We start from the raw sequence: 121,226 nt of genomic DNA, 5'->3' as shown, positions 1-121,226 counted from the left end.
TATCTATAAATGTTGCTTTCGCCAATCTGTGAAGATTTACGACATTAATACAATTGATAACTGATAAATTAAGTATACAAATAAAAGTACAGCTCAAGCACATGCACTTCTTACTCTCCTAGCCTATTTTAACTTAGTCAAAGATATTACACACAATTTCTAATGAAATAAAACCTTAACAGACATTAACTGAGTTGTTATTAAATTATCATTAAGTTAATGATATACAAATGTAAACGTTAACTAGATATAGGTTTACAAAATGTAAGGCTTTTTAAAATGTAAGGCGTTAACTTGTAGGTTTACAAGATATTGCCTAACTATTGTTAAGATACGTATGAAGTATGAAAAGATTCAGGCAAGATCTGTATATAAGTAAGAATCTTAAGTAATATGACAATCTAAGTATATTAGTAAAGATACTATTGGGCTCAATGGTCCGTGGTATAACGAGTATGTCTAGAAAAATGGGTGAGTGCTTCCGTATCATGCTCGGACCCGTCACATAACCAACAAGCCACCAACCACACCCATACATTTTATTTATTTATATATATACAAGAGTTCTTACATTCTTGTAAAGCCACTAGCACGCACAGCGTTTCGGGCAAGTCCTTAATCCTAATTTTTCCCCGGAATGCTTCCCCCCAAATCGTTTAACAACCAGATTATAAACCCTTCACTGATGAGTGGACAGAGGCTACAGTTCAGGATAGGCGCCCAGTTCATCCTCCCCGCGCGTTTTGGCCTGAGTTCATTCCCAATGAATGGGAATGGGAATACCTTAATGGGAATGGGTCCATTCCTATTAAGGAAGACATTCCTTAATTTATAGAAGATACCCATGGCGCAGGAGTCTCATGGATATATCTCGGGACATCCTTTCATCCTCTAGACGGATTAAGCACCAGATGTTGTATAATAACAATTATGATGGAATGACGAGTAGTTGTTTACTAGTGGTGGAGTCTGGTCTGGCCTCCCCGTTGGTTACACCACTTCACTTCTCGTTTGTTTGATGTGCTTTAGTTTCTTGCACCTTAATAATGTCTTACTATCAAACCAGGTACAATTCTCTATTTACTTATATTGTCTGTGCTGGTTATGTCTCAGTGTACAGTTCACACAACACAAGTTGACAGGAGACGAGAGTGTGTCCGCCGGCGGCCTGCTGGCTAGACACCACCCACCTTCTGCCCGAGGGGGCGCGGGCTGCTTCTTTTCAGTTCCAGTATTTTCCTACTCGTAATTACTTCATTTATGTTAAGGAACGTCTAAAAGATTAAACTAATAGTAATTTTAGGTTAATCTATTGCTGTTAAATTAATGTTGTACACTTCTGTCTGAACGTTTGTGACGTCACATGACGATATAAAATGCAGACTTTTCATTTCGCGTCTTCAGTCAGCACAGAGATAATATACAACTCCTCACAGAAATCCAACATATAGAAAAAGAAGCCCATAATCTAGGGGTGTCAATCACCCTAAATTGGATACCAAGTCAGATGGGCATAGATGGTAATGAAAAGGCAGACTCATTAGCAAAAACTGCCACTGCTCTACCTGTTGTACAGGTTCAAATACCTCTAAGTTTTTCACAGATTAAGGAGCAAATCAAAAAGAAAATACACCCATCAAAAGTCGCCACAGAGTCAAAACAGCGGAAGAAAGATCCACTGCGATATGGTACGAACAAGTCACTGGGTACTCCTCTTTCAAGCCTGACAGAAATATATCCAGAGACATTACAGTAGCCATACACAGACTCAGACTTGGTTACAAGTGCTGCTGGGAGGTAATAAACCCATCATATCTTGAGCCACGCCATATACACCAATATGAAGTGATCAACACTCTCTCTCTCCCTCCCCAAAGAACGCGGAAATCGTTCATCACACGGGAGAGCGAGGTGGGATGAACACGCTAGGCATCATGACCTTCCGTGTTGTTGACGAGGAACCCGGCTCAGTCTCACTTCCCTCACCTCAATGTGCACGTTAACAATACCCGCGTCTCAGTTAATGTTGATCTAAACATAGCAATTTGAAAGCTTCATTGGAGAAATCTAATCTTGATCTTTCCTTTTGATAGATGTAGCAAGTTGTGAGCGTGTTTTTTTTTCAGGGATATTCCTGCGCGGGCCCTAAGCCTCTGGCTGGCCCACTAAGTGTTGCTTGTTTCTGTTTTACTTGGGCGGAGTATGAGTATTTATGACTCGTATGGTCGCTTCAGTAAGATTCTGCCATATGTGTTTAACTTCTGCTCTGTTGAAACTAAGTTGAAATGTTACTGGGTTTGTAACTGTGCACTTGTGTTAGATAATGTTGTGAGCGTGGTGACTCGGTATTTAATGATCCTTGGTTTGATTACCGCGGAGACGAGAGGTTTGAACACGTTTCCTCTCACTTAATAGCTCTGTTCACCTAACAGTAAACAAGTTACCTGGAGTTGGAAACTGTTGTGAGTTGCATGCCGGAGAATGTTAGTCACTGTCTTGATGAAATTTTGATTCGCATAACAGTTTTCCTGTTTCCGAAAATGGGAAACTGTAGGAGTGTATTGATTTAGGCTTATTTGTAGGCCTCCCTTATGGTTTGGCATAAGTACTTCCATTTAAGACGCTTAACAAATTGTGAGAGTAGACTCACTCAACGCCCTCGCTGTAAACAAGCCACAAAAACACAACTAATGATATGCAGCCTAAGTTTAATATTATTGTTAATATTAATATAATATTATAGTAATATTATAATTAGTAAGAGGATATGGCACAACGCTGAGACTCTGGAAATCAACCCACGTCACATGACGCATCAACCACAAGCGTATAACACACAAGGGTGCACGATTACCTAGACAAACTGAAGGAATGTTCCAACAAATGACTACTAAAGTTCAACCCAAGTAAATGTAAGGTGATGAAACTAGGCGAAGGAAATAGAAGGTCAGACACTGGATTCCGAATGAGAGAGGAAGTCCTTCACGAAACGAACAGAATGATCTAGGAGAAATCGCCCAACCTGTCTCCTGAAGCTCACGTCAAAAGAATAACATCGGCGGCGTATGCGAGGCTGGTTAACATCAGAACTACCTTCAGAAACTTGTGTAAGGAATCCTTTAGAACCTTATATGCCGCATATGTAAGACCAATCCTGGAGTATGCGGCCCCAGCATTGAGTCCATATCTTGTCAAGCACAAGAGAAATCTGGAAAAAGTTCAGAGGTATGCCACTAGGCTAGTCCCAGAACTAAGAGGCATGAGCTATGAGGAAAAGCTGCGTGACCTGCACCTCACGTCCCTAGAAGATAGAAGTTCGGGGAGACATGATCACCACATACAAAATTTTTAGGGGAATTGACAGGGTAGAAAAGGATGGATTATTTAACACGGGTGGTACACGCACAAGAGGGCACAGATGGAAACTGAGTAAACAAAAGAGCCGCAGAGACATTAGAAATAAGTTTTTCAGTGTCAGACTTGTTAGTAAATGGAATGCACTAGGAATTGATGCGGTGGAGGAAATCTGGAAAAAGTTCAGAGGTATGCCACTAGGCTAGTCCCAGAACTAAGAGGCATGAGCTATGAGGAAAAGCTGCGTGACCTGCACCTCACGTCCCTAGAAGATAGAAGTTCGGGGAGACATGATCACCACATACAAAATTTTTAGGGGAATTGACAGGGTAGAAAAGGATGGATTATTTAACACGGGTGGTACACGCACAAGAGGGCACAGATGGAAACTGAGTAAACAAAAGAGCCGCAGAGACATTAGAAATAAGTTTTTCAGTGTCAGACTTGTTAGTAAATGGAATGCACTAGGAATTGATGCGGTGGAGGAAATCTGGAAAAAGTTCAGAGGTATGCCACTAGGCTAGTCCCAGAACTAAGAGGCATGAGCTATGAGGAAAAGCTGTGTGACCTGGACCTCACGTCCCTAGAAGATAGAAGTTCGGGGAGACATGATCACCACATACAAAATTTTTAGGGGAATTGACAGGGTAGAAAAGGATGGATTATTTAACACGGGTGGTACACGCACAAGAGGGCACAGATGGAAACTGAGTAAACAAAAGAGCCGCAGAAACATTAGAAATAAGTTTTTCAGTGTCAGACTTGTTAGTAAATGGAATGCACTAGGAATTGATGCGGTGGAGGCTGACTTCATACACAGTTTCAAGTGTAGATATGATAGAGCCCAGTAGGCTCAGGAATCTGTACACCATTAGATTGACGGTTGAGAGGCGGGACCAAAGAGCCAAAGCTCAACCCCTGAAAGCACAAGTAGGTGAGTACACAGGACCACGTCACATGGACACATCAACCATAAATGTTAACATAACATATGATGCCGCGTCTGGAAACACAAGAAGGAAATAAAAACAAGTAAAAACACGGAAGCAAAAGGTAAACTCAGAAAAAGCTTACAAACATGAGCCAAAAAAAAAAGAGAAGCACACATATCCATCATAGACAATGGACAATACAGACAAGAGGAAACAACGAAGATGTAAACGAAAACAAGGCCAAAAATAAGCCCTTAATAAATTATAAACCACAATATAAGACAAAAAACAAGAACACAAAGTATTGATGAGAGTCGGTGTGTGTGTGTGTGTGTGTGTGTGTGTGTGTGTGTGTGTGTGTGTGTGTGTGTGTGTGTGTGTGTGTGTGTGTGTGTGTGTGTGTGTGTGTGTGTGTGTTGGTGGAGGCTGAGGGCTGTTGTTGGGGGGAGTTAAGGGGTGGGGGGGGTGTTCTGGAGGGGTTGTTGGAAAGGGGGTTTGCTGTGTGTGTGTGGGGGGGGGGGGGCGGGGAGGGATCGTTGAAGGGGGTGTTACTGGTGGGGGGGGGAGGGGTGTCTAGGAAAGGGGGGAAGGGGGTAGCAGGATAAAACCAGTTAAGCCAACTTCCACAACCCAGAAGTATTTAGCCTAACTACGCGTGTGTGGTGTGTGGCATTGCGAGAGCGTAAGCGTGCGCGCACACTGGCCTCGGGAATGAGGGATGAGACCGATAAGAACTATCCAAGTAACTACCGTTACAATAATCAGCTGACTATCAGATGGTTACCATTGTTGAGGGCGAATAGAGTCTATCTTCTTCTTGAGCTTTTATTTATTTTATTATCACTGGTAATATTTTGTTTATTATTTACTAAATCACGATTTCTTGGAATTTACATCGCCATAATATTTTGCTAGGCTATTTGTACGATTTATTTATTATTGATATATTTTCTGATTTTACTATTTTATCTTTGTATTAGGCTTTGTTGGGATCGAACTGTCGACAACCCAACACAGGGACTCGCTGCCGGCGCCATTGCTAGCTGGCCGCACACGGATTTGTTCCCGGAAAAACTCACGATTCTGAGCACCCATCAGCTCCATTCGTCGCGGTTTTGTGCGGAAGAATACATCAGTACTCCAAGAGGCTTGGTCGAGGACCGGGCCGCGGAGTCGCTAAGCCCCGGAAATCATCTCTAGGTAACCTGGAGGTAACGCCCTCATAGATGCAGCGAACGCTGAGATGGGGGGCCCTAAAATTTGAAAGAGTAATAGGTGATTTTGGACCAGGTTACTTCTATGGTAATGTGAAGATGCATAAGCCTGGCTTATGCATCTTCCTAATGCATTTTCCTTATGCATCTATAGGCCTGAGTGCATATGATGCACTTAGGCCTATAATTTCGCAGATTCCCACGCCTACTTATTAACTTACAAAAAGACTGAACGCAACACTATTGCCGTACATCCCGGCCATATTCTCCCTGAAATCTAGCGACGAATGTATTGACGTTCTGAAAATGAGAGAACCCCGTGAGATTATGGCTTCCCTTGATGTTAAAAGTCTTGTAGCGAGTAAGCCTTATACTCGCTCCATTATCTCATCATCTTAATGGCATAACTAATTAGCACTAACTACACAAGCTATAATCCTATCCCTATTTACGGTAACGGTTTTTCCACCCTCCTATCTTATTGTGAGGTGTAGTCACCGTATATAAGCAAGCGATTTGAAAATAGCAAACAGTACAATTTCCAGTCAAGAATGTAGCACTCGGCGTAGACAGTTCTAATCATCTCCAAGACGCTACAGCTTCGACACAGAGCAGACAGCGGACTAGGACCGCATCGAGCTACAACGCTCTCCCAAAATAGAGCTCCGCGACTCCGGCCTCACTCAGCTCTCTGCTCTGTTCCAAGCTCAGTCTCAACGTCTACGACATTGTTGTATCCAGGATTACTAAATAAATATGAAACTCACTAAACACTGTGTATTTAATCTACCCAGCAAAGTAACATAATCGTACGTTACAGTCTATTTACTAACGTTCTAGTGGAAAGGACCATTTGTACACATAATATTGGACTATGTGTACCAACAAGAGCACCTCCCTCCACTCAAAGTACCTCGTACTATCTTACGGGATATGTTGAAGGCCTGCACTACTGAAGCTCCTTTACTGTGCCCAGAGGGTAAACTTTACCTGCAGGTTGATGGTGTGGCGATGGGGTCCCCATTTGGAGTCTTGTTCGCCCAGGCGATAATTCAGTCTCATGTTGAGTCATCCATCGTGCAGAGGGAAGGGCTCAACCCTAGTATCTACTGCAGATATGTTGACGACATTTTCGTCTGTGTTGACAATGATAACACGTTGGAGAGGCTTCATGGCAAGCTACAGGAATTCTCAGGCTAAAGGTTCACTGTTGAGAAAAGTGAAGGAGGCAGGATTCCATTCCTCGATGTTCTTGTTGACGGTAATTCGTGTAGATTTATCACAGATGGGTACCGTAAACCATTTGATGCAGGAAAATGTATGAAAGGTAAGAGTGAATGGACTGACAGGTATAAGAGAAGCATCATCACTGCATATGTTGGTCGTGCAATACGTACATGCTCTTCTTGGCAGCTCTTGCACCACCAATTTGAACGAATCCGCCAAATTGTTGTAAACAACGATTACAGCAATACAGAATTCCATGAAATCGTAAGTAAGAAGCTAGGCCGCCATCTGACTGAGGATAATCAGACCCCAGGGGTGGAAAATCGTCCCCCAAGAGAAAACATTGTAGTGTATTATAAAAATACATTTGCTCAGGCATATGAGAAGGTGATACGAGACATAATTGACAGGAATTGTAAACCTTGCAGTGAAAACGCAAGGATTCGTCCTATCATTTATTATAACAACTCTCATACATCTTCACTCATTATGAGAAAAAAAATCTCAGCCTCCTCTGACAAACTGACGTGTACCAATATAGTGTATCATTACAAATGCAACTCTGGAGACTGTGCACTCCGAAACCTATGCTACATTGGACACACGACGAATACATTGAGTAGACGTCTTACACTTCATTTGCAAGATGGAGGTATTAAGCTACACTTAATACCTCCGTGTACTAAGGAAACTACCATAGGAATGTGCCTTAATGCTAATAGTGACGGGTCCGGACAGGTACAAGCAGAGTGTTGTCAACGCCTACGTCGACCGATCTCTCACTCACAATTCTGGTTCAAGGCAGGTCGACGAGGAACTCTGTGGAGTAAGGTAAATCCTAATCAATAATGGCTTCTCTAATGGTTATGTTGAAGACGTTATTAAAAGAAAGGTGACACACCATGCAACCTCTGGAGAGTCAACTAACACAACACCTGTACCTCCTATTAGATTGTTTTACATGAACTTCTTTTCCACAGCTGTTAAAACGGAGGAAAGGGTCCTGAAAGATATTGTTGACAGGAACGTTATCCCCACAGACATAAATCAGAAGATACAATTAACAATTTACTACAAAAACAAGAAGACCACCAACTTGCTTCTGAAGATTCTCTCCAGACACCAAGCAGAACGTCATAAGAGAGACCAACATCTTTTTATGCCTTCACATGCCCACTTGGGGATTGTCAGCCTCAAAGATCTCAGAATATAGGCAAGACCACTACATCTCTCTCTCTCTCTCTCTCTCTCTCTCTCTCTCTCTCTCTTCTCTCTCTCTCTCTCTCTCTCTCTCTCTCTCTCTCTCTCTCTAGGCGATTAACAATGCACAAGCAACAGGGCTCCATCAAGGAGCATATAATCTCCTCACACAACCAGACCATCACCACAGACATCTTAATAAACAATCGAGCAGGTATAACGACAGCAGGACACTGGACACCAGCAAGGCGCTACACATTAAAAATTCAAGGCCAGCAATCAACAACCAGTTAACAATAATTACATTCTACCCACTTCAAGACCCCGAGCCAACGCAGAGGCAGGATTCAATGACCAGTTTTATCATCTGCTGTGTGTACTCACCTCACCAAGTTGTGATTTATGCTTCGGCTCCTTGGATCCGCCTCTGAACTGTCTATCAACTGGGGTACTGGTACCTGGGCTCTATCTAAAGAAAAACTTGAAATGTTAAGCCTCTCAGAACAACTAAAATTACAAAAACAATTGTAAACTCAGTAAACAAGAAAATAAAAAGAAAATCTGTAAATAAAAAACTTGATTTATAACTATTGTGGAAATATAATAATTTACATAAAATTACAGTATAATATTTACAGAGTAGTAGAGCCTGTAATCATTGTTTTGTATAATTTGGAATTAGATCTCCAAGTTTTATTTGTCAGTGATTTATAAAAGGTAATTCAAAGCCTCCTTACAATTGTTGCTGGAGAGAATATATAGTATAACCACTAAATGAAAACTAAAAAACCTATAATTTGGGTGACGAGACATACTAAGAAAATGAATTATTGAACTGAAACACGAAGCATTAAATTTATAGGATATATAGAAAATTTAATGGGTAACTAATATAAATAAATTGCATCGTGATAGATATGGAAATGTTCACATCCTGAGCATATTACATCAAGAGTGTTTAGGAAGTTAGCTTAGATGACAGTCACTCAGGACACAATGTTCGGGGATAGGAAATGTAGATGTTTATCTCTGTAAATGTTTGGTAATATGTTTATTGTTTGTGATGTGTGTCTATGTATGTATTAACACGATGTACTGAACGGGGTGAGAATAGCTTGAGCTACCTCATCCCTTTGTGTGTATTTTACCTCAATAAACTTATTTCAATTTCAATTTCAATGTTCGGGGGAGACTGTTGAGCCGCCTCGCAGCCGTTGTTGTCTATACACATCCCAAGTAGAACGAACAAATTGCCTTTAAAAATTTATTCGAAATACTTGAGAGACTGTGAGACAATATTCACTCCTGCTGACTATCTCTGTATTCTTAGTTTTTCTTATCATTTTGATGTTTTCCAAGAGCCAGGATTTATGCAAGTGTTAACTATTCAACATATGCAACCTAAGTGTTCACATACGAAGCCAGTACATCTTTCCTCAATCATGGTGGGTTAGTTTATATTGATTAAACTGTTTACGAGGTTCAGAAAGTTGCGAGGACGCTCTCGACCCAAGTTTATTAGTGCTGCGGACCGCCTCGTAACTCTTCGGAGCTCATAAACTCTTTAATAAATGCAAATGAAGCCGCCATGATTAAAGAAAGATGTAAAGGTTCCGTCATTGGATACTTAAGCACTTCATGAATCTCAGCCGTAAGTAAAGTGTATATTATGAAGCACCTGACGGAGCGTGTAGCAGCAGCCATCCTTCTCTTTCTTCGACTAATTCTTTATCTCGTATCTTGATTTATTTTATTCTCTATAACGAAATGCGACTAATACTTGCACGGCGCATTGTGAAGGACTCGAGACCCGGAATATTTTAAGGAAGGCTGGTCGACACGCAGAATGGGTTTCTGGAGGCTGGTCGACACGCAGAATGGGTTTCTGGAGGCTGGTCGACACGCAGAATGGGTTTCTGGAGGCTGGTCGACACGCAGAAAGGGTTTCTGGAGGCTGGTCGACACGCAGAAAGGGTTACTGGAGGCTGGTCGACACGCAGAAAGGGTTTCTGGAGGCTGGTCGACACGCAGAAAGGGTTTCTGGAGGCTGGTCGACACGCAGAAAGGGTTTCTGGAGGCTGGTCGACACGCAGAATGGGTTTCTGGAGGCTGGTCGACACGCAGAATGGGTTTCTGGAGGCTGGTCGACACGCAGAAAGGGTTTCTGGAGGCTGGTCGACACGCAGAATGGGTTTCTGGAGGCTGGTCGACACGCAGAAAGGGTTTCTGGAGGCTGGTCGACACGCAGAAAGGGTTTCTGGAGGCTGGTCGACACGCAGAATGGGTTTCTGGAGGCTGGTCGACACGCAGAATGGGTTTCTGGAGGCTGGTCGACACGCAGAAAGGGTTTCTGGAGGCTGGTCGACACGCAGAAAGGGTTTCTGGAGGCTGGTCGACACGCAGAATGGGTTTCTGGAGGCTGGTCGACACGCAGAAAGGGTTTCTGGAGGCTGGTCGACACGCAGAAAGGGTTTCTGGAGGCTGGTCGACACGCAGAATGGGTTTCTGGAGGCTGGCCGACACGCAGAAAGGGTTTCTGGAGGCTGGCCGACACGCAGAATGGGTTTCTGGAGGCTGGTCGACACGCAGAATGGGTTTCTGGAAGCTGGTCGACACTCAGAATGGGTTTCTGGAGGCTGGTCGACACTCAGAATGGGTTTCTGGAGGCTGGTCGACACGCAGAAAGGGTTTCTGGATGCTGGTCGACACGCAGAAAGGGTTTCTGGAGGCTGGTCGACACGCAGAAAGGGTTTCTGGAGGCTGGTCGACACGCAGAATGGGTTTCTGGAGGCTGGTCGACACGCAGAATGGGTTTCTGGAGGCTGGTCGACTCGCAGAAAGGGTTTCTGGAGGCTGGTCGACACGCAGAATGGGTTTCTGGAGGCTGGTCGACACGCAGAATGGGTTTCTGGAGGACTGGTCGACACGCAGAATGGGTTTCTGGAGGCTGGTCGACACGCAGAATGGGTTTCTGGAGGCTGGTCGACACGCAGAAAGGGTTTCTGGAGGCTGGTCGACACGCAGAATGGGTTTCTGGAGGCTGGTCGACACGCAGAATGGGTTTCTGGAGGCTGGTCGACACGCAGAAAGGGTTTCTGGAGGCTGGTCGACACGCAGAAAGGGTTTCTGGAGGCTGGTCGACACGCAGAAAGGGTTTCTGGAGGCTGGTCGACACGCAGAATGGGTTTCTGGAGGCTGGTCGACACGCAGAATGGGTTTCTGGAGGCTGGCCGACACGCAGAAAGGGTTTCTGGAGGCTGGTCGACACGCAGAATGGGTTTCTGGAGGCTGGTCGACACGCAGAAAGGGTTTCTGGAGGCTGGTCGACACTCAGAATGGGTTTCTGGAGGCTGGTCGACACTCAGAATGGGTTTCTGGAGGCTGGTCGACACTCAGAATGGGTTTCTGGAGGCTGGTCGACACGCAGAATGGGTTTCTGGAGGCTGGTCGACACGCAGAATGGGTTTCTGGAGGCTGGTCGACACGCAGAATGGGTTTCTGGAGGCTGGTCGACACTCAGAATGGGTTTCTGGAGGCTGGTCGACACGCAGAATGGGTTTCTGGAGGCTGGTCGACACGCAGAATGGGTTTCTGGAGGCTGGTCGACACTCAGAATGGGTTTCTGGAGGCTGGTCGACACGCAGAATGGGTTTCTGGAGGCTGGTCGACACGCAGAATGGGTTTCTGGAGGCTGGTCGACACTCAGAAAGGGTTTCTGGAAGCTGGTCGACACTCAGAATGGGTTTCTGGAAGCTGGTCGACACTCAGAAAGGGTTTCTGGAAGCTGGTCGACACTCAGAATGGGTTTCTGGAAGCTGGTCGACACTCAGAATGGGTTTCTGGAGGCTGGTCGACACTCAGAATGGGTTTCTGGAGGCTGGTCGACACTCAGAATGGGTTTCTGGAAGCTGGTCGACACTCAGAATGGGTTTCTTGAGGCTGGTCGACACTCAGAATGGGTTTCTTGAGGCTGGTCGACACTCAGAATGGGTTTCTTGAGGTTGGTCGACACGCAGAATGGGTTTCTGGAGGCTGGTCGACACGCAGAGCAAGTAAAACGTCTCCGCACAGTCGACTGTGCCAGGCGTCCCACAGTCGACTGAGCCAGGCGTCCCACAGTCGACTGAGCCAGGCGTCCCACAGTCGACTGAGCCAGGCGTCCCACAGTCGACTGAGCCAGGCGTCCCACAGTCGACTGAGCCAGGCGTCCCACAGTCGACTGAGCCAGGCGTCCCACAGTCGCCTGAGCGAGGCGTCCCACAGTCGACTGAGCCAGGCATCCCACAGTCGACTGAGCCAGGCGTCCCACAGTCGACTGAGCCAGGCGTCCCACAGTCGACTGAGCCAGGCGTCCCACAGTCGACTGAGCCAGGCGTCCCACAGTCGACTGAGCCAGGCGTCCCACAGTCGACTGAGCCAGGCGTCCCACAGTCGACTGAGCCAGGCGTCCCACAGTCGACTGAGCCAGGCGAACAAATCAATCGAGAATATAATTTGACCGGATGGTTCAGGCGACTGAGAGAACACGTCGTCCGCCAGCAGTAGAGTTCCCAGAGTTATCGAGTCTTATCTCGGCGTACACGTCCAGGCCAACCATACGTAAATGTGTATGGAATCTGGCCTGTTTTGGCCCATCTAATGCTTACCTAACCAAATTTTACCAAAACACACACAAACACACACACACACACACACACACACACACACACACACACACACACACACACACACACACACACACACACACACACACACACACACACACACACATGAAACTAGGCAGTGGAAACAGGAGGCCAGACACAGGATACAGAATAGGAGATGAAGTACTTAATGAAACGGACAGAGAGAAGGATCTAGGAGTTGATATCAAACCAAACCTGAGTGTTAGAAGCACTCATCTTAGAAGCACTGGTGTTAGAAGCACTGTTGTCAGAAGCACTGGTGTTAGACCAACTGGTGTTAGAAGCACTGTTGTTAGAAGCATTGGTGCTAGAAGCACTGGTGTTAGAAGCACTGGTGTTAGAAGCACTGGTGTTAGAAGCACTGGTGTTAGAAGCACTGGTGTTAGAAGTACTGTTGTTAGAAGCATTGGTGCTAGAAGCACTGGTGTTAGAAGCACTGGTGTTAGAAGCACTGGTGTTAGAAGCACTGGTGTTAGAAGTACTGTTGTTAGAAGCATTGGTGCTAGAAGCACTGGTGTTAGAAGCACTGGTGTTAGAAGCACTGGTGTTAGAAGCACTGGTGTTAGAAGCACTGGAAAATTGGTCAACAGAAAATCTCGACTTCAAGAGAGGATGCCATGAGAGTCTACGAGAGCTCTTTCATGGATTTAACTGGCAAGTTTTTTGTTAGCAAGGAACTATAGGAGCAGAATGCCAGACTTGGCGAGATCTGTGACGAAGGCATATAAGCAGAAATTGCCAGAGGAACAGACAAAAAATACAAAAATGATTCAGTATAGGAAGAGGCCAAACCCACAAACATGTCGGGACTACAAATAAGCAAGGAACAACTGCACAACATTAAATGAAACAGAACATCACTTTGAAAAAAATGGAGAGCAGACAAATGTAAAATTGGAACCCGGCCTATTCTATACACTTATGAAAAGCACATTGCGTGGGAAAGGTCAAGTCTAAAGACTTGTTTGGCAGAAGGTGCATCACCTGTAATAAGTACACACATTATTACAAGTTCCAATAGGCTCCTGGAATCTGAACACCAATTGATTGACAGTTGAGAGGCGGGACCAAAGAGCCGTAGTTCAACCCCCGCAAGCACAACTAGGTGAGTACACACACACACACTCAGGGGAATTGACAGGGTAGACAAGGATGGATTATTTAACACGGGTGGTACACGCACAAGGGAACACAGGTGGAGGCTGAGTACCCAAATGAGCCACAGAGACATTAGAAAGAACTTTTTCAGTGTCAGAGTAGTTAGTAAATGGAATGCATTAGGCAGTAATGTGGTGGAGGCTGACTCCATACACAGTTTCAAATGTAAATACAATAGAGCCCAGTAGGCTCAGGAACCTGTACACCAGTTGATTGACGGTTGAGAGGCGGGACCAAAGAGCCAGAGCTCAACCCCCGCAAGCACAACTAGGTGAGTGCCCACATTACTAATAAGGAGTGACACAAACTACCACCATTAATTATCTCAGCACGTCAAACATAAAGAAAATAATGTGCAATATTTCCCAAAATCTCCAGATTAACAAACATTGAAATATAATGTTAATTTTTATCATGTACATAAAACATTGATAAAAGAACAATATTAATCCGAATATATTTAAAGTCAATACGTTTTGTATTTATTAGCTAATGCTATGAGCCGAAACGAAGCTGGGGATTGTGCTAAAATAATGTCTGTCGGAAAATCCGACACCATTTAATAATCATACAGATAATAGCTGTATTACCAACAAGTTACCCATAGAAAACGTAACTTGTAGTGGAATTACCATCTAAAGAAAACGGGATATCACCACCACATACTATTATAATTCACCAGCTATTCTGCTGGGAATTATTCTTAAATACATTAGTCTTTGGACTTTACCATCATAAAAACATCTTATATAAATTAACTTAATTATCAATATTAAAGTAGAGTAAATGTGACCCTTCTATCACTTTCTGAAATCTGGACAAAGTAGGCCAGGCGTCAGGGAGGAAGGGGGCAGCCATTGTTGTGTCACCTCCGAGACGTGTGGAGCAAATTCGGCTCCTATCATTCTGGACAATGTCGGCCAGTAACGTCAATAGTATGGAGTGTTAAACAGCATTGTTTATATTGAGACCAGAGGCTCACACGGGAGCAAATTCGGCTCCTGTTAAATTTACTTGGACGTAGTGTTATGGAAACCAAAGGTGTACCATTTTTCAACACGCTGTCTACATATCAAGTTAAGTGGTCTATCCGAAACCCGTTTATCATTCATTTATGGCCATTAATGTCAGGATATAGGGTGACCCGGTTAGATCGCGAAATCGCCTCATACTAAAGGCCAAGACGAGGATGCAAGATTTGTGCACCAGTTACTGGGTGATATGGAAGCTACCTCAAAGAGGATAATTTGGTGTCTACACCCTAGTTATACCTGGTGGACTAGCCTGCTGTACTATAAGATAAGGAACCTCTTCAATGTTTAATAATGTGTAGTTAATACTGTAGTTTGATTGGCTGCATATATATAAATATAAACCCCCCCTAATGTGTAGAGGATCGATTTGTGAGATTAAGAGATTATTGCAGAAATACAGTCCACTTATCATTATACAAATTGCTATCGAAGTATACAAATTAACGTAAATATAAATTCATATAAATTAAATAAATATAAATCTCACAGGTCGGTTCCCACAATGTCAGGATACTCTTAATATAAGCTGGAGATTATTCTGTAATTGTAATTTACAATACTCCTCAGCTTAGTTTCGGCGGCTTTTAGCATTATGCATCAAATTCCGATTAGAACACGAGGTTGATTAATAGCGCTAATTTGTGCTACACAGGTACTGAAGATACCTGTGCCAGCTGAGAGGATTATGTAGGGAGGGAACAGGTACCTCCGTTGGGTACTTTACCTGCAGTACCTGGTGGGGCAATGAACCTCTCCTGGAGTGGACCTTCTTTGACTTACCGTATTACCCTGAGGACCGCTGCTGAAGGCTCTACCTTCCTGAGGACTACTCCCTCTTTGGGCTCGAACCTACCTGGGCACCGTATCGTCCTGGCGACCACACCCTCCTGGGAAACCCGTTTGCGAGCTGTACCTCATTAAGGACCGTGTCTTCCAAGGGACTGTACCCTCCTCATGACCTTCTTGTGAGCGGCCTTCCCTGTGACCCGCACCTTCAGAGAGATGTAGCTGCTCTGAATAGATACCATCGTCCGGGGCGTTACTGGACGCTGTGACAGATAAGCGCTCTTATATAGAGGCGTAACCCGATACGAGACAATGTAGCAGCATGAGATTGCGCCACCTGCGACCCACCTGCTCGTCCGCCTCAGTACCAGCGGTCTTATCAGCACAAAGAGTCGCCTCCCCCCCCCCCCTCCTCCCAAGTGCTGTGCGTTAATTGCCAGACGAAGGTAAGGCATGGGGATGAGCGACGGGCCGGCCCTTCTTCATAAACAAAGGCCAAAGTCCATTCCATGCACCTGCCAAACCCCCCCGTTTATATATGGAAAACGGTTTATACACGACTCACACACCCCGTGCTTACACTAGGCTGGTTAAAGCAGCGGCCGTCCTCCCCAGACGCATTCATCAATTTGAGCATACTATGTATTAAAACTTGGTTTGTTCTCAAATATAAATTAATATTATTATACATAAAAATTCAGTGTATAGTTAGGCGTAGGTTAAGTAAGGTGTTTAGGTTCTGTTGGCGATTATTTGTATTTGAAGGACGTGGGTGAAGCATTTATACAACCCGTCCTCGACTCAAGTCCATTACATCCAGCGGTCGACCCCACAGACGCATTCATAAATTTTAACATGCTGTTCATTCAAAACGGGAATTTTCTCAAGTATAAATTAATATTATAATATATTAGCATATTGTGCATATATAGGCATAGGTTAGGTTAGGTGTTTAGGTTCGGTTGGCGATTATTTGTATTTGTAGTACGTGGGTGAAGCATTTATAGCGATGTGGTTCGAACAAAACTCGCCAGTGAAGCACTTGTTCCGGATATGTTCGAACGTCATCAGTTGTGAGTCAGCCTGTCCTCCAAACAAAGATCCAAAAGTGATTCCATGCACCCGCCAAACCCCTTGTTTATGAATGAAAAGCGGTTTACACACGACTCACAACTGATGACGTTCGAACATATCCGGAACAAGTGTTTCACTGACGAATTTTGTTCGAATCACATCGCTATAAATGCTTCACCCACGTACTACAAATACAAATAATCGCCAACAGAACCTAAATAGCTAACCTAATATAACCAATGCCTATATATGCACAATATGCTAATATATTATAATATTAATTTATACTTGAGAAAATTCCCGTTTTGAATGAACAGCATATTAAAATTTATGAATGCGTCTGTGGGGGTCGACCGCTGGATGTAATGGACTTGAGTCGAGGACGGGTTGCGTGTGTAAACCGTTTTTCATTCATAAACAGCGGGTTTGGCAGGTGGATGGAATCACTTTTGGATCTTTGTTTGGAGGACGGGCTGATTTATAGAATAGCGGTTCGAACAGAGGACGTGAGCGAAGCACTTGTTCCGGAAGTGTTCGGACGTCATCAGTTGTGAGTCGTTTGTAATCCGTTTTCATTCATAAACAAGGGGTTTCGTGGGTGCATAGAATGTACTTTGGTCTTTGATAATGAGGACGGGCTGGAAATGTGTGTGGCTCGCTAGGGTACGCAACCCGTTCTCGAACCAAGTCCATTCCATCCAGCAGTCGACCCCAAAGACGCTTTCATAAATTTTAACATGCTGCTCATTCAAAACAGGAATTTTCTTAAATATAAATTAATATTATTTTATATTACTATATTGTGCATATATAGGCATTGGTTATATTAGGTTAGCTATTTAGGTTCTGTTGGCGATTATTTGTATTTGTAGTACGTTGGTGAAGCATTTACAGCGTTGTAGTTAGAACAAAATTCGTCAGTGAATCACTTGTTCCGGACGTGTTCGGACGTCATCAGTTGTGAGTCGTGTGTAAACCGTTTTTCATTCATAAACAGGGGGTTTGGCGGGTGCATGGAATGGACTTTGGGTCAGTTTGGAGGACGGGCTGCTTGAGGACGGGCTGGGGGTACGACCGCTGCGGCAGCTGCTGGTATTGAGAGGATTCGACTCTTGGGTCTGAGGATGGGTTGAGCGATGGTCAATGACGTGTCATGTGGGTTGGTTTAATCTTATCAAACAAGGGAACACCTGTTTTGTTTACCTCAGTACAAATGTTCTGCCCATTTATTTCAGCTTCTCAGATTTTAATGATATACTTTCCTTCAGTATGCGTTCCATTTGTTCCATTTCCGCTGGTTTTCTCACTGTCAGTACAATAAAATCAAATCAAAATCTTTAGTAATAAGTGTATCTTCATTATTGAGTTTACACAAAAATGCCAATATATGATTTACATATGAGAAAGTCATAATAATAATTTATTATCTATACTAGCCTCTTCCCGGCCTGGTGCATTTTTGGGGTAATGACTTACCAGTCACTGTGATTATATACTGCACTAGACGCCAGGAGCGGCGGGGGTGATACACATCTACACTACACACACCACCTTCATCACTGTAGCCATCTACACTACACACACCACCTTCATCACTGTAGCCATCTACACTACACACACCACCTCCATCACTGTAGCCATCTACACTACACACACCACCTCCATCACTGTAGCCATCTACACTACACACACCACCTCCATCACTGTAGCCATCTACACTACACACACCACCTTCATCACTGTAGCCATCTACACTACACACACCACCTCCATCTACACTACACACACCACCTCCATCACTGCAGCTATCTACACTACACACACCACCTTCATCACTGTAGCCATCTACACTACACACACCACCTTCATCACTGTAGCCATCTACACTACACACACCACCTCCATCACTGCAGCTATCTACAGTGCACATCGCCATTATCACTGTAATCACATTTTATTACACACTAACTTCATCACTTTGATCATCTTCACTCTCCGGACACTGTAGGCTCCCCCCATCTCTGCAGTGTATAGGTTCAGGGGCGCTACTAACACATAATCATCTTGGAGAAAATTAATCTAATCGAGGTTGCAATCTAGAATCAAATGAGGCGGGAGGGGGGGGAGTACATGACCCCTGACCCCTTCTCCCATGACCTTCCCCAACATTCACCAAGTCACCGTGCAAAGTTCGGTAAAATTAGCCCCCACTATCCTGAGCCCCCTAAGCGTCTGCAACCACCATCCTTTGATAAGCAAAAAGCAGACTTCTATAAATATATTGATCATTCTAAAATATATAGATACTCCATGTTCATATTTAGATCTACAAGCTTTAGTGGTCAGTAATACACAAAGGTCACTAGAGATGATGATCGGTAGTGCCCGGATTAACCCGATAAATCTGTCTTTATATGTCTGTATCCTGCCTGGGCCATTTTTGATTTGGGAAGATGAATGAGAAGGGGCAGCGCCTCCTGGAGTTCTGCTGTCGTCATGATCTCTGCATCACCAATCTCTTCTTCGACACCAAGCCCCAGCATAAGGTTTCCTGGAAACACCCCAGATCTAAGCATTGGCACCAACTCGACCTGGTGCTTACGGGCCGTAGCAATCTGAGAAGCGTCAAACTGACCCGCAGCTTCCCAGAGCGCAGATTGTGACACCGACCACTCTCTCGTCCTTTGCAGAGTAAAGTTCCAACCCCGGAAAATCCACAGAGCAAAGAAGGAGGGAAAACCACGCATTAATGTAAACAACACCTGTGACCTTCACAAGGTGAAGGAATTCACTGCTGCGCTGGTAAAGCTCCTTCCTGTACCACCCTGCGATAGCGCAAGTGAGAGGTGGTCACATCTCAGGGGCACTATTTTCAACACTGCCATGTCCACCTTCGGTAAGAGGCAGAACAAGTCAGCAGATTGGTTCGAGGCCAGTGCAGAGGAATAGTTACCCCTTGTAGAAGAAAAGAGACGAGCTCTCTCCTCCTACAAGAACCTGTCCTCAGAAAGAACCAACAGGCCCTCCGTACTGCCCGCAGTAGAGTTCAACAAACTGCGAGGCGCTGTGCTAAAGATTACTGGCTCTGACTCTGTTCCAGCATCCAGACTGCGGCCACTGACGGCAACATAAGAGGCATGTACGAAGGGATCAAACAGGTAACAGGCACTACACAAAACAAGACAGCTCCTCTGAAGTCAGCCTTGCCCAGCCACTTGGGCTGGACGGAAGAGCGACGGTCTCGCTTCATGCAGGTCGGCGTTCAATCCCCGACGGCCAAGTGGTTGGGCACCATTCCTTCCATACAATTCCATACAGATCCGTGCAGGTCCATACAGATCCGTGCAGGTCCATACAGATCCGTACAGGTCCATACAGATCCGTGCAGGTCTATACAGGTCCGTGCAAGTCCGTGCAGGTCCGTGCAGGTTCATACAGGTCCATGCAGGTCCATACAGGTCCGTGCAGGTCCATACAGGTCCGTGCAGATCCATGCAGGTCCATACAGGTCCGTGCAGGTCCATACAGGTCCATGCAGGTCCATACAGGTCCGTGCAAGTCCATTCAGTTCCGTGCAGGTCCGTGCAGGTCCGTGCAGGTCCATGCAGTTCCATGCAGGTCCATACAGATCCGTGCAGGTCCGTGCAGGTCCATACAGGTTCGTGCAGTTCCGTGCAGGTCCATACAGGTTCGTGCAGGTCCGTGCAGTTCCGTTCAGGTCCATACAGATCCGTGCAGGTCCATACAGGTCCGTGCAGGTCCATACAGATCCGTGCAGGTCTGTGTAGATCCGTACAGGTCCGTGCAGGTCCGTGCAGGTCCATACAGATCCGTGTAGATCCGTACAGGTCCGTGTAGGTCCATACAGATCCGTGCAGGTCCATACAGATCCGTACAGGTCCGTGCAGGTCCATACAGATCCGTGCAGGTCCGTGTAGATCCATACAGGTCCGTGCAGGTCCATACAGATCCGTGCAGGTCTGTGTAGATCCGTACAGGTCCGTGTAGGTCCATACAGATCCGTGCAGGTCCATACAGATCCGTACAGGTCCGTGCAGGTCCATACAGATCCGTGCAGGTCCGTGTAGATCCATACAGGTCCGTGCAGGTCCATACATATCCGTGCAGGTCCATACATATCCGTGCAGGTCCATACATATCCGTGCAGGCCCATAGAGGGCCTAAAAGCATGCATCACTTACCTTTTTTTTTAGGAATACTCCTGCGTGGGCCCTAAGCCTTTGGCTGGCCCACTAAAAATGCAATCCAAGCCGGGAATCGCACTCGGCTGAAAGCCAGGTATCCTAGCGAATAGACCACATGGGAAGGGAAATTATCAGGGGGAAAGCTCCAAGCCATTATAACTATATATACCACAGGAAAGGGATCAGGATAAGGATTTGGGATGGGACGGGGGGAAGGAAAACAAAACATGAATGCAACGTTTCCATTTACCTGATGATTCCGCTCACCTAAAAGTAAATAGGTAGTTGGGTATAAGGCAAGTGTTGTGAGTGGCAACCTGAGGAAGGGCAGGTGTTAATTAAAACAGCCCTCGCTCATTACAAAGGTTAAGTTAGCTATCACTAATTATAGCTGCTAGTACAGTTATAAAATTATCACCGTCTCCCCTCCACTTCCCACTCTCAATTCTGGCCCATGTTGGTGAGCGTCAGGTGGCAGGCGGGACGGAGGGGTCGCAGCGCCTCGGAGGCCCTCTGATAACGAGGCGCTGGGACACCCTCCCTTGCCCACCACCTGTTTCTCCCTCCACCTGTCCTCCTCCTGCAGGGCCCGTGTTCTTCACCAACCCTCCTGAAGGGCCCGTACGTGTTCTTCACCAACCCTCCTGCTGAAGGGCCCGTGTTCTTCACCTACCCTCCTCCTGAAGGGCCCGTGTTCTTCACCTACCCTCCTCCTGAAGGGCCCGTGTTCTTCACCTACCCTCCTCCTGAAGGGCCCGTGTTCTTCACCTACCCTCCTCCTGCAGGGCCCGTGTTCTTCACCTACCCTCCTCCTGAAGGGCCCGTGTTCTTCACCTACCCTCCTCCTGAAGGGCCCGTGTTCTTCACCTACCCTCCTCCTGCAGGGCCCGTGTTCTTCACCTACCGACCTCCTGCAGGCCCCGTGTAAGGCATGTGAGGGAGTGGAGTGAAGTAAGAGTTATCCCACTGTTCCGTACCACTGAGATATCTTAGTAGTTAACTACTCCTACAAGACCGACGAGGCGCTGGTTAATTTCACCAAACAAAATAAACAACTGAGAGTTTATTTATTTATTTACTTATTTATTTATATATATTCAAGAAGGTACATTGGGATTGTGAGGATACATAACATAGTACAGTAATTACATTGTTGTAAAGCCACTAGTACGCGCAGCGTTTCGGGCAGAAACATAGTGGTTTATAACTCCCCTTGTAAGGACACTGGCATTGTTTACGTTGGGCAGGCAAGTAGGGAGCTCTAAACTAGGAAAAACAGAACATAAATATTACTTTTTGCTTCAGTATCTGTTGCTAGTCTCAAGACGCTGACCTGACCAAGAGTGGGAGACTGTCCTCCACCATCCCTCATATAAGCTGTCTCTCTGTCTACTTGTCCGAGGTTGGAGGCCAGATTCTTGAAGCTAGCCTCACTCAGTTTGTCGCAGTAATTGCTGCCGGGTACGTAGCCAACATGGGTGCGTCAGGCTTGCCATAATAGAAAAAGAGTTCCACGTTATACTGTGCCAAAGTGATCCCTCACGATGAATCTTACTATATGCCATTATGAATTGATTCTGAATATTACACCTCGTCCCTAGATACCCGGGAGTTATTAGCTTGTTGTGGGGCTGCATCCTGGGAGGGGGGGGGGGGGGTTGAGTTCAATATTTCATCCTTGGTGGAGGGGGGGGGGGGTGAGTTCAGTAGTTCAACCTTTTGGGGGCAGGTTGAGGTCAGGATATTTCGATCTTGGAGGGGGGGGGGGGGGGCTGATTTCACTAGTTAGACCTTGGGGGGGGGGGTGAGTTCAGTGGTTCGTCCTTGGAGGGGGGTTGAGTTTACTAGTTCGATCTTCGGGTGGGAGCGGGGGGGGGAGGGTGGCACAATAAAAGCCTAACATATATATGTACACTGGCTGTCTGTCCCCCGACACGATTATTATTATTAAAAAGTATATTATAATGAGCTTCAACTTAGAGCACTATTAAACATTAACTTAAACTTGAAATATAATTTATTTTGTCGAGACAGGCAGCCAGTGTTTATATATATATAACTTAGGCTTATATATGGAAGCCACCCTTCCCCCCCCCCCTTCAAGGTGGAACTACTGACGGCCCCCAGGAGGCAACCCCACAACAAACACACTACCTCCTGGGTACCTATACCTACTGCTAGGTGAACAGGACCATTGTGAACAGGACCTGCAGATCTTTAGCCCCTGCTATTGCATTGCTCTTCAACAAGTCACTTGAACTCCAAACCTTTCCAGATATTCTAAAAAAAAGCGAGAGTAACCTCTGTCCACAAATGTGGTGATCTCAGCGATGTTAACAACTACAGACCTATATCAATCCTGCCAAACTTGTCAAAAATTTTTGAAAAACTAATCTATAAGCAGCTTTACTCTTATCTAGCTAAACACAATATACTTAGCCCTTGCCAATATGGCTTCAGACCCCAAAAAAGCACTAACGATGCACTTATTAGTATGCTTAACTCGATTCATACAGCTCTTGATAAAAATGAGTTCCCTGTTGGGTTATTTGTGGACCTGCGTAAGGCTTTTGACACTGTCAACCACCAAAACCTTCTTCTTAAATTACATCATTATGGAGTCAGAGGACACTCCCTACAATACCTCAAATCTTACCTTACTGACAGGCTCCAGTATGTTTCTGTGAATAATTCAATTTCTCCCACCCTACCCATCAACATTGGTGTTCCTCAGGGCAGCATACTTGGCCCTCTCCTCTTTCTCATCTACATTAATGACCTTCCAAATGCCTCCCAACACTTCAAACCAATTCTATTTGCTGACGACACAACCTTCATTTACTCCAGTCCTGACCCCCCTTGCTCTAAATGCCACAGTAAATACTGAGCTAGAGAAAGTCCATCTTTGGCTAACTGCCAACAAACTCACCCTTAACATTGACAAAACTTTCTATATTCTGTTTGGCAATAAATCCTCTAATCAAATAAATCTCAAAATAAACAATACCCAAATTTGTAACAAATTAGATGGCAAATTCCTTGGCATTCTCATTGACCACAAGCTGAATTTCCAGGGACACATTCTAAATATATCAAAAAAAGTTTCAAAAACTGTGGGCATTCTTTCTAAGATCAGATATTATGTACCGCGCCCTGCCCTGGTGACTCTCTATTACTCCCTCATCTATCCATATCTCAACTATGGTATTTGTGCTTGGGGTTCTACTACCCAAAATCATTTACGTCCTCTAATTACTCAACACAAAGCTGCTATTAGGACAATATCCAACTCTGGCCCCAGACATCACTCGGTACCCCTACTCAAATCTCTGAATATGTTAGATATTAAGTCACTGCACATTTCTCTCATGTGTATTATACATATATAAAACGCTGAACTGCAATACCAATCCTGACCTCAAAAGCTTCATTGAAGGTTGTAACAGAACCCATGAGCACCACACCAGAAACAAATACCTTTTTGATATTCCAAGAGTACGACTTAATCAAACTAGAAATGCTCTACAAATCAAGGGACCCAGAATGTGGAATGACCTTCCCAACCATGTTGAAGACTGTACCTCTCTCAACCAGTTTAAGATAAAAACTAAGCACTACCTAATCAATTCCCTGTAACCTACCTTACCCCTCAATTGTCAACCCATGTCTGTAATTTTTTTAAACAACGCTGTTTGTCGACCTAATTGTATTTGTGCTGCGTTTTCAGCCATGTTCCCCCCCCCCCTTTTTATTTTTATGTGTTCTCAAAACATTTTATACTTTAATCTCAGTTAGTATTAAGTTTTAGTCTTTAATGTTTTTCCTACCCGAAACGCTTTGCGTAATAGTGGCATTAGGCATTGTATGTACTAGCTCTATCTATAAATCTATCATTTTTTGTATAAACTCTTGTATGTATGTACTTTACCTGAATAAACATTTGAATTTTTGAATTTGAATACTACTAAGTTTTTGTCTAAGTGTTTTTTCCCCCCTCACCTTGCCCGAAACGCTATGCGTACTAATGGCTTTAGGTATTGTATGTACTTGCTCTATCTATAAATCCAACATTATGTAACTAATCCTCTATGTATGTATTTCTACCTGAATACACATTTGATTTGATTTGATTTTATAATATCGCCAATTCCAGCTCCCGGATAGCAAACCCTTAACCTGTTTTCCCTATCTCTGGCACCAAAAAGTTCTATCTAAATATCTCACCTGGGAATCTCCCACACTCAAAATTCACTTAGGTACTTCCTTTAGTTTCTGAGTACTCTGAGGGACCTGCGCTTCGTTGATTTCCCTTTCGAACGAACTGCAGGCTCACCACAGCACTCGTCCTCCAACACGGCAAAGGAGTTAGACGTCCTTAGGATATCTGTAGGCGGCTTTATCAAAGTCTTCTTAAGACCCCTGTCCTTTACGACTTTCCATGTGGAGGTCTTTTTAATACTGGTCTCCTCCTTCGTTTCTTCCTGATGTTGTTTCAGGTGTCGTACCTCCTCCCGTAGGGAATCCTATACTCTGTCCTCAGAGTTGAGGACAGACAGGGCGGATCCAATTGAGACTTTTAAAATACTGAATAATTTGGAAGATGCTAATCCGGACAATTTCTTCATAAGGTCAGATGTAACACAAACAAGGAGCAACGGTCTCAAGCTCAACAATTAAGCCACAATGAAGGACTAACAACAGGGCGTGGTTTTTCAACCTCAGGGTTATAAACCCATGGAACCGCTTACCCGCCGAAGCCGTAAACTCTGTTAATTTTAAAGTCAAACTGGAAAAGATAATCAAGGCAAATTAGGGAACCTTCCGTGGGGGAAAGGAGGAATTGTATATGTTTATCTCTCAGAATGTTCGGCATTATGTTTATTGTTTGTGATGTGTGTCTATATATGTATGAACACGTTGTACTGAACGGGGTGAGAATAGCTTGAGCTACCTCATCCCTTTGTGTGTATTTTACCTCAATAAACTTATTTCAATTTCAATTTCAATTTCCGAGTGGGAGACATCTCCCGTCACGCAGGGTGCAGTCGCACCTCCACAGATCTCCAGTATCAGCTAATGATACTGGTAATGGCTCAAAAGGGCCACCACTTACGGGCTATTCATGCCCGTGCCACCTTTTGGGTGGCTTAAACTTCAACAATCATCAATCGGGAACCTTCGACAAGCCTCCGGCTATCTGTTCTCGTCGAGCCATTAGTGTTAGTGGCCCCTCAGGTAAATCATGTAAATCAGGAATAAAATATATTCCTGATTATATTCCTAAAATATATTCAAGAATAAAATAAAGAAATAAAATATAAATTATATGCTGAATATTGTTATTATAAGTCCCAAGATTGGGACATCGTTCGCCTAGGACGCTGCATCACCAAGGAATCCGGATGGAGTCGCATACTGCGATAATCCGAATGTGAGAAACCAAACACATACACACACACTAGACCTAGGGTGGTGTGTGTGTGTGTGCAGTCATCAGGAGGAAAACCTTCGTGCAAACTGAATATATCGCGAAAAAGAAGAAGTGTGTGTGTGTGTGTGTGGTGCTGAGTTGAGGTGTGGGTGTGCCTACGGCTGTCCCAACCGGACGTGAGGGAAGATGATGGCCTTCGGCACACAGACATTGACTTGTAAAAACCTGCAGGAGTACCTGAGGTCCCTGGCGAAGGACACACTAGACAGACTGTACCGACACCCTGCCACTTGCCTGGCCGTCTACAGGTGAGCGTGGGGGTGTGATGGAGGTTCAGGTTGTGCCGTACAGTATTCTCAGGGCCTTCAGGGCTCTATATACTGTAAGTATATTTACTCTATAAAGCTTGCTTTTCCCTGAGACTGCAGTATTTGATGCAGTGTCCAAACAAATTGCCTAAAGCTTCTCATATTCAGTTATATAATTAATGTTTGGTGTATATAATGTTTTAATGTTTATATAATTAATGACTATAGGTCTGATATTAATGGTCGAACCCCTGTTAGAATCTAAGCAGATTGCTAATTGGGTCAACCCATGTGTTGACCAGACCACACACTAGAAGGTGAAAGGACGACGATGTTTTGGTCCGTCCTGGACCATTCTCAAGTCGATTGTCATCGCCTGCAACCCATGTGTTGTGTTTCCACAATGGTTGTCCATGATGGAATCGGCGAACACTTTAAGAATACTGTTGAAAACATCTTGATAACTTGTTAAACCAAAAATCTTTATACTGTACTGTATATCAGAAGAATGACAAAAACAGAATCTATATGTGAAATCTTTACCAGTACTTGCTGATATATTGTATAATTAACAAAGATACCCTAATACAGCCTAAAATATTATATGCCTTCCGAAAGACCGAGATATAATTGTTATTGTGAGTGCCCCAAAGGAAATATATCTTGTTGGAGGACAAAGAATATATCATGTTGAAAGACAAAGATGTATCAATTTTAAATTGTTTCCATAGCGACTCGCTCCATCTATTGGAGATGCTGTCCACCTAATGACCCCTAAGCTACCCAAAGCCATATAGCTTTATGTAAGTAATGAAGAAATACGGTATTTTTACTCACTATAATGTTATTGCTTAATGTATAACATGAAAAACATATTTTTACTCTGAAATAATATAATTTTATAACAAAATTAGGGGAAACGCAGTGACAGGTGACACTATATGAAATCGACGATCTCAGCGACAATGTTGTGGATTGACTGATCCAAGAAATATTGTTACCTGGAGAGTGTTTGCTGGCATATCAGCATCCTGTTAAGAGCTGTACTTGTGGATAACATTCCCTGGCTTGGCACCTTCTTTTGATAATTACCTGCTTGTTGCTGACATGTATAATCTGACTGTTTTAGTCATAATTCACCTAGATATTGATCCTGCATCATAATTAACATACATGTTTACTTCTGTTTTGTGTATTAAAGTGACTTAAAAAAAAGTGAATTTCTTTCTGCATTTGATAGTGATAGAGTGCAATTATAGTATCATTGCAACTTTATAGGAAATCCTTAAATCCTTAATATATCTTGGTTCATATACTTGAAATATTGTTACATTCAATGTTTGAAAACAAAGTTTATATCTGTATTTTTAATCAAATATAAAACATTAATGTTTATCATTGCATCTCTGTGAATCAAATAATTTATCAGTATTGTGCAGCATGTGATCCCCACCTGGCTGGACACTGATGCCTAAAGGTAGTTTTCATATGTTCGGACACCGGCAATGGGGGTGGTATTATTTATTTAACTTAAGATATATATTCCTTGAAATGTTGGCACATTAATGTCTACATCTGTCTTTCTTCTGAAATACAGTATAGATTTTTAAGGTTAATTTGCATATATGCAAATTAATTTGCAAATTAATTTGCATATATGCAAATTAATTACACAATTTGTAATTTTAATAACACAATACACAATTTATTGGCTGGTGTGCAGGACTTTGCACACTCAGAGCTAGCTGTCAAGTAACTATCAACATGCATATGTCTTCATTTTCACTTCTTGGTTATCTTGAGTCCATCTTCAGTTATATTTATGACAAAGGATTTAAAATGTAGCCTATATATATCTGCCTTTCTTATGACATAAAAAAAACTTCATTTATTACAGTATCTAGATAAAATTAACATTGATCTTCAAAAGGTTGTAGTTTCCATCGATAGGGAGAGTGTCAGCCAAGAAACCTTTTTTAAAATATGAATATCTTTCCTCTCTCAATAATATCTAATCTCTGATTAAGCTACAGTTATATGTACACACGTATTTCACATAAATTTCATTTCATGTATTTCACACATTGTTGGACAATTCATATATGAATTATAATTAAAATTACTTTATATATGTACTATGGCCCTCATCCTTTCTATAAGTATTACCAAAACAGGAGGATGGGCTGAAATATTTAATATTTATTAAATTCCCGGTAGCTTATGTTCATGTTGGGATTTAGGCCTTGGGTCCGGTGTTGGAACTGGTTAAGCTGCTGAGTGCTCTTATATCCTCAAAACATGATGTGCCAAATCTTTACCACTAAATAATTTTTACATTTAAATATTTTAAAACCATATCACGATGTGTGTTGCATAACATTTTTGCTTGTCTGTAAAAAAAATAGTCAATAAAAATAATATACAGTAAATGTTTTCTTTTTAGGGAACTTCCAGAATTGAGTCGGCAATTTGTTTTGAGGCTCTTGTTTGTGGTGAAACCTGTTCCTCAAATGTTGTTGGCCACATGGATACCTCAGCATGAACCAGGCAGGTTGGTACAAGCAGGTCATTTTTTTGTAAGTAAGTTACATGAAAAGCGAACTCTTACTCTGTATTTTAAGAGTACAGTACTGGTGAAAATTACAGTAATATAAAATGTCAGCCAATTTCCTGACTGTTTTTATAGATGCTTCTTCAAGGAATGATTGTAGGTGTCAGGAAATAAATGAAAGATTTTCCTCATAGTAGATACAGTATACGTTTCTAGAATTAACAAGAGATATATCATCTATGAAAAGGGGCTGCTTTTCATAGTATGCTATGCTATGGTATTACATGGGTGCACTTTATTTGGAAAATGAGAGATATGGTTGGAGTGTAGAATAAATGTAATGAAAAATTGGAGCACCAGAGGCTTGATTAGAGCCACACTGTAAACATCAAGATTAATGACTATTCAAACATCAAAATATATGAAATATCACAGGACGAACTGTGAAAGTTTTCAAGAGAAAGACTGTTACAAGTTTCTGCTCGAGTTACTGGATCAGCCTGGCTATGATTATGTGATGCTGCAGGTTACTAAGATGAGCAGCCTCATAGAGCAGGCAATCACCAAGGAAGGCTGGCCTCAGATCACACTGTGAAATAAAACCTATTCGATGAAAGGTGAATGAAAGTTGTAACATGTTTCTTACTTGTGGTCCACAGTTGTTCAACATCTTCCCAGCGAGCATAAAAAAATATTGCCGGAACAACCGTGGACATCTTCAAGAGAAAACTACATCATTTCTCCAAGGAGTGCCAGACCAACTGGGCTGTGGTGGATATGTGGGCCTGCGGGCCGCTGCAAGCAACAGCGTAGTGAACCAAACTGTCACAAGTCAAGCCTGGCCTCAGGCCGGGCTTTGGGAGTTGAAGAACTCTCGGAACCCCATCAAGCAGGTATCAAGCAGGTATCAAACTCTTCTACACACACAATCTATAGATGCATCCAAGTGGCATTCCCAAATTTTTGGAGGTATACTGAGGTTGGGAGCATAAATGTAAGGTCTCCAGTAAGGTAAGGTAAGGTCTTAGGGAGCCGGTCGGCCGAGCGGACAGCACGCTGGACTTGTGATCCTGTGGTCCTGGGTTTGATCACAGGCGCCGGTGAGAAACAATGGGCAGAGTTTCTTTCACCCTATGCCCCTGTTACCTAGCAGTAAAATAGGTATCCTGGGTGTTAGTCACCTGTCACGGGCTGCTTCCTGGGGGTGGAGGCCTGGTTGAGGACCGGGCCGCAGGGACACTAAAAAGCCCCGAAACCATCTCAAGATAACCTCCAGGACAAGTTGGAAGTGACTGTGATGTATAAAATAAAGAAAACAATATGTTGACCAGACTACACACTAGAAGGTGAAGGGACGACGACGTTTCGGTCCGTCCTGGACCATTCTCAAGTCGATTGAGAATCTCATTCTCAAGTCGACAATCGACTTGAGAATGGTCCAGGATGCACCGAAACGTTGTCGTCCCTTCACCTTCTAGTGTGTGGTCTCATCAACATATTTTAGCCACGTTATTGTGACTCATCGTCTGCAAAGAGCACAATACAATGGATCAGGTTTGATTTAAGAAAGATCTAGGTAAATACTAGTTTGGAAACAGGGTTGTGGATTTGTAGAATAAATTATTGGGTAACAAAGAAGATGGGGGATTGATGGATTATTTCAAATGTAGGTTAGACATATTGTATACAAATGAGTTTGTATACAAGGTTTAGGCTGGATATAAATAGGAGCTACCTCATGTGGGCTAATAAACCTTCTGTGGTGTCCTTTATGCTTATGTTCTTATGTTATTTATTTAAATTAATTTCTACTTTCTGTTACCAGTGATATATATTCTCCTATTGTTAGTCAACTAGATACTGTCTCCCATTTATAAACGTAGGACTAAGCTTTATTGTCATGACAGTCTCTGAATTTAATTAGGCTTTACCACAAAATCTGTAATACATCTTATTGTTAATATAGTGAGTGCAGTACTGGATATTTATGATTTACTTTAAATAATGACTTACAGTAATTAATGGAGAGATTTCTGGTCAATGCCTGGAGTGCTATTAGAGGGTCTGCATTTAGTTTTAAGCACCATTCTTCAGGACCAAAGAGGAAGGTTAATTATGGTGATCATTACAAGTCCTAACACTAGACTCGGTAAAATTATAGACCACAGTCAAGCTTGAAAGAAACTTGGGTTCAGTGACACTTAACCCATAAGCAGTTTCAGTCACAATTTGCAACATGTTTCTTACTTGATTTGTTAAATATTTTTAGTAATGTGCATCTTGATGTAGTACTTTTAAATAGCTGCACTGTTTTTAAGATCTAGCGAAAATAAGATATGTATTCACCTTGCAGAGAGCTTGGTGACATAGCTGCTGAGCATCGACAAGGGACGCAAGTCCTGCTGGACATGTACATATGGCAGGAGGTGAAGGACCACCAAGGAAATATGGCCATCAAACTCAACAACACTTTTAGAGAAAATCTCAAAGTGGCAGTTCTTGGAGGGTAAGATTTCTTGTTTGTCCTGTTAAGTAGTTGTTTTTCTCGAGTAAACTATTTTGCAATTTTAGTATCTTATGCTTGTGTTTTCTGAGGGGAGCCCCGTCGGTTCCCTGAAGTTATCAAACTGACATGTGCCATATTAGTTTGGTGCCATCTGTCCTTGGAGTTCGAGTGTCTACTGGGGGCCACGAGTCAGAACCTGGCCCCCTCTGAGAGGTGAAGGGAGCAATGGCCATATGAGCTCTCTGTATGTAGAGTGTTTCATGTCTGCCATTGACCGGGGAATGGCACCGAGAAAGGTAGGTGAACCATTACAAACCTCTAACTGGTTAAAATTGCAACCTACGTCCAAACTGAGGCCCAGAACTCTCCCCAATAGAAAACAATGAAACAAGCAACACATCATAAAACTAGCGCAGCCGCTTTTTAGCGCCTCACCCTCCCCCGACTGTGGGGAAGGGGGGACCCGAGCGAGCAGGCTGCAACCCCCCCCCCCCCCTCAGTTCGTAGACTGATGTGCCGGTGCCCGCACGTCCTTTCAGGACCCAGTTTATTGTCTGGCTTTGCATTTACCAAAAATATAAAATACCAAATGCTCTCCCAGTACAGGGAGAGCTGACCAAGGTTCTCACAACCAGTATGGATGCTAACGATTTTTTTTTCAAAATGGTATCTGTTTACTGGAGTCCTGAGGCACAGGATGTGAGCCCTGTGTACCCGTGGGAGTTGACTCATTCCCTATACCTAAAGGGAGACCCTTTACCTAAAGGAAGATATATATACCTGTAGTTATACCAGAGCGCCTTAAGGTGCTCTGTGCTGTGCAGTAGTTAATGACTAGTAAAATGGTCTAATTTTTGTTATTTTATTTTCAGTGGAAAACCATGGACTATGTCTGCTGCTCTAGACTCCGATCCACATCAACGAGATGTTGAGTTTTTAGATAAATATGCAATGGATAGATGGGAAAGTGTTCTACAGTTTCTCGTGCAGCCTGGACAGGGTCAGACAGCCATCTCCAGAGATGCCATGCGCACATTACTTCATGCAGGTCTTATTGAAAGGTATTTTTGTTATAAGAAGGCAAATTACAATATATTTTCTATTAAAAAATAAGTTAAGTTTACCACTGAACTCTTCACACCACTTAAGCTTATATGGCATGTTTCTGTGGGGAGCCCCTTCGGCTTCCTGGAGCTATCGGGCTAATGTGAAATTCATTAGACCAGGGCATTAGTCAGGAGTTCAGCCTACGGGGGACCACGACCCAGAACCACCCCCCCCTCAGAGTGGCACAGGGAGCAATGGTCTTGGAACCCCTTCCCTCTGTGGTTGGGGGGTTTTCCTTATCTGACATCGACCAAGGTTAGGCACCCAGAAAGGTAGGCATAACATAAACAAACCCCACATGGAAGAAAATTACAACTGAAAACGAAACAGAGCGGCAGAACTCCTTTCAATCCCAAGGAAACAAGCAAATGTCACATTCCAATTACTGCTCGTCAATGCAGCCCCCTGGAGGGGAGGTGGGGAACCCTGAACCACCAGACCATTGCTGGTTCAGGGTTCTGGTGACCCAGCCATTCCAGTTTGTCGGCTAATGCAATCCAGGGCGGTCATCATCTCTGGCCTTGATTTCTTACGGAGTGTTTTGCCATAGTGATGTCCTCTGCTGTTTGTGGTGTGGTGTGTGTCATGACCTCATGCTCCACAGCAATGCTGGAATCCATAGCCTGGCCAATAATCAATTTGTCTAGGGGTATAAAAAAGGCTAGCAAAAATACTCCAGTTTACTGGGGCATATAACATAGGTCTCCGTAAAAATAATAAGAAAACTACAGTTCTCTACCCCCCCTCCCTGTCTAGCCCATTGTCGCCATGAGGGGGGGCTTAGTGGGTGGCTGCCTTTTGTCTGTTTTGATCATTCTTTTGCCCTTCTTTTGTTTTGACACCCGGGTGTTTGAGGAGGTGTTCCTCTTGCACTCGTAGAACTGTAGTACCCAATGCAAGTGATGAGTCACAATAACGTGGCTAAAAGTATGTTGACCAGATCACACACTAGAAGGTGAAGGGACGACGGCGTTTCGGTTCGTTCTAGACCATTCTCAATTCGATTGGGATGAGGAAGTAGAGACAGGCAATAAATAGGCAAGAGAGAGGTGAGGAGCAAAGTAAGGTGTAGTATACCTAGTTGATGGGGTTCTGGGAGTTCTTCTACTCCTCAAGCCCTGCCCGAGGCCAGGCTCGACTTGAGAGTTTGGTCCACCAGGCTGTTGCTTGGAGCGGCCCGCAGGCCCACATACCCACCACAGCCCGGCTGATCCGGAACTTCTGTTAAAAAACAGTCCAGTTTTCTCTTGAAGATGTCTACGATTGTTCCGGCAATATTTTTTATAGTTGCTGGGAGGACGTTGAACAACTGTGGACCTCTGATGTTTATACAGTGTTCTCTGATTGTGCCTATGGCACCTCTGCTCTTCACTGGTTCTATTCTGCATTTTCTTCCATATTGTTCACTCCAGTATGTTGTTATTTTACGGTGTAGATTTGGGACCTGGCCCTTCAGTATTTTCCATGTGTATATTATTTGATATCTCTCTCGTCTCCTTTCTAGAAAGTACATTTGGAGAGCTTTGAGATGATCCCAATAATTTAGGTGCTTTATCTCGTCTATGCGTGCCGTATATGTTCTCTGTATTCCCTCTATTTCAGCAATCTCTCCTGCTCTGAAGGGGAAAGTGAGTACTGAGCAGTATTCAAGACGGGACAGCACAAGTGACTTGAAGAGTAGAACCATTGTAATGGGATCCCTGGATTTGAAAGTTCTCGTAATCCATCCTATCATTTTCCTGGCTGGCGCAATATTTGCTTGGTTATGCTCCCTAAACGTTAGATCGTCGGACCTCATTATTCCCAAATCCTTTACATGCTGTTTTCCTACTATGGGCAGATTCGACTGCATTTTGTACCCTGTATTATGTTTCAGATCCTCATTTCAGGGATGGGCCAGAGCCTTGTTCTGACTTCAGTTTTATGAGTATACAACTTTGGCATTGTTTTGAGATGATGTATTTCAGTTTTTTAGTTGCTAGTACAAGTTGATCTTTTCAGTGATAGTTTTATTTTCATTAAAACCTTATTAATTTTATTGTAAAATACTGTTCAAATCTAATGTCTTTGGTATTATTGCTTACTAACATTGGTTTATTTTGCATTGCCCACAGCAGTGATGAGTCAGACAATATGCAAATAACAAGCTCAGGCTTCCAGTTTCTTCTTCTTGACACAGCTTCACAAGTTTGGTTCTTCATCCTGAAATACTTGGAAACTGTTACAGAACGTGGTCTTAGCCTTGTGTCATGTCTCACATTTCTCTTTAAGCTGTCTTTCTCAACTCTTGGTAAGGTGAGTGGTACCAGTATTCATAACTGTGTTTTACAAGTAGCTGTTCTGTTATTTCTTAATAGGAACAAACTATTCTTTCTGTCAAATTTTGCTTGGAAGCCATCTGTGGGGAATTCTGACTCGTGGGATTTTATTAAATTTTTTTTAATTTATTAATTATTTAAATTCTAATTTATGATGTATAATTCAATTTATTTCTTATATCTTATGATAGCTTAGCAGACTGTATGTTTTACTGAGTGCACTGTAGGAATTTAAATTCTCCCACAAGTCATATCCCTACACAAGTTTGGGGGGTTATTAATTGCACCCTATCAATCGAGAATTATCGATTGACGTGAAATTTTATTCTAAATGGTTAATACTCCTGGAGTTAGTTTAAAGGATTAATAGTCTTATCTGATTAGAAGACTTCAATTTATGGATTATTGGGACATGTGGACAATCAGCCAGGTGTGGGCCTCATGGCTCTGGCGTCGATACATCCCCACGTGATGCAACAGGTTGATGTCGCCAAGTTCCTCAGGTTGCCACAGAATAATAAATTGGATAAGTTCAGATTTAGGAAAGACTTGGGTAAATACTGGTTCGGTAACAGGGTTGTTGATTTGTGGAACCAATTACCGCATAACGTGGTGGAGGTGGGGTCCCTTGATTGTTTCAAGCGTGGGTTGGACATGTATATGAGTGGGATTGGGGGGTTATGGATAGGAGCTGCCTCGTATGGGCCAATAGGCCTTCTGCAGTTCCCTTTGTTCCTATGGTCTTAACAGAGGTCTCAAGACAGAGCCTTGAGGCACTCCACTTATAACATTTTTCCCACTCTGACTTAACCCCATTTATACTAACTCTTTGTTTCCTTTGGTATAGCCATGCCCTAATCCATAAGAACTAGTACACAGCCGTTACCGGTAAGTAGAGTACACAGCCGGTAAGTAGAGTACACAGCCGGTAAGTAGAGTACACAGCCGGTAAGTAGAGTACACAGCCGGTAAGTAGAGTACACAGCCGGTAAGTAGAGTACACAGCAGGTAAGTAGAGTACACAGCCGGTAAGTACAGTACACAGCAGGTAAATAAAATGCACAGCAGGCAAGTACAGTACACAGCACCCAAATTCTGTTCAGAACAGGCAAATGCAGCAGACAACTATATTATACAGCAGTCAAGTACCAGTACAGTAAAATATTTGGCTGGAAAGTGAACATTAGCTCCCCAGTCAGGAATACATGGTGGGTTAACTAGAGCATACTGTATATTATCAAAACAAATGTAGCTCTTTACAACATTTTGTTTCAGGATTACAGCATGGAAGGAATGGATAATGAGCTACTAACCTTCCTCCAACATCTTCGGGAATTTGGTCTCGTGTACCTGCGCAAACGTAGTTCTGGAAGATTTTATCCCACAAGATTAGCACTCAACATCACTGCTGGGCAGAATAAGGTTAGTGTGTCCAAACCCTTTCACTGCTGATTTAAAAAAAAAAAAAAATGCTCTTCACTCTCCTCATCCTTTCCTTCAATTTAATTTTTTTAAAATTTATCTTAAATATTTTAAACAAATTAAAAATACAGTAGAACCTCGAGTAATGATCGCCTCAACTGGCGAGCATTTTGGGTAACGAGCACCCAGATCACCGACAATATGTCTCGTATGGTGAGCGCTCATTTGAATAACGACAACACCACATGGTGGGGTCGCGCTGCTTCTCACACATTCTCGGACGCCTCCGACGATGCAAATAAATTATTATTTTTTTCTTTAAAGATGTTAATGATGCTGAGATATAAAGGGGTGACTGCTGTGATGTTGCAAAGCATCAACTGTTTTGTAGAAAAAAATGAAATTTTTTGTAAAACAACAAATGTCAAAAAGGTTCGTTTGGTGTTTGGCAGGTAGGCTGCTCCATTTAATGCTAATTTATGTATATATACAATCTATTTACACACTGTACAGTATCACACACTATATATACACACCATAAACACACTCAGAACTCCACGAGTGTGAGCTGTCACACCCAGCCAGCCACTCCTCCCTCTCTCCTCCAACATCGTACTCGCCATCACCCCTCCTCCCACCATACTGTTATTGTTTTATTACACTATTTACATATGTTATATATACCTATCTACATTTTTTATTCACCAGAACTATGCAAGTAAGCCGGTATTGTGTCCAAACAGTATAGTGGCCACCATACCCTGCATGAGAAATCACACAGCAGACGACGCTACGATTACGACGTCACCTCCCTCCCCAAAATAGCTCCTCTCAACATACTCCTGTTGCCGTTATTACACTATATACACACATTGTATATACCCATGTACATATGTGTTCACCATAGTGAACCACTAAGCTAGCATGGTGAGCAAAACAGGAATGGCTGCCACACACAGTGACGCTACCTCGATCTTCTCCCTCCATCCCCCCCGTCCCCCCTCCCGCACCAAAATTCCTCCTCCCACAATACTACGTACATATGTACATGGGTACATACACACATTGTATATACACGCATGTACATATGTGTTCACCTTAGCGAACAACTAAGCTAGTATGGTGAGCAAAACAAGAGTGGCTGCCACACACACACAGTGACGCTACCTCGATTCTCTCCCTTCCTCCCTCACCAAAATTCCTCCTCCCACAATACTATGCACAGCACTAATTATCACCACAATCCTGGTCACTAATTCCTGTAAATGAATAATTGACCACAAGTTTATTTTGTAAAGGGACGTAAGAATTCGTTTGAAGATTCCTAGATGGACGAAATAATGCTGTGGTGCTGTGGCTAGCGCTGTGAACATTGTGAACAGCATGGAATCACTAATATTTTAATATTGTACACAGTAATTATCACTCTCAGGCTCTTCTGTAATACTATCTTGGCTAAATAATACAAGTAATATATATATATATATATATATATATATATATATATATATATATATATATATATATATATATATATATATATATATATATATATATATATATATATATATATATATATATATATATATATATATATATATATATATATATATATATATATATATATATATATATATATATATATATATATATATATATATATATATATATATATATATATATATATATATATATATATATATATATATATATATATATATATATATATATATATATATATATATATATATATATATATATATATATATATATATATATATATATATATATATATTTATTAAATCTGAGCATCTTGCCCAGTGTCATATATATAGGATATTAATATATATGGTTCATATATAGGATGTAAACATGTATGAGTCATATGTGTGTCCTTACATGTTTGTTGTCACTGTCAAGGTAGTTAGCAGTGTAAAATATATATATATATATATATATATATATATATATATATATATATATATATATATATATATATATATATGCGGAAAATCCACAGAGAAATATGAAATGAGGTGAACGTTTCGGCTTTGTTAAAGCCTTTGTCAACACCAGACTGACTAAGGAGAAGGGAGAAGGGGGGAAGATATATAGGCCGACACCTGACCACCCCATCCCAAGGGTTGGTCAGGTGTAATTAACCAAAAACAGGTATAGCTTAGCTTAGAATGGTCAAAGAGGATTAAGCGGTCAGAGAATAAGGATGAAAGATTAAAAAAAAAAAAAAAAGCCTCATGAACACACAATATATGAATATACAATTATAATGAGACATTGTAAGCCTCTCTATCAGAGTTGTTTCTTAAACTGTTGTGCAATATTATAACTTAAAAATGGATCAAGTTTGTACATTCCAGTACTAACATTAAGAAGATTTGGACACTGACTGATTAGAGCAGACTCAATCAAATTCCGTTCCACGAAATCCCCACAATTGGTAATGCTTTTTGCCCCATTCCAGTTAATATTGTGATCGCATAAACTCGTATGTAGATACAATGCATTAGACGTTTGGGCAGTTCTAATACTATAAGCATGTTGTGACAACCGCACAACATCTTCCCCCCTCATTATATATCTTCCCCCCTTCTCCCTTCTCCTTAGTCAGTCTGGTGTTGACAAAGGCTTTAACAAAGCCGAAACGTTCACCTCATTTCATATTTCTCTGTGGATTTTCCGCATAAAATGATCAGTGTTTTGTGATCGTCAATTGCATATATATATATATATATATATATTATTTATTTATTTATTTATTTATTTAATTTTTTTTTTTGACATTATTAGGCAATGCTGTGGTCACAAGCTGAACAGCAGTGCTGTGAGCTCATGCTGCGTGTGCCAGCCTTGGTGGCTCACTCAGTACTGAGGCTCTCACACCCGGGAATGTGGCCCACGATTTTTTTTTAAAGATGGCATCTGTTTACAAGAGCCCTGAGGAAGCTGATGTGAACCCCATGTAGCTGCGGGAGTTTTGAATGGAACGCTAAAAATATAAATACCCTGAGGCGTGTTGTGCGAGAGCCTGCAGGCACGTTGCGCAGTTTAGGGGTTAAGAATAAACTTAATTTGTTCATTCAACACTGAATTTTTTTTACATGAATTGAAACTGCTATTCAATTTACATGACTTGAATACAAATCTTTGGTTTGTATTCTATACACAAGTTTTAGTTGGGAACTTCAATGTCTGAAGCTCAGATTTAATGAATAAAATACATGAAACAAAAATTCAATTCTTTTATTATTTTATTTTAATCTTTCTCAGTTTTAGATAATGGAGATACTTAAAGATATACAGTACATCAGTTTATGACTATAATGAATAGGGGTCATGATATTTCCTTTACAATCTTCATGTATTCCATATGTGTATATTGAATGAATGATCCAAATGTGTTGTTATCTCATAAGGATTCACATATATTAATATTCTCTATACGACTCATATATATATATATATATATATATATATATATATATATATATATATATATATATATATATATATATATATATATATATATATATATATATATATATATATATATATATATATATATATATATATATATATATATATATATATATATATATATATATATATATATATATATATATATATATATATATATATATATATATATATATATATATATATATATATATATATATATATATATATTTATTTATTTATTTATTTATTTTGATGTCATATATCTGACTCATACATGTGTACATACCATATATGACAGTGGGCAAGGTAGTTAGCAGTGTAATTACCCAAGTTGTAATTACACTGCTACCTAACTTGCCCAGTGTCATATATATAGGATATTAATATATATGGTTCATATACAGGATGTAAACATGTATGAGTCATACGTGTGTCCTTACATGTTTGTTGTCACTAGCTGCAGATTATAAAATATCTCTCATTCAAAGTCAAAGATATTCCATCATGTACTTCATAACTTTAAACTGTCATTTCTAATACAAAATGACTTTACAAATGACAGTGATGTATCTTTTTCAGGGCATCATTGACGTGCCTAAACATGGTTATCTGGTGATTGAAACAAATTACAGAATATACGCTTATACTGTCTCCGAACTCCAAATAGCACTTCTGTCTATTTTTACAGATATAGAGGGCAGGTAAGTTTTTATTTTTGTTTTCTGTGGGGAGCCCCTACGGCTCCCTGGAGCTTATCAGGGCTAATGTATGTTATATTAGACCGGGACATTAGCTAAAGAGTTCAGACTTACCAGGGACCAGTGCCAGAACCTGGCCCCTTCAGAGAGGTTTCAGGAAGCAATGGCTCTGGAAAACCCCCTTGTGGTTGGGGTTTTCCTTATCTGCCATCGACTGGGGTTAGGCACCCAGAAAGGTAGGCATAACAAAACAAACCCCACATGGTAAAAAACAAACAAAAAACCGAACAGAGAGGTAGAAACGCCCTACAATCCCAAGGAAACAAGCAAACATCACACTTTACTGACGCACCGACCATCCGCGCAGCTCTCCACGTCCCGAGAGGGGAAGGGGGGAGTCCTGGACCTCACCGCGCCAGCTGCCTAGCATCAGTTTGTAAGCTAATGTCAACCGGGATAGACGCTTCTCTGGCCTCAGTTCCCTAGGCGGTGTTTACCTTGTGTGGCGTTCACTGCCGTGTGCTGTGTTGTGCAATGACCAGGTGTTCCTCATCAGTACCAGGGCTGCATGCGCTTAGGGGCTTCCTTCCCTAAGCGCCCTATGAGTACTGCCCTTGCGTGACAGGGTTATCTTCCCTGGGGCGTTTGAAAACCATTCCCATAGAGGTTCTTGCTGCTCGGCATTTGCCTCGCCCTTGGGGCTAGCTGGGGCTTGGGACCCTTGTTTGGCCCTGGGTAGGGACTGGTATTGTGCTGGTTAGGGCGTCAAGGTGTTGCGCGATCTGCCACCTAAGCGGCGACTGGTTCCTGTTGCCTCTGGAGACGGTGTACTTTTGCGGGGGTTTTCTTTTGTTTTTATTTTCATTTGCCTGGTGGGAGTCTGCCTAGTGTGGCTATAGTTCCACTGGTAGTGTTTGATGGCCTTTTGCTAGGCCCCTGTGATTGTACATGTCGCAGGGGTTTTCAGTGTTTTACTCTACCCCCTTGTTATTTTTGGGTTTCTTAACCGGTTAGCAACACCTTGCCCGGGCTTCCTGTAGTTGTTACCCCCTGCGGGCCCTGGAAACTCCTGTCAGGGTTCGGTGGACCATTGAATGTGTCTTGCGTGTTCCAACCCATCTTGTACGGGATTGTTGGTTACTGTGCCCTTGTCTCCGGGTGACAGTCGCCACTTTTATCTCCGTCATGTAGCCTGTTGGGTCACTGACACCTTGACCAGGAGTCTTGCAAGAGATATTTTCTGCTTGTTCTCCAGTACTCTCCTGATGTTATTACTGTTCAGAGTACAGGCGGCATCAGTGTTGCAAGCTAGGTTAGGTTGCTGCAACACGCTAGGTTGGTTTCCCGCTCGGATGCCCCAGGGCCGCCCCGTTTTGGTTAGGTGTTGTTCGCCCCTTTCCCTCCCTGTTTCCCGCTCCGGACCATTTGCGGGTTTCGGAGTCGGGGTGGGGTTTAGTTGGGGCCGAGACTGGCGGTTTCGGGGGCTGCCCCGTTCGGGTTGGGGACGGAGGTTTTCAAGCCTGTTCCTCCTGCCAAGGCTTCTGGGTCTTACCAGCGGCCCTTTCTTGCTGCATTTCCCATGGACTTCTTCCTTTGGGACGGTCGAGACGGCTGCTTACCGGGGAGGGGGGGGGTCCTTGGGTTATTGATGCTTGATTGGTTTGGCCATGGATGCGTTCTGTGTTGTCCGGTTGCGCTTTTTTGCCGTTACCTGCATACCGTGTCTGGGGATGCACTTTTTTGCCGTTACCTGCGTACTGTGTCTGGGGATGCGCTTTGGGTTGTTCCGGTTCCCCTTGTTCCCTGTTACCAGGTCTCTGGTCTCCCAGATCGTCTGCAGAGTTTTTAGGTCGTCCAGCCTGCGGTCTATCCTTGCGCCTGTGCTGTTCGGACGTTTGCAGCTTTTGCTGCTGTGTTGGTGACGTCTAGGGCTCATTTCGGGCGCAAGGATTTGAGGGTCGCACAGGTTCCTGGCCGCCCGTTCTTTATGCACGCGTCTGCTCCTGTGCATTCTTGTTGCCTTGGGTCGCAGGTTACAGCCTTTTGTCTCGGCTTCGCGTTGCAGAGTTTGTGGCGGCAGCCTCCCGGGTCAGCCCTTTCTTTTGCTTCTCTTTGTGTATGAAGCTCCAGGGAGCCGTAGGGGCTCCCCACAGAAAACCAGCGTTGAATGTAATGAAACGCCATATTCTGGGTGAGCCCCAGAGGCTTCCTGGCAACCCTCCCTCCCACAGGTCGGCGTTTTTTTCGTGTTGAAGCTTAGCTTCTGAACTGGTGCTTGGCAGCCGGCGCAGTGAGGTCCGAGGCTCCCCCCTCCCTCTCTCTGGTCGGGGAGGGCTGCGTGGCAGTAATGTACGATGTTTGCTTGTTTGTTTGTTTCTAGTTTTTTACCATGTGGGGTTTTTGTTATGCCTACCTCTCTGGGTGCCTAACCCCGGTCGATGGCAGATATGGAAAACCCCAACCTCAAGGGGATTTTCCAGGACCATTGCTCCCTGAAACCTCTCTAAGGGGCCAGGTTCTGGCGCTGGTCCCTGGTAGGTCTGAACTTCTTAGCTAATGTCCCGGTCTAATATAACATACGTTAGTCCGATAAGCTCCAGGGAGCCTGCGGGGCTCACCCAGAAAATGGCGTTTCATTACATTCAACACTGGTTTTTTAACTTTTTGTAGTTTTGTATTGGAATATTCAATAGCTGCATATGAACATGTTTTCTTTCCTGTATGTTCATTTTAAGTGTAATTACTTTAATAAAACACAATACTTGGGGGCTTGGTAGTAATGTAGTGAAGGATAGAAGAGTGCAAAGCTAACTGTTTATTCCTGATGTTTTGTATTATTTGTGCCCTGAATATAACCAAATTATGTTAGTTTTGTAACAAGCTGTTAAAATTTAAACTTGCAGATTCCCCAACATGGTGGTTGCAAGCATCTCACGTGGCAGCGTACGCCGTGCTCTCTTGAAGGGTATTGGGGCTGAGCAAATTATAAGCTTCCTGCGACAGCATTGTCACCCGCAGATGTTCAAGAACAACCCAGTAGTTCCGCGTACTGTGGCAGACCAGGTGCGTTAAGAATCTTGGGATGTTGTTAGTGAATTTGGCAGAATTTATTAGAAGATCTTCCCAGTGATAATTAAATATCCTATATAATGAGTTAACTTTATGCAAAAATCAATACAGCAGTTCTAAAATATAATTTTTGCCATGAGGAAAAGTGTTCACTTGTGTTATGTGGCTTTATTGAATACATTGTTTTGTTTATTTCCTATTTTTTGTTTGTCTTTTCTGGGGAAAGCCCCATATCAGCCCATGCATCAATGAACAAAGGCACCATTTGGGATACTCACAGACGTAGGTTTGAATCCTCGTCACGGCCTTTGTGGATTAGTTTATTCAATATATTAGACTTGGCATCAGTCAATGTGCATGGATTTCTAGGCCTACCGGGGGACCATGAGCCAGAACTTGGTCCCCCTCAGAGAGGCACAAGGAGCAATGGCCTATAGAGACCCTTCCCCCTGTGGTTGGGAGCATTTTATGTCTGCCATCGACTGGGACAGGCACCCAGAAAGGTAGGTGCCCCAAAACAAACCCCTATTCTGGTAAAACTATTGCGACCAAAGGTCAAACAAGTGGACAGAACTACCCAAACGAAAATTGGCAAACTAGCATGACGTCATCATGTCGCCGCGCCGCTGTCTGTGCAACCCCCCCCCCTCCCTGGGAGGGGGAAGGGGGAGCCCCAGACCCACCTGCCAGCGACCCAGCCTTCAGTTCTTAGGCTGATGGAAGTCTAGTGCGGTTGTGCCTCTGGCTCCGGTTTTTGTTTCAGTTCTGTGCCTTGTGGTGTGGGCTGTCTCTACAGGTGTTGCGTGAGCCAGGAGACATATTCCATGGTACTCGGGCTGCATGCTCCTAGGGTTCCCTTACCTAGGTGCCCTATAAGTACTGCCCTTGGGACTTGGGGCCACCTTCCACAAGTCACCTCGGGATCTACCTCTGTTGTGCCGTTTGTTGCTCTGTACTTGGCCGCCCTTCGGGTCAGCTGGGGTTTTCTTACCCTTGTTTGTCTCTGGGTAGGGGTAGTTTCGTTCACTGGTAGGGGCGTGGGGTATTGCAAAGCTAGTTTTCTTCATTGACAGTGGCCGGCTCTGTTCCGCCTGGGTACGTTGTTCTCTTACGGGGTTTTTCTTTTGTTTTCTGCCTGGTCAGGGGATGGGGGTCTGCCTGTGTGGTCCCCCATTATTGTTCTTGGGGTATGTATGTTTATACATCTATATTTCTGTGTTTGGTGGTCCTCCCCGCTTGGCCCCCGTGAGTGGACATGTCCCGGGGGGTTCAGCTTTAGCAGTTTGTTTGGTAGACTTGGGCACTGGTTCGTAGTTCCCTGCCTGGGCTTCCCTTAGTGTGTAACCATGGCTAAGGGCCTTGGGAAACCCCACGGGGGCTACGTGGTCCGATGGATGTGACCCTTGAATGGACCCCTCTGCTTCTTTCAGCAGATTGGTCCAGCCTGGTACGTGGCTGGTTTGCTCTTCTCCTCGAGTATTTGCGTCTGGACTTTCTGACTCGGGTCTATCATCACTTGTATGGTGGGCAGGTGCCTTCATTGATGGTGTCCCACCTGCATGCTTCGTCTTGACGGCAGTATAAAATTTCCTGGTGGTCCTTCTGTTATTTCTTGTCTCTTTGTAGGTGTACTTCTGTCTCAGATAGGGTTGTCTTGTCTTTCCTTTCATAGTTGTTCCAGGACCGTCATCTTATGTCGAATACTGTTGCCTCATATCATGTTGGTGGAGCCACTGCTGCTTGCGTTTGTTTCTATAGGCCATTACCTAGTGTATCTCATGAAACTGTTACAGTATATTTACACTTTAAGAAATGTATCAAAATGTTCTTGTAATGTAATGAAACTGAACTGAAATTCTTTTTGGAAAAGAAAATTTATTCATTGGTACAGTATACAGTATTTGCTACTACAGAAGTGACCATTCAGTTACAAATTTCCATTGCATATGCAGTAGTCATTAGTGTCTGTCCTCCATGGCTGCAGAGAACTATTTGACTACAGGTGTACAGTAGTAGGATGTTTAGCATTTGTTTACAGTAGGTAATTGAAACAACATGAAAAGGGAGGAGGAGGAGGGGGGGGGGCAAAGGAGTTGTCCCCTCCAAAGGTGGAGGGGGCGACAATTCAGCTTCACTTTTGAAGAAGCATGGTTTGATATAGTAAATCTTGGGTACAGGTTCATTATTCAATAAGTGGTCTAGTATTCTTATGATATTTAGTGCCCTGTGGCTCGTTTAATTTTGTTTATAACACAGAAATCATTGGCGAAAATTTACACACTAAAATTATGATAATAAACAAGTTACAAATAAACAAGTGTAAAATATTAATTAATGAGCTCTATCCCATCAACTCCTTGTACTCAGCTCAAATTGGGAGGTAGCATGGGCAGACCCAGTAAAGCTAGAGCATAACAAATATTAAAGGTATCTTCACTTAAATATTGTTATCATTCTTTAATGTATTGAAGCTTTATCTTTATTAAAGCTAATTATCTTTAATATATTTTATTCCAGATAAAACTGTGGGAATTAGAAAGAGAGCGTTTAGAATTCAGTGAAGGTGTCCTCTACAAAGATTTTATGTCTGTTCATGATTTTTTGCTCTTATCCAACTATGCATCTAGTAAGGGTGTGCTTATATACTCTGATGAAAAGCAAAGGACAGTGGTGGTGACCAAAAAAGGACATCCGAACATTAAGCAGTTCTGGAAGGAAGCACAAGCAAGGTAATATGTCAGTGATAGGGAATGTTAAGCTGTAACTACGTAATTTTGAGGAATCTTTGATACTATGCATAACTTTTATTTTTGTTTAATGCTGTATAATAAATAATATGTTTATAGTGTGTTTTACTGTTAGACTTTGAACCCTAATGTTGTAACTTATTTCTTTCTTGATTTGACATGCAGGTTGTGTGTCCGTGACCAACCCATTCTCTCAGTTTACCACTCTAAAAAAGTTACAGTAATTGTTTTTCCCTAACTGGAACTGTACAAATCTAACCTATCGAGGCTGTTGCATTAAAATCTTTAATATTATGGTGATTTAATTTTTAATGTGGTGATTTAATTTGTAATAAAGTATGCTGATTATATTTTTAATAATTATGTCTCATTTTTAATGGATTGATCAGTTCTGTAAAAAATGCAGCATATTTGGACAAGGACTGGTTTGGTTGCCTTTACATGCTATTGAACTTTATTTTTTTTTATGAAAGTTAAATGACTAGTTTTGTTTGATAAATTAAATAATGTGATACTATTTAAAATGTTTTTTTTAACCAAAGTCGAACCGTCAGTTGACTATGGGAAAGTGAGGTCTAGTTCCTACTTCCCCACCTCCTAGCCTTTTATACTTCTCAACCATCAAGTTCTGTCTCGTGTCTTTTCTTCAAGTTGTAAATAAAAGTAGTTTTAACAACTTCTTTCAGTGCATTCCTCTTGCCATCCACCTGTACAGTATACAAGAATTTTCTTACATCCATGTGACTCGATAGTACAGTATATCTAGTTTCCGGTGTTCTTTTGTCGTATTGCCTCTCTAAGGTTGTGAAGTTGAGTTTTCTTATCCTCCTCTCAGTTCTAATACTTGTCTGGTGAAAATATCTGTACTCCAGTAATGGTCTCACATGGGCTGGTCCTATGTTCTGCAACTTCCTTTATTCTGCTGACGTTATCCATTTTACATTTGCTTCTGGTGTTAATTAATTAATGTTGGAATTATGCTCAGACCATTATTTTTTTCTTTTAGCATGTATATTAGTTGAATTCCTATTATAGTGAAATTTCATTTAGGTCTCTAATCCCCTTTCACATCCTCATTATCTCTCGCTTGTTTGGATTTACTTCCAATAGCTATTTATCTGCCCATTCTTGAAGTTTGTCTAGGTCTTCCTGCAGTATGCAGTGCTTCTCAGTTCTTAATCTCCTTGTTAGCTTTGCATCATCTGCAATATATGAATTCTCTCCTTCTGGATGATCATTAAAATAAATTTAAACAATTAATGATCCTAAGATAGCCCTAAGGGACACTAATGTTCACTACTCTCCTGCTTAACTATTCCTAAGGATGAGTTGAGGTCAGTCGCAGTTTGGATGAACATATCCTGAGGATGGGTTAAGGTCAGCCACAGCTTGGACAAGCATATCATGCAAATGGGTTGGGATCACCTGCAGCTTCGACAAGCATATTGTGAGGATTGGTTGGGGTCAGTCACAGCTTGGATGAGCATATCATGTGGATGGGTTAGGGTTGGCTGCAACTTGGATGAGCATATCTTCCTAGTTGTTCAAGTCAGTGCAACGTGGATGAACATATCATAAGGATGGGTTTGGGCCAGCTGCAGCTTGGATAAGCATATTCTGAGGATAAGTTACTCAGTGAAATCTGATCTGTAATAAGCAGAATAACCAAAATGCATACACACACATCCTCATCCCCTTCCTTATTGCTAACAGTATCTTCTATACTTCATAACTGCCCCTCTGGACACACCCTCACCAGGAGTTTCACACATAATAATAATAAACGAGAGGATAATAAATATAATAATAATGGATAATAAAACGAGAGGGTCTTATAAAAATAATGAGAGAGATTATAGCGAGAGCAGATAAGATAGATCACGACTGTTGGTAGTCAGTGACTTCAATTTGAAATCCATAGACTGGGGGGCATATGAAGCTAGAACAGACGACTTTTGGACCTGTAGATTCGTAAACCTCATCCCAGAAACATCCATGTATCAACATGTTAATCCTTAAATGCGCATATCATATATAAATGATGACCAGACCACACACTAGAAGTTGAAGGGACGACAACGTTTCGGTCCATCCTGGACCATTCTCAAGTCGATTGTGATGAGGAGGTAGAGACAGGCAAAAAATAGGCAAGAGAGAGCTGAGGAGGAAAGTAAGGTGTAGGGTGACAAAATATGATATCGGTGACAAAACTGAAACCGTGCACATCATTTATATATGTTTTCGTGTCTAGTGCTATAATTTAAACGCCCCGCGTGGGATAGGGGTAGTCATCGGCGAGCCTCAACTGACCATAAACAAACCCCCGCCTGGGAAAAAATTCCAGCGTGGGTCCCCTTTGTGTACAGGCCTCAGTTACCCAGCGGACACCATGGCAGGCGCATCAAGTTCCAACGACTGACCCCGCTCAACGAGGCGTTCCTCGCGACCTCTGACCGAGGACGAAATTAATCGTAATTTGTTCCCGGATGGTGATGAGTCTGATATTGACGACTCAGACTGATCATGACTACACACAGCCCTCAGAGGTGGATACGACCGACGACAAGTGTGAACATGCTGGGTCCACCAGGGCTAGGCCTAGTATCTCGCCCATGCCTCCTCGCCCTCACTCGACCCCAATTTGTGCAAGACCACACAGTTCATGTGCTCCCTTGCAAGATATTAATGTTTTGCTCGACGAGTCTGAAGACGGTGAATCATTTTTTCATTTTCATTTAAAAAATGCTGATGACTTGGTGCATAGTGTGTCAGGTCCCTCTGTGCCATGTCAAATGTTTTAACGAGTATCACAGTCTTGATGACATCTAAATGTCCAAGACTGGTGCAAAAACATGTAAATACAGAATAAGTGGGGTGTATATAGTGAAAATAAATCATCAGAAATTTTATATTTTATTGAATACGCCATAGATACTGTAAATAATAACGCGAAAATAAATTCGCGGCAACTCGGGCTCCTTCTCCGTCGCGCCTGACTCACCCTGGGTGCACAGTGGTCCAGCGAAGATGAAGCGTGACGTCATCGCCGATCTTCTCGGCTCATTTACGTCAACGGTAAGTGCAATTAAATTTTTTTTATTATTTTTCCCGTGCTCAGGGAACACAAATAAAGTGATTAAAAAAAAATTGGATTTTTTTTTTTTGTTGCGCCTGTGGGTGTTCATTCTATTTGAACCCCCTAGCGGCCCGAGGGTTAAACAAGCTACAATGATGAGGGAAGGGGATGTTCCCTCCATGCTGGATTTGATATTTACCAGGAAGGAGGAAGAGATATTTGACATCCAATACCTTCCTCCCTTGGGTAAAAGTGACCATGTCTTTTTGGGAATAAAGTATGCAATGCATTATACTGTATATAGATGTCACGTCTGAGACAGTAAAAAAAAAAACATGCTTTTTCTGAAAAACTGTGTTTTTCATGTGAGGGAAATCTTCGAAACCTCTTTACTGATTGATTTGAAATTTTGACACAACGTTGCATTCGAGTAGGCGTGTCTTTTTATATATCTACTATATACATGCCTCACCTGTGACAGGAAAAAAATATGCTTTTTTGAAAAACCGCCATCTGTTGGACATAAGGGCAACATATCTGTAATCTCCGGAAGTTCTTCACCAATTGCTTTGAAATTTTGACACAACGTTGCATTTGAATAGACGCATCTTTTTATATACCTACTATATAGATGCCACCTCTGTGACAGGTTAAACCATGCGTTTTTGAAAAACAGTTCCATCTGTTGCACATAATGGCAACATGCACGCTATACTAAATATATCACAAATTCCATTTCAATGTTTCCGATTGCATTGATAAATTTTATTTTCATAGATTTCGATTTATTTATATATTTGATTTTTTAGTGAATTTTTTTGTGTGACATTGTGTTGGAATTGAGCTGTGTTGTTTACCATACTGTTCATTTTGTAAGTATAAGTATAGATGCCACACCTGTGACAGGTAAAACTATGCCTTTCTTGAAAAACAGCGCCATCTGTTGCATGTAGGAGCAACACACATGCTATACTAGATATGTTACAATTTCAATGTTTCTGATTGCATTGATAAATTGAATTTTCCTAGATTTTGATTTATTTTCATTTTGATTTAATTATTTTGTGTGAATTGCATTGGAATTGAGCTGTGTTGTTTACCAGACCATTCATTTTGTGAGAATAGTATATTTTTATATTTTTTCATATTTTCATTTCATTTTTTAACTTTTTCTTATATTTCAGTGATGGAAACATCAGATCACTTGATGTTCCCATTTTCTGATGGGAACATCAGACCATTAGGGAAGGCATCGGACGAGGGAGTGGGGAATGGTGGGGATGATGATTGGACGGAAGTGAGAGATGGTGCGGAGTACAAGGGGACAAGGGAGGGGGGGTAATGGTAGGGAAGGACGAGGGGACTGGAGAGTTTGGGATGGTGGGGGACGAGGGGATGGGGGAATGGAGAATGGTGAGGAGGACAAAGGGACTGGGGAGTGGGGCATGGTGGGGAGGACAAAGGGACAGGGGAGTGGGGCATGGTGGGAAGGAAGAGGGGATGGTGGGGGAGGACGAGGGGATGTTGTGGGGAATGGTTGGGAGGCTGAGGAGATGGGTGAGGGGGGAATGGTGGAGAGAACTGGGGGACAGGCAAGGTTGCTATGAGCCACAGCAACGTGTGGCCGGATACTGCTAGTTTTTCATAAAACTTGTTTTAGGTTGTTTCCCCATTGTCGGGAATAGGAATCCTTTTAGGATCATCAAGGTTAGGGCTAGGCTAATGACTTACCTTCCCCAGTTGCCTAACTCCCGAGTATCAGATCGGCATTAGGTGTTAAGAAATGTAGCCAAATGTCTCGAGGAATAGTCAGAAAGGTGGAAAACATGTGTACACACACAGGGTTTATGTATATAGCCTGTTGCCATACACTGTTGTATAGCCTGTCAACAAGAATTAAAAGATATTGCAACACATTTAATATATAATTATACTGTATATTACTTATGCCATAAGCATAATTTTACCTTCCATAGTAAACAGGAAATTGTTATGAATGAAAGAATAAAGAATTTATTGTTATTTATTTATCATTTAACACCATATATTTATTTTACAGTAAGAAAATATAGTTTTGCAGCTAGCCAATAGACCACTTTCCTTTCAATCATTTTCTGATTCTAGCTCCATGCTACATTTAAGGCCAAGCTTAAGAAAAGTCAGGAAAGAGCTCAATTGATTACTGCAAAAATTCTTTTTTCTGCCCCTTCTCTGAGCCTAGCACAGTCTGTTTACATTTTAACAATTAAATATAGTTTTGAGAAGTGATTATTTTCAAGTGTGAGTGAAACATAGAAAACTTGAATGGGTTTAATCTACAAGTTGCTGCTGTTTGTTTTGTGATGGCAAAAGTTGAATGGGTTTACCCTACAGGTTGCTGGTGTTTGTGATGGGAAAACTGAATGGGTTTACCCTACAGGTTGCTGGTGTTTGTGATGGGAAAACTGAATGGGTTTACCCTACAGGTTGCTGCTGTTTGTGATGGGAAAACTGAATGGGTTTACCCTACAGGTTGCTGCTGTTTGTTTTTGTGATGCAAAATTTGAATGCGTTTACCTTACAGGTTGATGGTGTTTGTGATGGGAAAACTGAATGGGTTTACCCTGCAGGTTTCTGGTGTTTGTGATGGCAGAAACAGGTTTACACTACGTGTTGCTATATTTGTAATGGAGAAATGGTGATGGTCATACAGGAAGTCATTAGTTCAAATAATCTTAAATTTTTCAACCTGTCAAATATTCAATAGAGAAAGCCCCTAATAACAGGAACCTTGATTTTCTAATATTAAAAATTCATGTAAAATGTGAAAAAATAAAGTATAGTACAGCTATACGAAAGTTATGTTAATTTCTGACTTCAAATTATGTGTGGATAGGAAGATGAATATTTAATTGAAAAAACATTGAAGTTTTAAATAAAAATTTAAATACAGCATAACATGATTTAAAATGTATGCTAACATGATATACAAAAATATTTTGCAATAAATATGTTGACTATAAAACAAGTAATATACCAATGGCAATTAATGTATGCATATAATGAATAAAAAACTGGAGTGAATAAATAAAAATAGTTTATAGAGAAGTTTAACTGCACTCATCAACTGAGAGCCTTGTGTGAAGCTAAGCACTCACTCACTCAACCATGAGCCACATGTTTAGCTTTGCACTCGCACTCAACAACTGGGAACCATGTGTGAGGCTAAGCACTCGCAGCAACTGGGAGGCAGTACTGTATTAATGGGGGTTCACAGAGCTCAGATGTGATCTTCATACTCCCTGAATGCAAGGTGAAATGTTACCTTGGGCTGTGGTGCAAAGTTATCAACTTTCCTGATAAATTTTCCCAGCTTGGTGTAAACCCTGTAGGTTTATCTGTTTGGCAAAGTTGCCACGTGTAACTACAATTTGCTGCAGCAATCCTGGTTTTCTAAATTGACAGTCTTAGTCATTTTTGGCACTCCTCCAATCAATATTGATATTCACAAAATCTTGAGTACCCATGTCAGTTGTATCTAAGACATCTCATTGAAAATGTTTTATGCAAGCCAAAACCAGTCGTTTATGTCTCTGTCCTGTTGCTTGCAGGTTCATTTCCTGCTCAATAAAAAAGAGTGCATTCATACATTGTATTTAGCTCAAAGGGGGTTGATGTGTGCTGCTCAGAGGATCTAATATTGGAACCTTGAAGTAGCTGGACCCAAACAGATCAATTAGTTCCACAAGCCGTTACAACAAACTTCGTTATAAAATAAACTCAAATATGTGTGACAGACTGAAGGCTAATTATGTGTAACATAACAGTGGTTAGAGGAAACCAGCTGAGAATGGCCTTTTCTTTCATGATTATTCTTGGCCAGTTCACTCAACCAATTAAGAAACGTCTTAGCATGGTGTTACGAATTATGTATGGATAGCATTATGAAGCTATGTATATTTGTAATATATGACACATGAAAATATATGATACAATTAATAACTACTGAATATGCACAAAGTCAATGAGGCATGAGAAGGATGAGAACAATGACTATAAACAAATGTCAGATGGGAAATTAACAGATCAAAATGTGGCAAATTCTTGATGATCGATGCTGTTTCAGCATCTGACACAACCTAAATATATACTTTGAACACTTCCTACATAGAATTTCTATATAGTACTTAAACTCATTCCCTCTTAGGGGCTTAATTCTAATATCGTACAGCACAAAACAGGCTAAAAATTCCAATACTGTGTAGCCTAGTAGCAACCAGAGCTTGGCTTCAGATGCTTCTGAATCTTACTTAACATCGCCTTTAATGGAGAAACAATCGTACTTAACATGGCCTTTAATGGAGAAACAATATCCTCTGACACATGCACTGTGTGAGTGATTTTTTACTTTTCCAGGAACACCAACATTAATATTTGTGCAGTGTCTGTCAATAGACGTGTTTTAATACTGAAATTACTTGCACGAGGACAATGTTCTCATTGATGTATTGTGTCAACATTGGGCTGCGCCATTGTTATCAAGCAGGGTCATATGATGATAGTGTGGCAGGTGTGTAGCTGTCACTAGTGCTTCTACCTGTTAATACTTCATACAAATACTGCACGTGCCCTGCCTAAATTAGCTGACCAGGATATGGTACACAAGAAGTACCAGAATCACTGTTCAATTTATAGGTAATACAATTTGCTCTTCATTTTGAATACTGTAGTAATTAAATTCATACTTATTTTCACCTTATAAATTAGTTAATAACAATACATCCTGGCTAGTTGCTTGTAGCAGATCTGAAGTAACATAACTATATGTATGAAGACTCCATGATTCTTATAGACCACAGTGTGCATGACAATGTAAATCCACATTAAATATGGATTAACTGCAATTGCCAACACCTTGTAGACATGTATCCTGTTACTTGCCCCTAAAGCAAGGCATACAGGTGACCGTTCTGTCACCCCTGTAGTGGGGCATATAGTGATTCATGTACTGTATCAGTACATAGAGTGAGGATCTCTGGTACTGAAACATCTCGGATGAAGCAAAAGGATGTTTCTTTATTTCCTTCACTTATTTCATTGTGGAAACTTTGAGGAATCTGCAGCTGAGGAACGTTTATGCAGTTTCTGTGAGTGGGTCCATAGTTAAAGTTTTCTTGTACTGGAGCTCAGGGTTATCCTGCCAGTCCTGGGGTCTGAGATGGTGGGCTTTCAAGATTGGGCGTGTAGAAGCAATCCACTTCTGCAGGTTGAAATATCAATAATTAGCTCATGTAGTTTATTACATAGATAAATAAACCACATTAATAGCAAGTAAAATTATTATTAAAATAAAAGCAAAACTACTCATACAAAATATAATATACAAAAAGAGAGCCGTAACTAATCATCCCTTGTGACATACCTCTCTGAAGGTACCCGGATACTGGAAGAACTTGTAAAGTGCATATCCAGGGATCCATGTCAAGGAACCAACCACCAGGAGCCAGCCCAGGGCTTGTGCCCACACAGGATACACATAGGTCTTGTTATAGGTCAAGGGTGTATGGAACACCATGGCAAAGATAACCATACTCTGTAAGGAGGGATAAAATAATACAGCTATCAACATTAAATGTTTACTCTATTAAACCTATAAAATAATTTAACTGAATTATTTTAAGTTATGGCCAAAATGCTTTGCATATTACTGTAGTGGCTTCATTAAATATGAATTTTCAGTAACAACTAATTTATATGATATAGAACACTGTATCATGTTCTGTGCATTTTAAAAAATAATAATAATAATTCTAATATTAATAATAATAATACTATTAATACTAATAATAATAATAATAATAATAATAATAATATATTATAATATTACATAATGAAATAATATTACATTATTATTATTATTATAAAGTCTCCAAATAGATTCCCAGTTCTCGATGGGGACAAGCTACTCGTGACATTCTTGTGAACTGATAATATTAAATAATGAGAAAGTGTTAATTATTCACACTTAAAAAAATCAAGCAGATTAAACCCTTTAATGTATTTTCATCATTCTTCAGATACATACTGTCAAATTCTTGAATGTTTAACGAATGTTTAAAGGTCAAATGAATAAATCCACAAGGGCCATAATGAGGGTTCGAACTTACGTCCAGGATGATCCCAGACATGCCTTAATCGACTGCACCACGACATGGTATAAGAATTGCAACCGGGATTGCTACTGCTCTCACATGGATCCCGCAGTCTCTCCGAGACACAAACCAGGGTTTTACACAATTCCCCCATACACCCGGGCTCTGTCAACAAGCTGTTCTACCTCTTCGCCCTTACTTCACAGACATCACAATAGCGTGATATATCAAATGAATAAATCCACAAGGTTTATTCATTTGATATATCACACTATTGTGATTTGTGTGTTTGTTTAAAGGTCATGAATAGAGTTGAGTGGCAACTTCAAGATGCAAACTGTGATAACAAGCAGCAACCTGTGATCACATGCAGCATCCTGTGTATACATGCATACAAACATACATTCACACATACACATACATACATACATACATACATACATACATACACACACATACAGTATATCATTAAACTGGAATTTTACTGACAAAGGTGAGAAGTGGAGTGATGAACCGCCAGCAGATCATGAAGAAGGGGTTGACAGCGTGGCCCAGCATCATCATCACGTTGTCAGAGAAGCGCTTGGCGCCATACACCCAGGCGATGACTATACACTCAAAGAAACAGATGGAGAGCAAGATGATGCCACTTGCAGAGTATGAGTCGAAGATTTGGAAGACGTACATTCCACCCTGAAACATTTATAATGAAATAAATATACTGTATCATAAATATACAGATATACAGTACATGTCTTGCGTATATATTACAAGGTTGTATAAACTGTCTTCGCTCCCGTTCACCAAGACATGTCTGGCATCTCTACTCTGAGGTACATCTTGCTGTAAGCACTAAAGGCCTTGTATTTTTCAAAAATGTTGACAAAGTCATCTTTTACCCTTGTTCAAGCTTTTCGTACATCAGGATAAGATATTGTATCTGGCATGACATAACAATGAGGTGTTGTTATCACATTTGGAATCCTGGGCAGGACAGAAATGGTTTGGCATGCTTCCTGTCGCCTAATGCCTCTGTCCACCCAGTGGTAAATAGGTACCCAGGAGTTATTCAACTGTCATGGGGTTGCATCCTGTGGAGAGTCAATAGTTTGACCTTGAGGGGTATCTTGATATAAGCCTAATGTATAAATATACAGTACACAGGCTGCCTGTCCCCAACAAAATTAATTATATACAGGAAAACTAACAAAATGAATTATAACAAAGGCCCTACAACTTGGCCTCAAACTCATAGTCTGCTTCAGCTGGACATTTACATTAGATATCTTTGGGAATTTAAAGGATACAACAAAGAAGTAAATTGAATTTAAGAATAAGATAGTGCCAAATCACAGTAAGCAATAATCAAAGTACAGACAAAATTAACATTAACTAACTACAGAACCAATGGTACAAAGTCATTAAAAAGAAACAAGAATTACCAGCTTAGAAAGGGAGTGTACTGAGGCAGGTAAAGGTGTCACAGTAAAAAAAAAAAAAAAAAAGAGGAACACACGATTGAACAGAAGTAACTACGACATAAACATAAAAACAGACAGGTCCAAATTGACTCCGAGGAAGACACAGCAAAATGAACAAATACTGATAAATTGACCAAAAGAGAGAAGAGAGGTATGAAGTAAGAAAAGCAGACAGCAGATACAGTGAAGGTATAGCTATAAACAGAGGAAGACATATCCTAGGTGAAGTTAATTGTAACCTGAGCCAGCTCTGCAGATGAAGGGTCCCGGTAAGAATCTTCCCCCTCACAGCTCCCTGCCCTGGCAACAGGTTTGGAAAGATGTTAAGGAAGAGTGGGTGGACACTTCAGGCACAAGCAAGTGGCTTTTGTGACACAGTGGTAAGGGAACAATCAAGAGAGTTGAGGGACACCTGCTTATATATCCAGGAGCACGGAGCAGGGCATGAGCGGGTTATGATGCTGGGTACAGCTACATAAGACAAGCCTCACAATTAGCTGAATGAGAAGTGTCTTTCATTCCCCTCCCAGAAATTTAATTTGATCTATGAACAAACTTGTTAAATGAAAATACAATACTGTACAGTATATTGAATACAGTACTGATAACAACTTGGTCAGTAATACATGAATTACTCAGTGATATGCAATATTTACTGAAACACTGGTAATACAAGCTCATCATTTATCCAGGATTACTCCAGGAAATTTATTTATTAGAACACCTTTCACCTTGACTAATGCTGCATCATAATTAATCCAGCATATGTAGAGGTTACTACAGTATACAGTATATCACCCAAGATAGTACTGATAGGCTCTCACATCAATCCAATAAATGTTCCCCATTATTTTCCAATATTGTACTTAATAAATTATTCCAGAAACTCGCACATTGTAATTGTAGGGAGGAGTGCTACCAGTTGTGTGCCATGTTCCATGCCTCACCTATGATAACAATTATCTATAGGTTCCAAAAAACGTTGCTCAGACTGTTGCTTACTTCAAACATTGAGGCAAATCCTTTTCCATACACAGTGAATGTCAAAGTCAACTTTGTCTGTCAGTCTCTTCTCAAGATATGTATCAGCATTGTGATAAATCTACCAAATGATCATTGGCTAGCACTAATGATAGGGCTTATCTTACTAAATTGAGTATGACCACTTGCCCTAGAACTTTCAATGGCTGGTGGTTTGGCATAGAGAATGCAGTACACTGTAAATACATCACAATGGTCTTCTGGACACCAACATGACTTGCTGCCGATTCCAAAAATGAACAGAAAATGGGTACAGTATCACATTGTGACTCAAATAGAGCACTAATGGAGCAGTAACTAACTGTTGCATGGCAAAGCACACAAGACTTATTAGCCTTCCACCAAATATTTGAGTTGTCAATCAAGAATGATATGAGTGGGTACTTTGGTATATTTGCATCATATAGAGATCACTGCTGCTCTTTTGTCTTGCCTTACAAAGATTCAATCAGGAAAAGGCTGTAATAACATTAAAGAGCCAGGGCTGAGTGCCCTCACTCCCTGTCAAACAGTTAACACTTTGGCGTGCCCCGCACGCCACCCCTCAACTGTGCTATTTGGGTCCCAGAGTTTCACGGGAGCGCGCGTTAATTCTGAAAAGTGTATACTCTCTTCAACTTTGTCACCTTAATTCTCGTCCTACGAGATTAAATTTGGTATCATTGTGTTTGCAATAGAATTCTCTACAGCACTAAATGCATATAAACTCCAAAAGCCCAGCTAATTACCCACAGCAAACAGAGAAAGTGCAAACGAGTTACCCAGGAGCGCGCAAAAGCGATAAAATGTGTTCACTCTTTTCACTGTGGTCACCTCAATTTTCGTCCTAGGTCTTTCATTTTGGCATCAATGGGTTCGCAATAGAATTCTCTAGGGGAACATTAGCATATAAAATAAAAAACCTGGTCACGCTCCACCTGCCGACGAGTTGAAGACGAGCCACACGTTAACCGCGAGTGAGCGCCCAGACGCCTTTCAGCTACACTCCCAATTCCTGCCCACAAATGTTTAGTATTTAGTATTTTAGTATATGTAGTATTATAGTTTAGTATTTTTTGTGTAGTAGTTGTACATCACATAAACATTGTAGATAGCCATTTGCACAAAATAGATGGTCATTTTTTTCGTCCATTTGTGAGTTTTCCTTATGAAGTGATAATATTTGATCATTTGGTCAAAGTGATCAACACCTTTCATGTTTGTATTGTAGTCACAGATTGCATTCGGCTTGTTGACAGTTACCAAACAGTCCCCCAAAAATCGGATAAAAACCTGATTTTTGGCAATTATTTTAGTGGATGACGCAATGCTGCGTCAACCCCAAGATTACCGACAGTAAACGGATGACGCAATGCTGCGTCATGCCCGGACTAAAGTGTTAAGTAGTGTACTGCACCCAATCACAGGTGGCCTCACTAAGACATAATGTCATAGGTTTCATCCCATTGGTTTCACTAGGGGTCAAGTGTACTGTAAAGCATCATTGACATATGAGCAACCCATCCTCTGAATTGACAGTACGGTTTAATACTAAGTGTAATAAGTACATTTCCTTACTGTCATACATAATTGCGCTTATGGGGCTGTTACATTTACCTCCCCATTTATTCTCCTCGTTTTCTGTTATGACACTTAAAATTTTAGGATGAAGTTTTCAAGTTTAATTCACTATACACAAGTTTTAAATAGGAATTTCTTTTTCAGTTTTATCAAACAATAGAGTTTTTATACAAAGTTTTAAAATATCCTAAGATACTTTACAATTTATTGATATATTTTAGTTTTGTTTTATTAGTTTTATAAAACTGTAATATCAATATAGCTATAGGTTAAGTACTAATTGTAATTAAGAAGCAATAAAATGCTTATCTTCAAACACTAAGAATGTTAGGTTAGGTCGTGGATTTCTATTCAGCTTTTCAGGTAAACTCAAACATTCACAGTACATGTGTATTTGACAGTACGGTTTAATACTACGTGAAAATAAGTACAATTCCTTACTGTTATGAATAGTACATAATTGCACTTACTTGTGCTGTTACATTTATCTCCCCATTTTTGGAGGACAGGCTGGATATGACATAAAAAGCTCTACCAGGCACCATCTTGCTTGACTAAAATAATATTATAAAATATGCATTCAAACTGATATAAGCCCTAGTACAATTAACTAAGAACAATCCTGCTTATTAGTATCTTCTTGGAACACATACCTGAGTGACCATTGTACAGCCAATGGCAAAGTCAAAGAGGCAGACGAATCCTACCAGGACTTCACGTCGGCGGCCCACACGCAGGAAGTCGGGGAACAAATCAACGATGGCAGTGATCACAGACTCCACCTGCAGGATGCAACACAGGTGCACAAGTATTAGCCAAGAACTCAAAGCTGCTGGAAGCTGTCACTAAATTCAAAAGGCATTTATAATTACTAATTTGTTAGTAATATACCGTATTTAGGTTTTATATTTATATTTATTTAGGCCGACCCTAAAAGAGCCTTGAAGATGAACTGGAGAAGTGGCAATCATATGTGACTCCAGAAGTGGCCATAAGAAGTGACCCCAGAAGTGACAATCATAGGTGACCCCAGAGCAGTTTCCGTGGCGTAGTGGTAAGACGCTCACCTGGCGTTCTGCGAGCGCTTTGTCCTGGCTTCGTTCCTTAACTGTAGCCTCTGTTTAACTCAATAGTAAAATGGGTACTTGGTTGTAAAAATGATTCTTCGCAGGAGTCGTATTCCACGGAACATAGGATTAAGAACTTGCTTGAAACGCTACGCGTACTAGTGGCTGTACAAGAATGTAAGAACTCTTGAATATATAAATAAAAAAAAGTGGCAATCATACGTGACCCCAGAAGTGGCAATCATATGTGACCCCAGAAGTGGCAATCTTAGGTGACCCCAGAAGTGGCCATAAGAGGTGACCCCAGAAGTGGCAATCTTAGGTGACCCCAAGAGTGGCCATAAGAGGTGACCCAGAAGTGGCAATCTTAGGTGACCCAGAAGTGGCAGTCTTAGGTGACCCAGAAGTGGCAATCTTAGGTGACCCAGAAGTGGCAATCTTAGGTAACCCAGAAGTGGCAATCATAGGTGACCCAGAAGTGGCAATCTTAGGTGACCCCAGAAGTGGCAATCTTAGGTGACCCAGAAGTGGCAATCATAGGTGACCCAGAAGTGGCAATCTTAGGTGACCCCAGAAGTGGCAATCTTAGGTGACCCCAGAAGTGGCAATCTTAGGTTACCCCAGAAGTGGCAATCATAGGTGACCCCAGAAGTGGCAATCATAGGTGACCCCAGAAGTAGCAATCATAGATGACCCCAATAGTGGCCATAAGAGGTGACCCCAGAAGTGGCAATCATAGGTGACCCCAGAAGTGGCAATCATAGGTGACCCCAGAAGTAGCAATCATAGATGACCCCAGAAGTGGCAATCATAGGTGACCCCAGAAGTGGCCATCATTGGTGACCCCAGAAGTGGCCCTAGGAGGCAGTCCTAACAAATATTCTTATTTAATATACCACAGTAGATGGGAAATACAGTAGTTAATGCATTCAGCTTACTAATGTGGGGAACCTCTCACCCCACATTTCGTTCGACCAGATGCCTTTGTTCATTTATCAATAAGCAGGTATCTGTGAGTTAATTAACTGTTGTGGGTTGCATCATTAGGATGGTCAGTCATTGCCTAAGGGGACATTGATAAAAGCAAGTAATACATCATGTGCAGATGGAGGGGTTGGAAAAGTGAATGTGATGTATGTATGTATGTATGTGTGTGTGTGTGTGTGTGTGTGTGTGTGTGTGTGTGTGTGTGTGTGTGTGTGTGTGTGTGTGTGTGTGTGTGTGTGTATACCTAAGTGTAATTACCCAAGAGTAGTTACAGGATGAGAGCTATGATTGTGGTGTCCCATCTTCCCAGCACTCTGTCATATAACACTCTGAAATTACTGACGGTTTTGGCCTCCACCACCTTCTCACCTAACTTGTTCCAACCGTCTACCACTCTGTTTACAAAAGTGAATTTTCTTATATTTCTCTGGCAGCTTTGTTTCGTTAGTTTAAATCTATGGCCTCTTGTTCTTGAAGTTTCGGTGGTTCTAGCAGTCTCCGTGGTGTAGTGGTAAGACACTCGCCTGGCGTTCCGCGAGCGCTATGTCATGGGTTCGTATCCTGGCCGGGGAGGATTTACCGGGCACAATTCCTTAACTGTAGCCTCTGTTTAACGCAACAGTAAAATGTGTACTTGGATGAAAAAACGATTCTTCGCGGCAGGGGATCGTATTCCAGGGACCATAGGATTAAGGACTTGCCCGAAACGCTACGCTTACTAGTGGCTGTACAAGAATGTAACAACTCTTGTATATATCTCAAAAAAAAAAAAAAAAAAAAAAAAAAAAAAAAAAAAAAAAAAGTTCTGGGTCTCAGGAATTCTTCCCCTATCAATTTTATCGATTCCTGTTACTATATTGTACGTAGTGATCATATCGCCTCTTTTTCTTCTATCATCTAGTTTTTGCATATTTAATCCCTCTAACCAGTCCTCGTAGCTCTTGTCCTTCAGTTCTAGGAGCCACTTAGTAGCATGTCTTTGCACCTTTTCCAGATTTGTTGATGTGCTTCTTAAGATATGGGCACCACACAACCACTGCATATTCTAGCTTTGGCCTAACAAAAGTCGTGAACAATTTCTTTAGTATTTCACCATCCATATATTTAAAAGCAATTCTGAAGTTAGAAAGCGTAGCATAGGCTCCTCACACAACGTTCTTTATGTGGTCCTCAGGTGATAGTTTTCTATCTAGAACCACTCCTAGATCTCTTTCTTTATCAGAATTTTTTAAAGATTCCTCACATAATTTATAGGTTGTGTGGGGTCTATGTTCTCCTATTCCACATTCCATAACATGGCATTTATTCACATTGTGTGTGTGTGTGTGTGTGTGTGTATGTGTGTTTAATTACCTAAGTGTAGTTACAGGATGAGAGCTACGCTCGTGGTGTCCCGTCTACCCAGCACTCCTTGTCATATAACGCTTTGAATTAAGCAGTACTGACGGTTTTGGCCTCCACCACCTTCTCACTTAACTTGTTCCAACCGTCTACCACTCTGTTTGCGAAAGAGAATTTTCTTATATTTCTTCAGCATCTTTGTTTAGTTAGTTTCAATCTATGACCTCTTGTTCTTGAAGTTCCAGGTCTCAGGAAATCTTCCCTATCGATTTTATCAATTCCGTGCGTGTGTCCGCGCGTGAGTCCGTGCATGCGTGTGTGTGTGTGGTGGGGGGTGGGGGGTACTGTATATTTATCTAAAAATATAATTCCCTGTTGTCGGGAAGGAGGGGGGGGGGGCAGGAAATCTGTACTTTTGTACAGCTAATGCAGTACATAGTAGGCATCCATCAGTCTCAGGAGACTATGGAGTTGCACTCTGGTTGTTGGTGTGGAGTGGCCTAAAACATTTAAATATATGTTCAAATATTTATGCTATATGCCATACATATAGCATAAATATTTTTATGTGGGGATGTTCCATGAATCTATCCACAATCACTATTTCCATTGTTTATGTGCTGAAATCATTCTGCTGATAAAATTTAGTTTTCATTACCTGCAGAATCATTAGTGCCCTCATAAGATTAATTTCAAACACTATATCTTGAATGACAGATAAACTTAGTTCGTTTTGCATATAAAGAACCTTGGAAGTTATTGAACAGCTAAATATAATTCTGATAGTTTCATTGTGTATTTTGTCCAGTCTATTAATACCTTTGCTTTAATATAGGACAAGTCACAATTGACTTGATAATGGTCCAGGACGGACCGAAAACATCGTCGTCTCCTCATCTTCTGATGTGTGGTTTGGTCATCATATCTTCAGCCACGTTATTGTGACACATCGTCTGCATAGGACTAAGACTGATGTTTGATATTCTATCGAAGACCATAAATAAGCTACGTACATCTTTCTAGCTATAGTAATATTTGCACCACAGAGAGATCAACACTATCAAGAACCATTCTCTAAAGTAGGAGGTTTTACATGTACATCTAGTCAGTGGAATGGGACAAAAAGCATCTGTATAGTTAGGTTTTGTTTTTTGTATTGGAACAGTGAGACTGCTATTTCACAAGACAGGTGAACTGCCCAGTGACATTAAACAGTTCAAGTAATGGTTTGCCAGGTACAAGATGTAGTTATTTAAGTACGTATGTCACATGTGATACCACCCTCACCAGGGTCTACACCCATTGTACCCTCACTGGATCTACACCCATTGTACCCTCACCAGGGTCTACACCCATTGTACCCTCACCAGGGTCTACACCCATTGTACCCTCACCAAGGTCTACACCCATTGTACCCTCACTGGATCTACACCCATTGTACCCTCACCAGGGTCTACACCCATTGTACCCTCACCAGGGTCTACACCCATTGTACCCTCACCAGGGTCTACACCCATCATTAAGTTATCATCCTCTTTCTTCATTGGAAGAGAAAAATAACTAAAAGAAAAAGTTACTAAACAATGTACTGTACTATAGTTTTCGTATCATAATGAGTGTTCGTAAAGAGGGATGTCAAGGAGATTGCCATCAATGCTAATCCAAAATTATACCTGAATTTACCAAAGGGTCACAATATTTCTAATGGTTTTGGCAAGGACAGGAAGCCAGCAGTTAGTTAAAAGTTCCTTCAGTTATCTTGATGATTTTATTAAGCTGAATCTTGAGAATTGCAGCAGTGTTTTGGCATTTACAGCTTCGGTGGGTAGATAGTTTCAAAGTTTTACCTGAATTTGCTTGAGGGCCACTATCTGTTTAGTGGTCTTGATGAGTACAGGTAATCGGTGGCTTGTCAAAGGTCTCCCAATTTCTCTTCATGATTTGATCTGTTTGGATCCTAAATTGCAGTAGTGTTTTGGCATTTACGACTTTGGTGGGGAGGTGGTTAAATGGGTTTATAACCTTACAGGTGAAGAAGCATCTCCTGTTTCCTGTCTAACATTATGACTTGTTGAGCTTGAAGCTGTTGCTCCTTGTATGTGTTACATCTGAGTTTTTAAAAAGTGGTCTGGATCAATATCCTCCAAATTGTTCAGTAATTTAATAATTATGATGAGATCAACTGTGTTATTATAAAAAGACTGAAACCAAGCCTCACAGGTAGCAGAAAAAACATGGAAAATCCAATTATGCAGAATGAAATGCTACTTGTTAATTATCTCAATAGGCAACTGATGCTGTGGACTGACCTGGTGTTAACTCCTATGACAAAGCTTAAACTTTACACAGAGATGATACCTCTAAAAGTTACTCTGATAATACTAACCTGGACAAACTGAGAGTCAAGGCCGACCATGAGGATCATACAGAAGAAGAGTGCAGACCAGAGGGGAGCCAGAGGCATGGATGCCATGGCCTTAGGATAAGCAATGAAGGCTAGCCCAGGACCTGAAACAAAATGAATATATGTGGCCATTGTCATTTTACAAAGTACAGCCCTGTGTGACATATGTGATCATTTATTCATGACTTTGGCCTTTTGGGCTTAGGTAAGACACAAGGAAAATAAGGGTGAGTCTAGGTGAAAGTACAGGGCAATGTGGCTCAAGTGGCCCCTCGTGGAACACCTACCAGCCTCAGCCACCTCTTCCATGGGCAGCTCCAGTTGGTAGCTCATGAAGCCGAGGATACTGAAGATTCCAAACCCAGCGAAGAGAGACGTTCCGGAGTTACAAGCACACAAGATGGCACACTGCTTCATGAAGTTGTTGTTGAACTTGTTGTAGGAGCCAAGAGCGACCATGCCACCAAGAGCCACAGCGTACGAGTAGAAGACCTGCGTACCAGCATCATTCCACACCTGCCGAATAAAAATACGCATTGAACGGCCTGCACTGAAGGCTAAGCGACCTGTGGACCACATATCCACATGCCATATGCTCCAGTTTTTCAGTACAGTATGACATATTTCAATGTCCCATTTTTGTTTTTGTTTTTCGAAAGTCAAAGACCAAGATGACAAAACAAAGTAATGCTTTATACTTGGCCAGGGGATTACGTTCATGAGAGTAATCCCCCATGAAGTCATCTCTCAGTATTAGCATGGCAGCTAGTCCTCAACTGTACCCCTCTTGCCCTCTCTCCCTGGTCCTCTATTGTCCCATCTGCCAATTTTCTCGTCACCCTCTCCTCAGTCATTCATCATTACTTTTACTTGTGTGGTAACAGTTTATTGAGCCTCTGTATTAGAAATCTTACCAATTATTTAATTACAGTACTGTAATAGATTTGATGAATATTAAAACATTTGGAAGACCATTATGAAGAATAATTTAGAACTCTGTTCTCCACGAGTGTAGATCAAAGGTAGACAGGGATACACAAGATGTCAAGTGTCAGGTCTGGCCTAAGTGAAGTGCCATCCACCATGTATATGGGGCAGAGCGAGAAAGGGGAGCATAGGGTGTGACGCAGTTTCAACAAAGTGCTGGCATGGCACTCATTTGTTGAGTGCCATTGGGTTATCTCTGTCAAGCAGTTTATTTGGGATTGGCTTGTCCTTGTAGACCTATGTTGTCACTAGAAAATATGCCTAAGAGTGTATATTAGCCTTCTTATGGGTGGTTAGATTCATCGACACTGCTCAAGAGGAATTAGCTGTGAAATATACTTTTATACTTTTGGAGCATCCCTGTGCCCAATAAATTTAATTCATTCTTATTTCATTTTGTCAGGAACAGGCAGCCTGTGTATTTATATACATCAGGCATATATTATGGTACCCCCTTTTCTCCCCAAGGTCGAACTGCTGAACCTCCCAGGATGCAACCCCACAATAAGTTAACTGACTCTTGGGGTACCTATTTACTTCTAGGTGGACAGGGACATCAGGTGATTGGAAATGCACCCAAACTTTATGTACCGTCCGGGATTTGAACCCGGAATTCTTGATTGTAAAAGGTTGAGATAAGAGTAAGAAAGGTACAACAATATTAGGTTGTTGAAAGAGATCCATTTAAGCAGTTACTGTTTGTTATAACAATCCATTTACTCCAGTCCTGACCCTCTTGCTCTAAATGCCACAGTAAATACTGAGCTAAATAAAGTCCATCTTTGGCTAACTGCCAACAAACTCACCCTTAACATTGACAAAACCTTCTATATTCTGTTTGGCAATAAATCCTCTAGTCTTATAAATCTCAAAATAAACAATACCCAAATTTGTAACAAATTAGATGGCAAATTCCTTGGCATTCTCATTGACCACAAGCTGAATTTCCAGGGACACATTCTAAATATATCAAAAAAAGTTTCAAAAACTGTGGGCATTCTTTCTAAGATCAGATATTATGTACCACGCCCTGCCCTGGTGACTCTCTATTACTCCCTTATCTATCCTTATCTCAACTATGGTATTTGTGCTTGGGGTTCTACTACCCAAAATCACTTACGTCCTCTAATTACCCAACACAAAGCCGCTATTAGAACAATATCCAACTCTGGCCCCAGACATCACTCGGTACCCCTACTCAAATCTCTTAATATGTTAGATATTAAGTCACTGCACATTCTCTCATGTGTATTATACATATATAAAACGCTAAACTATAATGCCAATCCTGATCTTAAAAGCTTCATAGAAGGTTGTAACAGAACCCATGAGCACCACACCAGAAATAAATACAGTTTTGATATTCCTAGAGTACGTCTTAATCAAACTAGAAATGCTCTGCAAATCAAGGGGCCCAGAATGTGGAATGACCTTCCCAACCATGTTAAAGACTGTACCTCTCTCAACCAGTTTAAGATAAAAACTAAACACTACCTAATAAATTCCCTGTAATCTACCTCACTCCTCTATTGTCAACCCATGTCTGTTATTTTTTTTTTTTTTTTTTTTTTTTTTAATCAACACTGTTTGTCAACCTATTGTATTTGTGCTGCTTTTTCAGTCATGTTCCCCCTTTCTTTTTATCTTTATTTGTATTTGTTCTCAACATCTTTTATTCTTTATGCTCAATTAGTATTAAGTTCTAGATATTAATGTTTTCTTGCCCGAAACGCATTGCGTAATAGTGGCTTTAGGCATTGTATGTACTAGCTCTATCTATATATCAATCCATTAATGTAACATCACTTGTATGTATATACCTTACCTGAATAAACATCTGAATCTGAATCTGAATCTTTTTATCAAGATTGGGATGGTACAATTATTAGCATCCATCCATTGATGCGAGCAGCTACAGCTGTGCATACATATTGCATACCAGGTTGTTAGAATGGTAGCAGCAGTAGGATTATTTTGGGTTTTTATATTTTAGAATAATTACCTGTACCCAATTTTATTGCTCTGAGCATACTATATTAATTTTAATTATTAAAAAAGGAGAAGTTTGATGTAATGGTTTACAATTTCGTTCTGATATAGCTATTTACATACTGTAATCGTCTGAGAATAACAATGTTATACTGTAATTATGATTCTCAGACGATGTACATAATAAGTACAGTACTGTACACTTCTTGATGTATATACACAGAGTTTATTTTAGTCCTGGACTATGTTCAGGAGTAACATATACTTGCTGATTTCTCAGTAAGCAACTTATGGTGGCCTTAATAACACTCCAGAGATTGATACGCCCTAAGCCTAACACCAAACCAAACCAGACCAGATCTGCCATTTTATAACTTGTGCATCCCTGGTTCACTATATACTACATTCATGGAGAACACAAATGAACTTATACATACTTGAAAATGTTCTATAAAGTGTTATAATATTCATAAAATCTATTACTGTATTTTAATAAATAGTAAGATTTCCAATCCCGAGGCTCAATAGATGGTACGGTGTATCAACACACAGATCATCAGTTGATATATTTTATCAATAGATGGTTGGGCTGGGTGCCAGCAGGTCTGCCACCACCCTGGAAGGCTGGGTTGGGTGCCACCAGGTCTGCCACCACCCTGGAAGGCTAGGTTGGGTGCCAGCATGTCTGCCACCACCCTGGAAGGCTAGGTTGGGTGCCAGCAGGTCTGCCACCATCCTGGAAGGCTAGGTTGGGTGCCAGCATGTCTGCCACCATCCTGGAAGGCTGGGTTGGGTGCCAGCAGGTCTGCCACCACCCTGTAAGGCTGGGTTGGGTGCCACCAGGTCTGCCACCACCCTGGAAGGCTAGGTTGGGTGCCAGCATGTCTGCCACCACCCTGGAAGGCTAGGTTGGGTGCCAGCAGGTCTGCCACCATCCTGGATGGCTAGGTTGGGTGCCAGCATGTCTGCCACCACCCTGGAAGGCTAGGTTGGGTGCCACCAGGTCTGCCACCACCCTGGAAGGCTGGGTTGGGTGCCACCAGGTCTGCCACCACCCTGGAAGGCTAGGTTGGGTGCCAGCATGTCTGCCACCACCCTGGAAGGCTAGGTTGGGTGCCAGCAGGTCTGCCACCATCCTGGAAGGCTAGGTTGGGTGCCAGCATGTCTGCCACCACCCTGGAAGGCTGGGTTGGGTGCCAGCATGTCTGCCACCACTTTAGAAGGCTGGGTTGGGTGTCAGCTGGTCTGCCACCACCTTGGAAGGGTAGGTTGGGTGCCAGCAGGTCTGCCACCACCTTGGAAGGCTGGGTTGGGTGCCAGCAGGTCTGCCACCACCTTGGAAGGGTAGGTTGGGTGCCAGCAGGTCTGCCACCACCTTGGAAGGTTGGGTTGGATGCCAGCAGGTCTGCCACCACCTTGGAAGGCTGGGTTGGGTGCCAGCAGGTCTGCCACCACTTTGGAAGGCTGGGTTGGGTGTCAGCTGGTCTGCCACCACCTTGGAAGGCTAGGTTGGGTGCCAGCAGGTCTGCCACCACCCTGGAAGGCTGGGTTGGGTGCCAGCAGGTCTGCCACCACCTTGGAAGACTGGGTTGGGTGCCAGCTGGTCTGCCACCACCACAGAAGGTTGGGTTGGGTGCCAGCAGGTCTGCCACCACCTTGGAAGACTGGGTTGGGTGCCAGCTGGTCTGCCACCACCACAGAAGGTTGGGTTGGGTGCCAGCTGGTCTGCCACCACCACAGAAGGTTGGGTTGGGTGCCAGCAGGTCTGCCACCACCTTGGAAGGCCTAACTGAATGCCAGGTCTACCAATGCCTCGGAAGGCCAGACTGGGTGTCAGCAGGCCTGCCACCACCAAGGAAGGTTGAGGTCAATAGTTCTGCCACCACCTTGGGCTTACTTTCCTACTTGGTAAGGCTTTATTACCATAGGGGATCTTTTAATGGGTGAGCCGCGACTCCTACGAGAGTATTGACCGCCTAGTGCACCGAAGTTGACAGATAGAGACAAATGAATGAGGACCAGGGTAAGCTTTCATCTGACCATCTTTCAGGGAAAAGATGAAAGTCAGCATAATCCTCCAAAGTGTAGCACACTTGTGTCAGGAAGTGTCGGTCTATGGGTACTGAGAGCTGATGCGTGTCAACCACCCTCAGCTTCCATGATACTTTAACTTCCTCAGACACAAAGTCAGTCATGCCCCTCAAGTTATCGCGTCACTCTCCCCCCCGGCGACCGGGAATGGCTATTATGGCGCTTAGAGTGAGGTAATAATCTTTGGCCGGAAATAAGGCCACATTTCGTCCCAGCTGTGTGGCACAGAGCACGGCTGGGCCAGGAACCTGTAACTTGCACTTATTGTGCAACACTTCTTAAATCAATAATGTAACTTTAGTGCACGAACATCATGAAAGTATAAATTTGAATGAGTGGCGAGCAATAAAAGATGTGATAGGTGTTGGGGAGGAGACTCGTAGTGGAGCAGAACTTCGTGTTACCTGATGATGGACGAGCGAGGAGACACCAGGTCGGCAACAGTCTGCAGCCCGCCACCCGGAATCATTGGCCCTGAAAACACTGGTTATTACCTGATAATCGAGGATTTTCTCCCATTTGGGCTCGAGGTAGAATCGAATACCCTCTGCAGCCCCTGGCAGCGTCGCCCCACGGACCAGCAGAGCCGTTAGCATCACATACGGGAAAGTTGCTGTAAGTATGTTTCGTTAGTACAGCATCATCATCAAATCAAATCACTTCTGAAATATAATGCTGATTAATCAAGAGCGATGATCACTCTTTGTCTCGGGGGCGTTGTTTGCGATTAATGGCAACTATTTCACATATGCCAAGTATAGCAAACGGGGAGGAAGTGATTGTCTGTTGATGATGTTCGTGCGACTCTCAAGTCTGGAGAGGATGGGGCAGTGGGAGCCATTCCCAGAGGCTTACCTGTGAAATACATGATCTTGCCGGTAACCTTGACGCCCTTCCAGATGGCGAAGTAGGTGCACACCCACGAGAAGAGCAGAGTGCCAAACAGAGGCCAGACCATAGTGCCGAGGACGTCCACACCGTCCGTGATTTGCAAGACGCGATTACTGAAAATACAATATGAACTTAGTCCTTGTTCACTCATATAATTGTTAATAACCAGTTATATAAAAATAAACATATGTTTACTACTACTGTTATAAGAAAATATATTATAAGAATATTTCTGTCCATTCTTAATATCTAAACATAAGAAAGTTTTCTGTAACAAAGTTTTGTTACGGGTAGCAAAATAAATACAGGATTTCATTATTAGTCGATCTCGAACCCATTGATGATGTAACGACTTATAATGAATTTTGTAACTAGCTCAATCAAGATTGTAACTTGCTTATCTAAATGAATTGTGGGGTTCAGTACGTCCCTGTGCCCATTATGTGCCTCTGTAACCCTTTCCACTACCGCCCCCACAAGTTGGGTATGGGGTGCATAATAAATGAACTAAACTAAACATTCTCAGAAGTGAAACTAGATTATTTCAAACATAGGTTAAATATATATATATATATATATATATATATATATATATATATATATATATATATATATATATATATATATATATATATATATATATATATATATATATGAACGAGTTTGAATAGAAATAGGTATTTTCTTATAATTTTATTCTAAACTCAAAAGTGATATTACACTTACTCCCAGAACTCGACGACAGAGTCCTTGGGTGTGATGTTGTTAGCTTTGAGTTCATGGATGAGGGAGTGGTTCGCGACTCCCGCGAACGACACGCATGCTTCCGTGTTCCACCTGTACAAACGGAAGAGAAGATATAAAATATACAAATATATATATCAAATATGTAAGTATTGTAATGCGGACACATTAAAAGGTTGAAAACGGTGTAAGGTGGTTGGAGCTGGAGTCCTACTGTCCCTCACGTCATGAGAGGAAAGCCAGTACTGATCGTCTGCTAGACCCTGTGCCAAACTTCTAAAAAGTTTTTAACAATTTATGTGTTCTTTGTCAACATGTCTGCACATCTGGTCCACCCGCTGCGACCGAGACCAAAATTTTGTCATCTTTGGCAGAGGGCCGGAGATGTCACTTGTGTCATCATGCTCGCAACCCGTGTACTCTCAAATCAAATCAAATGTTTATTTAGGTAAGGTACATACATACAAGAGATTTTACAAGGAGTGATGGATTTATAGATAGGGCTAGTACATACAATGCCTAAAGCCACTATTACGCAAAGCGTTTCGGGCATGAAAAACTTAAATGACTAAAGCTTAATACTAATTGAGCATAAAGAATAAAATGAAAACATGGAATGAAAACATAGCTGAAAAAGCAGCACAAATACAATTCTGTCAACAAACAGCGCTCTTTAAAAAAAAACAGACATTGGTTGACAATAGAGGGATAAGGTAGGTTACAGGGAATTTATTAGGTATAGCTTCGTTTTTATCTTAAACTGGTTGAGAGAGGTACAGTCTTTAACATGGTTGGGAAGGTCATTCCACAATCTGGGTCCCTTGATTTGTGGAGCATTTCTAGTTTGATTAAGTCGTACTCTAGGAATATCAAAACTGTATTTATTTCTGGTGTGGTGCTCATGGGTTCTGTTACAACCTTCTGTGAAGCTTTTGAGGTCAGGATTGGTATTGCAGTTTAGCGTTTTATATATGTATAATACACATGAGAGAATGTGCAGTGACTTAATGTCTAACATATTCAGAGATTTGAGTAGGGGTACCGAGTGATGTCTGGGGCCAGAGTTGGATATTGTCCTAATAGCAGCTTTGTGTTGAATAATTAGAGGACGTAAATGATTTTGGGTAGTAGAACCCCGAGCACAAATACCATAGTTGAGATATGGATAGATGAGGGAGTAATAGAGAGTCACCAGGGCAGGGCGGGGTACATAATATCTGATCTTAGAAAGAATGCCAACAGTTTTTGAAACTTTTTTTGATATATTTAGAATGTGTCCCTGGAAATTCAGCTTGTGGCCAATGAGAATGCCAAGGAATTTGCCATCTTATTTGTTACAAATTTGGGTATTGTTTATTTTGAGATTTATTTGAATAGAGGATTTATTGCCAAACACAATATAGAAAGTTTTGTCAATGTTAAGGGTGAGTTTGTTGGCAGTTAGCCAAAGATGGACTTTATTTAGCTCAGTATTTACTGTGGCATTTAGAGCAAGGGGGTCAGGACTGGAGTAAATGAAGGTTGTGTCGTCAGCAAATAGAATTGGTTTGAGGTGATGGGAGGCATTTGGAAGGGCATTAATGTAGATGAGAAAGAGGAGAGGGCCAAGTATACTGCCCTGAGGAACACCAATGTTGATGGGTAGGGTGGGAGAAATTGAATTATTCACAGAAACATACTGGAGCCTGTCAGTAAGGTAGGATTTGAGGTATTGCAGGGAGTGTCCTTTGACTCCATAATGATGTAATTTAAGAAGAAGGTTTTGGTGGTTGACAGTGTCAAAAGCCTTACGCAGGTCCACAAATAACCCAACTCTGATCTATTTACTTAGTTTAACTGCAGTATTTTCAGCATGCCAGGACTATAGTTGGTTCATGCTAACCAAGAGGTCTCAACTCCCACAATTAAGAAAATGAAATTAAGCTTCATTGTCTTTCCACTTCTTAAGACTCAAAATTTCAACTTCGCCTGTGAGATCTACGTCTTTAAAGGCTACCACATTCTGTTCGCAGCCTCATTAACTCAAGCGGTCGACTCACAATCAATTATACCCGGGTTCAATACCCTGGCAAGGCGAGACATATGGGTACGTTTCCTTACATCTGAAGCCTCTGTTCACTTGTCAGTAAGGAGGCATCAAGACATCTGTTGTGGGTTGCATCCTGAGAGAAGCTAGGTCTGTCGTTGGCGCAAGACCATAATATGCCTGTTCCCGGACATTAGGGAACACCACAGATTTCTAGCAAGTGTCGTGTTATATAGACTTTGCATATTAATTTACCCCTATCTTAATTATGGTATCTGTGCATGGGGGTCTACCACTGCAAACCACCTTAAGCCCATCATCACACAGCAAAAATCTGCTATCAGAATGATAACTAACTCAGCTTTCAGACAACACTCAGCTCCCTTGTTTAAATCCCTAAACTTGCTAAATATTAACTCCCTCCACACATTCTCTTGTGTCAACTACATTTACAAAACCCTGTTCTTAAATGCAAACCATGCTCTGAAACTCTCCCTGGACAGATGTAATAGGACCCATTATCACCACACCAGAAATAAATATCTCTTTGATATCCCCAGGGTCAAACTTAATCTGTGTAAACACTCTATGCAAATTAAGGGACCTAGTCTATGGAACTCACTCCCTAGTGAATTGAAAAACTGTAAAACTTTTGCCTTATTTAAAAGCAAAACCAAAAAGTACCTAACTTCATCTTCTTAGTTTCCTACACTGAGCTTTAAATTTGCTCTGTACCTAGTGTTACCCAATCTCCTAATTTTTATGTAATATCAAACAACCTTATCATTGTGTTCATTGCTGTCTTCTTTTATGTGCTAGCCATATGCTGTATTGTGACTACCAATTTTTGTCAACTACCATTCAAGCTGTCATTGCAACCAATCTTATATTGTTTCTGCTGTATTATGCCTACCAATTTTTTTGTCAACTACCATTCAAGCTGTCATTGCAATCAATCTTAGCTACCTATGTGCTTTAATATACTGTACCTACAATTTTCTCTCATCTTTTTTTTCATTTCATGTAATCTGTTATCATTTTTTGTCTATAATTTTGCAAGTATTTACCTCCTTAAAATTTTCTTAGATTAAGGACCTGCCCGAAACGCTGCGCGTGCTAGTGGCTTTACAAGACTGTAATTACCATATTTGTATCCTCACATTCCTTATGTACATTCTTGTATATGCATAAATAAATAAAAATAAATATAGTTTCTGGGGGCACCAGCTTGCAGATGACAAGTCAAGTCTTCTTGAAAGCTTTGTGGGGGTCATGCCAATATCAGTCTTATCTTACTGACAGGCTCCAGTATGTTTCTGTGAATTTCATTTCTCCTTCACTACCCATAAACATTGGTGTTCCACAGGGCAGCATACTTGGCCCTCTCCTCTTTTTCATCTACATTAATGACCTTCCAAATGCCTCTCAACACCTCAAACCAATCTTATTTGCTGATGACACAACTTTCATTTTCTCCAGTCCTGACCCGCTGGCTCTAAATGTCGCTGTGAATACTGAACTAAATAAGGTCCATCTTTGGCTAATTGCTAACAAACTCACCCTTATCATTGACAAAACTTTCCATATTTTGTTTGGTAACAAATCCTCAAATGAAATTAATCTAAGAATAAACAATATACAAATCAGTAGAAAAGTTGATGGTAAATAAAATAAAATAATGAAATAAAATGTTTATTCAGGTAAGGTACATACATACAAGAGATTTTACATAAATTGCGAATGCCAACAGTTTTTGAGACTTTTTTTATATATTTAGAATGTGTCCCTGGAAATTCAGCTTGTGGTCAATGAGAACGCCAAGGAATTTGCCATCTAATTTGTTACAAATTCCTTGGTGTCCTCATCAATAATAAGCTGAATTTCCAGGGACACATGCTAAATATAGCAAAAAAGTTTCAAAAACTGTTGGCATTCTTTCTAAGATCAGATATTATGTACCGAGCCCTGGCATGGTGACACTCTATTGCTCTCTTATGTATCCTTATCTCAACTATGGTATTTGTGCTTGGAGTTCTACTACCCAAAATCATTTACGTCCTCTAATTACTCAACACAAAGCTGCTGTTAGGACAATATCTAACTCTGGCCCCAGACATCACTCGGTACCCTTACTCAGATCTCTGAATATGTTAGATATTAAGTCACTGCACATCCTCTCATGTGTATTTTATATATATAAAACGCTGAACTGTAATGTCAATCCTGACCTTAAAAGCTTCCTAGAAGGTTGTAGCAGAATCCGTGAGCACCACACCAGAAACAATACCTATTTGATATTCCAAGAGTACGACTTAGTCAAACTAGAAATGCTTTACAAATCAAGGGACCTCGAATATGGAATGACCTTCCCAATCATGTCAAAGGCTGTACCTCTCTCAACCAGTTTAAGATAAAAACTAAGTACCACCTAATTAACTCAATGTAACCTACCTCACCCCTAAATGTCAACCCATGTCTACGATTTTAAACAATGCTGTTTGTTGACCAAATTGTATTTTTGCTGTTTTTCTGCCATGTTCCCCCCCCCCCTTTCATTTTTTCTTTTTTTTTCTCAACACAATTTATACTTTAATCTCACTTAGTATTAAGTTTTAGTCATAGTGTTTTTCCTGCCCGAAACGCTTTGCGTAATAGTGGCTTTAGGCATTGTATGTACTAGCTCTATCTATAAATCCATCAACTTTTGTATTTCACCTTGTATGTATGTACTTTACCTGAATAAATATTTGTATCTGTATTTGTAACTAGAGGGTTCAGTTCCTGAACTGATTATGTGCCTCTGTAATCCTTTACACCACCGCCCATGGGATGGGTATGGAGTGCATAATAAAGAAAAATTGAGAAATTGAATCAATAATTACTAAGAGTTTCTTTACCGTGAATTTTAGTAACTTCATTTCTCAGTTACTATACCAAGGAAATAATTACTTTACACTAAGTTACTTTAGAAATAGTTACTGATACTAAGAAAACAGAAAACATAGAAAACTTACACTATAAGATCAACAACACCAGCCATGCGGTGTTCAAAGGACTGTATATAGGTATGCAGCTAGGAAGACTCACCAGTTGTCACAGGTGGTCCATGGAAGCTCGGCCTGGAAGGAGAAGATGAAGTAGTAGAGGGCCCAGGCGATGATGACGATGTAGTACACGTTGAGCCAGTTACACACCACGATGGCCGCAAAGCCGATACCTGTGTGGACGATACCTTGTCACCTGGGAGATACCTGAGGTTACCTCGTTAATTGGGAGACACACCACACATTCACCCTGAAGTACACGCCACACACTCACCCTGAAGTACACACTAGACACTCACCCTGGAAGTAGACACCAGACACTCACCCTGGAAGTACACACCAGACACTCACCCTGGAAGTACACACCAGACACTCACCCTGGAAGTACACACCAGACACTCACCCTGGAAGTACACACCAGACACTCACCCTGGAAGTACACACCACACACTCACCATGGAAGTACACACCACACACTCACCCTGGAAGTACACACTAGACACTCACCCTGGAAGTACACACTAGACACTCACCCTGGAAGTACACACTAGACACTCACCCTGGAAGTACACACCACACACTCACCATGGAAGTACACACTAGACACTTACCCTGGAAGTACACACCAGACACTCACCCTGGAAGTAGACACCAGACACTCACCCTGGAAGTACACACCACACACTTACCCTGGAAGTACACACCACACACTTACCCTGGAAGTACACACCACACACTTACCCTGGAAGTAGACACCAGACACTCACCCTGGAAGTACACACCACACACTTACCCTGGAAGTACACACCAGACACTCACTCTGGAAGTAGACACCAGACACTCACCCTGGAAGTACACACCAGACACTCACCCTGGAAGTACACACCAGACACTCACCCTGGAAGTACACACCAGACACTCACCCTGGAAGTACACACCAGACACTCACCCTGGAAGTACACACCAGACACTCACCCTGGAAGTACACACCAGACACTCACCCTGGAAGTACACACCACACACTCACCATGGAAGTACACACCACACACTCACCCTGGAAGTACACACTAGACACTCACCCTGGAAGTACACACTAGACACTCACCCTGGAAGTACACACTAGACACTCACCCTGGAAGTACACACCACACACTCACCATGGAAGTACACACTAGACACTTACCCTGGAAGTACACACCAGACACTCACCCTGGAAGTAGACACCAGACACTCACCCTGGAAGTACACACCACACACTTACCCTGGAAGTACACACCACACACTCACCATGGAAGTACACACCACACACTTACCCTGGAAGTACACACCACACACTTACCCTGGAAGTAGACACCAGACACTCACCCTGGAAGTACACACCAGACACTCACCCTGGAAGTACACACCAGACACTCACCCTGGAAGTACACACCACACACTTACCCTGGAAGTACACACCACACACTTACCCTGGAAGTACACACCACACACTTACCCTGGAAGTAGACACCAGACACTCACCCTGGAAGTACACACCAGACACTCACCCTGGAAGTACACACCACACACTTACCCTGGAAGTACACACCACACACTTACCCTGGAAGTACACACCACACACTTACCCTGGAAGTACACACCAGACACTCACCCTGGAAGTAGACACCAGACACTCACCCTGGAAGTACACACCACACACTTACCCTGGAAGTACACACCACACACTTACCCTGGAAGTACACACCACACACTTACCCTGGAAGTAGACACCAGACACTCACCCTGGAAGTACACACCACACACTTACCCTGGAAGTACACACCAGACACTCACCCTGGAAGTAGACACCAGACACTCACCCTGGAAGTACACACCACACACTTACCCTGGAAGTACACACCACACACTTACCCTGGAAGTACACACCACACACTTACCCTGGAAGTAGACACCAGACACTCACCCTGGAAGTACACACTAGACACTTACCCTGGAAGTACACACCAGACACTCACTCTGGAAGTACACACCACACACTCACCCTGGAAGCACACACCAGACACTCACCCTGGAAGTACACACTAGACACTTACCCTGGAAGTACACACCAGACACTCACCCTGGAAGTACACACCAGACACTCACCCTGAAGTAGACGCAAGACACTCACCCTGGAAGAGCGGGGACATCTTCCAGACAGATATCCCGCCCTCGCTCATAAACTGGCCGATGCCCACCTCCAGGAAGAACATGGGCAGCCCGCCCAGCAGGGCACACACGCAGTAGGGGATCAGGAAGGCTCCTGTAGACAGAGAAAGAATAAGAGTTAAGTTACTTTGTTCAGTCACTCTGGCCTGGAAAGTATAATGCATAACGACAGGTGTATAAAATACAATTCCAGTGAGTATTGGGGAAAATATTATTTTACACGGTGACAATTTCCAACTATTTATGTCTTAGATACTGACACAATAGAGAACTGAAATTAGTTACAGTGTAATGGACATGATAATATAAGTATAGAGGAAACAGTAGGAGGTTTATTGACCCATTCGAAGCAGTTTCTATTTATTTACATCTAAACTCATTCACACGTATGTCCAGCCTACGCTTGAAACGATACGTCTTCTCTTACCCAGCAAACTGTTCCATAATTTCCAAAACAAGTTTCCAAACCAGCACTCACCCGGGTCTAGCCTGAACGCAGTTAGATCTTTTCACTGAACGGAAACAATATTTAAGTGCTGTAGGAATAATGATGGTTGCAATAACAACAAAATCATAATGTCGGGGGACAGGCATGTGAGGATGTTACCTTGAGAGAGATCACAAGTCCCGCGTGCTGTCCGCTCGGCCGACCGGCTCCCCATAAGTCAACTCTCGTACCAGGAAAGGTTCAGGGCCACAGGGCTAACACCACTGCAAAACAAGTATGACAGGGCGGAGCTCGTCGAAAATTTTAAAATACACAACAATTTGGAGGATGTTGATCCGGACAATTTCATAAGGTCAGATGTAACACAAACAAGTAGCTACGGACTCAAGCCTAATAAACCTCAATATAGGACTGAAAACAGGAGATGCTTTTTCACCCACAAGGTTATAAACCCATGGAACAGCATATTCGCCAAAGCCGTAAATGCAAAAACTGCTAAATTTCAAAATCCAGCTGGAAAAATTCATCAGGGCAAAGGGGGGGACCTTTCACAAAGGGCCGGATTATTGCCCTCGTCGAGGCCATTGTGTGTTAGTGGCTCTCAGGTAAATTCAGATGTTTGGGGAGGCTTAGGAATCCTTCAGGAAGGCAAGCACCGACCCCACCCAACAAAGAGAACGCTAGTAGAGTCAAGGCAAAAACAGAGGGGGAGGGGGGGGGGGCTCTTAAACTCATACCCATATGGGCAAAAGCACACAAAAGAAGTCTTCCAGTGCCCTCCGGCAAAGCCAGCCGCCTACCACGCCCTGAGGGCACCCCCCGGAGCCCAGCAAGATCCCGCCAAACCTCGGCCAAGTAGGCCCCGTACACCATCTCCCCGCCCGGAGAACCAGGCAGAAAACTTGTAAAATCATGAACTTCTCTGTTCCACTAGGCTAGGGGTCTCCAAACTATGGCCCGTGGGCCACATCCGGCCCGCCACATAATTTCATCCGGCCCTCCAAACAAATCCCTGTGTGGTGGCCTTGAAAAAATAATTATCGTACGAATGGCATCGCAGAATTATTCAAAGCTGGGGCTGCTGACTGGTGGCGCTCAACCCGAGTCAGTTTTCCTCTCTCTCGATAGTGTGACGCACAGATACTAATACTGGTAGGTATGTGTTGTGCATTACAACCAATCAGTTGTGTATAACTGTATATTGTGGGGATGGAGGGCGAGTGGGGCTTCGCTGCTTCCGTTTCAGGGAGCACAAACACTGTACAATATTCTTTTCCCTGTACTTTGACAATGCCTTTATCTTAGTTATACAAAATAGCAATTTCATTTTTTATTCCTCCGGCCCGCATAAATATGGGAAATATATAATGTGGCCCTTACATTGAAAAGTTTGGAGACCCCTGCACTAGGCGATAACAGCGTCTGGCATCCTAGCAGTCCGGACCGTTGAATAGGAATGCCTGATGCTGGCCTGCTGGCGCTATATCGAGACTCCAAACCTTTCCAGATATTCTAAAAAAAGCGAGAGTAACCCCTGTCCACAAATGTGGTGATCTCATTGATGTTAACAACTACAGACCTATATCAATCCTGCCAAACTAGTCAAAAATATTTGAAAAACTAATCTACAATCAGCTTTACTCTTATCTAGCCAAATACAATATACTTAGCTCTTGTCAATATGGCATCAGACCCAAAAAAAACACTAACGATGTACTTATTAGTATGATTAACTTGATACATACAGCTCTTGATAAAAATGAGTTCCCTGTTGGGTTATTTGTTGACCTGCGTAAGGCTTTTGACACTGTCAACCACCAAAACCTTCTTCTTAAATTACATCATGATGGAGTCACTCCCTGCAATACCTCAAATTTATTTATTTTTATTTACTTATTTATTTATTTATATATATATACAAGAAGGTACATTGGGTTTGTGAGAATACATTGGGTAGTACAGTATTTACATTCTTGTAAAGCCACTAGTACGCCCAGCGTTTCGGGCAGGTCCTTAATCTAGCAGATAATTTTAAGTAGGTAATTTCAATCAGAATTGATAAATGAAAGATACATTACAAGAGAAAAATGAGATGAGAGAGATAAGTAAGTATATTAAAGCACATTGTTATATTAAAGCTCTGATTGATTACATTGACAGCTTGATTAGTAATTTAAACAAGATTAATAGACACCATACAGCAGATTGACAGCACATATAAGACAGCAATGATCACAATGGTAAAGATATTCAGAATGGGTACATAAAGATTGGGAGACTGGGTAGCAAAAGAAACAGATAAACAAGATTTTTAAACACCATACAACAGATTGGCAGTACATATAAGAAAACAGCAATGATCACAATGGTAAAGATGTTCAAATTGGGAACATAAAAAATCTTACCTTACCGACAGGCTCCAGTATGTTTCTGTGAATAATTCAATTGCTCCCACCCTACCCATTAACATTGGTGTTCCTCAGGGCGGCATACTTGGCTCTCTCCTCTTTCTCATCTACATTAATGACTTTCAAATGCCTCCCAACACCTCAAACCAATTCTATTTGCTGACGACACAACCTTCATTTACTCCAGTCCTGACCCCCTTGTTTTAAATGTCACAGTGAATACTGAGCTAAATAAAGTCCATCACTGGCTAACTGCCAACAAACTCACCCTCAACATTGACAAAACTTTCTATATTTTGTTTGGCAATAAATCCTCAAATCAAATAAATCTCATGATAAATAATACCCAAATTTGTAACAAAGTATGGGAAATTCCTTGCCGTTCTCATTGACCACAAGCTGAATTTCCAGGAACATTCTAAATATATCAAAAAAAGTTTCAAAAACTGTTGGCATTCTTTCTTAGATCAGATATTATGTACCGCGCCCTGCCCTGGTGACTCTCTATTACTCTCTCATCTATCCTTATCTCAACTATGGTATTTGTGCTTGGGGTTCTACTACCCAAAATCATTTACGTCCTCTAATTACTCAACACAAAGTTGCTGTTTTGTATATATATATATATATATATATATATATATATATATATATATATATATATATATATATATATATATATATATATATATATATATAACGCTGAACTGTAATGTGAATCCTGACCTTAAAAGCTTCCTAGAAGGTTGTAACAGAACCCATGAGCACCACATCAGAAACAAATACAGTTTTGATATTCCAAGGGTACGACTTAATCAAACTAGAAATGCTCTAGAAATCAAGGGACCCAGAATGTGGAATGACCTTCCCAATCATGTTAAAGACTATACCTCTCTCAACCAGTTTAAGATGAAAACTAAGCACTACCTAACTAACTCCCTGTAACCTACCTTACCCTATAATGTCAACCCATATCTGCCATTTTTAAACAATGCTGTTTGTCGACCAAAATGTATTTTTGCTGTTTTTCTGCCATGTTTCCCTCTTTTTTATTTTTATATTTTCTCAACACATTTTATACTCTAATCTCAATTAGTATTAAGTTTTAGTCTTTAGTGTTTTTCCTGCCCGAAACCCTTTGCGTAATAGTGACTTTAGGCATTGTATGTATACTAGCTCTATCTATAAATTCATCAATATTTATATCACACCTTGTATGTATGTACTTTACCTGAATAAACATTTGAATTTGATTTTTTTTGAAAAATGATACGAAGAGAATGTAATCGAAGCCGACCAGCAAATTAAAGAAAACTAGCGGGTGACGGGATACTGTCTTAAACAGACTGCTAGAGACCAGCAAGAATACTGTGTTACAGTTCAACTAATTGGATGATTACAGGGCACTCGAGGATGCACACAGACGCACGCACACATATAAAAACACAAACAGGAAAGATTTTGGCGAGACTGATAAATTATAAATTATAAGTGGTATGAAAACACCATGGTTCAACAATTTGCCCTCACTAGAAAACAAGTTGAAAATGTTACCACAAGGGATGATTATACTTGACAACGTCACTAACCTTGTGAGTGAACGTACCAACGCAGTATTCTGAAATTACTTTACTAATCCACCATGTTTTTATTTGACTGATGCTAGTTTTAGTTATACCCGTTCAATTTGGTCATAGTTATTATGGTGATAACAACTTTATAATTATGTAGCCAACTCATTGTAAAACAATGTCAACAAGTGTTTATCCTCTCCACACATTTAATACCAAAAATAACAATGCTCCGGGTATGCTCCAAGCATACAGAATTAATACAAAATTAAATGTTAGAAAGCTTTGCGGAGGAGCAAAGGATCGGGTGTAGGAGGAGGGCTTAGTGGCCCATACAAAGGACATTATCAGGGGAAAAGCGGCAAGCCATTACGACTATATAGCACTGGGAAGGGGTCAGGATAAGGATTTGGGACGGGGGAAAGGAATGGTGCCCAAATACTTGGACGGTCGGGGATTGAATGCCGACCTGCATGAAGCGAGACCATCGCTCTACCGTCCAGTCAAGGTGGTTGGGCAAGTGGCCCATACGAGGCAGCTTCTGTTTATATGGGTCTAGTGGGATAGCTGGCTTTATTCTCAACTCACAATCAGGAATCCCCGGTTCGAATCTTGAATGGGACAGAAATAGTTAGGCACTTTTCCTTTCACCTAATGTCGTTATTCACTTATCATAGGTACCTGAGAGTTAGGCAACCCTTGTGGAGTTGCATCTTGGGAAAGGTGAGTAGTTCGACCTTTGGGACCCCTCGATATAGGCTTAAAGTATATATATGTAACCAGGCTTCCTATCCTTAATAGTGGCAAACCCATATTTATCCCTGAAAGACATGGAACACGCAGTGCCTAGACCTAAGATTTAATGTATTCATACACAAATCACGCAACCCGTTCTCGCAAATTCGTAAAGTCAATATTGACTTATTAACTACGTGTATAGGTGATATACTAAACATAATAGATACCCTTAAAAAGATTCATAGAAAACACCGACCTTACCTAACCTTGTTAGTATCTTAAGATAAGCATCTTATTGCTTCGTAATTACAATTATTACTTAACCTATACCTATTATAGGTTAGGTAATAATTGTAATTACGAAGCAATAAGATGCTTATCTTAACATACTAAGTAGGTTAGGTAAGGTCGGTGTTTTCTATGAAGCTTTTCAAGGGAAACTATTATGTTAAGTATGTCACCTATGCACATATTTAATAAGTCAATATTGACTAATTAAATTTGCGAGAACGGCATCACAAGCCTTCCGTTACGCAAGAGCCGCTCAAGGCAACTTACCACTCAAAATATTGAACAAGGTTGGGTAGCAACCGCAAATGTCTATAAGTATCTTTAAATCTGTCCGAGATCTGAGGCCAGACATTTGGGGCTAGCCTCATTAAATTTTGCAGGAATAATGAATATACTCCCTCCAATTCCTTCAGTCTTACCTTACTGACAGGCTTCAGTATGTTTCTGTGAATAATTTTATTTCTCCCACCCTACCCATCAACATTGGTGTTCCCCAGGGCAGCATACTTGGCCCTCTCCTCTTTCTCATCTACATTAATGACCTTCCACATGCCTCTCAACACCTCAAACCAATTTTAATTTGCTGACGACACAACCTTCATTTACTCCAGTCCTGATCCCCTTGCTCTAAATGTCACAGTGAATACTGAACTAAATAAAGACCATCTTTGGCTAACTGCTAACAACCTCACCCTTAACATTGACAAAACTTTCTATATTTTTTTGGTAATAAATTCTCAGATCAAATTAATCTAAGAATAAACAACATCCAAATTAGTAACAAAGTAGATGGTAAATTCCTTGGTGTCCACATCGATAACAAGCTGAATTTCCAGGGTCACATTCTGACTATAGCAAAAAAAGCTTCTAAAACTGTTGGCATTCTTTCTAAGATCAGATATTATGTACCTCGCCCTGCCCTGGTGACTCTCTATTACTCCCTCATCTATCCATATCTCAACTATGGTATTTGTGCTTGGAGTTCTACTACCCAAAATCATTTACATCCTCTAATTACTCAACACAAAGCTGCTATTAGGACAATATCTAACTCTGGCCCCAGACAGCACTCGGTACCCTTACTTAAATCTTTGAATATGTTAGATATTAAGTCACTGCACATCCTCTCATGTGTACTCTTTTATATTTAAAACTCTGAACAGTATGGTATTTTGATCTCTGTGTGTAGTGTAGTGCAGTAATGCCAATCCTGACATAAACGCTTCCTAGAAGATTGTAAAAGAACCCATGGGCACCACACCAAACAAATACCTATTTAATATTCCAAGAGTGCGCCTTATCCAAACTAAAAATGCTCTACAAATCAAGGGACCCAGAATGTGGAATGACCTTCCCAATCATGTTAAAGGCTGTACCTCTCTTAACTAGTTTAAGATAAAAACTAAGTTCTACCTAATAAACTCCATGTAACCTACCTTACCCCTAAATGTCAACTCATGTCTTGCTATTTTCAAACAATACTGCTTGTTGACCAAGTTCTTTAATTGCTGATTTCTGCCACGTTCCCCGCCCCCCCCCCCTCCACCTTTTTCTTTTTCTGCAAAATTTATACTTTAATCTCAATTAGTATTAAGCTTTAGTCTAGGTGTTTCCCCCCCACACCTTGCCCGCAACACTGTGCGTATTAGTGGCTTCAGGTATTGTGTGTACTGTACTCGCTCTATCTATAAATCCAACATTTTGTTGAAATTCATCTTCTTTGTATGTGCTTTCACCTGAATAAATATTTTGATTTTGATTTTTTTTATGAATTTTCCGGGAGTGTCATGAGGGGGAAGGGGGAAGGGGTCGCCAGTGCCTCCCTCCCCTGAGAGAGCACAGTCCCAGTGCCCCTACTGTACGAGGTATGTTAATGTGAAATGTTCAGCCCATAGACTTGCGCATTAGTTTAAATAATAGTGAATTCAGATATTGACTGAATTGACTGAAGTGTGGGAGTATGAGAGGGAGAGGGAACGAGAGGGAGGGGAAAATGAGAGTGAGGGAGAATACGGGGGGAAGGGAGGAAGAATTGGAGCGAGGGAGAGATGAGACACACAGAGAGAAAGGTACCCGAGCACCGCCCGATAACCTAACCAGTGGATTAATATGAATAAGTTTGGACTAACCAATACGATATATGAAGGAAAGAGCAACCAACAGATTTAAAAGCCAGTTCTTCCCGGAAACGAAGATAGACGATAAACAAATTAGTCAGGGCCTTTCACGCCTATCAATGAGAACCATTCTTCAAATCAAATATTTATTCAAGTAAAGTACACACATACAAGGGGAGATACAAAACATTGATGGATTTATAGATAAGCTAGTACATACAATGCCTAAAGCCACTCTTACGCAAAGCGTTTCGGCTAGATTTTTTAGTATGGTTCCCTCGTATAATCACTCTCTCGAAAGGAAGATTTAAAACCCTTGTAACTATATAAAACTAGACAACACAGGAGGCGTCTGCTTAAACGAAAAAAATATTTGTTACTGGAAGCGAAGCTTTTCACTTACAGCTAGAATTCCAACACTAGCTTTCCAGTAGCGGAGTAGCTGAGTACACTGGCCGCCACACTCCCCTGAACTCCGCACCAGACACACCGAATTGTTCACTGTCAAACTGCCCCTTGAACATTTACATCATAATAGCAATGTATTCAGAATATTATTATTTTATTTATACAATATACACTATGCATGTTAAAGTGGTTATACAGTAGGTAAAATAGTTGTATAAAAGCACTAGTTAAGCACAGTTACATTTTAAGCTTAAATGCTGAACAGTCACTCCTAAACTGTTATTTAAACTCTTTGTAACTGTTATGCCATAAGGCAATGTTAACTTAATCACCACAGTGCTACTCCTCTGGAACCTTCGGATAAGGAGCATAAAAGTAATAATTATCTGGATCAAGTTCAAGTTCAAGTATCTTTATTGAGACAAGAAAAAATACATCTCAAAGGGATAGAGCAGCTTAGGCTACACACAGAAATCACAATAGCGTGACATATCAAATGAATAAATCCACAAGGGCCATGATGAGGGTTCGAACCTACGTCCAGGATGATCCCAGACGCGCCTTAATCAACTTCACCACGACACGGTAAAAGAATTACAACCGGGATTGCTACTGCTCTCACACGGATCCCGCAGCCTCTCCGAGACACTGACCGGGGATTGCAACTCTTATACCATGTTGTGGCGCTGAATTTATTCATTAGCTTAGGCTAATTCTACCTCCCCCCCCCCCCGTTACCTGGGTCGTTAGTCACGTAAAATGATCAATGGAACTGTAATTACAAGCTGGCCAGAGGGCGAGAACATGCATGAGACCTGCAAGTCAGCATTAGACAATCACAACACAACTGTAAAGAACAGTTCATAACAAATCTTAAGTGAAGAAGATGAACGAAATAGCGAACAACATGAACAAAGTGGCGCTGGACCTCTTATTATAATAATAATAATAAAATAATAATAATAATAATAATTTTATTAGCAAGACGGTACAATGGGCTGGTGAGATTACATAAGACTGGTATTTGACCATTCTTGCCAAGCCACTAACACACACAGCGCTGCGGGCAGGTGGCCACCAGGGTCCAGGCGTGGACACAAGGGAGGTCCCATCTTACCAACACACACCGCCCCATTAAGGCAGCTTGGGCAGCTGTCGTGCATGAGCCAGCTGTTCAAACGTTAACACTGAGTTGGTACTGATAAGGTCCAGTTGTGCTCAAATTATTCCGGAGAGTAGAATGCACGTCATGCCTCGGCACTATGATTGGTCCCCAGTATGTCCATCCTGCAGGGCATGTCTCGGCGCTATGATTGGTCCCCAGTATGTCCATCCTGTAGGGCATGTCTCGGTGCTATGATTGGTCCCCAGTATGTCCATCCTGCAGGGCATGTCTCGGTGCTATGATTGGTCCCCAGTATGTCCATCCTGCAGGGCATGTCTCGGTGCTATGATTGGTCCCCAGTATGTCCATCCTGCAGGGCATGTCTCGGTGCTATGATTGGTCCCCAGTATGTCCATCCCGCAGGGCATGTCTCGGCGCTATGATTGGTCCCCAGTATGTCCATCCTGCAGGGCATGTCTCGGTGCTATGATTGGTCCCCAGTATGTCCATCCTGCAGGGCATGTCTCGGCGCTATGATTGGTCCCCAGTATGTCCATCCTGCAGGGCATGTCTCGGCGCTATGATTGGTCCCCAGTATGTCCATCCTGCAGGGCATGTCTCGGCGCTATGATTGGTCCCCAGTATGTCCATCCTGCAGGGCATGTCTCGGCGCTATGATTGGTCCCCAGTATGTCCATCCTGCAGGGCATGTCTCGGCGCTATGATTGGTCCCCAGTATGTCCATCCTGCAGGGCATGTCTCGGCGCTATGATTGGTCCCCAGTATGTCCATCCTGCAGGGCATGTTTCGGCGCTATGATTGGTCCCCAGTATGTCCATCCTGCAGGGCATGTCTCGGCGCTATGATTGGTCCCCAGTATGCCCATCCTGCAGGGCATGTCTCGGCACTATGATTGGTCCCCAGTATGCCCATCCTGCAGGGCATGTCTCGGCGCTATGATTGGTCGGCAGAGTGCGAGTGCTGCCCTCTGTGACTGAGTCTGACATAAGCCAGTGAATTCAATGTAATTGGCCAGGATTGGGTGACGCGAGACATTAGCCAAAAGTAGGTGATGTAATCCAGGAAACTTGAATCATTGGCCGCAGGCAGATGTGGCAGGGCGGTGGACCCAGCCTAAGTGGGTAGTTACGCGCCGTAACAATGCAAAAAGGGTTCAAGAGGACGGCGTGTTTTCTCAATTATCTCTGATGTGTGGTGTAAGAGTAGTGTGTGATGGGGTCGGGTGGCGTGCCCACCCCCATCCTTGTGTCAGGTGGATGGGGTCAGCTGGGGCCCTGGCCCATCAGAGCCAGCTATATAGGCACATGTGGCAAGCATGTTCACCTGTTACATGGACCCATTATTTTTTGTGTGTTTACACACCTGTCTCCAATAAAAACTTTACACATTTTAGATGTGAATGACTTGGGCTTTTACACACCTGTTCCAAGAGCATATTGGCTATCATACAGGTGTTGCGAGAGCATATTGGCCATTTGTTCACACGGTCGTCCCGTGCATCTTGGTCATCTTGTGACGTGTGTGTGGAGCACGTCAACCAAACAGCAGCCAGTCAGCCAGCCAGCCAGTGAGCCGCCAGCCAGCCCGCCAGCCAGTGAGCCGCCAGCCAGCCAGTGAGTCGCCAGCCAGCCAGTGAGCCGCAAGCCAGCCAGCCAGTGAGCCGCCAGCCCGCCAGCCAGTGAGCCGCCAGACAGCCAGTGAGCCGCCAGTCAGCCCGCCAGCCAGTGAGCCGCCAGTCAGCCCGCCAGCCAGTGAGCCGCCAGTCAGCCCGCCAGTCAGCCCGCCAGCCTGCAGGGCATGCCAGTCAGCCCGCCAGCCAGTGAGCCGCCAGCCAGCCAGCCAGTAAGCCGCCAGCCAGCCAGTCAGTGAGCCGCCAGTCAGCCCGCCAGCCAGTGAGCCGCCAGCCAGCCAGCCAGTGAGCCGCCAGCCAGCCAGTGAGCCGCCAGCCAGCTAGAAAGTCAGACAGGCAGTCAAACAGGCGGGCAGCCAGCAGCATGTGGCAGGAGGTACGCAAGCAAGCGTTCACATCCTCTGTTTATCGATCCCAGCGCACACTTCCTGAACGCCCAAGCTGACGAGGAGCGGGGGGGGGGGGGGTGTCACGGGAGGGAAGCCTACATGTGAGGGAGGAAAAGTTTTCATTCCTCACTGACGGAGCCCTGCTTCAAGCCATGGCAACCACGAGGCTAATCTCCCGGCATACTCTTAATTATCTCTCTCCTCACACATGTCACCAGGCGCCACTGCATCATACTGTCCACGTCATATCTGCCTCCCTTACTTCCTTTCTTCGTTCTTCTTTTCCTCTTCCTTTTTCTCTTCATTCGTTCCTTCTCTCCCACCAGCTTCCCCTCACCCCCTCCTCTCCAACACACACACAAGACAGGGAAGCGATGGTTAGTATCCGCCAGATGAGATCAGGAGGCTGGCTCCTGCAGACACAGCCTCGTCGCCTGGAGACAAGGGCTCGTCCACCCCTCGTCGCCTGGAGACAAGGGCTCGTCCACCCCTCGTCGCCTGGAGACAAGGGCTCGTCCACCCCTCGTCGCCTGGAGACAAGGGCTCGTCCAGCCCCTCGTCGCTTGGAGACAAGGGCTCGTCCACCCTCGTCGCCTGGTGACAAGGGCTCGTCCAGCCCCTCGTCGCTTGGAGACAAGGGCTCGTCCACCCGTCAGCAGCGGTGGTCAGCGAGTGGACTCTATGCAGACAGCCTGGAAGCGAACTCCATCTTCACAGCTTTACAAGCAGATGTGATGTGGCAAATGGTAGAGAGGAGGGTGGATGGGTGGGTGGAGTCTCGTCTCGGACGAGTTGCAACTAAAAAGGCGGAGCCCAAGAGGTGAAGACCGACCCACAGACACGACGGTGCGTAAGCAGTGGTGGCGAAGGGTGTGTGTGCTGGAAGCTTATGTGCTGACCCTCAGGCCACGGCACTGTCGAAGACGTAGGCGGAGTCCTTGTGTGATCATCGAGCCTAAAACAAATTTTTGGTGGAACATTTCTTCATAATGAGCAGCTTCTTGTGTAATGCTAGGGTGTCCTAGGTGGTGCTGGGTGCTGCTAGGGTGTCCTAGGTGGTGCTGGGTGCTAGTGTGGGCTAGGTGATGTTCGAATATAATTATATGTTTGGAGTGCGGAGAGAGAGAGGAAGGTAGGGAAATTATTAAGAGAAAGCACTACAAAGCACTGTTTTCCGGTACAACCCACAAAATGGACAATGGGGTCCAATACCATCTACAGAATGGGTGTATTATGGGGTCAATAATAATCTAGTTAAACTACACACACAAACATCCCTCTAGATATCTTATCGTCATAACAACAGCAGTGAAGCTCTGCTTGCGGTGACTAAAGTGATATCTAACCAGGGAAGGTTGTCAAGTTTCTGGGAATTCCCGCTCATGTGGAAACGAACCAGCAGATGTGCTGGTTGCTGAGGATGCTGAAGGAGACCATACTGAGTACTTCATCTCCCAAGTGGCATCATTCAAAAGCATCACCGTGATAAGATAGCCAGAGAAATAAGGACAGAGGAGTAAGTCAGTGATCCTGCGCGCTGATACTATGCTGTCACAGCCGACAGCCTCATCCATAATAGAAGAAAACTAGGTGGCCGAAGACGGGACTCCGCAATTGCAGGAGCTCGTCTTGGATACAAGTACCTGTGGAGATCCGGGATGGAAACAACAGGTAAGGAACGAAGTTGCGGAGTTTGCAGCATGAGTGAAGGACATCGTCCGGACCACTGCCTGAGAGTTGTGTGCACCCATGAGACATTAGAAGTATGTGTACTATAATCAATTCCATGTTAGTGGACCTCATACCCATCATTTGAGTAGTAGTGGTTCCTCATACTCCCCATCCTGCGAGTGGCACTGGACCACATATAACCATTCTGTCAGTTGTAGTGGTCTCCATACCCATTCTGTTAGTGGTAGTGGACCCATATATACCCATCTTGTATGTGGTAGTGGACCTCATGCTCCTCCTGTGAGCGGTATTAGACCACATACCGATCTTGTGAGCAGCAGTGAAAAAGGTTACAGAGGCACATAATGGGCTCAGGAGATGAACGGCATCGAGCTTCCACGCTCTGGTCCCGCACTCGAGCTCCTCGACTCCGCCTGCATTCAGAGCAGGCGGAGCAGAGTAGCCATGTTCTACGACTCTCACTCCACATCCGGGCTCTGTACCCCTGGCCTCACTCAGCTCTTTACCGTACTGCTCCAGGCTTCGTCTCAGCTACTACGACACTTTACTGCCTTGCCAACAAACCGACTGCTGTAACCAAGACTATACTAATTATATATAAAACCCCACTAAACTCTGTGTCTGATCAAACAAGTAAGTACTGTACAGGTAATCATACGTTATAAGCTAAACACGTTACATCAGTGATGAGCTAGTTACATAGTTTGTCATTATGATCCCTGTCATGAAGGTCTGCCGGACCACGCGTGGTAGAGGCTTTGCAAGAATGATTATGTACTCTCCCAAACCCAATGTAACTTCTTGTATGTAAATAAATAGGTTAAAGATGGCGGCAATGTGTGTGATGATCGCTTAAAGTCCGAAACTGTTTTTGCATTTGAGGGGGATGAGTCACGGCTCTTGGGTCCTGCCTTTCAAAGTGATCTGATAAGTGTCTGATTAGTATAGTGCGCATAATAAATAAACTAAAGACTCTTAAAGAGTACTAACCAAGATTATGTTCCAATATATATACCGCAGAGGAAATACCGTACCAAAGCCCAGGCCAGAGACGCCAGCCGGGCGACTCACGTCTGGCTGTGACGTCACGGAAACTTCCCTCAGCAGCACGTGCTCTGTCCAATCAGCGATCAGGAAACCCATCTCTCTAGCCAATGAACGTCAAACAGATTTGCCCGCTTAGGTTTGAGTACTGAATACGGCGGAGAATTGAATCCTTTAACATGATATATCACTAAATTTACTCACAAAATATCTTGATAAAAATACACAATGGACTTCCTGAGCAGTGGACTTCCACTGCTCAGGAAGTTCATTAAATTTCATTCATTTCATTAAATTTCATTATCATTATCATTTCATTCAGTAAATTTCAAGTTCATTAAAGCTCATTCAGGCTCATTAAATCCTGGAAACACAAACCGAAACTGTCTCAATTTTCCGCTTGTTATAACTTGTAATAAAGTTGTTACATCTTGGCTTAACGTGTTTATGACGTATTAAAACGTTGTTACGACTTCTATATTGGTTATCATAATTGGTTAGGTGGTGTTAAAACTTGTTCGAACGTTGTACCAACGTCGTAGTTTCGGTGTGTGTTTGGCGGGAGGAGACTTACAAAGCTAAGAGAGACCATTTCGTCGTGTTGAAACAGAAATATATATAAAATACACGCAGACTGTCCCAGAAAAGCCTAGATAATAATTGAATTAAATAATTAATAAAACCGTCTTAGCTTGCAGTCAAGGTTTATGAGAGAGTTAAAATTGTTATGGACCTAATGCCCCCCCCCCTAGCCCATCATGTGGGGGAATATATAGGTAAGCCTCCACCCAGTGGCTTAGGCCTTAAGGGTTCAAGGCAAGCCTCCACCCCATGGCTTAGACCTGAGAGGTCCAAGGTAAGCCTCCACCCAGTGGCTTAGGCCTTAGAGGTCCAAGGTAAGCCTCCACCCCATGGCTTAGGCCCTAGAGGTCCAAGGTAAGCCTCCACCCCATGGCTTAGGCCTTAGAGGTCCAAGGTAAGCCTCCACCCCATGGCTTAGGCCTTAGAGGTCCAAGGTAAGCCTCCACCCCATGGCTTAGGCCCTAGAGGTCCAAGGTAAGCCTCCACCCCATGGCTTAGGCCTTAGAGGTCCAATGTAAGCCTCCACCCCATGGCTTAGGCCTTAGAGGTCCAAGGTAAGCCTCCACCCCATGGCTTAGGCCTTAAGGGTCCAAGATAAGTCTATCTGGTAGAAGAGTCTCAGGGGGAGATATAATTACCAAACACACACAGTTCTCAGGGGAAATAAATAGAATCTACAAGATCAAAACTATTAAGACTGAGCGGTAAATGTTAATCTTCTTGTTTGAGAAGTTGTTCACTTGAGACAGTTAGGAAAGTCCCAGCTGTGTCTGGGTACAAGTGACAGGATGAACAACCCAGCGGGGTATCCTCCTGCTGGCGGTGTGTCCACTCACAGGATGAGTGGCGCTGCCCAATACTGTCACTATGGCGGTGTGTTCACTCACAGGATGAGTGGCGCTGCCAAATACTGTCACTATGGCGGTGTGTCCACTCACAGGATGAGTGACGCTGCCCAATACTGTCACTATGGCGGTGTGTTCACTCACAGGATGAGTGACGCTGCCCAATACTGTCACTATGGCGGTGTGTCCACTCACAGGATGAGTGGCGCTGCCCAATACTGTCACTATGGCGGTGTGTCCACTCACAGGATGAGTGGCGCTGCCCAATACTGTCACTATGGCGGTGTGTCCACTCACAGGATGAGTGGCGCTGCCCAATACTGTCACTATGACGGTGTGTCCACTCACAGGATGAGTGACGCTGCCCAATACTGTCACTATGGCGGTGTGTCCACTAAAAGGATGAGTGGCGCTGCCCAATACTGTCACTATGGCGGTGTGTCCACTCACAGGATGAGTGGCGCTGCCCAATACTGTCACTATGACGGTGTGTCCACTCACAGGATGAGTGGCGCTGCCCAATACTGTCACTATGACGGTGTGTCCACTAAAAAGATGAGTGACGCTGCCCAATGCTGTCACTATGGCGGTGTGTCCACTAAAAGGATGAGTGACACTGCCCAATACTGTCACTATGGCGGTGTGTCCACTAAAAGGATGAGTGACACTGCCCAATACTGTCACTATGACGGTGTGTCCACTCACAGGATGAGTGACGCTGCCCAATACTGTCACTATGGCGGTGTGTCCACTAAAAGGATGAGTGGCGCTGCCCAATACTGTCACTATGGCGGTGTGTCCACTCACAGGATGAGTGGCGCTGCCCAATACTGTCACTATGACGGTGTGTCCACTCACAGGATGAGTGGCGCTGCCCAATACTGTCACTATGACGGTGTGTCCACTAAAAAGATGAGTGACGCTGCCCAATGCTGTCACTATGGCGGTGTGTCCACTAAAAGGATGAGTGACACTGCCCAATACTGTCACTACGGCGGTGTGTCCACTCACAGGATGAGTGACGCTGCCCAATACTGTCACTATGGCGGTGTGTTCACTCACAGGATGAGTGGCGCTGCCCAATACTGTCACTATGGCGGTGTGTCCACTCACAGGATGAGTGGCGCTGCCCAATACTGTCACTATGGCGGTGTGTTCACTCACAGGATGAGTGGCGCTGCCCAATACTGTCACTATGGCGGTGTGTCCACTCACAGGATGAGTGGCGCTGCTCAATACTGTCACTATGGCGGTGTGTCCACTCACAGGATGAGTGGCGCTGCCCAATACTGTCACTATGGCGGCGTGTCCACTCACAGGATGAGTGACGCTGCCCAATACTGTCACTATGGCGGTGTGTCCACTCACAGGATGAGTGACGCTGCCCAATACTGTCACTATGACGGTGTGTCCACTCACAGGATGAGTGGCGCTGCCCAATACTGTCACTATGACGGTGTGTCCACTAAAAAGATGAGTGACGCTGCCCAATGCTGTCACTATGGCGGTGTGTCCACTAAAAGGATGAGTGACACTGCCCAATACTGTCACTATGGCGGTGTGTCCACTAAAAGGATGAGTGACACTGCCCAATACTGTCACTATGACGGTGTGTCCACTCACAGGATGAGTGACGCTGCCCAATACTGTCACTATGGCGGTGTGTCCACTAAAAGGATGAGTGGCGCTGCCCAATACTGTCACTATGGCGGTGTGTCCACTCACAGGATGAGTGGCGCTGCCCCATACTGTCACTATGACGGTGTGTCCACTCACAGGATGAGTGGCGCTGCCCAATACTGTCACTATGACGGTGTGTCCACTAAAAAGATGAGTGACGCTGCCCAATGCTGTCACTATGGCGGTGTGTCCACTAAAAGGATGAGTGACACTGCCCAATACTGTCACTACGGCGGTGTGTCCACTCACAGGATGAGTGACGCTGCCCAATACTGTCACTATGGCGGTGTGTTCACTCACAGGATGAGTGGCGCTGCCCAATACTGTCACTATGGCGGTGTGTCCACTCACAGGATGAGTGGCGCTGCCCAATACTGTCACTATGGCGGTGTGTTCACTCACAGGATGAGTGGCGCTGCCCAATACTGTCACTATGGCGGTGTGTCCACTCACAGGATGAGTGGCGCTGCTCAATACTGTCACTATGGCGGTGTGTCCACTCACAGGATGAGTGGCGCTGCCCAATACTGTCACTATGGCGGCGTGTCCACTCACAGGATGAGTGACGCTGCCCAATACTGTCACTATGGCGGTGTGTCCACTCACAGGATGAGTGACGCTGCCCAATACTGTCACTATGACGGTGTGTCCACTCACAGGATGAGTGGCGCTGCCCAATACTGTCACTATGGCGGCGTGTCCACTAAAAGGATGAGTGACGCTGCCCAATACTGTCACTATGGCGGCGTGTCCACTAAAAGGATGAGTGGCGCTGCCCAATACTGTCACTATGGCGGTGTGTCCACTCACAGGATGAGTGGCGCTGCCCAATACTGTCACTATGGCGGTGTGTCCACTCACAGGATGAGTGGCGCTGCCCAATACTGTCACTATGGCGGTGTGTTCACTCACAGGATGAGTGGCGCTGCCCAATACTGTCACTATGGCAGTGTGTCCACTCACAGGATGAGTGGCGCTGCCCAATACTGTCACTATGGCGGCGTGTCCACTAAAAGGATGAGTGGCGCTGCCCAATACTGTCACTATGGCGGTGTGTCCACTCACAGGATGAGTGGCGCTGCCCAATACTGTCACTATGGCGGTGTGTCCACTCACAGGATGAGTGGCGCTGCCCAATACTGTCACTATGGCGGTGTGTTCACTCACAGGATGAGTGGCGCTGCCCAATACTGTCACTATGGCAGTGTGTCCACTCACAGGATGAGTGGCGCTGCCCAATACTGTCACTATGGCGGCGTGTCCACTAAAAGGATGAGTGGCGCTGCCCAATACTGTCACTATGGCGGTGTGTCCACTCACAGGATGAGTGGCGCTGCCCAATACTGTCACTATGGCGGTGTGTCCACTCACAGGATGAGTGGCGCTGCCCAATACTGTCACTATGACGGTGTGTCCACTCACAGGATGAGTGGCGCTGCCCAATACTGTCACTATGACGGTGTGTCCACTCACAGGATGAGTGGCCCTGCCCAGTACTGTCACTATGGCGGTGTGTCCACTCACAGGATGAGTGACGCTGCCCAATACTGTCACTATGGCGGCGTGTCCACTAAAAGGATGAGTGACGCTGCCCAATGAAGTTGCCTCCCTCGACGCAAAATTAAAAAACATGGGAACGCGAGAGGAAGACAAGAGGAAGACAAAAGGAACACAGAAGGAAACTGTATATCCAAGTGTACCAAAAGAATCATTATAAACGAAAGTTTAGAGTGTCCAGAGCAAGGAGCGGAGGCAGCCTTCAGACGCAGTGTCACACATCGGCGGCTCGGACACTACGGCGCCTGTGGTCGCCTTGCGCACAGAGTAGGTTATAACCCTAGGACCAAAGAGCCGGATATAAGTTTCGACCTCAACAGGTGGGGGCGTCCACGGTTCGAGTCCTGTAGAGCCCAGGTGAATGGGGGGAAAGCAAAGAGCCAAAACTCTCTACCTACCTGAAATCATCTCAAGATATACCCCCCTCCCCCTCGCAAACACAATTAGGTGAGTGGTAATTAGTTATACTCGTGGCTTCCTTCCGATCAATAATTAGCGTTTTGGTCAGTATAATTATAGCTTTTGACAACATTGTTCGTTTTTGTCAATAATTACCGTTTACAACAACAAAAAATATGTTTTTCTGAAACAAAAAAAATCGATAGTTTTTGTCATAAAATATATAGTTTAATCAAAAAATAAAATTCGTAAAAAATTTTTAGTTTTGTCAATAATTTTCGTCCTGAGAGTAATTATTGCTTTTACCAATTATTATAATTTTATCAAACAATTATTTTGATCTTCTGTAGTTCCATAAAGTTATAAAAATAAATGAAATAAATCAATACAAAAGAGAGACGGGGGAGGGGTGGGGGGGACTGGGAGGGGGGGGGAGGGACTGGGAGGGGGGGGAGGGACTGGGAGGGGGGGGGGAGGACCGGATCGTGTATCAGTCGTGTTTGTAAAACAAAACACATAAACATATTTGTCAGCAAAAAAAAAAAAAAAAAAAAAAAACGCAATGAGAAACCATTTTGGCATCCCACTCTTATAATTATAGATGGGACGACCTTGGACCAGACCTTGCTTGATCATAACTAACCTATCCCAACCTCCCTGCCTAGCCTCACCCCCCCCCATCCCTTAACAGTCTGCATATCTTTTATCTAAAAAAAAAATGAGAAAATTGAACTACAAGACAAGAGAAAAGCTTGATCGGTCATATTCCCGACGACCTAAACAGACTCCAGGTTACAATTCTTTGACCATGTCGTGGTACTGTGGACTAGAACGCGTCTGGGAATACTCAGCACATGGGTTCGAGCCCTCATCACGGCGCCTGTGGGTTTGTTCTTTGATATATCACGTTAATGTGATTTTTGTGTATTATTATTATTGTGATTTCTGTGTATTTTGTTACGCTTTACCTTAGTGTTACTGTGGGGGGTAGGGGAGGGGGTGATAGGGGGGTGGAGAGGGTGAGGGTAGTGAGGTTGGGGAGGGGGGGGGTAGGGGAGGGGGTGATAGGGAGGTGGAGAGGGTGAGGGTAGTGAGGTTGGGGAGGGGGGGGTAGGGGGCGAGGGGGGCAGGGAGCGAGGCACTTGTTGATAACAGCCTCCAGAAATATCACAATCCCAGAGGAACAGAACGGAACTTGGTCCAGTTCCGCTCCTTCATGTTTGTGTGAGGTGGGAGGAGGAGGATTAAGAGGAGGAAGGGGGGGGGGGAGGAAGAGGATTAAGAGGAGGGGGGGGGGGAAGGAGAGGGATAAATACTGATACTCCTTGACCTTGGTGTCTGAAGAGTGATGCCAGACCTGCCCGTGACACCGTGTTTTGGGTTGACACCACCACCTCTCACACCAGCACCACCTCTCACACCAGCACCCCCTCTCACACCAGCACCACCTCTCACACCAGCACCACCTCTCACACCAGCACCACCTCTCACACCAGCACCACCTCTCACACCAGCACCACCAGCACCACCTCTCACACCAGCACCACCTCTCACACCAGCACCCCCTCTCACACCAGCACCACCTCTCACACCAGCACCACCTCTCACACCACCACCACCTCTCACACCAGCACCACCTCTCACACCACCACCACCTCTCACACCACCACCACCTCTCACACCACCACCACCTCTCACACCAGCACCACCTCTCACACCACCACCACCTCTCACACCACCACCACCTCTCACACCAGCACCACCTCTCACACCAGCACCACCTCTCACACCAGCACCACCTCTCACACCAGCACCACCTCTCACACCAGCACCACCTCTCACACCAGCACCCCCTCTCACACCAGCACCCCCTCTCACACCACCACCACCTCTCACACCACCACCCCCTCTCACACCAGCACCACCTCTCACACCACCACCACCTCTCACACCACCACCACCTCTCACACCACCACCACCTCTCACACCAGCACCACCTCTCACACCAGCACCACCTCTCACACCAGCACCACCTCTCACACCACCTCTCACACCAGCACCACCTCTCACACCAGCACCCTCTCTCACACCAGCACCACCTCTCACACCACCACCCCCTCTCACACCAGCACCACCTCTCACACCAGCACCCCCTCTCACACCAGCACCCCCTCTCACACCACCACCACCTCTCACACCACCACCACCTCTCACACCACCACCACCTCTCACACCACCACCCCCTCTCACACCAGCACCACCTCTCACACCAGCACCCCCTCTCACACCACCACCACCTCTCACACCACCACCACCTCTCACACCACCACCACCTCTCACACCACCACCACCTCTCACACCACCACCCCCTCTCACACCAGCACCACCTCTCACACCAGCACCCCCTCTCACACCACCACCCCCTCTCACACCAGCACCCCCTCTCACACCAGCACCCCCTCTCACACCACCACCACCTCTCACACCACCACCCCCTCTCACACCAGCACCACCTCTCACACCAGCACCCCCTCTCACACCACCACCACCTCTCACACCACCACCACCTCTCACACCAGCACCACCTCTCACACCAGCACCACCTCTCACACCAGCACCACCTCTCACACCAGCACCACCTCTCACACCAGCACCCCCTCTCACACCACCACCACCTCTCACACCACCACCACCTCTCACACCACCACCACCTCTCACACCACCACCACCTCTCACACCACCACCACCTCTCACACCACCACCACCTCTCACACCACCACCACCTCTCACACCACCACCACCTCTCACACCAGCACCACCTCTCACACCAGCACCACCTCTCACACCAGAACCACCTCTCACACCAGCACCACCTCTCACACCAGCACCACCTCTCACACCATCAATCCATTTTCCAGACTTCATTGCTGGAAAATGTGTCAAAGCCGTTGATGCCACCCAAGACGGAGGAGAACAAGTATACTCCTGGTTTAAGAGGCAATATAGGGAAGCTGAATGACAAGAAAAAAAAGTCTGGAAAAGTACAGAGAAATAGGAACAGAAGGCAAAAGATCGGCACCAAAGGGAACCAGGAATTAATACGCCCAGGAAAGGAGAGAAGCCGAGAAGCAATTTGAAAAACGGCATTGCGGCCTTATAAGGAGAAACATATGAGTGAGAGAGACCATGTACTCAGTCTGAGGAAACATTGGGAAGTTCTCACAGAAAATGATAATGAGGTATGTGACGAACTCAACTAAAGATTTCAGGAGGTCTTTACAATCGAGTCAACATAAAGATCAAGATTGGGGACGAAAGGTGAGAAGAAACAATGGATGGCATTGCAGTCAATGTAAAGATGGTAAAAAAAAAACTAGAGGAACTTAATTTAACAAAATCAATGGAACCACAATTAATGCTATCATAGTTGCTGAAAGAGGCCATAGAGAATACTTTTTCACCCATTATCTATGATTTTTAATAAAATGTTCGAGAAAGGAAATCTAGAATTCTGGAAAAGGGCAAATGTAGTCTTAAGATTCGAAAAAGGTCATAGAAGGTGGCACTAAATTACAAACCAGTGACAAGTATTCCATATAAAGTCTTTACAAAAAGTAATTGGGTTGAGAATGATGGCGCACCTGAGGAGGACCAACTATGTGACAAAAGGTCAGCGTGGGTTTAGAGAGGAAAAGAAAAGACAAACGACTGAGTCCTATACCTGGGTTACTAAAATAAGACAGGAAAAAGAAGATTGCGTTGACTGTATTTTTCAATTGTCAAAAATCATCGGACACTGTTCCTGTAGGTAAGGCTGGAGAAGCGGTTGGGATAACCGGAAAAACACTGAGATGGGTGAGGGAGTACCTGAAAGATAGGAAGCAAAGGGTCACAGTGAGAGAGGAGATTTCCAGCTGGAGGAATGTAACAAGAGGGGTCCCAGAAGGCTTGGTCCTGGGACCACTGCTGATCAAATTTATGTAAACAACCTATCCGAGGGGGGGAGGGAGCTAGTACATATCAATGTTTACAGATGGTTCAAAGCTGATGAGGACTGTAAAAACTGAGGAGGACTGCAGGAAGTTACAGGAGGATCTTGATATATTTCGGAAGTGGGCAAACAAATGGTTGCTGGAATTCAGTCCCAACAAATGTAAGGTAATGAAGATGGGGAAAATGAGAAGGCAGACCAGAAGTTATCTTAACCATAAGGAGGAAAGCAAGAGTAGGAATAGGAAAGAGTGAAAGATTAGGGAATGGATATAACTCCAACACTCACACCGGAGGTACAAATAAACAAAGTAACAATAGCAGCGTGTGGGACGCTGGTAAGAATAAGAACATCTTTTAGAAACCTACACCAGGACGCCTTCATGGTAATCTAGACAACACATGTTAAGCCAGTGTTAGAGTACGCAGCACCGGTATGCACTCCGCTCAGCCAGTGTTAGAGTACGCAGCACCGGTATGCACTCCGCTCACTGTGAAGCAGTTAATTTAGTTTACTTTTTGTTCACCCCATACCCATCCTGCGAGTGGTAGTGGAAAGGGTTACAGATGAACATAATGGGCTCAAAATAAATTACAAAATTCAATGTGTATTGTCACATCAACAATGGGTTCAAGATCGACCTCAAGTACAGGTTCTAAATTAAGCAACTGACATATGTGGAGAGCTAGTGTCACAATTGATATGTTTGTCCTGCACACCGCCCCCCATCCAATGGGCAGCGGTGGATAGGTTATAATCACTTAGTTACTACCTACAGTTAGCAAACTGGGGATATTTGGCTAAAATTTCTGGTAGCAGATCATTTTGAATGAAATATTTACACATCGTTGGAACATTTGTTATTGAATTCACGTATCTTTTCGCACTCCATCACATAGTGACGGAGGGTGTGCGAATAATTTTGTTGACACAGTTTACATTTGGTCAGGTCTACATCAGCAGATAATGAGAATTCCCAGAGATACTTGTAACTGAGTCTAAGCCGAGCAGTAGTAACATCTAGAAGTCTGCTGATTTTAATGGATGAACCATAGATGTGTGGCTCCTCTTGCATGATAGTATGATGATAGATGGAATTACTGGTGTCAATTTCACTTTGCCTCAGATCTACAAGATCTTGTTGAAACATAAAACCCAAATTAAAAGGATTTGTGCCAAAACTAAGATGGTTAAGCTATGAGATTTAAACTAACGTAACTAAATTTCGCAACCTTAGAGGACAGAAGAAACAGAGGGAATATGATCACAACATGCAAGATATTGAGGGGGGGAATAGATAAGATTGATAAGATGAGTCTGTTCAAACTGAAAGTAGTACAAAAGGACAGACCCTGTGGAAGTTGTGGAAGCCACCTCCATCCACAACTTCAAGGGCAAATTCGACAACAAATTTAAGCATCAGAATTATTCAATCATAACCCAACGAGTACCACAAGGCCAGCAGGCGGGGGCTCAAGAGCTAGACCTCACTTCCCCGTAGGCACTGATAGGTCAGTACCTGTCACTAGCGAACAATCCCTCACATTAACGATCGTTAAGTCCCACCAACGATGATTCAAGCTGCATTCAAACAACAACAGTTCACTAGACATTTGATATTCCCCCGGACGCTTCGTTCATAATATGACTCACAGCCTTAACTTGAGAATTGTGAGCCCTTGCCAGCAGTGAGGAGCTCAGTTATGCTGCCATGTACTCTATTATACTGGAGCGCTCACATTATACCAGAGCGCTCACATTATATCAGACCGCTCACATTATACCAGAGCGCTCACATTATACCAGACCGCTCACATTATATCAGAGCGCTCACATTATACCAGAGCGCTCACATTATACCAGACCGCTCACATTATATCAGACCGCTCACATTATACCAGAGCGCTCACATTATACCAGAGCGCTCACATTATACCAGACCGCTCACATTATACCAGAGCGCTCACATTATACCTTTGGAAGTATGGTATATTTGGTATATACCTTATAGGAAGGAAGCAGAAAACGTTTGAACACAAGGGCACGCCGGGAGAGACAACGAGACATAAACACAAAGGTAAAATACAAATGAGACATTGAGAGGAGAGATTAAGAAGAGGACGATAAAGAAAGTAGATAAACACGAGGTGGATAAAAAAGAGCACTTAAAGGGGAAGAGGAGTGTGTGGATAAAGGTGAGTGAGAAGAGTGTTGAGGCGTTGGGGTGAGAGTAGTGGGGGTCTAGGTACTCACCGCCACCGTTCTTGTAGCAGAGGTATGGGAACCGCCACACGTTGCCTAGACCCACACAGAAGCCGATCACAGACAGCAGGAAGTCCAGCTTGCTGCTCCACTGCTCCCGCTCCTTCAGTTTCATCTCCTTCATGATGACCGACCTGTTGCTGGCAAGTCGCGTTTCAGCCTGGCGAACCGGCACGCGAAGCTGTAGTACAAGCTTTAAGTTTGATAGTCTAAAGCAGTAATAATAAAGTTCCTCAGTGATCACGTTTGTCTTTCACCGGTAGGGTCCCATACAAGGACTCGTGGGCTGAGGTGCGCGGAGTGTATTGTGCCACAGTAACAATCACTAGGAAAAGAGAGTACTCGGCCGTAGTTCAGCTGTTAGGTTCACGTATCTCATGTGCAACGCTCGCTTACCCGAGCGGGTGACTGAGGGGAGAGTGCGGGCAGACCTCCAACTCCGCCTCTATATACCGCAGCTGCTGCGGGGGGCTGCGACATGTCGCTAGCGGCGACCACTCTGTGGCTGCTGAGTCCGCTAACGTTAGCAATACCACAAGGGCCAAGGGGGGTGGGGGGGGGGAAGGGGTGCTACTGAGTCGCTAACGTTAGCGGAACTAGTCACTGCCAGGGGCCAGCACACAACACTACTGAGCTACTAGCGCTACTGAGCCACTAACGTTAGCAGAACTAGTCACTGCCAGGGGCCAGCTAGCGCTACTGAGCCACTAACGTTAGCAGAACTAGTCACTGCCAGGGGCCAGCTAGCGCTACTGAGCCACTAACGTTAGCAGAACTAGTCACTGCCGGGAGCCAGCTAGCGCTACTGAGTCACTAACGTTAGCAGAACTAGTCACCGCCGAAGGCCGTCCCACGCTAGTGAATCGCTGACTTTAGCAGCACTAGTCACTGGCAGTGGACGGCCGGTGCTTCCCGGTCATATGGAAGCAAAACTGCACTGCAGGGTGGACCCGGGGGGGGGGGGGGGCGATGGTTCCATGGCGTGACATGAGCGGTGCCACAGTGCCGGCCAGGACCAGGGGCCAGGGCCAGCGGCCAGGGGCCAGGACCAGGGCCAGGGCCAGGGGCCAGGACCAGGGGGCCGGCTGGTGTCCCCACACGTGGTCACAGGCACTGGTGATAAGGAGTGCCACGACACACCCACCGTATCCCACAACTGTCTGGCGGACTCCTTCTACAGGCACTCAGTTGACAGCCGTGACGACTACACTGTCTTAATGTTGCTGTAGACATGTGAGACATGTTGGTGTAGACATGTGGGACATGTTGCTGTAGACATGTGGGACATGTTGCTGTAGACATGTGGGACATGTTGCTGTAGACATGTGGGTCATGTTGGTGTAGACATGTTGGTGTAGACATGTGGGACATGTTGGTGTAGACATGTGACAAATGTTGGTGTAGACATGTTGCTGTAGACATGTGAGACATATTGGTGTAGACATGTGAGACATGTTGGTGTAGACATGTGGGACATGTTGGTGTAGACATGTGAGACATGTTAGTGTAGACATGTGAGACATGTTGGTGTAGACATGTGAGACATGTTGGTGTAGACATGTGAGACATGTTGCTGTAGCCATGTGGGGACATGTTGGTGTAGCCATGTGAGACATGTTGCTGTAGACATGTGAGACATGTTGCTGTAGCCATGTGGGACATGTTGTTGTAGCCATGTGAGACATGTTGCTGTAGCCATGTGGGGACATGTTGGTGTAGCCATGTGAGACATGTTGCTGTAGACATGTGAGACATGTTGGGGTAGACATGTTGGTGTAGACATGTGAGACATGTTGGGGTAGACATGTGAGACATGTTGGTGTAGACATGTTGGTGTAGCCACGTGAGACATGTTGCACCAACGCCTGAAGCACGAACAGATGAATCTACTCAATAATTTACCAACGGTTCACTTCCAGCAACCTTTCAACTTTGCTATTAAAACCTCAGTAATTGCAACAGGCGAAAAATACCTGCACACAAAAAAATCATAATACTAGCCTGAGAACACGAGCCTGCAGCACCCGCCACCTAGCTCGTTGCTAGTCAGGCAATCAATAGATGGTTTATCTATTGATCTAATCTATTCCCCAGTGGAACACTGTGAGGCCCTGCTGCCTGCTGATAGGCCTACCTGTACCACATCTTACAGTTGTGAAAAGATTTATAAGAATTTTTCATTCTTTGGGTGAGATATAATTGGTTATTAAATAATAGTCAAGACACATCCCCGGGGTATGTGTCCCCCGTAATGGGTCCCCCGGGGTATGTGTCTCCTGTAATGGTTCCCCCGGGGTATGTGTCCCCCGTAATGGGTCCCCCGGGGTATGTGTCTCCTGTAATGGTTCCCTGGGGTATGTGTCTCCTGTAATGGTCCCCCGGGGTATGTGTCTCCTGTAATGGTTCCCCGGGGTATGTGTCTCTCGTAATGGTCCCCCGGGGTATGTGTCTCCCGTAATGGTTCCCCCGGGGTATGTGTCTCTCGTAATGGTTCCCCCGGGGTATGTGTCTCTCGTAATGGTTCCCCTGGGGTATGTGTCTCCCGTAATGGTTCCCCCGGGGTATGTGTCTCTCGTAATGGTCCCCCGGGGTATGTGTCTCTCGTAATGGTCCCCCGGGGTATGTGTCTCTCGTAATGGTTCCCCCGGGGTATGTGTCTCCTGTAATGGTTCCCCCGGGGTATGTGTCTCTCCTGTAATGGGTCCCCGGGGTATGTGTCTCCCGTAATGGTTCCCCCGGGGTATGTGTCTCTCGTAATGGGTCCCCCGGGGTATGTAGTCTCCTGTAATGGTTCCCCGGGGTATGTGTCTCCTGTAATGGGTCCCCGGGGTATGTGTCTCTCGTAATGGGTCCGAGGGGGTATGTGTCTCCTGTAATGGTCCCCCGGGGTATGTGTCTCTCGTAATGGTTCCCCCGGGGTATGTGTCTCCTGTAATGGTTCCCCCGGGGTATGTGTCTCCCGTAATGGGTCCCCGGGACATGTGCCCCCCCACCTCCCCACCCAGCCACAAGTTTAATTCCTGATTCGACAAGGAAGTCTTGATGGTTAATTATACCGTAACAGGTCTAATGAGGCGAGTAGGCGGGGTGGAAAGAGGTAGACCTGACCTCGTAGTAGACACTAATAGGTAAGTACTAACCGGTAAGTGGACTCAGCCCATCCCTTCCAACAGGGCTCCTGTTATGGTATTTCTGTCTCGGGTAGACGTCTCTCCAAGAACCATAAAAAAGGTTATTGTAATTTCAAGTCTGAACCAATTCGTCCCTAGAGGTGCACAGGTCTGGGGCTCCTCTGACTCTGGGATTAGTCTGGTGGTATTTCTCTAGATGAGGCCGCGGCGGTGGTGCCACATATCCCACAACAGCTCCGATATGTCGAGACATATGCAGGGGTTCCGCTTCAGTTATTATTCTGATTTCTAAAAGCAGTTCTTGTGCCTGGCCAAACCAAGCACACGCCGCTGATAACATCCTCCTGATGTGTACTTCCTATGTGTCTCTCACATGCCCAGCTCTCTCTCTCTCTCTCTCTCTCTCTCTCTCTCTCTCTCTCTCTCTCTCTCTCCCTCTCTTTTCTCTCTCTCTCTCTCTCTCTCTCTCTCTCTCTCTCTCTCTCTCTCTCTCTCTCTCTCTCTCTCTCTCTCTCTCTCTCTCTCTCTCTCTCTCTCTCTGTTGTAGGAGAGGTTTTCCCTCTAGGCCAATAAAAGCGCGCAGTATACAGCCCATCCTTCTGCATGATAGTACTTATAGGAAGGACGGGGACCATAGTACATATACCGACGTACAACACAATTAGAAAGTAGAAATCGGTACTATTCAATTTGGGTAAATTGGAAAATAATTTCCAACTTAAGTTGCAAAGACAAATTAAACTAACCTAACCTAACATTCTTAGGCCTAATTCAGGCTATCTGAGGCCTAATATAGTATATATGTGTGCTATACTAGGCCTTGAAATATTTAAGTTTGTTTATAAGATTCATGTTTTCGGACTATAAAGAGAATAGTACACAATTCTACTATCTAATTGCGTAGTACGTTAATGTTTGTACTATGGTGCATATAGTTACAACAACTGTTATCTAAACAGGAAGATGAGTTGCAATATATGGAACTTGCTAATGATATAAAAACTTATCCATCCAAAACTTCATTCGAAAGTAGATACGAAGAACACTTTATTTCATCTTCAGATATTTCACCTTATTCTCCTACTCACTCTGTGCTTCACTCAGACACAGTTTAGTTCTTAAGACATGTTCGCTCATCCGCACAATCTGTTCTATTAATTTATAATGTAGTCATTATGTTGAATTAAAATTATAACAATTTGTATACCAAATTATTAATGCATTTATTGGTTAGCCTAAGCACCTGCCTGCAGCCACTATGCCTGTTAGTAGTCTTGCAAGAATGTAACGCTCAATCACCCCTCTTATCAACTCTCACAACCCCATGTACCTTCTTGTATACAAATAAACAAATAAATAATAAAATATATCCAGTTTTCCATTCCCAGCTCCCCACTTTATAACTTTGCACTTCAGTGAGTTGAACTCTAGCAGCCACTTTTTATCCAGTTTGCATGACAAGACTGTCCATATTTGTGTTTGAAGATCATATAGTTGCTGAGTTCAGTTTACGCATTATCAACCAAAATTCAGCATGGCTTCCCTTCTTGCTGAACCCATTGTAACATTGTGAAGACCACTTGGTGTGGTCCCTTCACCCCACTGTGGTCCCTTCACCCCGCTGACCACACTGTGGTCCCTTCACCCCCACTGACCACACTGTGGTCCCTTCACCCCACTGTGGGGGGTTTCTATTTTGTTTTCACGACTACAATGCGTAAGTCACCAATGTACATGTGGCAGACGCTTCACGAAGCTGTCGGAATCAGCAGAGAAAATACGAGAGCAACCTTCAGGGCCTGGGAGCAAGGTCGAGTTAGAGTCCTTGAGGGTCTCTTCTCAGACTAGCCTCACCGGGTCCTGCTCCACGTTGATCGTTGGAATCTTCTCAATGATTTAACACTTTAAGGGACTCCTAGGGTCCTCATCACATTTATAGCTTAGTGAATAATAGGCAACTCGGTGTTGGAGACACCTGGAGCTGAAGGCTTGAGTAAATAGTTGGCAGTATTCAGAAGTGGTTCAACGGAAACACCGCATAAAGCTTAACAGTTGTTTATTTACTAACTTAACCACTAATACAAAGGGTGCTTGATTTACTTTAGATTGGCATCAGAAAAGGCTATGGTTGCGTTAGCGAGACTCTTGACGTCTGGCTAATCGACTCGGATCCACTCGTGGAGTAACACCTAACTTAACACAATTAACAGCCAATCATTAACACGACAACCTAACTGCCGGTATGCAAAGGGATCACAAGAGTTCCAACCGGATACTCTGGTAATGATGATATGCAATAAATCACAAATACACTGTCAATGGGACAGGCAATAACATTCACAATAATAATGTCGCACACTAACTAAATGTGTGGTGTATGTGAGGCTCACATTCACAGACGAGTGCAATGTCGTGGTATCACACAGATAAACACGCATACACCGTCGGGTGTCTTCACCTATAACCTGTGTCAGGTATGAGTAGGTGAGAACTGTGGTTGATGCCTCAGATCAACACAGACAGACACAATAAAACAATGAAAAGATCTTCAACTTACAGATAGGGTACCTCTCTTATTCACTCACTCACTCACTCAGGCACATTTATGCAAGAACTCATAGGTGGCCTGACAGCTGGGCGCTCGTTCTGACTTAGAGACCATTGGCGACAGGCTTTCCCACAAACCGTACTTGACACGGGGATACTCGCAGGAGGGCGCGCTATATGTCAACAGACACACGCACACACTCTGGCACTGGCGGTGAGTAAGAGTGGTGACGTCATGTGGTACAGTGAGGGCGGCGGCGGGCGGCTCGAGGCGACACGATCAAGACGATCAAGACAGAGTGGCGGCTGGTGGCAGCTGATTATGGTACCATGCAGGTACACTGTGGTAAAGTCACACACGGGTTACTTAGGCGGCGGCACTGCCTTAGTTCACGCCAGGTCACTCACAGACGATCTCTAATTACCACCAGGGGTTACCTGATACCAGTCTGTTTCGCTCTGGTGATTTGTCACTACTAGGCTTCTGAACAATATAGTCACAGTCACGATTCCGGACGAGTGTTGGTATATCAAAAAGATTCTGAGTTTAACTTGATGGTGAGGAATAGACGGTGTTGTTCTGTCTATTGGCTGATAGACAGAACAGGACACGTCCTCTATGTAAGGGCTCCTTCACGTGAATGCTCTTGCCTGGGGCTCAGGACTCTTCGTGGGACACAACACAAGGGGTTACAATTTGACCAATGACATTGCAGCAAAAGAGCGGGAACCAGACATATTGATCGTTCCCTGATCAGTAGCAGAGGTGACGTCATGAACACGTCACGACCACGTTACAGTTGTTATTCTCCATCGCACCGGTTGAGGCCGAACCCAGAGGTCAGTCGCCTCCCTGGCGTCTCCTCTCTCTCACGCTGGCACCAGCCAATGTACTCTATGACACTATGGCCAGTAACTTCCCTGTACCTACTTCCTGCCTGGACATACGGCGGCCTCCGTATTATACACGTATTCCTGGTTAAGTGGGCATTCTGTAGATACCCAACATGCCAGTTTACTATCCAGAGATAGGGCTTGTGCACGAAGATCGGTGCACTGCAATGAGCCATTCAAGTCAGCTGTGAGAGAATCCTGAGAGACCATTCTCTCACACCCACTGACCACACTGTGGTCCCTTCACCCCACTGACCCCACTGTGGTCCCTTCACCCCACTGTGGTCCCTTCACCCCACTGACCACACTGTGGTCCCTTCACCCCACTGACCACACTGTGGTCCCTTCACCCCACTGACCACACTGTGGTCCCTTCACCCCACTGACCACACTGTGGTCCCTTCACCCCACTGACCACACTGTGGTCCTTTCACCCCACTGACCACACTGTGGTCCCTTCACCCCACTGACCACACTGTGGTCCCTTCACCCCACTGTGGTCCCTTCACCCCACTGACCACACTGTGGTCCCTTCACCCCACTGACCACACTGTGGTCCCTTCACCCCACTGACCACACTGTGGTCCCTTCACCCCACTGACCACACTGTGGTCCCTTCACCCCACTGACCACACTGTGGTCCCTTCACCCCGCTGACCACACTGTGGTCCCTTCACCCCACTGACCACACTGTGGTCCCTTCACCCCACTGACCACACCAACGTCATCTGGCGCGCCTCAACCCCTTGACACTTTCCCCCCTTTGAGTTATTATTATTATTAACATCTTTATTGACAAAATTAATTACAATTTTGCCTAATCTGAGGATTTTGATAGTCTTATTAAATTGAGGATAATGCTAGTATTCACTGTCACGCAGGACAGAGGGTCATACATAAGACAATAGGTCTAAACTGTAGGCTGAAGCACATATATATCACGGTTACAATCAATGTTTTAATGTATGGATATGTGAAAACAACTTTCTATTGTGCACTGCCACACAAGGGCAGGGATGGGTTCATAAGTGATGCAGCTTAGAAGTAACATAAATAAAAATTGTTCTTCATTCTTTAAAATGGACAAGCAAATTTTGGGTAAATTGTTAGGATGTCGTCCAGAACATCTGAGTCAATGAAATAGTTACACAGTTGGTGGTACAATAGGCCAGGAGGTCTAAAGTCCTTTACGGTTTCACATTCATCAATATAGTGTTCTAGTGAATGCATTAAAGGTTTATCACAGAGTTTATAATCTGAATATTCTGGTAGTGGCTCAGCCTCACTAACCTGCCAGATGTGTCTATAGCCAAGGCGAATTACCGCAATGACTACATCACATTGCCTGGTCCGGTTACTGTGCTGACCATACAAATACCTGTTATTACAAAACTTGTCATAACTTTTAATACTGCAGCTTTCAGGTCTCTGGGCATTTCTTAGTTCTTCTAAATTTGAATTAATTTCTTTAATTTGTATGTTTCTAATAACTGCATTAGATAGTCCAAAGTCATAATCAATGTTTTCTTTCCTGCAAGCCTCATTGGCCAATTGATCTACAAAGTCATGTTTTTCAACTGAGTGCTCTTGAGAGGACCTGTGTGCTGCCCGCTGACGCCCTCACAGACAATACCCTGTCAACTATTATCAAATCTTCTCTGATATAAATAATTAAACACCCAGAGAAGGATCGCAATCGCAGGGGAGGAGGGTCTGTGTGTGTTTGGGGGGGGGTCTGTGTGTGGGGGGGTCTGTGTGTGTTTGGGGGGGGGGGATCTGTGTGTGGGGGGGGGGGTCTGTGTGTGTGGGGGGGGGGTCTGTATGTGTGGAGGGGTCTGTGTGTGGGGGGGGGGTCTGTGTGTGTGGGGGGGGGTCTGTGTGTGTGGGGGGGGTCTGTGTGTGTGGGGGGGGGGGTCTGTGTGTGTGGGGGGGGGTCTGTGTGTGTGGGGGGGGGTCTGTGTGTGTGGGGGGGGTCTGTGTGTGTGGGGGGGTCTGTGTGTGTGGGGGGGGGGTCTGTGTGTGTGGGGGGGGGGTCTGTGTGTGTGTGGGGGGGGTCTGTGTGTGTGGGGGGGTCTGTATGTGTGGGGGGGGGTCTGTATGTGTGGGGGAGGGGGTCTGTGTGTGTGTGGGGGGGGGGTCTGTGTGTGTGGAGGGGTCTGTGTGTGTGTGGGAGGAGGGGTGGGTCTGTGTGTGTGGGAGGGGGGGGGTCTGTGTGTTTGGGGAGGGGTTCTGTGTGGGGGGGGGGGTCTGGGTGTCGGAACACAACCGCCGCTCCACACGAGCAAGCAGTTTTTTTTTATTATTATTTTCTACCACAGACGTGGCCACACATTTACACCGCTAACCAGCATATATATATTTTCTTGTGTCCTCCGTGGACAGGGAGAGAGATGTGTCAAACATATAGTTCAGAGATTTATTGAACAGCCACAGACGCAGTGTCGGTTCTGTTCGTCCTGGATACAGAGATAATTGGTTGCGTTAATAACAACGGATGAGTGATGAAGATCGCGTGTAGTTAAGATATGTGGGTTCCCGAGCAGCGCCGGGTATATACCTCCCATAGTACATCATTATACACCAGCACGACTTTTATGATCAATGTACATAGCAAACATGCATCAATATACATCAACACGAGTCTCATATTGATAGATTTTGATCAAGGCTCCTGTGTCAGCTGGGTGACTGTACAGCACATTGACTGGGCATCCGAAGTGAAGCGGAACCCGTGTTCTTTCCGACGTTATTGTGTGCTACAGTTACTCTGTCTTCAGAGCCAGTTAGTGCCTGAGGGATCTTGCTGTTAGTTTATTTGGGGTTTGTTTGAGGCGAAATTCCTGCGGAGGCCCTTAAGCCTCTGGCTGGCTCTCTAGGTGTTGCTTGTTGCTCTTGGATCACGCCTGCCTAACTGTCCCGTGTCTAACTCTGCCGTACTGACTCACGATGCATTGTTCCTTCTCATATATACTACATATTTCTCTCTCTCTCTCTCTCTCTCTCTCTCTCTCTCTCTCTCTCTCTCTCTCTCTCTCTCTCTCTCTCTCTCTCTCTCTCTCTCTCTCTCTCTCTCTCTCTCTCTCTCTCCCTCTCTCACTCTCTCTCCCTCTCCCTCTCCCTCTCTCTCTCTCTCTCTCTCTCTCTCTCTCTCTCTCTCTCTCTCTCTCTCTCTCTCACACACACACACACACACACAAAAAGCTGGAAAAAGTCCAGAGGTATGCCATTAAACTGGTCCCAGAACTAAGAGGCATGATTTACGAGGAATGGCTGCGTGAAATGCACCTAACGACCCTGGAGGACAGAAGAGTAAAGGGAAGACATGATCACAACCTACAAAATCCTCAGGGGAATCGACCGGGTAAACAAGGATAAACTATTCAACATTGGTGGTACGCGAACAAGGGGACACAGGTGGAAACTGAGTACCCACATGAGCCACAGGGACGTTAGAAAGAACTTTTTCAGTGTCAGAGTAGTTAACAGGATGGAATGCATTAGGCAGTGATGTGGTGGAGGCTGACTCCATACACAGTTTCAAGTGTAGATATGATAGAACCCAGTAGGCTCAGGAACCTGTACACCAGGTGATTGACAGTTGAGAGGCGGGACCAAAGAGCCAAAGCTCAACCCCCGCAAGCGCAATTAGGTGAGTACAAATAGGTGAGTACACACACACACACCACAGAATGCAGTCCGTAGCAGCTGGCTAGCTTCCAGGTAGCTATTTATGCTAAGTGAACAGGCCCATCAGGTGAAAGAAACTCTGGCCATTTGTTTCTGAGTCGAGTGAGAATTGAACCCGGGCCCTTAGGACTACGAAACCCGAGCGCTGTCCCACTCGGCTGTGAGGACCTGTACTCACCTAATTGTACTGACGAGGGTTGAGCTTCGAGTGGTAATAGCTTGGCGCTTTCTCCTGATAATTCCCTTCTATTTGGCTCTTTGGTCCCGCCTCTCAACCGTCAATCAACTGATGTACAGGTTCCTGAGCCTACTGGGCTCTATCATATCTACACTTGAAACTGTGTATGGAGTCAGCCTCCGCCACATCACTGCCCCTGTTAACTACTCTGACACTGAAAAAGTTCTTTCTAACGTCCCTGTGGCTCATGTGGGTACTCAGTCTCCACCTGTGTCCCCTTGTTCGCGTCCCACCCGTGTTGAATAGTCCATCCTTATCTATCCTGTGTGTGCGCGCGCGCATGTGCGTGTAATCAGACTTCAAGTGTTGTTAAGAAGTGTGTGTGTGCAAGACTGAAAAGTTTGACTGCGATGTTACGAAACAAATCACCGCCATAGATGACGTAGCTGGGAGCAGGACTGTGCCAGCCAGTCATTCATGCTGCTTGGCCTCTTACACGCTGCGTCCAATTACGTCAGCATGTCAGGACTATCTGACAGCATGTCAGGACTATCTGACAGCATGCCAGGACTATCTGACAGATACCAGGACCACAGTGGGTGGCTCTTGTCTTATGCCAGGACTATCTGACAGCATACCAGGACTGGTTATCTGACAGCATACCAGGACTATCTGACAGCATACCAGGACTATCTGACAGCATGACAGAACTATCAAACAGCATACCAGGACTGATAGCTACACTGGATGTGATAAAGCCAGGATAAGTATATACCTATTATCCAAGAACGCTGTATAGTGTATATTTTTTTTTTTTTTTTTTTTTTTTTTTTTTTTTTTTTTTTGAGATATATACAAGAGTTGTTACATTCTTGTACAGCCACTAGTACGCGTAGCGTTTCGGGCAAGTCCTTAATCCTATGGTCCCTGGAATACGATCCCCTGCCGCGAAGAATCGTTTTTTCATCCAAGTACACATTTTACTGTTGCGTTAAACAGAGGCTACAGTTAAGGAATTGCGCCCATTAAATCCTCCCCGGCCAGGATACGAACCCATGACATAGCGCTCGCGGAACGCCAGGCGAGTGTCTTACCACTAAACCACGGAGACTGCTATATCACGGCTCTAATAATACACATATACACTATACACAAGACAACATCCCAACAGCCCTCAGCGGTATATCCTGGCGTCAACAGAGGACGTTAGTGGTCTTGCTGGCCACAATTAAGGTACCAGTGTGATGTTTTCCACAGGTGTAACTCTGGCCCGAACATCCTCCCTCATGGCCAGACACCTGCTGGCCGTCTAGGCACGCTTCAAATCATTCCTATTTGGGTATTTTTATTTCTTCGTCCTCTACCTTCGTATTTGGGTTCCTCGTCTACTATAACCAATCTCAGCTTGGGTCAGGCTGCTCCACTTGTATCTAGGAGCACCTGTATGAACCCTGGGATGTTCTGTTTATTAATGTATTGAATAACGTGTGTCGTAAATCTCCGCCTTGAGGGGGGATACTAATTTAAACTTTACATTTCACATATAGACCAATCCACACACTAGAAAATGAAGGGACGACGACGACGACGTTTCGCTTCGTCCTGGACCATTCTCAAGTCGATTGTCTTGCCACAATCGACTTGAGAATGGTCCAGGACGGACCGAAACTTCGTCGTCCCTTCATTTTCTAGTGTGTGGATTGGTCAACATACTTCAGCCACGTTATTGTGACTTATCGCCTGCATTTCAGATGTATGTTCCCGGTAGCATTCCTGAGCTCTTCTCCATTATAGGTGATCTCATCCCCTATGTAGAATCCTTCTCGTTATTACCAGACTGGATAATTCATAAGGATTCATCTCTCGATTCCCTTTATCAAATGGCCAACCATGTCAACAAATACTCTGTTTTTCTCATTATCACCAGATAGTGAGATTACGAAGCCGCGTGGTTAGGTGTTAGTGAGTGAGGGTGAGAGAGGTCATCCCTTGTGCTGTGTGTGTGTGAGTGAGCTGCCTCCACCACTGGCCGCCTTCACCTACAGTTGATTACGGCGGGTCTCCTTATGTGGGGCTCTTGTCCCCAGGTCTGGCTTGGTGGGCTCTTAGTGGTGACTCTTGGTCCCAGGACTGGCTTGGTGGGCTCTTAGTGGTGACTCTTGGTCCCAGGACTGGCTTGGTGGGCTCTTAGTGGTGACTCTTGTTCCCAGGACTGGCTTGGTGGGCTCTTACACACACACACACACACACACACACACACACACACACACACAGTGTTGAACTATTCAACACTGGAGGGACACGAACAACGGGACACAGATGGAAGCTGAGTACCCAAATGAGCCACAGAGACATTAGAAAGAACTTTTTCAGTGTCAGAGTAGTTAGTAAATGGAGTGCATTAGGCAGTGATATGGTGGAGGCTGACTCCATACACAGTTTCAAGTGTAGATATGATAGAGTCCAATAGGCCCAGGAACCTGTACACCTGTTGATTGACGGTTGAGAATGGGTGGAATCTTCGGGACCAAAGAGCCGAAGCTCAACCCTGGCAAGCACAACTTGGTGGGTACAACTAGATGAGTACACACAAACACACATACACGTACACATATACACACACTTACCCATACACACACACACCATACACACAGCAAACAACACCACTACAAATATCCCCCAGTGGAAATCCCAGTGGTAGAGAGTCACCGAGTCCAAGAGTCCGCCTGGCCGGCTCCAGCTTGGCACAATACCCCGCGAAGCACACATTATGCTCGGAGGTGAAAACCTTACAGTCCTGGGTGATGAACAACCAACTCTCCTCAGAGGAAGAAGAAGATTAGACTATGCTCTCCTGCTGAATGCACAGGACACGGATGCCAGTACACACATTGTGCACAGTTTATGTAGTGACCACTGGGCACTGATTACCACCGTCGACATGAGTAAGAGAAGGAAAGATAAAAATAATAGAAAAAGGTTATCATTAGGAGCGGATATGAGGCCGCACTTCATAAACAAGATGAGTGACTGGTTCACGGAATACCAAATCCCAGAAGATATTGATACACTTGTTGATGACCTTAATCACCAAATTGAGCACTGCCTAAGAGTTCCGCGCCGTACGACTGGGCGCAGCAACCCTCAGAGGAAGAAAATAAAATGGTATGAGAACGATTACATAAAGATGTTCAATGCAAATGTAAGGGCCATGAGTAGAGAGTACCGGAGACATCCCACTGACAGTAACCAAGAATTGTTTAAAACTGTGTGTCAAGTAGCCAGGGAAGAGAAGGTTAAAGAGCGGGAAAGACAATGGCTTGAGTTCACTAGCTCTATTGGACAGGAAACATCTGCAAGAAAGTGTGGGCAAAAATTCAGATAGCTAAGGGGGGCAGAGCCCGGCCTGCGGCTCACAAAGACCCCCAGGGTAAGGCTGAGGAACTAATTCACAAGTGGAGTGATGCAGCATCCTCCTCCCTCCCTGCAGAAGTAAGCAGGGAACAGCTTCCTGCGTCATGATGACAGAAGAATTAGGATAACAAGAGCACAGTTTAGTGATGACGAGTATGGGCAACCAATCACAGCCCAGGAAGTAAGAGGGGCTATGAAAAAGGGTATGGGTAAATCACACCCTGTGGTATGTGGTATGTGTAAATCATATCATGGGATACATTACTATGTATCACATGTCACTATGTGGATTTGTCTGTCACTATGTATCACATCACTATGTAGCATGTGTCAGTGTGTATCACTACCAGAGACAGACTTGGGACATGTGACTGTCCGGGAGGTATGTACTGAGGGAAGGGTGGAAGGGACTGGGATGGTGACTCCTATTATTACCAAATTATGATAAATAAAAATATTAAAAAAATAAAAATTTGCAAACGTCAGTAATAGAAAAATGCATTGAGTTGTTAACGTTTTCAACGTCATACCGATCTGTGCGTTGCCAGGATAGGGGTCCCTGTGGCACCATGTTGTGTTGTACTCGCTTGATTAGTGCCGACCTCGACCTGGCCATGCTGGCCACCTACCAAACACCAGTTACTGGGAAAACATAGCCCCAAGCATCTGGCCTCCATCCTCAAACACACCCGCAGTAGTAGCTAGATATAGATAGATATAGATAGTACACAGTAGTACACTTAGAGATATAGATACTGAGGAGAGAAGACTTCCGCTCAGCTGCCAGGATAAGAAGGACAAGTTTCCGGCAGAGATAACTGCCGTTGTTGTCGCGGCTCCTTGGTGCTTCTCTCACTGTCCTGCCTTCTTGATTTTGTTGAGTCAGATTTATTATTCCTTAGTTTATATACTGGGAGAGGTACCCAGTGGCGCCTGGGGTACCCCTGGAGACAGACCTCTATCTGTCTCCCGTTTCTTCTCCTCGGACTGGTCGGTATAGCGACTGTCTCGCATTTTTTTTCAAGTCAGTGTTCGAGTGGATGGTCATTGGTCCAAGTGGATGGGTACCATTCCTTCCCTCCATACTCCTATCCTGTCCTCGTATCCGTTTCCAGTTCAATATTGGAATACTGGATTAGCGCTTTCTCCTGATAATTACTTTACTTTTCTTCTCTACCCTCTCTTCGACCATCCTTCCCTATTATCCTCCCTTCTCCCCATCCCTTCCTCTTCCCTCATCCTCTCTCCCCCCGCCCATCCCTTCCACTCATTTCCCCTCCCTTCTCCTATAATATCACAAATAACACTATAAGAACACTGTACACATAGTCCGGGTCATCAACACAAAATCCATAAAGTCTGGAAACACAAATCGAAGTGTTTTGTGGTAAAGAGCATTATTATTAGATTTTTTGTTAGTTTTATTGTGATTAATACAGTTTTCGATACTTCAAAAAATAAGAATTCAGACTAAATTTATATCGTATTGTTAGATTTTCGTAAGGGTAATTTGGGTGCAATATCACATGGTACAATTTTTTTTAAGTTAATCTCGATCCGGCCATGTTAGGCACGTACCCAACAACAATTATTGGAAAAAAAATGGGTGAAGATAGCCTCAAGCGCCTGACCTCCAACCTCGAATAGACAGACCGTTGCATTTATATTAATTAACAGATGATTTCTTTAGTCTATCATTTTCGTTTTTTGTCTTTTTTCTAGTTTTCTTTATTTCAATATATCTTTTACAATAATTAGGTTTGAAATCTCGAGAACTCCTCTTTGTACTGACCTGAAATTTAGAACACTTCAATTTGATCAAAAACAAAAGCATGGCATTTACTGGAATTAAGCAGCACGAGCCTAGTAGCAACTATTTGTACTGTTTTCCGTGTAATGTGTTTCCTCGCCATGTGTAGCAGAACCCTCACACTGCTAATTTGAACTTAACATCACTATTATTTATTTAAAAAAAAATCGATTTCTCTCATAATTGGACAATGAAGACCAGCGACATTTTTTCTTCCTTTTAATAATGAAATTTATTTTCTTTTCCGTTGCCATAATTGCTATTGGGCACCCTAGTCTAATTGCAATTAATTGTTCTGCGTTTCGTTTCATTCACAGTGATGAGAGAGATGATAATAAATCATAGTCCATTGTGATGTTTTGTAACACGTTACACATTTAGCTGTAATAGACTGTAATACACTGTACGCATTGTACTTATTACCTATTACACTCACTATACTTATTAACGAATTTTCTCAATATTTCTTATGTTTTTCTTCACTGTCGGTGGTAATGGAAATATCAATTCTCCAAAAATCCCTTTAATTTATGGTCTGACGCCTGAACGCGTTTTGTAATGGCTTATTACATTTTCAAAGACAATTTGCACACAAATTCATCGTACTTATACTCTATTGGGTGAGGTGATATGGTACAAAAGTTTTGGGTGAGGTGAACAAACTTGTGACAAACACAAGACAGAACACGAAACAATGGGTATAACTTGGATATGAGAACATAAGAATGGAAGTAACGGCAGAAGGCCTATTGACCCATTCTTCCTCTCGCTGCTTCCATATTGGTTCGGGGTCTTGAAGTGGATAGAATATAGTTG

The 121,226-nt window shown here is 43.6% G+C and overlaps 3 protein-coding genes and 1 long non-coding RNA gene across 7 annotated transcripts; 1 reads left to right on the top strand and 3 right to left on the bottom strand.

Moving 5' to 3' along the window:
• Positions 1-7,168: 7,168 nt before the first annotated feature.
• Positions 7,169-15,894, bottom strand: LOC138367881 (uncharacterized). The gene is made up of 3 exons (XR_011229440.1): positions 15,658-15,894; positions 8,312-8,396; positions 7,169-7,546 (listed from the first exon to the last, which is right to left on the bottom strand). It is a non-coding gene; the product is annotated as an uncharacterized lncRNA (long non-coding RNA).
• Positions 15,895-20,094: 4,200 nt separating this feature from the next.
• LOC138367769 (chloride intracellular channel protein 6-like) lies at positions 20,095-20,802 on the bottom strand. Its single transcript, XM_069329726.1, has one exon. The coding sequence runs from the start codon at positions 20,800-20,802 to the stop codon at positions 20,095-20,097; it is 708 nt and encodes a 235-aa protein (XP_069185827.1).
• Positions 20,803-26,276: 5,474 nt separating this feature from the next.
• mrn (general transcription factor IIH subunit 4 marionette) lies at positions 26,277-47,027 on the top strand. 4 transcript variants are annotated; one of them, XM_069329975.1, is made up of 10 exons: positions 26,278-26,608; positions 29,052-29,159; positions 31,513-31,665; positions 32,538-32,726; positions 34,890-35,067; positions 36,366-36,512; positions 40,569-40,690; positions 43,591-43,750; positions 46,274-46,485; positions 46,669-47,027. In XM_069329975.1, the coding sequence occupies exons 1-10, from the start codon at positions 26,487-26,489 to the stop codon at positions 46,739-46,741; spliced, it is 1,464 nt and encodes a 487-aa protein (XP_069186076.1). In that variant the 5' UTR covers positions 26,278-26,486; the 3' UTR covers positions 46,742-47,027. The 4 variants fall into 4 exon arrangements, with proteins under 4 accessions (XP_069186077.1, XP_069186076.1, XP_069186075.1 ...); XM_069329974.1 differs by having other exon boundaries at positions 26,280-26,608; positions 34,887-35,067; XM_069329977.1 differs by having other exon boundaries at positions 26,558-26,682; positions 34,887-35,067.
• A 4,561-nt stretch (positions 47,028-51,588) lies between these two features.
• Positions 51,589-105,180, bottom strand: LOC123763951 (sodium- and chloride-dependent GABA transporter 2). The gene is made up of 12 exons (XM_045751297.2): positions 104,741-105,180; positions 79,534-79,665; positions 77,407-77,536; positions 72,276-72,386; positions 71,514-71,662; positions 71,153-71,271; positions 65,879-66,107; positions 65,574-65,695; positions 60,446-60,574; positions 56,200-56,403; positions 54,981-55,151; positions 51,589-54,818 (listed from the first exon to the last, which is right to left on the bottom strand). The coding sequence occupies exons 1-12, from the start codon at positions 104,871-104,873 to the stop codon at positions 54,693-54,695; spliced, it is 1,755 nt and encodes a 584-aa protein (XP_045607253.1). The 5' UTR covers positions 104,874-105,180; the 3' UTR covers positions 51,589-54,692.
• Positions 105,181-121,226: the final 16,046 nt, after the last annotated feature.

The sequence above is a fragment of the Procambarus clarkii genome, chromosome 23, assembly GCF_040958095.1.
Source record: "Procambarus clarkii isolate CNS0578487 chromosome 23, FALCON_Pclarkii_2.0, whole genome shotgun sequence".
Lineage (NCBI taxonomy): Eukaryota > Metazoa > Arthropoda > Malacostraca > Decapoda > Cambaridae > Procambarus > Procambarus clarkii.
This window is presented reverse-complemented; position numbering and strand designations above follow the sequence as displayed.

What these genes read in the sequence shown, in the direction of transcription:
- mrn (XM_069329974.1), top strand. Translation starts at nt 26,487, where the DNA reads ATGATGGCCTTCGGCACACAGACATTGACTTGTAAAAACCTGCAGGAG. An exon ending in CATGCAGGTCTTATTGAAAG is followed by an intron (nt 32,727 to 34,886) that starts GTATTTTTGTTA and finishes CATTGCCCACAG; the next exon opens with CAGTGATGAGTCAGACAATA. An exon ending in TCACTGCTGGGCAGAATAAG is followed by an intron (nt 36,513 to 40,568) that starts GTTAGTGTGTCC and finishes TATCTTTTTCAG; the next exon opens with GGCATCATTGACGTGCCTAA.
- LOC123763951 (XM_045751297.2), bottom strand. Translation starts at nt 104,873, where the DNA reads ATGAAGGAGATGAAACTGAAGGAGCGGGAGCAGTGGAGCAGCAAGCTG. An exon ending in CTGCTACAAGAACGGTGGCG is followed by an intron (nt 79,666 to 104,740) that starts GTGAGTACCTAG and finishes CTCTGTCTACAG; the next exon opens with GAGCCTTCCTGATCCCCTAC. An exon ending in CAAGATCATGTATTTCACAG is followed by an intron (nt 71,272 to 71,513) that starts GTAAGCCTCTGG and finishes ACATACTTACAG; the next exon opens with CAACTTTCCCGTATGTGATG.
- LOC138367769 (XM_069329726.1), bottom strand. Translation starts at nt 20,802, where the DNA reads ATGTATGGACCTGCACGGATATGTATGGACCTGCACGGACCTGTATGG.